At 39.6% G+C, this 102,021-nt stretch overlaps 2 protein-coding genes across 3 annotated transcripts; one reads left to right on the top strand and one right to left on the bottom strand.

Annotated features, from left to right (window-relative positions):
• The first annotated feature begins 21,321 nt into the window (after positions 1–21,321).
• Positions 21,322–25,025, top strand: LOC118564418. Its single transcript, XM_036142579.1, has 2 exons — positions 21,322–23,678; positions 24,181–25,025. The coding sequence occupies exons 1-2, from the start codon at positions 21,322–21,324 to the stop codon at positions 24,830–24,832; spliced, it is 3,009 nt and encodes a 1,002-aa protein (XP_035998472.1). The 3' UTR covers positions 24,833–25,025.
• Positions 25,026–29,823: 4,798 nt separating this feature from the next.
• Positions 29,824–86,961, bottom strand: LOC105926482 (carbohydrate sulfotransferase 15). Of its 2 annotated transcripts, XM_012862847.3 has the most exons (9): positions 86,702–86,961; positions 80,469–80,589; positions 57,828–58,406; positions 54,886–55,225; positions 44,078–44,221; positions 37,047–37,203; positions 34,278–34,434; positions 30,901–31,048; positions 29,824–30,337 (listed from the first exon to the last, which is right to left on the bottom strand). In XM_012862847.3, the coding sequence occupies exons 3-9, from the start codon at positions 58,260–58,262 to the stop codon at positions 30,138–30,140; spliced, it is 1,581 nt and encodes a 526-aa protein (XP_012718301.1). In that variant the 5' UTR covers positions 58,263–58,406; positions 80,469–80,589; positions 86,702–86,961; the 3' UTR covers positions 29,824–30,137. The 2 variants fall into 2 exon arrangements, with proteins under 2 accessions (XP_012718301.1, XP_012718300.1); XM_012862846.3 differs by lacking the exon at positions 80,469–80,589.
• Positions 86,962–102,021: the final 15,060 nt, after the last annotated feature.

The following is a 102,021-nucleotide window of genomic DNA, read 5'->3' as shown; positions in this document are numbered from 1 at the left end:
TCCCAGCTTGTTTTGCACATTAGCTGCTACAACAGGAAGACGGTTTCCTTTTTTTCGTCGGGGCAAATAACTTAGACAAGCTCCTATTTCTCTGTCTTCAAAAGATAAGATCAGAGAGCATACAGAACAAAGTGACACAAGCTAGAGTAATAAAGAAACAGTAGCAGTCAAAGAGCACTCATTGTGTACGGTATCAGTCCACGTCAGTTTATTAATAAAGCACCAATTCAAGTAGGTCATATTCATATCAAAATATACAGAACGGGCTCATGGCAGCTCTTGTTTCTCGATTGGTGCTTTCATGTAAAGTCCCCATGAACCCAGAAAAGGTAGTTAGACTTGTTGCTTGTCCCTTTTTGAAAAAAAGTCACTTGAGGCGTTTGAAAAGTTGCTAAATATAGAAAAAAGACTCTAACGCCGGGTTCACATTGATTACAGTGCGGGTTGCAGTCCAGTTCTGGTTCCCCGCAAACCCAACTCGCGTTGCTTCTAGGCCAGCTGCGGCTCCGGCTGCGGAAATGCCGATCGCGGGAATGGTAGTTTATGTGGTCCTTTCAGTTGCTATCCCACGTAAATTATTAAAAACAGCCTTGTTATTCATTTTTCAGGGAAAAACGGATTATCCTTAAATATTCTATTTCATCCTCCAAAAGCCCCCTTCTCTCTCCTTGTGTTTCTGTGTTGCCGTTTTGTTTACACTAGTCAAGCTAGCAAAGTCGGCGCAGTGATTTTATTCTGAAATTCACCAGAACATTATCCCGTCTGGCGCCCGACGTTTCTTAGCTTGTAAAACTCAGGGGCTTTATCCGAGGACTTCTGCGTCGTCTGGTAAAACTTCCTTCTTACGGAATTTTTCACAGCACCGTACAGCCTCAGTGACAGTACCTGCAACCGCACGCGACTGATGTGACTCGACACATTGATTTTTAACTATCAGGTTTCATTGTGGTGCCGCAACCGTGATTGCATCACATTCATCGTGAGCCTGGCATAAATGGGCCACACTGTACTGTCGTTGCTAGTTTTCTTTCACTCTCGAGAGCAACACAGTGAGTGCACCACTTCGGGACAATAAGGAGCCGACGTTTCATGATATTTAAATTAATTTCAAACTCTGATTATGGTAAGTATAATTACTTACACACACATACATATCATATCATATACTTTTCATTGCTTTTAATATATGTTTTTAAAAAACGTAATTCTGAAGGTGCAGTGGCTGTTATTTTGCACGGGTAGTGCGGCACAATCCATTACATGTAGACGAAACCCTGACTTATATGCAGATAAACCCTAGCTTTGGCTGTTACTAAATACATCTCGTATTAAACAATACTGCATATTGTTCCAGTGATGTTATCAAAGGCATTGGCTGTTTGTACGTGTAATACTTTTTGGTTAATATTTATGTTCTTTCTATATCTCTTGCTGCAGGTGTTGAAGCAGACTCCAAGGATATTATCTTGCGCTCTCTTTTTCCTCTTCTCTGTTTTTGTTACTTTTATTCCCCTGTAACGTCCTACCTCACCTTTCTCTCTTTCCTTTTTTTTCCCTTTTACCTTTCCATTTCTGTGTCCATTAAATTTTTCAAAATGATAATAATAAGTAAAGTTGTTTGCATACACATGAAGCGGAGCGCTATAGCGAAAGCAGTTTTGCTCCACTTGTGAAAGTAAATGTGTTGGGCTCTCTTTGGCATTAAGAAAGCAATTTGTAGTGCTACACTGCCAGACAGTACACATATTTATATTTACATATTTACAGAATTGAATTCAGTCTAGTATAATTAAATTATACAAGTAAATTCAAGATCCAATTAAAATTATTATGCTGTTTCAGTTGATAGTTAATTATCAATCTGTAAAATGTTATCTATTTATGAAAGCCCATTCAACTGCATAAACTTGCAGCTGTCTCTCAGCATGATCAAGATAGTAAGTATAGTAAGATAGAAAGGAATCACTCCCTTTACACAGGAAAAAAAAAACTTCCAACACATAGTATTAGTGGCAATCTGCCATAACCAGCTGGAGTTGAGAGAACAGGAGGGAGACACAGCTCAACACAAAACCAATAAGCCAGGGGGGCTTTTCACTAAAATGGAAAACAGAAAGCTCAACAAGTAGATGGGACCGAAAAGGACAGCCAATGGCTCAGTCAGTAAAAGAGACACAGCTAAACATTTAGGCACTGAGGCAGGAGTACGTTCTATAAGAAAGAAACATAAACAGAATACACAAACATAATGCCAGCGATGTCTCCATCAAGGAGAGAAATGCATTTAAAATTAGAGTCACCTCACCAGGGCTATTTTCAATGGGAAAGGCAGAAATGTTTACACGTCATTTCTTTCCAAGTCCAAGTCAGGTTTCAAGTCCCCCAATGGCTCATGTTCTTACAGTAACAAATCAACAGCATCTAGGTCACATTTAACCTAGCATCCATGTAGGTTAGGATTTTAACCCTGTACTTTGTATAGGCCTAAATTACCAAATTATCTAATAATTATCTTTCAATCTATTAAGTTTCATAAAAAAGTTTGTCTTAACAGTTTTTATTCACCATGCAAAAAAAAACCTGCTAAAGGCAGCTTTACATTATTTTGAAAATTGGTCGAATGTAACACTTACATTTTTAGAAATATTAATTGGCATTTATGCTCTAAGGCAATAATAGAAAGACATTAAAACCTGCTAATAGTGAATTTTTCCCTCAGTCAAACAAAGAGTTTAGTTTTTTGTTTTTGTTTTTTGACTTTGCAATGACTTTGTTAAAGCATGTTGATTCCTGTCTTCATGTTATCTGATTTTTGCACTAAATAGGGCTTGGAAGGCTTTCTTCTCCTCACCCAGTGCAAGAAATATTTTCGTAATATTACAAATACAGTTATTAAGTCTAAATTGAAAATGTTTGCTCCCAATGCTAAATAGTAAAGTATAATGTACAAATTTCCAAAGTATTTAAAAGGTATGAAGTACAATATGATGACTGAGGCACAGTGTAGTAAGTAATGAGTGTCAAATCTTTTAATTAGCAAACCTGAAATGCTTTTATTTTTTAAGTTTACAGCCACAAGTATCCTCCTAAGTTCACTTAATGCCAATTGATGTTGGCAGTAACTTGCATTTAATTTGTTCTGAAGTGATCAAAATTCATTTAATAAAGCATTCCTTTAGAGACATGTTTAGGTGCCGCTTGTTATGAAGCTACAGATAAGAACAGCTACATGTCAAGACTCAAGTCTTAAATCAGTCCTTTTTTTCAAGTCCAAGTCAAGTCTAAAATCTAAGTCAAGTATGACTTCTTGTATTTTTGCAATATAACTGCAAGTCAAGTTGGAGTCCTACAAACTCAAGGGACCAACTCTGTGAAAGAATAACACCAACTTAAAAAAATTATAGCAGAAATACTGCAATCAAATATGCCATTGGGGACAGAAATACCACTTAGTCAGAGGTACTTTTTATAGGAAATAGCAACTACAAACGGTTAATATCAGGAATAGTTCTATCAATGTCCTCTTCCAAAAGCGAAACTAAGCACATAGGCATTGAGAGAAAGGTGCCTTTTACAGGAAAGGAAAAAAAGAGCGAAAACAAAGTGAAGGCAGCAATAACTCCATCAATGATTCTGTCAAAGAATGAGACACTGTTAAACACAGAAGCAGTGAGCCAAGGGTAAATTTCAGAGAAGGAAATACGGAAAGTTATTGCCAGCAATAGCTTTGGCAATAGTTCCCTTGAGGAAAGAGGCACTGTTATTGAAGCAATGAGCCAGGGGTACTTTTTATGAAAATGAAAATCAGGGATTAAACAAAGCTCATAGCAGCAAAAGTTCCTTGATGACTCTAAGACAGAAACAGCAGGGAGTTTTATATGGGAAAAAAAATAAAGTAAATGAAAAGTAGTAAGATCAGTATTCACAACACCGCATCCACTTACGTTATTATTTTTTTTTTAACTAATAAGAAACTTGGTCCTTTTGTGGATGCTGCCTTGCTTTCTGATGTGCTGCTGTCCCTGTTTCAGCAAACGCATCCGAGGACTCAGCAGCACTTTGCATACTGACAAACTATTGAAATTTTCCTAAACAAACTGCCTGTGAAGCCAAACATGTCTCAACACGGGGATGGCAAGCTGCCCTGTATGTCACTGATCATCACGTCAGCGTTGCTCAGAGAGCTTTTACCTCCTATTTAGCGCAGCTCTTCCTCTGGCTGAGAAACAGCAGCTGATGAAGCTTTGCTTTCCCTGGAATAAAACAGCTAGAGTCTTTACACTGTCGCATGACAAGCAACATTTCATTTATTTATTTTTTGTTGAATTTGACATAATTATAGATAAACAAATTGTAATAGTTTATTGCAAAACTCACTGTTCATTTTGGGACATACTTTAATGCATTTGACTGATAAGACAGATAAAAAATCTTAATTTAAAGCTTGTAAAATTTTACCAACCTCATGCAAAGATAATAAGTGAAACTCGACCAGCCAGGCTGCATGAGTACCGATTTCGACGATAACTGAAAAATAGTTAATACTGTGTTTAGACAATTCTAAACGGATGGACGGAAACCTATCTCATACCTGAGACTGAGAATGTGTCTAAACAGAGGCAAAAAGGGGGGCTTAGTCTGCAGGCAAATCACAGAGGAACAGGATCTGGAGTGGGTGGACAGCTCAAGGCTGCCAGCCTCTGTCTACTGCTGGCACAATGCTTTGCCAGCCACGCAGGCGCTCAGCGTTCGCCCACTTCACATTGAGACTACACCCATCCTGAGCTGCCTGAGATGGGGAGGGAACGGAAGGAGGGATGAGAAAACGGCAGCCAGGAGGACTATAAGACTTTACAGCATGAAGAAGGCTGTCAAAAAAAGGCAAAATCCTTCTTCTCCGCACAGCTTCAAGACAGGCTCAACTCAGCAGTTTAAATGCGTTAAATGATACAGCATGTGGCGGTAAAGACACGTTTGCAGGGAAATCTACAACACATTAACGCATAGTGGTGCAAACGCAAGGCCAGAAACAGTGCAAGACAGTGTGACTTTGTCTCTGTGGTTTTATTAGGTTAAAATAAATAATCTTTTCATGATCTTAAAAGTGTTTTTCTAGCTGTCGACAGGTATCCAGGTGTACCAAGGTTTCCACAGGGTATGGATCAGAAACTGTCCATCATACTGCTCATACGGAATAAATGTTATTTCTTAGATGCCAGAGAAACTGCTGTAGTGAACAAAGTTTTCTCTGGCTGTATAGATTATAGTACTGCATTGGCCTCCCTAATATCTGTTGCTCCATACTCAGTCAGAGGGCTTATAAGGCTCAGAAAAAGGGCAAATCTGTCTCTTTAAGTGTTTCTGTTGATGAAGTACCACGGAGTGTAAACTGAAGGAAACACCACCCCTAAATTCAATTGAAGTAACGTTGTTTTAAAACTTCAGTTAGCAAGCTACGAGCAGCATGTCTGTTCAGCAGCTGGGTACAGGCTTGCCAAGCAGATGGTCCCATTTACCAGCTAACATCAACATGTTAAACTTGCGGATTTATAAAAAGCAGGGCTTCAAAAGAGGATGCTAGTCTGTTCAATGAGCATTAGACAACATATTTCTAATATAGTGGGCAACACATTCCTGTCAGTTTTAAGATTTTGTTGTGTACCGTATTTTTAGACTATAAGGCACACTTAATATCCTTAATTTTTCTCAGAAATTGATGTTGTACCTTATATATGATTAAAGTTATGCTTACTGATGATGGTACAATGCGCTCAAAAATCTGTTAAATGACTCTGGTAAGAAATGAAGCCGCTCCGCTCAATGAATATTCGGAGCATTACGGTACACTGTGTCACTACCTGATTGGACTCCTGAGCAGTCTACAAGACTGCCTGACTGTAATGTCAAAACTAGAAGGCCCCCACATTCTCAGTCGTAGGTCACTCCGCGGAGGTCCACGCGTACTCAAGGCGGACTCTGCGTGGACTCCGCACATACAGGTACATGCAGAGCTCAGTTTATACAACCGCGTATGCGGTGTCACACTAAAAACTTCTCAGGGGCAAGAAATCTTTACATCAAATTGTTTTATATGTGACACCAAGCTTGATACACTGAGCTGCTCCCAGCAGGCGGTCGCAAGGACGCGCGGCATCACAGTCCCTCTCCGTTCTCACTGCCAGGTGGGAGCCTGCTGGAAAACAAACGGCTCTAGGTGCTCAGCTAGCTAATCACACATTTTATCATCTGTTCTGCTGCTTCGTCCCACTGGTAGAAAGTGTGTGAATTGAAGGAATTTGCCACAATAAATGTAGGCAACAGCTCGCTTGACTATGAAGGGTAAAATGCTCACAGTACAGTATGCGCACAGTCCGCCAAAGTTTGTGGGAGCCTTTAGGCAGCCCGCTCCCGGAGTATGCACTATTAACAATAAACCTGGTTAGTTAATTCAATATAAAAGTTATGTTTATTTTGGCTGTAAGTTAGAAACAGGGCAGTGCACTGCAACTACTCTGTCCTCCTGACAAAGACGGATATCTCACCCTCTCAGGAGAGAGCTGTGTACGTGAAGGGGCGGAGTGATATTACACACTTGGGAAGAATATTTTGATTATTTAATGCGTCTTGTAATCCGGTGTGCCTTGTGTGTGGACAAAGACGCTCAAATACAGGTTAATTCACTGTGCGCCTTCTAATCTGGTGTGCCTTATGGTCACCTTAGATTTTAAATGTGTTGGCCTAAGATTTGTCTTGTATACTCTTCTCTATTTGCTTACTGTTTTCACACCTCTCCCTGTTTCTTGTATCTCCTTTGTCTTTTTTAGTCATGCTTGTTTTAGTTGGTGACCTCCTGATTTTCTCCTTGTGTTAACTGATGTTTTGTCATTTCACTGCCCAGGACCTTCAGTTCACGCACTCCCACAACTGTTGAGCTTTCAGTTAATCAAACACACATGTTCCCTTTCCCGGTAATCACTATCCCTTAATATTTTTTCCACCCTTTTGATTCAGCTTTTTTTTTCAAATTCTCCTTTTCTCTGCAGTTTTCTCACCTGTTTACTCCCTGGCATTTAATTTGGGATTACCTGTGTCTATTCATGTCTATTCTGTGTCTGAATTTCATATCAGCCGACCCTCTGTTGACATTGTACAGTTTCACAAAACATGATTCTGGGGAGACATGCATCAGAATGTTTTTCTAACATGGAAACATGCATATTTAATGTAAGTGTGCCATCAAAATGAGTTTGAGGGGCAAAGAATGTAAGGGTTCTCACATAATAGTGCTATAATGTTATATGGCCAAAATGTTACAGCACTTTTCTAGCTGTACTGACCACTCAAAGCACTTTACATTAGAACAGAGGTCTTTAATATGGGGGTCGTGACCCGTAGCAGGACCAGAGAGATACTGCAGAGGGGTCACAAGATTTAGTATTAACCTTGACTGAAGATGGCTGATTCTTGTTGCATTTTGTCTTCCTTCATTTCAGGGCACTTGTGCCAAAATGTCAATTTTATGATCTTTCATAAACCTTCCCATCGTGTTTGCCTTTAAACAACTGGAACTGGGATATTGATACTGACATGAAAGGGTGTCCTTGCACAGCCTCACAAGTGATCAAGGTTGAAGACCCCAGCACTGCACAAAACTGAGGCAGCTTGGGGGTTAAGGTCCTTCCACATCTCAACACATAGCAGAAAGAACCTGGAAATTAACCCACAACTTTCTGATTGCAAAGATACAGATTGCCTTATATGTTTTAGGGTGTACTTGATGATTTTTTTCTCAGAGGCTTCTATAGAGTAAAAGAGGGTTTTTCTGGTGGATCTTGCAGGCCTTTCTACTTATTTTATTTCCACTTGGAAGCAAAGTGTACAAAGGTTTGGAAGTCCTTTATAGGACATAATCCATCAGTCTAGGGCCAGTGGAATGATTGATCATAGTCACCCAAGCCAGCAATAATTTTAAGCTGCATCCAAAACTTGAGAGAGTTCTGCTTTTGAGCCAAACTAAGAGTTGGTACCCCAGACAGGAGCCTGACAACTACAGACTCAGCCCTCTTTTGTAAAACCGAGGAACCATAGGCCAACCTGAGATTGGTGTTCTGTGGCTCCATAAGATCACATTGAGTTGATTATTTGAGATTTTTATAATGAATAATAATTATTTAATTGTAGTTATTTTGCATATTAATATAGTGGACTTTAGAAGAAGGGAACCTTGGATTAGTGTACAGTTTACAAAAATCCACACCAAGGTTTTCTGTAAAACAGAATGTCCCTATTCACTTAAACAAATTACATAGACTATGTCAGATTTCAGCTTTACTTCTTTTGAATTAGAATTAGGGCTGTACAGTAATGGAATTTTGTTTTATTATTATTATTTTAATATTGTGTCAGCAGCAGTGATTGAGACTTACCCAGATTTTGCCTTTTCGTTCCCATATATCACCAGGCTCTGAAACATGTTACAATCACAAAATTCACTGCATTTTATTAGTATTTTCTGTGACAGACAAAAACAAAGTGCCCTATGATTGTGAAGTGGATGGAAAAATATAAAGGTTTTCTATCTAAAAATTGATATTTCTTTTTTTAGTATTAAAGGTGCTTAGCCTTGTTATTTGACTTTTTTTATTTATACAACAGTAGCTCACTCTGGTTGCATACAAAGTTTTTACGAAAGATTATTACGTCCTGCTGGAGCATTAGTTGTTATTATGGCGTTTTATGCTTTGTTTTTGCTCAGTTTGTTGATAAATAAAGCCCTTCATGTTTATTTATAATTACAACAGAAGAGCGACACTGCACATGTGCACAAGGGGATAAACAGGGAAGCAGCTAATGGCTATTAGCATCTCCCAGCGAACTGTGAGTAAACGTCCTTATTAATACTGGGATAATAGTGATAGCCTCTACAGTCTTAAGTACAAACAACATAAATACATTACTTGATTGGTTCTTACCTTGATGCTGTGTCGCTGTTAACAATTATGAATAGGCATTTTCTTCTTGATGTTCTGATATGAGCCTCTTAGAGTTGCTGTGGATTGGTTTATTTAATCTATAACGGTTGGTCTTCCATCACGCCGAGCTGCTGCTTTACCACAAGGCATTTCAGAGGAGGACTGAGGTTCGGCATCATTTGTTAGTGATTTATTAGTCGGCATCTGGCTTTCTGATAGTTCTGCGGTACTGCCGGTAGATGGCGCCACGTCTGTTTATATCTGCTCATCATGAACAATGAGGTGGTTATTTTTAGGCTCAAAAAGACTATCGAAACCCTATCTGGATGGACGCTTGGATGCACAGTGGAACAGTGGGTAGTGCTCTTGCCATGCATCGAGAAGGTCCTGGGTTTGAGTCCTACCTTTTCCCTGCATGGAGTTTGCATGTTCTCCCTGTGCATGTGTGGGTTCTCTCCGGGTACTCTGGCTTCCTCCCACAGTAGTAGTTAATTGGCCTCTTTAAATTCTTCTTAGGTGTGAGTGTGTGCGAGAATGATTGTTTGTCTCCATGTTGCCATGTGATAGACTGGCGACCTGTCCAGGGTGTAACCAGCCTGTCGCCCATTGACAGCTGGACATAGGCACCAGCAACCCTCGCGACCCCACAAGGGATAGATGTGTTATAAAATGGATGGATGGTATAGATATATAACGTGGCTATATACCTTTAAGCCCCATTTACTCCAAAATAAAATAAACTCCATCTGTGTTGTCCAACAAACCTCTGAGGTTTGCTAGGTTATAAAATAGTATCCTAAAGCCTTGTTCAGTCCATCATCTGATAATGAAAATACAATACAACAACTCAAAACCCACCAATACATGACGGTCTTTTAAATTACTTAGACAAGCAGTCCTGAGACATGTTTTTTATCTCTGGAGGAGCTGCACAGATCAGCTGTAAATACACCATTTCAGCGAACCATGGCAGTGGTGACCTATGCCATGGGGATGCTCTTCTTTATCACAGACAGAAAAAGTGGTCGGAGTTAATTCATAGTTGAATCCAGGGGGAAAAAAAGTGTTAGCGGTAACAAAAACCACGAGACTTTCATCCAAGAATCACCATTGGTTCACTCTTTATGCTTTTGTCCATTTGTGTCTGTTTTGTGATGATCTTCATCTTTGTAGTTGATTATGTTAATTTCATTTACAAAAGTAAAAATGTTTAATTGGGTTGAGACATCCCTTGCATTAACATGGCTGAAAAACTGCAAATCTTCCAATTTCTACGATCAGTATTACTCGAATGTGTGGTTTAAAAAAAAAAAAAAAAACTAAGATATGACCAACATACTTAAAAAGCAGTGCAGGATTTCCCAAACACGTTTTCTGAACCAGACAGAATGTCAGTATTAAAATACCATCTTTAGTCTCAAGTTGGCAGACCAAACAGCTCCTTATCAGGCTGTGAAGCAGAGCGGCTCAAGGCAGGGCTGTTTGACAATACCTGTCTCTATAAGCAGAGAACGCTGAAGGTAGGAGAGTGACGGCTCCGCCTCAGCATAATATCTCCTGGGAAAAATCCCCAGCTATATTTCCATTAATTGGGTGCCAGTGCTTCCAGTGACAGTGCTGTGGCAAGCTGCAAATACCTTCCTGCTGCTACTTTGTCACATTGTAACTGATGAAAAGCCAAGAGGGACTTAGAGAATCTTAGAGGGGAAAAGAAAAATGTACAGTAAGACTTTGCTGTTTAGGATCACATTGCATACTTGAAGTTGTTTTTTTTTTTTTTTTTATTTACAGCACAGTATTAGTCAATCTGTGTTTCCCCCTGAAAGTGAGCAAAAGTACATGCTGGTGCATTGAGAACTTTTTTTATTTTCTCACATCACAAACAGAAGCTCAAGCTTAAACTTACAACCTAATTAGTTAAAGGAGCTATAGCTGAATTATTCTTTTTTTTCTGGTAAAGAAAGATACTTTTTACGCAATGTATTTTGAGTTAAAAGGATCCACGATTAGTTGTAAGAAATATCTATTTTAGATGTAATAAACAATACAGTAAAACTTCTGTAAGCTGTTTAGTTTTTATAAAATTTAAATAAAATATTGTCACACGGACGTTGCCATATCGTTTACTCTGTCACGCATGCTGGGTAAAATACATATACTAGTGAGTAACGTTAAGCCCATTCAGTTTGAAGCAGAGAGAGTTGAAATTGATGACAATATATTAATGTAATAATAATAATAATAAATAATGAAAGATGGATGACACGTACCGCTCATAGGACTGTGTGATCCGGCAAGTAGTGCTCTGTTTCCGGTGGTGACCTCCACGGGTGAAAAATATAACAAAGAACATAGAATTTTTTAAGTAATTATGAGTGTTTACATATCACAAACAGCAAGGTGATGGGACACTTACAACATACTTAGGTCAACAGGTTCAACTAATTGTGGATCCCTTTGAAAAAAGGTAATTTTATCATAGCAATTGACTAATTAATTGCGGGATCGAGGTTTGTCTTAGCCAATCACGGTATCAAATGAATATGTTGTAAGCAGCAGGCGCCATGAGAAACAACAACAAGTTACGCTGGTCAAGGCGTGCCTATTGGGATAGTGACACTCGAGTATCTTCCTGCACTGTCAAGCTTATTTTTGGTTCGGCTGTGGGCACGGCATCTCCTGCTTTCGTCACAGCAGGACAACTGAACTAGGCCAAACACCCAACCAAAGCTGCGATTTACTGCTTTAGTTCAAAGTGTATTCATGTGTTAGAATATCCCAGTCTAAAACCTAAATCCTATTCAGATCTTATATCATCCTTCCACTTCACTATTGTGCACTACTTTGTGTTGATCTGTCATATACAATCCCAATAAAAACATTGAAATCCCTTGTAGACAATGGACACAAATTCACCTCAAATCAAAACGCAAATTTGAGCACCAAAGTATTTACCTCCCTTGCAGATTTAGATTTACAATCATTTCCACGCTACCAATTTTATTTTTGGAATAAGAGACATAGAAAGGAACAATGTAAAAAAGTAATATCTATTTTGGAAAAAAAGCATTTTAATGACAATAAATATTATAACCTGTGGTATAAATCCTTATTGGCATTACAGTATTCAAACTCTTCTTATAATTCTTGACCAGCTATCACACTAATCTTCAGTCAAGTCTGGACTTACACCTAAAATATAATATTGCTTTCAACCAGAAAACATGGTAGATCAATTTAAAGATGATTACACACCTACATCTGCCATTGGTATGAATAATTTGAAGCATCACTGTTTTGATAGATATCCCACACAAAACCAGGATCATATTGAAATAACCTTGCAGCCATTTGACGGTCAGTTATGCCCCATTAAGAGTTTCCTAGTTTGCATCCTGAACTCCTAAATGTTAATCTTTCATATGTGCCATATTCAAATTGACAGTCTCTACTTAATTTTTAACCTACTTGACAGCAAAAACACAACTAATCTATTCCTTTATTTACGTATAAATAAATCTAGGCTTTAAGCAGTTTTAAAGTTTGGGGTAATGTTACAAAACTTGGCAACATTTAAGTCTATGAATGTTTTTTTCAATATCACACAGAATAATAAGAGGTAAAAAGCTAAAACTAAATGATGTATTCAGTCAGATAAAATATGTACTGTACTTCTATATGACCCAAAACTAAGCATACCATAATAACTGTCACAGTCCTTCAACGCAAGTCTTTTCATTACTTTGTTACTGGCACCAGGAGAAATGTAATAAGCTACATTTGCAGGTTTGACCTCTGTTAATTCATTTCTTTTTACATTTTCCTTTACTTCTTTAAAAAAAAATACAGCTGCATGCATTATGAAAATTTGGTTTAATTGAGCTATGAACATGTCTGATCACCATGTGAACAGAGGAAATCATAACTTGTTTTGGGGTTCTCGTCTCCATGGAGACGGTGGGAAGGATGGCGATGGTCAATTTAAAACATCCTACATGCATGCCAAGCAGAGAGCTTTGAGACAAGAATCCGGAGTCTGTTTATGTCATTTTGGTGTCTTTCTTAAATGGAAAACATGTTTCATCTATCAAGATGTTGTAATAGAAGAGCCCGTCCTGACAGTCATTTAAGGCATCAGCAGACAAGTAACCTTCATGCTTTTGTCAGTATTTCTCTCTTGTTTTGATTTGTTTTTGTCAAAGTATATTTCTGCTATACAATATGATATTAGTACATTAGAATAATATAAATGGACAAGTTTGCTTTGAGTGTAGATACAAAAATAGCAACAAGTCTAAAAGTCTGTTTGCGAAAACTGTAAATGAAATTTAAATTTTTAACTTTTAAATAATTTTGTTTGTACAGAGATTTCTGATTTTTTTTCCCCTGCACTTCTTTTTTGGAGTAGTTTCTGTCTGGATCAAAGGTAAAATTTATTAAACAACTCAACTGTTTGTGGTTATTAGCACTAAATCATAGTTGAATAATTTGTCATCACACTGCAAATAACAGATATTCAAATTATTTCTGAGTACCACTAAATAGTAGCCTAAATATATTTAGATGCTCACATGCCAGCAACTTAATACATTGATGTATTTAAGCAATGTAAAGACAACCTGCTGAAGTTCAAACCAAGCAACAGACCTGGGAAGAAAGGGGATTTAAGTCAGAAGACTAAAACAGCCATGCAAAGTACTGGTTTGATTAAATTAGAAATGGCTAATCTCTTGGGATTTTCACACACAACCATCCCTCGGGTTTCCAGAGAATGGTGAATATCTATTGAGTCAGAGTTGTTTGGATGAAAAGGCCATAGTAATTTCAGTTCAATTAAATTCAGTTTATTTATAGAGCGCCCTCAAACAGTGGTTTTGAAAACCTTGAAGCAGATGGGCTAAACCAGCAGAAGACAACATTAGGTGCCACTCCTGTCAACCGATAACAAGAACCAAAGGGTACAATTTCATACATTTATGACCACACTGTGCCCCTCTTCTGGTGGTTATTTCCAGCAAAATAATGCCGCCCTATGGCACGGAGCCTTCCTAAAATCATCGCAAACTGGATTCTTGGAAATTACGCCCAGTTCTGTGTACTGCAGTGGCCCCCACACATTCAAAATAGCATTTTTGGGATATGGAGAGATGGGAGATACACAAACTATCATGTCAATATTGACTAATATAGCTTGGGAAAGTTTCAGACACCTTATTGAATCGAAACAATAAATAATCCAGGCGGTTCTGAAGGCAAAAGGGGTTCCAGTGTCAAGGTGTGCATAATAAAGTGGCCAGAGTACATAGGGAAATTCATAGAGAAGAACCTGTATATGAGCTCCCTCATATGGCCTGGACACAAATTGTGGAAATTGTGGATCTATATTGCTGGGAGGGGCTTAGGCTGCATGCACCGACGCAGGACAATTTTAAAAACTGAAAGAGATCATGATCCTGATTGAAGAAGACAGTGAACAATGTAAAACAGGTAAGCTTAAGTAACAAGAAAACAAGGGAAACCTTTCTTCAGTATCAAGAAAATACAATTTCTGATGTAGGACCTTATTAATGTATAAAGGGCTACAAAATATACCATACAGCTCTAATAGCACATGTTTGTTTTTGTTGTTTCTTTGGGTTTTGATTTTTTTTTTTTAAGTGCCAACCTTGCATTCAGTCCTAAAGTCATTGAAGGCTCTCTGACAGGACATCTGCCAATTTCAGTGCTTCGAGGAGAAGGTCCGCCCAGGCCCAGATGTAACCACATTAAAATTCTGTTGCTGTTCTGAAACGCTTGCCTCAACTCTGATGGGAGAGCTAATGCGGAGCAATGACCCTGGATGCATTCAACTGAGCTGAACAGAGACACAGCAGCAGGAACACAAAAGAGATTTTTGGGAAGAAAATAAGGAGCAAAGACGTCTAGTTTAAGCAACAATCAATCCTCGGTGGTGATAATTGTCAAGAATCAATAAATGAATTGCCCAAAAGGATAGATGGGCACTGAAGGCAAAACTAAGAGACATCTAAGAATCCTAGAGTAACTTTGTAGAGCACATTCAAAAAAAAAAACAGGGCAGAAATCTCAGCCCCTGCCAGAGACCATTTCTGTTCCGACAGCACGTGTCCAAAACAGATAAAATAGCATAACGCCGTATATCACAAACAGATGTTTAGGGCCGAGCCTCTCCAACAAATGTTTGGGAAATGAACAGAAAAGAACGTGCTTGGCTCCTCTGCTTTATATCAGCAGCTTATCCTTCCAAAAAAAAAGTAAATACTCTAATGCAATTACTTATATGCTGCTGTTTTCTTCTATTTCTGAGAAATCCTACAAAACAGAGATGGAAGTTTTTTTTTTTTCCTTCTTTATTTTCTTATTTTCTTAGTTGTGTCTATCACTCGGCGGCCATGACTGGGCATCATTAAGCCCTGTTAAAAACAACTGGTAGACCATCAGAGCGTGCAGTCAGCGTGATGGATGCACAACTTTGTTTATTCCAAACAAACTTCCCTTTTGTTCTATTGCAAGAAATTCTCCATCAACAGAGCTGGGTAGAGATGTGAGTCAAATCCGGACTTTCTCCAACGACGAGACGGTTTAAGGATGTGTTGGCAAAAGTGATTTTTATTTTTTTTTTATCTCGGTTTTTCGTTTAATGTGATCTTGACAGGGTTTTTCTCTAGCATTAAAAATCAAAACCATGTGGGACACAAATCATCAGGACAAACATTTTAAAATGTTCTAATTTGACAGAAGAGTGAAATACGATGAGGGTAGAGGGGATGGAGGAAAAAGAGAAGAAGTAGTAAAAAAAAAAATATGGAGCTTTCTTAATTAAAAAGATCTTTTTGAAAACTGACATAAAACTGACCTGATGTATTTTTTTTACTCATGCTGATGTATATTTTCAGTCGTCCAGGTAAAGGCAGTCTAAAAAAACTGAATCAATAGCAACTTGACTTGTTTTAGTTTATGAATAAATTTCTACCTCTTCCGGAAGTCTTCTTCAATTCTAAGTTCTTGGTTGGGAGCAGCCAGATATTTAAGCTCCTGGGCTCAATACACAACTAAATCTCTGTCCTGCCCATCCCTCGGCATGTTGTCGGCCTTCTCTGACCTTTTAGGCTTGCTACCCTGGTCACGTCAACGAAGGAGTGAATTGCCCTGAAATATCTTTGGAAGGAGTTTCAGAGCTGCTTTGTATGGGTGGGAAAGGTAAAACCCGGGTCCTCCTCCTCGGTTAGAGAATGATTTCTCATGTCTGATGGTTTTCTTTACTCGTCTCTCTAACTGTTTGTCTTCTCCACGATGAAGACACCCCGTCTACGTTTAAGACCAGGCTTAAACTTTCCCCTTTGACATAATCTATAGTAAGAGTGGCTTAGGTTATCCCGAGCTATCTCTATAGTTATGCTGCTATATACTTAGGCTGCTGGAGGACATCAAGATCTATTTCTCTCACTCTGCTGAGTTCTCCTGCTGTTCTCCAATTTTGCATTATTTGTCATTGTTTCAACTTTTAACTTTATCTTCTCTCTGTCTTTTTTGCACTTCATAGTAAGTACATCTGGTCTGGTGTTCTACTAACCATGATCTGCCATTACCCTCTCTAACATAGAAAGGATTCCTGGATCAATGTGTGCTTCTGTGCTCTTTTGTGTCTCTCCTGTCTTCTCTAACACCCAGTCAGTCAAAGCAGATGGCCATTCATACTGAGCAACATGCATGCTCAGTATGAGGGATTCCTGTACAGCCATCGACAATGCAGGCGACTGTCCACTGTGGCTCTACACTCTTTCATGAGGAGTGAATGCTGCTTATCAAGACTGGATGAAACCTGCTGGATTTCCTTAGATAAGAAACGTTTTGACCAATCTGTCTGTATGATTTGATTGAATTTGATGTTGTAGAGTGCCTTGAGATGACATGTGTTGTGAATTGGCGCTTAAGGGAAAATTCAAACTGAAGAAACTCTATTGCCTACCTCCATCAATCAGAGACTCATCCGCCTCCGACGCGAGCCAATCAGCTTTGAACTGCTCCTCCTCGAAGCCAATCAGCATCCTGGGTTCATCTTAAAAGAACTCCACATCCTTGTCTCGGGCCTTCTCCTCAGCGAGCAAGCGGTGGCTGCGCCGTGTCTGGTTTGGACTCTGTTGACCGGTTTCAACCCACCTCCATCCCCTTCTCCACCATCGTACCAAGCTCCGCCTGGCTTTCCTACGGTCCTCCTTCAACCTCGTCCCTATCAGAGTGTAATTCCTCCTGGACTCTTATGGATTTCCCAGTCACTCCTTAAAACGGTCCGGCAGAAGACCGCCATGCTGAGCCTGGTTCTGCCAGAGGTTTCTTCCCAAAGGGGAGTTTTTCCTCTCCACAGTCGCTTCATGCTTGCTCATCATGGACAGTTCATGCAAACCTGTGTTTATCAAGTTGGACATCTAGCTCAAACAGTTCAGCATATGGACTGAACAAACTTTGTTTATCTCCACTCCACCACCAGTTTCAGGCCTGGGGGGGAACATCCCTACTTCATACGCCTGCTTATGCATATTTAAGTATAATTCAGCGTGAATTTTTCCTGCCGAGGTCTGAGCACCAAACTCTTAAAATATTGTATCAATAAAATTCTTCTAATTGCCTTTTCTTTCTGTGTGAGTTTTTTAGATTGAATTGGCGCTATATGAATGAAATTGAATAGAATTGTCCAGAATACGAATGCCACTGTCCTCAAATGCATGTCCTTTTTTTCCCTTCTTCCAACCATCTTCAGCCTGTTATAAAATCCCACAAATGTGACCTGAAGTGGCCTGCTTCCGTTTTCCCGGCTCCATCGTCATGCCTCTGGCATGTAGAGCACTTCTCTTTCAAGTCAATTGGTCCTAAAGGATGATGGAGAGTGAAGTTCAAAGTTTTCTTCCTCCACTTTTTTTTTTGTCAATAGATCTAAAGTCACAGTATAATACAGAAAACGTAAAGGCAAAGCCTCAATCCCCATTCCGTGCAGCCAGGAAGTGACTCTGGACCTGGAAGTGAAGACTTAATGTGTAGCTTAACTGAATGATCAACATCTATGGTGCCTTGCAAAAATATTCACATCCCTGGAACATTTTGCCATTTTATCACATTCCAACCCAAAATTCCCCAGTATTTTATGTGGTATAATTGTTAAGTGGATGGAACAGGGTGCAAGGTTTTCATCCGTACAAAGATAAAAATTTGAAAGTGTAGAATGTCTTTCAACTCATTATCTCTGACACCCTTAAACAAAATCCAGTGGATAAAATTACCTTTAGAAATAACATAATTAATTAACCAGAGTCACCCTGTGTGCAATTTGATCTCAGTATACATGCAGCCAGTCTGTGAGTGTTAGGGTTAAAGAACATCAGTGAACAAAAAACACATGAAGCAAGATATGGCCATCCACTTAATATGTGTGCTGACAAACTGCCTGGGAGCTCCTCCCATTCAATCAGTGGTGAACCAGGTGGAACAAATCTTCCAAGCAATCTGAGCATGCCAGTACCTGGCTCTGTTGTCTTTAGACAGTGGAAGGAGCATTAAAGAGGACCACAAAACCAAGGAACTTCATCTTTGAAATCAAGGTATTTGTGCAAGATCAAGCCCTCCACAAAACTGTGAAGGACAGCCGGTTTTTCACCTGTTTACTGCCAACCAAAGAATGGTAAATAAAAGACAAAGAACCGATCCCATGGCTGTTTGAGTGAAATCCTGTTAAAATCTTCATGTGGAGGGACTGTCCCTTTCAAGTGGGGAATTGCACAAAATAATAGATCAAAACTTGACAGTGAAAAACCGCTAGCAAGACCGAAAAAGTGGGACACGTGTCCATAGAGACAAAAATAAAGATTGTTCCCGCCCTGCTGTCGTGATTGAAATGGCTGATTCATTACTGTTGGAGCAGCTAAAGACCGCAAGGACATCAGCGAAGCGTCAGTTTTCCCGTCTGGCCAATAATGTGCTACGAATACATACAATGATGTCAGAAGAGGAGCTCAAAGACATATTTAAGAAGCTCACTGCAGAAGCTGGCAAAGTCCTAGAAGCCAACGATGATGTAGAGGAGCAATGTATTGAAGAAAACTCTGATGCAGAGGAGTTGAGTGAGCAGCAAAAGAAGGACTTGGCCAAAACAGCCAATGAGTGTGAGATAAAACTGGAAGAGCTAAAGGACCTCATACAAAAGACATTGTGGGCCAATTTCGGGGAATATGAACTGACACAAGCAATTACAACAGCAGAGTCGCAAGCAGAAAACGTGGGAGCTGTGGACCCAAGAAAAAACCCAGATGCATATCTCTTCATGATCGGGCAACTAGAGAAACTTGTGAAGGCTGCGAAGGAGGTGCATAAACAGTGGAAGTGCTGGGCCCCCCCAGCAGAGCAACAACAGTTCCAGAGTCGTGTCAAAGGCCTTGAAACCATCCTGCCAAAGCTCACAATAAGACAAGCAGACTTTATAGGGGCACACGTCAGAGGAGAAACCAGCAGATTAAGTACTACTTCAATCAGTTGTGTACCAGCAATTAGATTAAAGCCAGCTGCCCTTCCAAAGTTTTCTGGCATCCGCCGAGAGTTTCACCGGTGGAAAAAAGATTGGGAAGCGCTCCAGATGCAGGGAGAACCTACTGGATCCAAAGAGATTAAAAAGTTCCAACTTCTCGACAGTGTCGATGAGAAGACAAGACGAGACCTCCGCCTTACAAGTTATACAACTGCTGAGGAGGTTTTCCGGGTTTTAGAGAACCGCTTTGGAAATAAGACAACTATAGCCCTTGAGATAATAGAAGAGCTCCAAAGACTCCAAGCAGTTAAAGGGAACCAGCCCAGGAGGATTGTTGAGCTCATCCAATCTGTAGAAAAAGCCCTGGTCGATCTGAACGAGCTTGGCAAGACTGGTGCAATAAAGAACCCTCTTGTAACAAAAACAATAGAGAGTAAACTTCCTGATGGCCTGAAGAAGGAATGGCTTCTTCATGTAGCGGGCAAAGGTGATGAAGCTGAAGAAGACAGGCGATTTGACTACCTCCTCAAGTTTCTTCAAGGTCAAGAAGGCATCTATGAGAAGCTGGACCAACTGAGAGAGGAGGAACCAAAACCTGAGCATCGGCAAGCTCGAACCAGGACTTCCACCCAACTGAGCAACCAGGCTCAAGGATGTGTGGTCTGCGGAGACGGCAAGCATAAGAAAAGGCTATACTTCTGCCAAAAGTTTCGCGCGCTTAAGCTGTCAGAGAAAAGAGATGCTGTCAGGAAGCTGGGAGCCTGCAAAAAATGCCTGGAGATTCATAATGAAGGTGATTGTTGTAAATCAGAGTTTCTGTGCAGAAGGCCAGACTGCAGAGAACCGCGTGCTGCAGAACACCACTATTATCTTTGCCCGAGAGCTGATGCGTCCAAAGGGAATGTCGTCCAGAGGTCCAACAACAGCAAAGTGGGAGGTGACACAAGAGAGAGTTACACCCAAGCTCAAGAAGAGTTCATTAAAAGCCTCTCACCTGAACTTGTAGAGAAGTATCGCAATGCCTTTTGCAACACTATAGCCAGAACCTCCCTCGTGTCCAACCAACCCAGTCTTCTAGCAGAGAATGGAATCGTGGAGTGGCCAGTCATCATGATGCTCTTAGAGGTCACAGCCAATGCAGGACAAAAAATTGGGACTTTGATCGACCTGGCATCAGATACAAATTACATAACTCATGATGCAGCTGATCGTTTGAACCTTAGAAGTGAAGCCATAACCCTTGTTGTCCACGGTGTGGGAGGAATGAAAGTTCAAGTTACCACAAAACGGTACCTCCTAAAGATCCGGGTCCGCACAGAGCAAGGCAACTTCAGATCCCACCAACTCCTCTGCTATGGTTTGGACAGCATTGCAGAGATCCACAAACATGTGACAGCTAAAAGACTCCAAAAGTTCTTTCCAGATGTCCCCCAAAGTGAACTTGTGAGACCAAGACAGATACAGCTTTTGATAAGCCATAAAGAAGGGCGACTGGTCCCACAGAAAATACGCACTGTTGGGGACCTTGTGCTATGGGATGGGCCATTGGGAAAGACAATTGCAGGGACACACCCTTGTCTGTTTGAAGAAGCTACAGTTACAGCACACCAGTCCAGAGCGCACTTCGCCAGGTCAATGAGAACAGCAGCATTGATGTATGAAGAACATATTTGCGACAAACCTACCATCAAGTCTTCTTGTTCTGCTATTACCACTCGGGATTTTGTTGAATGGTGGAGATGGGATAGCATTGGTGCCCCTTGCACCCCAAAATGTGGAGGATGTCGCTGCGGCAGTTGTCAACCTGGTGGCAAAGAAATGACTCTGGCAGAAGAAAGGGAGCTGGAAGTTGTAAAGGGTGGCCTGACTTATGTTGGTGCTGATGACCACAGTGATAGCCCACACTGGCATGCAAGATATCCATGGCTCATGGACCCATCTACATTGCCAAACAACAGAAAAGCAGTGGAGGGAACCTTCCTCAGAACAGAGAGACAGCTCGCCAAAGAACCGCAGTGGAAAAAAGCCTACAGTGCTCAAGTTCATGAAATGGTTGACCGCCGGGCTGCAAAAAAGCTGACCAAAGAGGATCTAGCCAACTGGAATGGACCTGTCTGGTATATTAGTCATCTTATAGCACCCAACCCCCACTCTGTTACAACTCCAGTAAGACTTGTCTGGAATAGCAGTCAGAAGTACAAAGGCCAGAGTCTCAATGACTTTCTAATGAAAGGCCCTGACGTTCTCAACCCGATCCGAGCTGTCCTCCTCAAGTTCCGCCAAGGCTCCTTCGCCGCTCTAGGAGACGTCAGGAAAATGTATAATTCTGTGTGGCTTGAGGAGAGGGAAGTCCATCTACACCGGTTCTTGTGGCGTGATTCAGAGGGTGATGAGCTAGAACAGTACGCCGTAAGCAGAGTGAATATTGGGGACAAACCAGCTGGTTGCATAGCACAACTTGCCATGAGGGAGACCGCTAACCTGCCTCAATTCAACCACCTCACAGAAGAATGGCAAGTATTAAATGAGCATATCTACGTCGATGACATCTTAACATCCCACAACTGCCGTGAAAGACTTGAAGTCATCACAAAGAATGTGGAGCTAATTCTAAAAGCAGGAGGGTTTGCATTGAAGCCTTGGATCTTCTCAGGTCAAGGTAAAGGAGAACGAGAAAAGGCATCACCAAATATTGTTGTCCTGCCGAACCAGCTTAAGGAGGAAGACAACAAGGCGCTGGGTCTCGGCTACATTGTGGATGAAGACATGTTGCATGTCATGGTGAGGGTCAACTTCTCCAGGCGAAAGAAAAAGATGAGACTTGGGCAAGACTTGCTGCTAGAAGAAGTACGAACGCAGACACCAGACCCGCTGACAAGACGTGAACTGTTGAGTCAAGTTGCTGGTTTGTATGACCCAGTTGGCCTGGCAACACCATCAAAACAAAGAGGGGCTATCTTGGTCCGAAGGGCATTCCAAGAGGCAAAACCAAAGTGTAGCATGGTCAAGGACACATGGGACCTTCCTCTGTCAGATGAGCTCCGCAAAGATGCTATTGGAATTTTTGAGGAGTACGTCCAGCTAAGCAAAGTAAGGTTCCCAAGAGCCCTTACTCCACCAAAGGCAACAACTGAACCAGTCGCTGTCACTTTTTCAGATGGCAGTGAAAGCTCCTATGGTGCTGTCCTCTACCTGCGGTGGAACTGTAACAAACAATTAACAATTCGACTAGTGGAATCAAAAGCAAAGCTGACACCTTTAGACCAGAAGGGGGATGCGGTCAAAGCAGAACTTTGCGGTGCAGTTTTTGCATGCCGGCTGAAAAAGTACTTTGAACAGCATACCCAGATCCAGATAAAAAGGTGGTACCATTTGTTAGACAGTCAGACTGTTCTTGGAGCTATCCAGCGTGAAAGCTATGGATTTCAGACTTTCTTTGCCAATAGAATTGGAGAGATCCAAGAAAGCACACGGCTACAGGACTGGTGGTGGATCCCTGGACCACTCAACATAGCCGACATTATCACTAGAGGAGCTGGGCCAAAGGAACTTGATGCCCATTCAGAGTGGCAGCAAGGGCCAGAGTTTCTACATCTTCCAGAGAGCGAGTGGCCAGTTATGTCGTCAAAAGATGTGTCTGTGACAGCTCGAGAAAGCATTAACAATATGCAAAAGAAGTCATTTGTGGCAGCACTCACAAGAGCCCAAGCGAAAAAAAGTCTTCCAAGTCTTGTGGGACGACTTCCTGCTGGTGCAGCTGTCCTAAACTTGGTGAGTGAGAGGCGCTTTAGTAGCCTAAAGTGTCTAATCAAGACTGTTGCTTTTATCTGGAGAGCCGCCAAAAAGTTTGCATCTGCAACAAAGTCCATTGAGAACCCAAAGTGGGAGGCGATTCCCACAAAAGGAGTTATCACCGCCACAGAACGTCAAGAAGCAATAAGAGACATCTATCTTGCTGCTCAAGAAGGGGTGACGTTCCCAGCTACCACTACGGACCGCTTGGTTGTGTACAGAGAACCAGAATCTGGGTTACTAGTTTGCGGTGGGAGAATCCATGGCTTCAGGGAGGATGGCGCTGCAGTTCCCCTTCTGCCTTGTAATGCATGGGTCTCTACTTTATTGGCACGGGAGGCGCACGATGAGGGTCATGAAAGTGTGGCTGCAACCCTGCTGAAAATGAGGAGGAAAGCCTGGGTCATCCAAGGGAGGAAAATTGCCCAAAAAGTAGTGGAGAACTGCCTTTTCTGCAAAAAGTCAAGAGCAAGAAGTTGCAAACAAGTAATGGCTGACCTACCTCCTGAAAGAACTACACCTGCAGCCCCGTTCGAGTTCACTACAGTCGACCTCTTCGGACCGTATCATGTCAAAGATGACATCAAGAAACGGGTCTCAATGAAAGTGTGGGGTGTCGTCTTCAGCTGTATGGCCAGCAGGGCAATTCATGCAGACTTGGTCAACACGATGTCGACAGAGAGCTTCTTGATGGCTTACCAACGCTTTACTGCAATAAGAGGGCACCCAAGAAAGATCTGGTCCGACCCGGGGACAAACTTCATTGGAGCTAAACCTGTCCTAAGAGTTGTACCAGTTCTTGGATACTCAGAATAGAACTTCAATAGAAGAGATGTCGGCTCAAAAAGGTACCAAGTGGGAGTGGATAATTCACCCTGCTGACTCACCTCACCGAAATGGGGCTGCTGAAGCCGCTGTCCGCATTCTCAAGAAGGCACTCCAGAGCCTGGGCAACAACACTGGCCTCAGCTACAGCGAGCTTCAGACAACACTACAACTTGCTGCAAACCTTGCCAACGAATGCCCAATAGACGCCAGGGTGCAGAGCCATGAAGAAAGCGTGCAGTATGTGTCACCCAACACACTTCTCCTGGGCCGAGCCTCTCCAAGCGGTGAGATCAGAACATTTGACTTTGCAAACTACCCTTATAAGAGACTCAGAGAAATGCAGAACCAGGTCAACAAGTTCTGGAGGTCTTGGAGCCAGCTTGCCGGCCCAAACTTATTTCTGAGAAGTAAATGGCACACTCTGCATCGCAACGTTGCTATCGGAGATATTGTCTGGTTGTGCGACCAAAATGCAGTGAGGGGCCAATTCAAGCTAGGACGGGTGGTGAGCGTAAATCCAGATGCTAAGGGCATTGTTCGGGACGTAAACGTCAAAGTGGTCCAAAGCTCCTGCCTTCCTGTCACGAAACCCACACTAAATCGGCCATCCGCCAAAGTCCTGAAAGAAGCTACCCAAACCACGGTTCTGCACAGAGATGTTCGACGCCTGGTTGTCTTACTACCAGTTGAGGACCAAACTCGGAGCTGACCGGCAGTAAGCAGGTGCTGATTTACGATCTTTCCATCGGTTCCCGTGGGAAGATCGAGTGGGAGGTGTGCTGACAAACTGCCTGGGAGCTCCTCCCATTCAATCAGTGGTGAACCAGGTGGAACAAATCTTCCAAGCAATCTGAGCATGCCAGTACCTGGCTCTGTTGTCTTTAGACAGTGGAAGGAGCATTAAAGAGGACCACAAAACCAAGGAACTTCATCTTTGAAATCAAGGTATTTGTGCAAGATCAAGCCCTCCACAAAACTGTGAAGGACAGCCGGTTTTTCACCTGTTTACTGCCAACCAAAGAATGGTAAATAAAAGACAAAGAACCGATCCCATGGCTGTTTGAGTGAAATCCTGTTAAAATCTTCATGTGGAGGGACTGTCCCTTTCAAGTGGGGAATTGCACAAAATAATAGATCAAAACTTGACAATATGACAAGCAGAGCAAGGAGTGCATTTATCAGAGAAGCAACCAAGAGGCCCGTGGTTACTCTGGAGAAGCTACAGAGACAATTGTAAGTCGTGTCCTCAACAAATTTGGCCTTTTCTGGAGTGGAAAGATGTTTGCCATAAGTTGGCTGCAAGATGTGCAGGGGGGACCTAAGAACACATGGAAGAAGGCATTCTGGTCAAATGAAAGCAAAAGGACATGTGTTTTTAGAGGCTATGTGTGGAGGACAACTAAGACTGAACAGTTAAGCACTGAAATCAGAACTTTGTGGAAGAATTAGGCCACTTTTGAAAGAAAGAGATAAGCCATGTAGATGACACATGTGGTCAGGTGAGGCACATTGCAAGCACTGCAATTTAATATACCACAACGTTGCAATGAATTTAATTTAGATGTATCAAAGTAGAGGGCCTAAACACATCTGCTGCACGCAACACTTCATATTTTAATTTGTAAATGATAGTAAAAAAAAATCACGTATCGTTGTTCTGCCACTTGACAATTGTGCCTCACTTTGTGTTAATCTAAGCCATCCCTTCAACACTAAGTTATTCAGTGAGAAGGGCTTTCTGTTGCTGAATCATGTATTTTCACATTATTATAATTATTAGTGTTCCTTTAATTTCTCAGTTTCTTTTGCCAGTTTCTGTTCTTTGTTAACGATTGAGTCATGTTCTAAACAACTCTTCATGGGCTTCGCTTTCCTTATTTTAATATAATAAGAAGTAATTTAGCATTGTCTGTTGGAATTAATTATCTCAATAAATTTGCATATGCAATGCATAGGTTATTAGATCTTTTAGTTTACACCATGCAGCACATATACATATAATTCCCCCCCTCCCCCCAAAAAAAAGATAGATTTTTATTATTATTAAGACCGTATTCATGTTTTTTTTTTTTTTTTTTTTTTTGGGGGGGGGGGGAGTATTTTTGCTGCTGTTTGCTTACATGTAACTGCTACTTTTTTTTATTTCCTATCTTTGCCCTGCTTATATGTGCTAATGGTTCCCTGTCAAAGTCTTATAGATAACTCTCTTGCTGTTTATGGAGTTTTGTTATCCTGATTCCCTCGGGTCGGTGTTGGAGTGAACATCCGTTTCAAAATTGCTGTTTTCAATGCAAAGTATTAAGTCTTTGTTGCCATAATAAATTAGTTCCACATGAGATGGTTGATTGAAAGAACTTCTAGCTGCTGAGGAAACTATAACTCTCCATGGCAACATGTCGTATTTTTGTCATACCAAGTCCAAAATTCAGCACAGAAGCAATAAAAAGCATTGGAAAAGCCAGATGTTGGACTACAAATGTGCATTTGAAAGACGCTTTCCTGGGGTTTTCTTTGGGCAGTGATCTTCCAGGTTGCTGTCAGTCACTGTATTCTGATACAGCACAGACTTAGCTGCAGAAAGTTTTACTAATTATTGTGAATTCCAAGGAAATTAAAGTTTGCTGGAGGCATCCATTCGTGCTGAATGCCATAACCCAGACAGAGGAATTGCCCAGATCTAAATAACATATGCAAATTTAATTCAGTGACTTATTTTCTTCTCAGATGGTATTGATTAAAGAGAGAAAGAAAAATCTCCTTGGTATGTATAACAGTGTAAAATAAGAGTTACCTTAGCAATTCTATTGTTGCATGGACATTAAATTGATCTTGTAAAGTTATAAAGCTCTGACTGAAAGTTTTCTGGTAATTGTAACATTTTTCCAATTGAAATTGGCAGAACATGGGAACTGCCGCAGAAAAAAAGACCCGATTCCTGACAACTGACTTGTTTTTAATGGTTTGAAAATGAGAACTGTTTTGATTTGAAAAATATTGTTCTTAAGAACTGTCTGCCCTCTGGTGGATATAGCCGGACTTCAAATACATTTCTGTTAATGTATCAATACACCAGACAACCGAACACCACCCAAATTAGCTTTTTCAATCACAAGTAATTCACAGTAAGGTGAGTGAAACACCATGATGGTTGATTAATTTGGATTTTCATCTGAAACACTGTTTTACACCAAATGTAACCAGAAGCAAACCTTTAAAAACAGTCATTAGCTACTTTCTTGTCTCAGTAGTAAAATTTTTAAAGGTTTTAGCAATCCAAAGATGCTTTTTTTGGGGAAATGTGGCAGGCCATTTTTGACCAGTATGTTTCATATCCTTTCTCAAAAAACACAGGTGAGGTCGGCATTTAAAGGTAGGTCTGCAAATCCTAGGAAGCTTGGTTCACCACCAAGGTTTGTGTTTTCACTGTTTATGAATAGTCGCTCTCACTGTGCAAAACTAGACTCCCACAACTTAAAAAAATGCTTTTTTAACCTTTCCAGATGTGTAAATGTATGAGTTTGTTTCTTATACTTTCTTGATTTTTAAAAAAATATATCTTCTTGACATTTTTCACCTACTTCATGTCTTCAGGCGAGTTCTGCCGAAGTGATTGTTTATTCAACAGGTTTGCAGTGATCTGGTCTGGGGCATGGCTAGTTTACTTGAAATCAGCCTTCTAAAAAGGTGGTTAATATATGATTTGATAATGGGATTCGATAACATTTTTATATAGTGTTAAGTTGGTTTGAATGGCTTTTTTTTTTTTTTTTTTACAAATGAAATTATCATTTTAAAACAGCATTTTTTAAATTGACTTAGGTTATGTTTCCATTACATTACAATGTCTTTGATAAGCTGAAACATTCAAGTGTGATGAAGAAAAACAAGAAATCTGTAAGTTGGCCCAAAACTGTATTTGAGCTTAAAGGTGTATGGCCACGTTATTTGACTTTTTTTTATTTATATGTCAGTAGCTCTCTCTGGTTGCATACAAAGTTTTTATGAAAAATGATCACGTCCTGTTGATGTATTAGATGTTATTTTGGTGTTTTATGCTTTGTTTTTCCTCAATTTGTTTGCAAATAAAGTCTTACGTGTTTATTTACGATTTTAACTACGTACTGCGCATGCACAGCAGGGGTTAAAAGAAGAAGGCAGCTAGCTATTAGCATCTCCAGGCGAAAGAATGAAGAACATTCCAAGATCTAATGGGGGGAAAAAATGCTAAAAAAAAAATATTCCAAGAGGGAAAGACTGGAATGTCGCTGGGAAAACGGTATGACCGCTGATGTTCACAGAAGTGGACGCTAAACCTGTCGATTGCTCAGATATGATCGAGTTGACGTGAAAGAAGTTTCTGATATGAGGCTCTTATAGTTGCTGATATATCATTTCATTTCATTAATAACAGTTGGTCCTCGATCACGCCTAAATGTAAGGCATTTCAGAGGGTCAGGCTCAGTCCGGCATTGTTTAATTTATTTTGATAGTTCTGCGATACTGTCGCTAGATGGCGCCAGGTCTGTTTATATCAGGTCATGATGCCCTGGGGCTATTTCTATCCACAAAATAAAAACATTATCAGGATGGAGGCTTGGTGTACATAACCTTATTTTATCATGATCTAACGGTTTTTTTTTTGTCTTTTTAACGCATATAATGTGGCTATATATATATCATAATATCATGCTTTATAGTCAACCTGATAAAATGCATGGTTTAATCAAATACCTAAATAAAAACTAGCAATTTGCATGGTATTTAATCTGTAGAGTGCATGCAAACCTCTCAGTTGAACTAAAGCTGTGAGTTTGGAAAACAATAAATGCACCTTTAAAGTTGTATATATTTGTCATGCTGGCATATTCATTCCAAACACTTGTTTTTACTCTTTCTCTCTTTTTAAACTTTTGGAAGAACCAAAATCATTAAATACATATATATATATATATATATATATATATATATATATATATATATATATATATATATATATATATATTTAAATTTAAACATCATTAATGGTGAGCAGCAAGGTGATATACTGTTACCATGTTGTGAGAAGGTCCTGGGTTCAAATCCCTGCGTGAGGTGTTTCAGCAACAAAGTACTCCGGCTTCATTGAAAGTCCAAAAATAGGAACATTAGGTTGATTTGGTCTCTCTAAATTGCCCTTAGGTATGAGTGTACATGTATGGTTGTCTGTCCTGTGTGTCTCTGTGATGGACTGACTCCACCTATCACCCAAGGACTTCAAAGATAAATAAGATAGATCCCATAGGTATAGTGGGAGTGGCGGCCTAGTGGTTAGAGCAGTGCGCTTGCGCTGTGAGAAGGTTGTAAGTACCCGGTTTGTCACTCTGGGTCCCTGAGCAAGTCCTGTAACCCCTGATTGCTCCCCAAGTGGATGGGTTAAGATGCAGAAAGGAATTTCTCCATTATGAGATCAATGAAGTTCAATTATTATTATTATTAGATAGGAGCCTCCTACTCTTTCCAGTTCTTTTATTGCAGTGACATGAATTTTACAGAAGAGGGTGCTGTTGTCTCACTGATCATCTGTGTTCAGAAGGATTTGCTCCTTATCAGTGCTCAGGCATGAGGCATGACTGTAATACCAAACAATGGTAAGTACCTTTTAAGTTTTGCTTTGATGTTACCCTTATTAATCAGTCCAGTAAAAACACAGGAGACCTTTTGTTCCATATTTTAAAATTCACAATTTAATTTTATATATCTGGACATCAAACACAGACCTGTAGATCTCCCCCGCATCACTTACATTCAATCAATCTTTCTCATCTCACAAACAGTCACAGAAAACCACCACAGTTGCTTGTGCTGTTATTTTCTGTCTTTGATTCATACCTGCATTTATAACTTAGAAAATAATTTACAATAAATTGCTTAGTTGTTGTTGTTTTTTTGTTTTATTACGGGCACTTAAAAGAGTTGACACCCCGAAAAATGGGGCTCTTCATTCTTTCTTTTTTTTGTTGTTGAAGGCAGTCCATTCAGAGTTTCGAGTTATTCTCCCAGAGGAAGGTGTCGTTTTGCAGAACTTTAGCCAGTTTCTCATTAAACGGCTTGTAGAAGTCGCGCAGAATCTCTTTAGTGATAGGCAGCATGGGTCCCAGGTTTTTGTCAGCTGGTCTCCGAGTATTTGATGCCGGGCTTCTTGTGATTTGTGATTCTATTTCCTTCGACAATGGCCCTGTAAAACACACAAATAGTGTCACTTCCCTGCTTTTCCTGCACCCAGGAAGAAATAGAGGAATGGCCCATCCGTCAGAAATGACTCCTCGCAGAAACAAACATAACACAGAGATCTTTGCAATAGTATTTGCACCCTTTAAGCTTTTTCCCATTGTGTTTAGCCTGGTTACAACCACAAACTTCTATATTTCATTTGCATGTTACATGATAGAGAAACACAAATTTCAAATCAAGTTCAATTAAAAAATACCTTATTTACTTTAATACTTTATTTTGATAGGCCATAATTAAGAATTGGGAGGAAAAGGATGAAATTTAAACTTTTTTCATAGATAAAAATCAATGGCTTGATTCAATACTTTGTAAAATCATCTTTCACTGCAATTGTAGCAACCAATCGTTGAGGGTATGTGTGGTTTTTACACATTTTTATGTAAAATACTTTCAAGGTCGGTCAGACTGGACAGTGAGTGCGTGTGAAGATGCATTTCCAGAAGAAAAGCCTCATTGAAAGCATGCTGCCACCACCCTTAGATCCACCTGAATCTTTAAAACGCTTACCGAGGTTAAGAAAATCAAAGACTTTGTGCATTGTGTATTTCCTGTTCGAGGCGTGGTCCTCCAGTCTCAAGACCAGGATTTGTTCCTTGCTGAAGACGGTCAGCCAGTCAATTAGGTATACAATGTAAAGGCCAACTTGCAATCTCACCTGTTGGGAAGAAAACAAGAAGAGCAACACAAGATAATCAGGCTTGGTCTTAGGTATTGCTTCCTTTGCAGAGGAACGTGGGGCTGCATGAAACCTCCTCATGAAGAGGGTCAAATAGAGGTATTTTACAAAGCTTTCCTTGATCTTCCCTGTGAGCATCACCATGAAAGCAAGTGCACATGTTTATTTGGGGGAATCCTGAGAGATAATGTCATCTATGGGCTGTGCAAACAAAAGTAAAACAATAGTGAAAAATCACTCCCAGAGGTGGTCTCCAATTAAGAACAAATAAATGTTAGATTTTAAATCAGTTTTGATAATAATTGAAATGCTTGTTCTCTCACTATAAAGCGTCCTTTAATAATTATTACAGGATATTTTTGTCTATGCGCCTTTCCTTAAGTTATTGAGCAATATGAAGTAGATATTAATGGGTAGATAAATGATAACATTTATTCCAGACATTTCCTACTAGATTTTTTTTACAATCTTCAGGTGGTGTTAAATTTGGACAGTTGATTCTAAATAAAGTCTTGAAGTCCTGAGAAATACAGTGTACACGCCGCTGTTAAAATGTCAGGTACTTGTGATGTAACAAAATGGGACCAGAATAAACTATTTTTAATAATATTCTCCACTTAAATTGTTACATTTATTCTGCAAAATTCAACAGAAAAACAAACCTGCTAGAAGGATTTTTTTTTTTAAACAGCAAAAAGCACATGGTTCAACTTGTGAAGTACCTTTTTATTTCATTATACCATTCAGCATTCTTTAGTAGGTGCTTGCAAATGGCATACGTGGTCCCAAGTATCAACGCTGCTAAATCATTTGAACTCACTGTGATAGTGAAAAATAAAAAAGCATATTCATATCTAAATTTCTGCAGGCATCTGAAGCTTTGAGTCATTTGCGACTGTTCAGATTTTCATACATGTTGACAAAAATCCAAGATCTATCTATAAAAAAAAAGCAACCCCAGATAACGATGCTGTCGCCACCATGTTTCTCCTTGATTATTTGCTCATATTCAGAGCTGTTTTGAGCCCAATATCATTTTAAGAACAGTTGCCCAAGGTTCAAGCTTGGCTTCATAAGACTGTCATATTTTCCCACCAAGGTTTGGGAGTTGTTGGGATGTTTTTGTTGGAAGAATCAGCTTCTGTTTTGCAGCCCTGCCCCTAGTCCATACTACAGGAGTATAATTTGTTTTTCACAAGTTTTGTTCATCCAGTTTTTTTCAATGTTCCTGCAGTCAAAGATTTTTGAGGATTGTCTTTCTTGCCCCACGGTACCAATATAGTACTGTGATTTTTCTTTCTTAACCTTTGTACCATAAAATAATTTCACTCTGCAAACAATGAATTGAAAGATGACAAGATGAGGAAGGATCTATGCTAAAACAGCTAAACTTTACTCACATTCAATATAAATTGTGTAAGGTGGGTACCAATTAGTGGTGTACCAATACTGGTATCGGGCTCGCATGAAGGACTCAAACAACCAACCCGATACCAATTTTGCGCTTAATTTTTCTCCTGGGCTGGACTACACTTACCTGACTCCGCCAGATAGATTTGCTCCGCATATCCATCTGGAAACCTTCCGTTGAAGTAATTTTGGGAAGGGGCGAAAATACTGGTTAGCTGATTGGCCTATGTTGGTGATAGACGGGCCAAATGAACCAATCAGATTCGTCGTCGCTCGTAACAGAGCGACGACGAAAACACAACCACAAGCCAAGCTACTGTTGCTGCTGCAGGTAAAGGCTCATTAGCTCAGCAAAGAAATACTCTGTAATTCCGATAAAACTTGCTCGATAGTCACGCTAACGCTAGTTTCATCGGCTGAAGCCGCCATGTTCTTTAGACTGAACTGACGCGCTTCCCGTTGCGTCACACCTCAACCCGCCTCAAAGCCAACGCTGATTGGACGTTCGTTTGGTGAACGGCTCCAAATTTTCTTTAACGGAGAGTAGCCAGACTGATCTGCGAGTGAAACCTTGAAAGCTCGCAAGATCAGGATGGTCTCACGAGGCTAGGACTACACTGCAACTCTAAGGCTAGATGCCATTCCACACCAGGTGGTGGTGCTAATACACCAAGAGATTGTTTGCTGACCCTCCAAATAAAGGAAGAAGACATAAATTAGATAGCAGGAGGGGGTTAAAATGTCTGTGGTTTGGAGACATTTCAAGGAAAACACGAAGGATACTAAAAAAGCAGACTCTGTGCTGTGCTCAGCTAAGCTATGAAGAGGGGCAAAAATGCGTCTTTTAACATAAAGTTAAATAAAGCATTTAAAGACTCAACATGATACGGAATTCAAAGACCAAGTTTTCAGCAAGTACACCAGAAACGTGGAATAGATGGATACAGACAATCCATGTCGGGTGAGTATCTATTTATCTGGGTCTGGAAAAAACTGCTATCGGGACACTCCAGGGTTTCCCCCACCGTAGTATAAGCCTGGTGGACCTCCATGCATTACTTTCCCCACCAAGATAAAAGTCACACAAATGATAGGTTTTGAGATTATGAGACAAAATGATTTATGAAGCTTAATTTAGTTTAACATAGATAAATCACTGATTACAGCTCAAACCAGTAATTTGATCAACCTCCTACTCACATCAATTTAGGCTATTTCAAGGTCTCTTGCTTCATCACATTCATCATTTTAATAATCTGAAGCTACCAAGAGAACAGCTGTCGTCCTTTTCAACATGCATTAATAACTGATATCAGTGGATGAACTGTGAGAACAGCTGCGGAGAGCAAGCATTGCCCCCACAGGGTCACGGAGCTTGTCGGAGGCAGCTGGAGAGCAGGATCTGGAAATACCAGACAGTTTGTGCGTGGAGCCAAAAGAGGACTGACCAGACTCCTTCTTCTCCTCCAACTCTAATCCAGTCTGCTACAGGGTACTGTGGGAAAAGCTGGCCGGGATCCTAACACAAGGGCTCTGGACTGGCTGACTCTAAAGATTTGGTCTGAGGTTTTTGTAGGAAGTTCATAGCTTTGCTCAACTTGGTTTTGTCGTAGCCAGAGAGGCTTATGTTTCTTTCATTAAGGTCTTTAACATGTGCTAATGAAGTGCGGAATTCCCTCCTTCTTGCCTTTTTCTAACCTTTTCTGTTTCCCCCTTTCCCACCAATTGATAAACTGGTGGCTAAATCTTGCTTTAGAGCGGGGCTGTCAGACAAAAGGAGGAAGGAGGGACCACTCACTGGCATTGCGTTGTTGACAGTGGTGTTGTAGACACAGGAGCGCATTGTGAACTCCGTCAGGCACCCATCGAATAGCTGCAGGGACTCTGACACCTTCTCGTGGAAATCCTCCGCAGACTTATTGGCAATTCCAAAGTAAAGGTAGTCAGAGTAAAGCCTAGAAGAAAATAGAGAGGGACTGTTAACTCATCTCTTTTTCAGGTTCGTGAAGATCTCAGCTGAAGGCTGATTGATGTTGACTGGATGTATTTTATTTATGTGCATTAAAGAGTAATCATTCTTTTTGCTCCACTTTCTTAGAAGGCTGTAACCAATGCAAAACTTTGGGAATCCCATCAGTACTATTTTTTCTTAGTATGAAGTCCCTGTGTAAAATGGAAAAATAAATAAATTATGCCTCAGTAAGCTGCCGAACAGAGTCAGAAATTGAAAAAAAAAAATTTTTTGTTTTTTTTTACCAGTAAGTAAATGCACAATGCAACAGCAAATATCATGAAGCAAAAACACATTTTTAGTTTAGAGGTTTACCTTACTATACCTTACCACATTTATTTATAAAGCACTTTACAAGAACAAAGTTCAACTATGTGCTGTACACATACAACTGAAAATAAATGTAAAATTAAAATAGACAAATAAAATGCAGTAAAGTTAAAACAGACAGACAAGAGAGTTACAAACTGTAAAATATTTTTTTCTGTAAAAAAAAACAGCAGATGGTGGAGGACTTTAACTGCTTTGATGTAAGAACCACTTTGGTGTTTTATTAGCTTTGCCCTCTATCAGTTTTAATGAGTATTTATTTTAAAAAAAAGAGCAGTTTAGCAACATAACATATATTATTCCTCTCAGTATACATGCAAACCGTGACCCTATCACAATTTTCCCTCATTAATGCTGTTTTATACAATATGCAGTCATTGGCAGCTGGTGATAAAATATTTGGGGAGGGCACACTAAAGGTCGGGTATCTCAACACAACAATTTACTCTTTCAGGAGCAATAAGCGATAGTTCAAATTTTGTGTTAAAAGATGCATTTTTTTGCTCCTTTTCATAGCTTAACTGATTACAGCACAGTCTGCTTTTTTGTATCCTCCATGTTTCTTGTTTTGAGTGCTGTCTGTAGACCAAAACAAGATGTGTGACAAGCCATGCCTCTCTTTACCTCCACTATAGCTGCCACCAAGCCACACCCAGCCAGCCCGCCTATGTAAACAAGAGACTGGAGAGCAACATAGAAAGATGGTGTGTGACGTCAGACCATAGTCCATCTGAAATATTACCTATAGTTCTTCAAATCCCTATTTTTTAGTTCTTTCTATCTTAAATAATGACATTTTGCTTATTGCTCCTTTAATATGGTCGGTCCAGTAAATATTATGTTGTTTTTTTGTTTTCTTTTTTCCTCCAGTAAAAGCCTTGTGAAATTATTATCTTGTAAATAAATGACAGGGGTGTAACTTTAATGGACAGGTATCATGAATTAATCAGATTGGTTGAAGAATGACACAAAAAGCGCTAACGGGCCACGGGAGCGGAGTGCTGCGCCCAGAGCTAATAACTAACTTTAACTTGGTGACAGGTGATATCAAACCAAAGAACGAGAAGATGAGAGACAGCAAGCTTGCGTTATTCAAGGAGCTGGTATTTTCACACTAAGTTATCATATTGTGAGAAACTCATACCTGTTGACGCTTAATTGAAGCATTAAAATATTTTTTTCTTTATTATTATTTTTCTTTCCGAACTGGATTTGGAAAAGGGGAAGGGTAGGGTGGGTGTTGGGGTGTGCTCTGAGGTATTTGGGCTGCACCCTCCATGCCTTTGGTGGCTTGTTGTTGAAATGACAGTTTCTAAATGGTAAAAACATAAATGATTTAATACACTCGCCCTCTCCTCATTTACTTATTTGTTCATTTACCTATCGATTGATTTACTTTTGAATACAACTGTTTTCAGCATCGTCAATATTATTATTAACAATATTTAAATTGAGTTTTTTTTCCCTATAGTTTAGTCATGGCTATCAGATAATTTGCCATGTTATTACAACACACATACTGCACTGTGTATAGTTAATTCAATTCAATTTATTTATATAGCGCCAAATCATGAAACATGTCATCTCAAGGCACTTTACAAAGTCAAGTTCAATGGACTACACTGGACTCAGCTTATTACTATTTTTGCATTTTCCTTGTCTTTACTGGTCTCGTTTGTCTGGCTTATGTCACAATAAACACACACACACACACACACACACACACACACACACACACACACACACACACACGCACACACGCACACACACAAAGAGGTCCTAAACAATTTTCACATAATGAAAGTGGCATGGTTAATCAAATCAACCATGCAATCCATTGCTCCCCACAACTGGTGCACATGCGGTGATCAACAAAGATAACCAAAGAGACCCTTCTCTGATGTTCTTTGGTGTGAAAAAAAATAAAAATGTTAACAAGAAAACAAATAATTCAAGAAAACCTAGTTTAAAATGAGTGTCAGCATTTCCGGAGTGAGCTCGGCACAGGCCTAATAAACGCATCACAATGAAACTTATGTGACAGCCAGCCCCGGTAAAAGCTCCACACATCCTTCATAACAGCAGCGCTCTTGTTTCCCATAAAGCAGAGAAGTGTCTGTCAGTGTCAGCAGGGTAAACAGCTGTAAAAGGGGGCACGTTTCAGAGCTGCATCATTACAGGCATTTCCGAGCCAACTGAGGGCAGCGTGAAAGAAATTCTTCAAACCTTTCCACTGGGTCCCTGAGCATGACGATGAAGCGGGCCTCAGGCTGCACAGCGTGGATGAAGTCCTGGATGAGAAAAAGAGGCTCTCCCTCTGTGGTGTTTTCATAGAAATACACCCAGGCGTTGTTATCCCACATGGTGGAGGCGCTGGCTTCTCCTGCAAAAAACAAAAAAAAAACAAAAACAAAAAAAACACAGTGGTTGAAATGAAGAACAAGTACAATCGGACTTTTAAAACTGCTGCGTCTCAAGGCAAAACACACGTTGGGACATTTTTCTACTACTTTTATCATAGTTTGAGAGGTATAGAGCTCATGTTTTTGGAGATTTTCCTCTAAGTAATAATTCCAAAGTTGCTGTGGCTTGCTCCACCCTTGAGGTCTTTCTACAGCATCTGGCTGTTTTTGTTACAAAGTTAAACCAACCGCATGTTTTAAAGGGTTTATAGCAGCGCCATGTGGAATGCAGATGTCCCTTTGGTTACAGTGGCTGAAGCTTTCATGTTGCAGTACAATTTGAATAACTTAGATGTAACTAAGGTTTTTCTAATTTACAGATTTTAATAGGAAGAAATTCACCATATTTTTTACCATCATTAAGCGAGAGCTTAGTTTCAGCAGAAACAGTTACATACTACATGTACACATTTTCAAAGAGTCCTGTGCAGGAACACATTCAAATGAGCAATTTTAAGAGTATTTTTCTTTTCCTTTAATGCTCGGATCCTGTGTAGGAGAGCGATAATTCATGTAAATTAAGAGACATTCAGGAATTTCTTTAGAGCCAGTTCAGCACAGGGTGACAGGCTGATTCACAATTTTAACATGATCAGCCCTGATTGGCGATTGGCCGGACTGAAACTCAAAAATCCAAACTTTTCCAGTCTGTGAATGGACCATACTTAGCACTGCCAGGTAGAGCGACAACATCTTTTGTTATGGAAGTTGTTGTCTGATTGGTGCATCTCTATTCATCTTATCTCCCTTCAAAACAAGAATATAGTTGTCTGTTGTGCGTGTGCTGTGCAGTCAGGTTTCTTTGTGCCGATCTGTATTCATTTATTTTTTTTCATAACAGTTAAAACGAACATATCACTTTTTTATATGAACAAAACAATTTAAATGCAAATAGGTGGAAGGTTCCTATAACAAAAGCTGGCAAAAAGGAGAAAAATATCATCCTTCTTAATGCAGTCCATATATTTTCTTTGATTATTTTCTTTGAAATAAAAATTTGTTTCATTAGATAAATTTGACCACATATTAATTCCATAAACAGAAATGCAATGTACCATCAGATTAGTTCTGACTTTTGTTTTTTTTATGTCTCATCCTCTCAACTTCCAAATGCAATCTCTTTTAATAAGTAATTTTTACAAATGTTTTGGTAATGTGTATTTTAAACATGCGAGATATAATAGGTCACTAAGTCATAAAATGTAATACATTTTACGTTTAGGAATAGTGGATTTGTTGGTTCTCTGTACAACTTTCTACTGATAATTCTCACAGCAGTTTTTTTTTTTTTTTTTTGCAAGATGAAAATCTGTATACGTTTTGCAAGTATTCCTCCAAACCTTTGGTTTATATATTAACGCAATTGTCTTTCATATTTTCATCTTTAAATTACTGATTGTTAAATGCTTGTCTCACCTCTCGTTTTAAACCCAGCTTTACAAACTGAAGGCCAACGCCCTGACTATCAAACTGAAACCTGATGCTGAGTTGTGACGCCTACACCCAGACTTCCCTACATCCCACAGAAATGTGCTCCAACCACAAGGGCCCAGATCTTAGTTTTGGTAAATGCTATATAAGAGTAAATGAATGCTGATATTTAGGAGTTAACTCATTGCAATTTCTTTCAGCAGGGTTCTCTTAATAAATAGAAACACGTGCTATGCTAAAGAATTTATAGCCCTTGAACCTTTCTGTATTTTGTCACATTAAAAACTCATTGTATTTTATCATTTTTTTGTGAAGGCCAAAACAAAGTAGCATTTAGTCATGAAGCCGTTGCAAAATGAGACATAGTTTTCTATTATTTTGTTTTTTTTTTACAAATAAAAACCTGAAACCTATGCATACATTGGCATTCAATCGACCGAGTCAATATTTATGTTACAGCTGAAAGTCTTTTGGGGTATTTATCTACCAGCTTTGGTATTTATCTACCTAGAGATGGAGATTTTTGTCCATTCTTGTTTTTTCAAAATAGCAGAAGCTCAGTCGGACTACATGGAGATTATCTGCCAAGATCAATTTTTAAGTTTTGCAAAAGATTCTCAGTTGGATTTAGGCCAAGACTTTGACTTGACAATTTTATGACATGAATATACTCTGATGCATGATGCTGCCACCTCCAGGTTCACTATGCTGAGGTGTGAAGGTTTAACCTGACTCTAGCCAGATGTATTTCGCTCCGCCTAGCTCCACTCACATCCATCTGGGACCTCGCCATAGGAATTGCCTTTTCTGAAGGCAGGGCATTATCAAAAATCCTTGCATATGATTGGATAAGCCACTTGTCTGTCATCTTTATCGACGTGCTATTTCAACCACTCACACCGAAGCTAACCCGTGACGCTGTGAGAGCGACACAGGAAAAAACAAAACTTTTTTTTTTTTAAATGTGTTTGCGGCTCTTGTGGCACACGTTCTATTGACAGTGAGCTGACAGGAAGAGGGGGGAAGACAGGCGGCAAAGCACCATGGGTTGGAGTCGATCCCGGGCCGACCGCGTCGAGGACTAAAGGCCTCCTAATATGGTTCACGCTAACCGCTCCGCAACGGGCGCGCCCCGGAAAACAAAACTTGCCAAATCCGGTCGGGGGAAGGGCGAAAACATGGTTTCCACCAACAAAAGCCTTCAGAGCCGTTCTCTGATGTTCTTTTAATGAAACAATATTAGGTAGATTGGACAACACGGAAGAAATGGCAGCATCAATATTAACGCTTGCTTCCTCGATGCGAGCCGCAATTGTGGTCTGAATCAGTCTCACGGTCGCTTCTCCACTACGTCACATCTATGAAACTCCAGCCCTGCGTCCTGATTGGCTGGACAGTAAAATTGGTTGGAGAAATCACTCTCTATGGGAGAGGTCCCAGATGGATGTGAGTGAAGCTAGGCGGAGCGATATGAATCTGGCTAGAGTCAAGTTAGTGATGGTGTTCTTCTTCTTGGCAGTCTTCCAAATGTGCCAGATTTACAGTTTGAATGGCTAACACTTGTCCTGTAGGTAGATGCTGGCACCAGATTTGTGGATTTCTGCAGCTCTTATTGATCACATATTATCCCAACAGAGAAACAAGGTGGCAGGAAACCTCCCGCTGTGGCGAACCTTTTCTACTGTAGGGACAGAGAATCTGGTCTGTGTCTATGAGCACCAGGATGGAGATAAATACCGGACGGTCGTGGAAGAAAAACCTGCCAAAGATTTGAGGGGAGCGGTAGAGCCTCCCATGAGAACAGTGACCACAGCCAGAGCCACAGTGGGAGTCAAGTATTCATACAGAGAGGCATGTTATAAATGTAAAGTCCTGTTTTTTGATTCTTACTGGTATAAAAAAAATCCAAAACCATGTTATTTCTGTAACATAATATCCAGGCATAATACAACAAATTTTATGGTTGTTACGTGACAGAATGTAAAACAGTTCAAAGGGTACCAATACTTTTGCAAGGCACAGTTTTTTTTCCCTTAATTTTGTTCCTTAGAAAACAAGGATCGGCCATAAAAGTCCCACTCAGTCATCTAATATAAATGCAACGAGCACACGCTCAAAGCTCTCCAGAAACAAGTTCTCATGAGCACACAAACAGACCAATAGCCATCATAATTGCATCTTTGACGGTGAGGAGAAAACTGCGGCGTGACTGCAGTCAGCACAATGACAGTCGTGGTGCTCATATCCAGTCAAATGACATCCTTTCTTCAACAATTTGAGCCCAGCAACTTTATCAGGCTGCACCGAGTAGTGATATTCAGGATTCATTAGGCCGTCTGTGCCTTCATTATGCTGTTATCTGCAAAGTGAAGCCTTATCTCTCTCTCTCTCTCTCTCTCTCTCTCTCTCTCTCTCTCTCTCTCTCTCTCTCTCTCTCTCTTTTTTTTTTTTTTACAGGACTTATTTTCTGCGCGGACAGCGGTGAATGTGAAACTGGACCGGTACAAATGCCCGAAATGATACACACTGTGATCGAGCCTATTTAAAGGTCCCCGTGTCAGCTGAAGGGGGTTCGTTTTGCTGCGTGGCACGCTGAACAAATGAAGGAGCCAGACCGTCGTTCCTGCGGTGCTCCAACCTGACCGCCAGCTAAAGAGAATCAGGGAGCAAAGATCCTGGCCGGAGGCCTGCACCTTGCTGGGCTCTCCCACAGCACCGAGTGAATACCGAGTGGGCTTTTGGCATGCTCCCCCCGACACGTTACAAGGATTACTTATTTAAAGAGGGAAACAAAACAGCGCAGCACGCTAAGCTCTACCCGGTGCAGTGTGAAAAGACCATTGTTGAAACGTTAAATCAGTTTTCCTTCCCAGCTGAGTCGTTTCTTTGACATAGCGTTTGGACGCTGGGAAAAGACAGGAACAGATAGGAGCAGCGAGGCTGGAAACAGGATATGCTGATAGAGGAAGGAGGTTTGTAGGCTTCTCCACCCTGCTGTGGATATTACTGCTGGTCGGACTCAGAAAAACAATGATTCCTTTATGGAGCCCTCTAAGTGGCTAAGTGAGATAGAAGGACGTCCAGCATTAAAAATATTTAATATATTTTTTATTTTAAAAAAAAAAGGAAAAAAAAGTACCCTCCCGTGCTGAAGCAAACGTGGCTCCTGCAGAGCAGCGCCGCTACCTGCAGCCTCTGAGAAATAAGATTACAAATGAAGGTGCAGGATGCTGACAAATGCCAAAAACGCTCCTGGGTGGGGGGATGGGGGGGGGGGTACAGCATTACTGCTGGGGCACTTTCACACACATATCAGAGCGCTGCTACATGACCTGAGTAACTAATATAAGGCAGGAGAGGGAGAGGAGCGGTTGACAGCGCAGAGTAATGTTCTGACAACGAACAAAACAGGAAGGCTGAGATTAAGCTGAGCAAGAGAACGTTTACAAAAAAAAAAAAAAAAACTTTCTGCAGATCTGATTAGCAGTGTGTCAGGCGTTGCTTAACGTGCCATCAACAGGATCTTGTAGCCTCAGATCTCTGCTGACATGTCATTCTTAAGACTCTTGTTGTGTAATAGACTGACGAGTAGGCCGAAGCTGATAAGCAGCTTCCTGTCACTTGCTTGGCAGAGTTTAGAATGTGTGTGTGTGTGTGTGTGTGTGTGTGTGTGTGTGTGTGTGTGTGTGTGTGTGTGTGTGTGTGTGTGTGTGTGTGTGTGTGTGTGTGTGTGTGTGTGTGTGTGTGGTTTGCTTGTGCACAGCCATAAGCAGGATGTTTGGATCTGGGTTGCGCTTCATCATAGGTCAAGATTTGAAGTTTGATATAAAGACTGGTTGGATTCTTATTTCACACAGAGATTGCACAGCGACCCTGTTGCAAACAACTGGGAGCTTATAAAGGTCAATGATAATAAACCTCTGCAACACTGACTAGATGGATTATAATGCTTGGAATCTGTCAGGCTTTAATTATACTCTCTGCGCAGTGACTGATTGCATTTGTTTATGCAAATTCGTGAAGGAATAAAACATTTTGTTATTCAAATCAGCATGATGAATCATTTTATTCCTTTTATCTTTGTGAATAAAAATCTTATTTGCATAAGGTCGAGAGTGGAACCAAGAGAAAGTCTGGAGTTTTTACAGGCTTTCACATATTGGTTTTTTGGAAGGCATAAAAGTATGGAGATTCCCCCAGAACGGGGGTCTTCAACATTTACAACCAAAAAACGATTTTTGCCCGCAGTCAAGCTTAATAAAACTCGTTTTATAGCCAGAAATGTGACATAAATCGTTTGGGGAAAAAAGACAATTATGATTTTAATTAAATCTGTAGGAAATTTTTATTTCCATTTTATTTTATTTCTTCTTTTAGGTTTTAAAAAGCAGAAACAGCATGGAGATATTTTTTTTAATTACATGTCAAATTTTGTGAAAAAATAACTGAGAAAAGAAAATAGTTTACATACTTATGATAAGAATAATAGCTCTTAAACATATATTACTGGTACTGTGAGCGTGACTGTGCTTGAAATAAAAATGGAAAAACTGCTAAAACCAACATTTGTTATTATATCTTTATTTAAAAACATCAGTTGGCTCTTAATCCTTTTCAGACAGTTATCAAAAAGCCATTATGGAAGGTCCAAAGAGCCACTCATGGCTCTGGAGTTGCAGGTTGCATATTAAAAACGTCCTCAGGTTGCGCTCACAACATTCTTTGGTTTTCCTTCAGTAACAAACTGTTATTGAGCCAGAAGGTTCTGCGTATAAATCCGAGCCTTTCAGCATAGAGATTGCATGTTCTCCTCATTTTATGTCACTGAAAGCACAATATAGGCAGCAATTTTTTTTTCCCACAGCTGTTCACTCCTCTCAGCCATTGCTGTGTCCTTTTGAACAATTTCAACACGCAATCAATCACGGGATAGGGTGAGCCAGCAAGGATCCACTGGACTCATCCTTTAAACTGGGGAAAAGAAGGATGCATTTGTTGGCCGCATTTGAAGGAGCCTTTGAAGTGGTGAATGGGGACAGCCTTAGCTGTACCAATTCAATTACAGCTCAGGTAATCTTAGCTGTATTCTTAGCGGTGAAACTACTTGCAGCCCCTGAATGGAGACAACCCTGTGACATAAAAGTTACTATTGAAATGTTTTTAGGCAAGAAGTTAACTATATAAATCCAAAATATCTGCTTGGTGTATTGACGTATGGCTTAATAAAAAAATAATAATAATCCTTGTGATCAGTGTGAACATTTTTGCACCTAACACCTCCGATTTGTTTTTGGAGGATCGAAGACTTGTTTTCTTTCCAGCTGTTGGACATTGACGAGAAAGTGAATTAATTAAGTGACTTACCTATGATGATCTTTGGGTGGCTGGGTGAGCCACTGGTGTTTGCAGTGAGCTCGCCCTGGATTTGGTGAGTGGCCTGATCGAACAGATCGAGGTAGTCCTCCACCGGGTAGCGATCGTGCAAGCCCTCACTGAGACGAATGATGCCTAGCATAACAAAACAAAAAAACAGCAAAAGGGTTTTATTTCTGAGTTTTTGTTAGCATATGTACCTTTTTTTCAGAACTTTATTCGCGATTCAAGCCTGCAGAGGCAAGAGAACACAAATGGAAAGCTGGAGCTTTAGCCCTGGTTTAGCATGCACCACTACACAAAAGTTCACTATCGCTCATCAATAGGTGGCGCTAATGCTAGAGACAACACATTAAATGTGTTTTCAGCACAAAGTTTAAAGCCTTGAATATCTTACATATAAATAAGGCCAAATTGAGTAAAAATAGCCCCTTTTTGAATGTCAAAAAATGAAATATTGATATAAGGAAACATAGTTTAATAATTAACTAACAAGCAAGCCGGTCACATCTCAGAGATATTAAGAGAGATACTTAGTTCAAATTTACATCTGAAAGCAGGAACATGATCTTAAAGTAGTGTACCCAATTCGGTAAACATCCCAAATTAGGAGGTCCTATGATATGGACAGGTTTATTTTGAAAAATGGGGAAGCAGATTTGTACAACACCATCTTTATTTTGGGTAATTCAGAAGGAGAAGACATCTAAACTTTAAAACACACACACACACAGAGAGACACAGATTTTTCAGGATATATGCATAAACATTCAATACACTCTATTTTAAACTATATATTTGTCTAATAAATAAGTAAGTCACTCTTTTTTGAGAATTTGACTTTTTAACCAATGCTCATAGCTCTGCATCATATTTCGCCTTAGATTGTAAAATTGTTACGTATCATTGAATCTTTGGTATTGTTTGCATATAGTACTATAATGCATACTGATGCTAGGTGCTATGAAAACCGAGCTCATCCCAGACACAGACGTAGTAATCGTAGAGTATCTGGAGAACGTTGGGACAATCTCTGTCAGTTTTGTACGTCTTTGTCTACAAGTAACATCAAAGGACCTTTCTGAAGATTAGAGAAGTTAGACCACTAGCGGGACTAAGACGAAGAACCGTACAGCTGCCATAAATGGCTTTTCAAAGCCATGAGAAGCGCTGAACAGGTCTTAATGATCATGGTGTATAAATATCTGGCTCTACAAATTCAGACTGTTGTACCTACTCTGTTTGAATGGCTGGTGTTATTTGATGAGCCCATAAATGTAAACATAACGAAAGACAATGTTTGCTTGAGGCTGGTAACAGGGACGGAGGTACAACAGGAGGGACGTTCGCAGGTCTGGACCTCCGAAGAAAGGTTGGACCCCTTTCATAATTCTTGTAGTTCTTCTTATAAATAATTCCTGCTGTGAGGACCAATAGCTGAGCTGCAACCAAGGATTGATAATTAATTGCCTTTGCAATATAATCACAAATTTTTTTTTTAAAACACAAATTCTAAATCGGCTATGTAGTAATTAATGGAGGAGACACGTTTAAAATGGGTTTGTTTTACATGTTTAAAGTGGGTTTGCCTATAAACATGGAAGGGAATAGAGTTGCAACGGTGAGATAATATGATTTTATTTTTGTTTTAGACTTTATATAATCAATACTTATTTTTACCGGAAACTTTAGGAATCTCACCATAGCATTAAGCACCGCTCAGACTGTTTAATGCATGCACTTGTTTGCTGGTTGCACTTTGCCCGTTATGTTCCAGCTCAACAAGCTATTCTCGTCAATAAGAATATTTTGATTAATAAAAAAACTAGTTACATTTCTTGTTTTAAATAGTGCTTGTTCACAAACATATTTATCTACAGGGCATTTGTGTTGTTTCTGGATAATGCAGAGAAAAGTCAAAATTAAATTGTAATTATGGTTGACATAAATCGCTTCTTAGTGATAATTGCTGCTGTGAGAACCAAAGATGGGTAATTTATTCCAATCTCCTAAGCAACTTTTTGTGATCGACTAGCAGCATTTCCAGATCCAACCTAAGCTAAGCAGTAGGAGGTTTTTTTATTTATTTCTCGACTGCTTAATGTTTTCAGTTAATTGCCAGTGTCAAATTAATGCTTTAAAAGCAAAATGTGTTTTCCATCTGAGCTGGGGCGGTGCACAGACTAATTATAGCAATTAAAATTTACTATGCAATTGTAGTGGCTTGTTGAATGACTTAGCAGTTTCTATGCAGCATTAGACAAATGAGATAATTCAAACAAATGTTTATTTTAGTGATGCTAGAATGAGAGTGTGATTCTGACTCTAAAGTCTTCAGCAGCAAACTAGCAGCAATATTTATCTAGATCTAGAACATTCAACATTAATCTAGAACAACTCTGGTATGGATTTGGCATCCATTTGTTTACTTCGTAATATAAATTAAATGTCCAGCAGTTTAAAACAAAGTTGCATTTCATGGCTTTCCGCTGCATAATGCAGACACATTCGCTTAAATTTCAGTCGGCTGCACTGAGAAAGTTATGCTCCGCGCGTCGCATCAGTTCAGCAGTTCTATGTATCAGCCTGACAGAGACTCAAGAGGGAACTAAATAAATAAATACAAAACAAGGCCATTTGAATTCAACGGGTCCTTGGAGGATGCTTAAGGAGAAACGTGCTTATTACCAGCATATAACCCTACAGTACAAGTCTGGAAGGGATAAAGAGTAGGTGACAGAAAGCACAAGAGCAAAAGGGGAACGAAGTGGTACATTAACCTATCGCTGAGACACAGCTGCACCACCGTGAGCTGCAGGAAAAAAACAAAAACCCACGAAGCAAAATAACTCATCTGAAAATAATCGGCAACCCAGACTAAACACATCATATTACAGAAAGCACCGCATGCAGACCGTTCAATCCTCCAATTAGGTTTTTGAAATCTCAGAGGGATTAAGCACACTCTCAAGAACTGGATCAACTTCAAAGGAACTGCTTTGGCTGCGACAGTTATCATTATCTTTTGATATTTGTGATTATGATTTGAGTTTTTTTTGTTTTGTTTAGAAAAGCCAGTATTGTTGCTAACTAGCGTAAAACCAAAAAACAACAATAATATCATTGTGGTTCAAGGCAGGAAAAATGAATTGTGTGTATTAGTTATGGCTGGATAAAAAGAGTGACCTAGGTCCACAGAGGGAAGCAATCTTGGCAGCGCAGTAGTCACGGTTGCCGCTTTGTTCTGTAAAAGGATAGCGGCTGATAGTAAATGAAAATTAGCTCCATATCTTGTATAAGCAACTCACGCTTAAGCCATTATCTAATCTCTGTTTGATTTTGCAATCAGAGATGACTATAAAGAGAGCACTTAACTAAGAGGGAGATCAGTGCCGTTCAGCTTCGCTGCCCTCTTTTCATTTTCCTATAAGAAATGTTCTTTAAAAATGCAAACATTTTTAGCCCCCACACACTGACTCACTGTACTAAAGCCCGTCTCTAGAGCTCCTCAAGCTCTCCATTATTCATAAATTCTAATGAGTGTTTCAGTTAGAATGGAAAGGAGAAAAAAGTGCATTAAGTATGATGTCTTGCCTTTTTATTACTGCAAAATCTTTGCCTACTTGGCAATAATCAGGTCAAGTAAGGTGTTATCATAAACCATATCTAAAAAAAATATTTTGGAAGAGTGTAGAAAAAGGACTTCAAATCTAAAAAAGAAGAACCAAAAAAAATATAACTAAAGAAAAAAAAACATCAGGATTTTAAAATCTACTGCAACTCTGCATTTTTCCTTTCATGCTGTTTAAAGTGGATATAGCGGATATAAAAACTGTAAACAACCCTGTTGGTTGAAAACTTTTCAGAACTTTTTTTTTGCCTCTGTAAGCAGTACAACTCCATGAAGTTAATTTGTATGCACCTTCTAAACTAATGTTTTATTGGAGCACCTTTTAATTTTATCACAGCACTCCTCTTATTGAGGAGGAATCTGTCACAATGCGTCTAATCTTGACTCTACCATATTTACCTACTTTTCACTGTAAGAGGATTTGATTATGGTTCTTTTTCTTCCAATTAAACCGTGTGGATTTAGTTGTGTCCTTTTGGTCACTGCCGTACTGAAAGATTAAGTTCCTCCTCATCCTCAGCTTTCAAGCAGAACCATGGAGGCTTTGTGCCAACACTTCCAGCTGAAGAAAAACAGCCCCAAAGCATGACGCTACCCTTACCGTGCTGGGTCTGGTGTTCTTTTGGTGATGTGCAGTCTCAATGTTTTTTGCACCAAACGTACCTTTTTGGAATTTTGGCCAGAAATTTCTACTTTACTTTCATCAGAGCACAACCCATTCTCTCACCTGGTTTTCGGATATTCTCAATCATTCATCCAGTGTCGGATGTTTCGTTCCTCAAGTAAACCGTGCTTTGATCTTACAACCCTACCGACAGCCAAGACAGTTTCAAAATAATGGAGATTGTTTTCACATGTACCACGTAGTCAGTACTTGTCAGAAAATCCTGCAGCTCCTTTAATGTTGCTGTAGGCCTCTTGGCATCCTCCCTTTTCCTATTTTAAAATGTAATTTGGTTCTTGCTTATATCATACTTGCACTACATTTTCTATACCTTGATGAAAACCATCTTCCCTGTTTTGCGTGATATGTCTAATGCTTCTCTACCCTTTTAATCTTAAGGTAAGGCTACTTTATGCAACATCTCTGCAGACCATGGCTCTCGCTGAAGAGCACATGACAAAATCTGAGGTGAAGCCAGCTAGACATCTTCAACAACATCTTTATTTTAGGCTAATCAGAGGCGCCTACAATTATGTCAAGTGTGTATGGCAACCTATTTAGAATGAGCATAAATGTGGTGCTTTCTTTTAAAAAAATAACTGTATCTCACCCTTTTTCTCTCCCCTAAAAGATTTTAGTTTGCTTTTTATTGGGGGTAAATGTCAAAACACTACATTGTGTTCCCTAACTATAAAGAAGTATAATGTAATTATAAGAGCTATACTAACCAATGTAGCAATGTGTAAAATTATTTCAACATTAACCTGGGAGCCTTGCAACGAAATTTCGCTCAAATGTATATTGTGAACGTTGTATGACAAAGTCTGTCTAAGTCATGTATAAGTCTATTAGCCAGAATAAAAGCTATAGTTCTTTTCTTTGTTTTTGTTTTTTGGGGAACATAATCAAAATCTGCAATCTTGAGGGACAACAACAAAGAAAACCTTCATAGCTATTTCCAGCACGCGCATTGTCCCTTTTGAACTAAACATCATCATCTTTATCATAGTCAGTGCCTTGCAAAAGTATTTACGCCCATTGAACATTTGCATGTTTTGTCAACTTACAACTACAAACTTCAGTCCATTTTACTTAGACCTTATGCCATAGACCAACATAATGCAGCTCCTGGCTGTGAAGTTTAAGGGGCAAAAACACATTGTTTGCAATGTTTTCTAAGAAATAAAAATAAAAAAAGCAGAATGTGCATATTTATTCCCCCACTGTGCCAAATACATTTGCAGGACCGCCACTTGCAGCAACTACAACTGCAGGTCTTTGCCATCTGTCCCTTCCAGCTTTGCACATCAAGAGACAACACTTTTTGCATATTCTCCTTCATAAAATATAGGTCAAGCTAAGATACAGTATCTCAGTATTCAATACTGATACTTGCCATGTCAACAGATTCACCAACGTGAGCTGTGGTTTTCTGTAGCCTCCTCAAAGTCATTGCGAGCCTCTTGGCTGCCTCTCTGAATAATGCTCTCCTTGCACATCTTGTCAGTTTAGGTCGATCACCTCATCTTGAATTGGTTTAGGGTTGCACCATATTCCTTTCATTTTCAAATAATGGATTATGACGGTTCACGAGATGCTTAAAGCTCTGGGTATCATTCTGCACTAAATGTCTTCGCTGTCCCTGACCTGTCTGGTCTTCATGATACTGTTTGTGTTGTCTAGCAATGCTCTAAGACCTTCAACGGACAGCTGGATTTATACTTGGACAGAAATACACACAGACTAACTCTGTGCTTGTAAAAAATATCATAAAGTTTGAAAGTCATGTAAGATCTGTCCTCTAATTTTAAATGATGTGTTAGTCTATATTGTTTTTTTACATGTCAAGATGTAAAAACAAAAAGGTCTTCTTGAAGTTCTTTTCTATATTCTAGGATTGAAATAGTAGATATCATACTTAGATGCTTCTTGAAAACTTGTTTCATGTGTAAAAATATCCAGGTCGTCTGCATACATTGAAGCAGCACTAAGTAACATATTTACCTTAATGTATCATCTTCTAAGGCCCTTTGATGATAATTGAAGTATTTATGAGACAATTTAGGGGTCTGCCATCTCCCCCTACTGTCTCTGGGCGAAAAACCACACTTGCCACTTTCTATGCACTGGCAGTCTTGTGGCTCTGTTCTCGTTCTTGTGGTAAGACGAACAGCTTTACAGCAGCCCAATGCAAAGCCAATGGCATCAACAGCAGTGTTACCAAGTATGCTTATTATAGGTATAGTTTGTTATTTTTTTCCCTCAAGTCTATTGTCTATTTTTTGAGTTGCAGGTTGCGGTTTATTAGGCTTGTTTTTTGACCATGAAGTTGCTTATTTGGGCTACAAAATAAGCAACTATGAACAAGAGTTATAAATAGACCCGCTGTCGCTGCTGTGTTACAAACAGTGAGCCAGCCAAAACCAGAGGTGAGTAGTAACTTGTTACACTTATACTCAGATACATTTACACAAGTAACTTTTTGAGCAAAATTTAACTTTTAGTGCACTGTACTTTTTACTTTTACTTTAGTAATATTATGACTCAAGTATCGCTACTCTTACTTTAGTAAATTTCTGGCTACTCGGCCTACTGCGAGTAACTGCATGAATATAGAGCATACTTGTTTTAACCAAAAATGTGCCAGAGACAAAAACCTAGAGTTTGTATTAAAGTGAGACGTCTTATTTATACACAAGCTTTGTTATTTTAACGTTATATTCTATCTGCTGGGCTCATTGAGGCATTTGGAGGTCAAATGAACGTAGAGTAAACAGTACACATTATATTTGGGAGTACTTTGCACTGTTCTAACATACTGGATATACATTAACTGCTGTAAGTATCGCTTTCAAGTTTAATGTTGAAAAAAAATCATTTAGAAAAGTGTCTCTTTTGTCTTTAGGGTATCTTTTGTCTTTAAGATACCAGAATTTGCACATAACCTTATATTTTTGTCTGTTATGATTAGTTACTCAGTACTTGAGTAGCCTTCTTACTGAATATTTTTTACTTTCACTGGAGTATTTTCTTGGCTGGCAACTTTTAACTTTTACTTGAGTAAAGATATGTTGTAGTGCTACTCTTACTTGAGTACAACGTTTGGCTACTCTACCCACCTCTGGCCAAAACTATCCATCCACAACAGGTCCTGTAGAGGGGGCGCTGCTTACTCAGTGCTGCTCTAACATTTATGCCGGTATGTGGTAAATCATTAACATAAAGTGTAAACAAGACTGGTCTGAGAATGAAACCTTGTTGGAACCCCTCCAGACAAAAACACAGTTTCTATATTCAGGTAGTTTAAAATGTGTTGTAAGTTTTTGGGTGTTTTTTTTTTTTGGCTTTGTTTTATGTTTTTGTCTTCATAGAAAGACGCTCTTGTTGCTCAAGGTTCTCATACAGTCATAGTCCTATATGGCCCATGCGTTATCACCACCAGATCTTGTTTGGCTTTAAGTCCCATCTGTGATGGTGCGGTATTTCTTCTAACATCACAGATGCCCTTAAAGCAGAATGAAAAGAAAAACATGATGGCAGCCACACTTTCCGATGACAGAACTGCCATACGACCAGATGTCTACTGTGAGGCGGCTCTTACTCCTTGACGCTCCGTGTTTGTCACTTTTTTTGAGTGAAAGAATTGTTTGCCACCTGTTCAAACTCAGCTGAATGCCAAGTGAGAGCGGTGGCAGCAGTAGGTTGTTCATGCTTCAGAATTCTGGCAAAACAACAGCCAATTATTGACTCATAATGTTTAACCCTCAGTACATTTGCAAATATTTCCATGAAACCCCTCACCGAAATGTTCCGCTAAGATATATTTAGAATATGCAACAGCTGTATTGTTTAACAAACTGTTTTGCGGTCTAATTAAAAAAAAAAAAAAATTACGATTATGCAGTTAGCCGTTTAAATAAGAGTGCAATACACGAGGGTATGCAAATTAGGATGAGTTCAAGATGCAAAACGAGCAACTGCTAAACGTTGTGAGAAGAAATGTGTCAAAGAGACATGATGGAAGAAATGAGTGCAACAGTGAGCGCTGAAGTAGCACAAGAAGCAGGTTCAGTTGTGTTTGTGGTTTCTAAGCGTGCAAAGGCGTCTCACTCTTTTTATCACATGTGCAAGTGGTTTCAACCACAGAAGCATGTAGCATCTATGTAGAAGGGAACCGTGACATAAGTCTAAATTTTTCAGCCGTGGAGCTATAACTGGGCCACTAATTAGAAGAAATTACAAAACAAGGAGGATTTGTCCCATGGATCACAATAAGCTGTTCACTCAATAGAGCTCTGCTTTATGGGAGAGAGGCCAGAAAAAAAGCCATTACTAAGTGTTAAAAAAAGGAGGCATGTTTTGAGTTTGTCAAAAGGCATATGGGTAACTCTCAAAACGTATAGAGGAAAGGGCTCTGGTCAGATGAGATTAAAATTTAACTCCTGGGCCACCAAAGAAAATGTCATGCCCGGCCAAAACCCAACATATCCCATCACCTCAAGAACATCCTCCCCACAGTGAAACATGGTAGTGGCAGGATCATGCAGTGGCGATGTATTTCAGCAGCAGGGACTGATAAACTGGTCAGAGTCAAGTGACAGATGGGTGGTGCTAAATACAGGGATGTTATTGAGCAAAACCAATCAGTCTGCCTGTGAACTGAGACTGGGATGGAAGTTCACATTCCAGCAGGACAATGATCCGAAGCATACTGCTAAAGCAACACTCAATGGGTTAAAGGGGAAACAATAAAATGTGTTGGCCTAGTGAAAGTCCAAACCTCAAACCAGTCGAGTACCTGTGGTCAGACCCGAGCACTTCAGTACCTTCTCTGAACAACAATGTGAATATTGGAGCTGATAGAGTCTAATGCAGTGGAGACGGTCATTATGTATTTAAAATGTTGACTTCAAGACTGCAAATACACTATTAGATCACTAAACAAGCAGGTAAAAATTCACGTAGAGAAAAAATGCATATATATATATATATATATATATATATATATATATATATATATATATATATATATATATATATATATATATATAATACATATATATATGTATATATATGTATATATACATATGTATACACATATATATACACACACACTCACTCTTACACACACACAATTTAGGATACTTTTGGGTCTCAGGCAGACATTGGATCAAATGGCTTCAGACTTCTGATTAAAGAGCTTCAGACTAAAAAGTCATAGGAAAATAAACAACATATCTTTTAAAGACTTGGAAAAATTACTTATGAACACACATCCTCATGCATTGATCCCCTTTTCCTTGACACCACTAAATATAATCCAGGGCAACCAAATGATTTCAGAAGTCACCTAATTACTAAATGCAGTCCATCTCGGTGTGAGTTAATAGTACACTATAGTATAACAGGATGATGAAGACCAAGGAACCCACCACACAGGTCGTGGATAAAGTTGTGGATACATTTAAAATACTAATAACTAATTGTCAAGCTTTGAATATTTCACAAAGCAGCCTTTAATCTATTACCCAAAAATGGTGCAACTGCAATCTTAACAAGACATGGCCGTCCACCTAAACTGGCAGGGCGGGGCAAAGAGGCGACGAATTAAAGAGGTAGTCAAGGGGTCCGTGTCAGACTGAAGGAGCTGCTGAGATTCACAGCTGAGGTGTAGATGACAGGATATAACTATATTTGTGCTTTGCACAAATGTGGGCAGTGTGGAAGACTGGCAACATTTTTGAATTGTTGAAAGAAACCCAAACAAATTCCTCGCTGCAGTTTGACACAAGCCCTTCAGAAGAAACTGCAAACGTGTGAAAGACGATGCTCTGGTCAGACAAGACTTATTTTTGACCTGCCTATGTGAGGCAGAGAACTGTCATTCTGACAGACCATGGCCACGGTGAAAGTAGTTATGGGAGCATCATACTGTGGGTATGCCTTTCTTCAGGTCGGAGAGGAAAGCTGGCCAGAGTTGACAGGATGGTGGATAAGTCCAGATACAGGGTGATCCTGGGTTAGAGGCTGCAAAAGACTGGAGTGGAGGTCCACTTTCCAGTAAGACAAGGACCCTAAACACACCACCATAGCTATAGAGACAATGTTGTTCATAGAGCCTCTTCATTCAGTCTGAACAAGCTAGATTTTTGGGTCAACACAATGAGAAACACCTTGCTTTAAGTCATGGGACTGAAAACAAATATACATTACACACAACTTCCCAATCAAGTAAATCTGCCATATAAATAAAACGCATTGAACTATGCGGTTGTTACGTGATGAAATGTAAAGAGTACAAGGAGCAGAAAACCTGAATGCACATTTAAATAACTTACTCAAAAATGAACCCCTGATTCATAAAAAAAATAGACCAATGGAGATCGCTCTGCTTTCCCGAAGCATGGTTCTATCAAAGTGAAAACAAAATCACACCTTGCATGATTTTATGCGTTCATTATTCCAGACCTGCTACAGGCCTTTAGTACAGGAAGCTTTACTTACCAAACCTCTTGCGGGTCCACCAGTGTGGCTCTTTGAAAGTAGTGAACTTTACATCAGGGTGCAACCTGAGTCTGTCATACAGGTCTGTCGTGCCACACTTTGGTTGGCCAATAATGTAGAAATAAGGCAGGCACCGCATTCGGTAGAGTTTCCTGTTGCGACGTAACAGATGGTGATGGAAAGCGCTCCTCAGGTGTTGAAAAACTGTCCGGAAGCGCCGCGAATAGCGTCCATACAAATTCGTCTTGTACGGATCTGTGGTAATATTCCCAGTGAACTCCTTATACCAGCAGGGGTTCTTGATGCCGGGCAGGAATTTCCGTGGGATCACAGAAAACATCTGAAAAGGCAAGAGGAAAAAAATACATTATGCTGTTCCGCCATCTGACGTTGAAAACCATTTCAGACAAGCTTTCTGTTGTGTTTAGCGTTAGAAAACGTTTTCAACAAAATTAAAAGAAGAGGTTTGTTTAGTATTTTTTTAGTATGCCGGATGGTGTCTAGTGTTACTTCACAATAACGCAGCTACTGGAGGCGCAGAGCTTTGGAGATGCTTTTACTGTCCTGGATTCACATCCATAGTCTATACCCACTTAAAGTTTGTAGGGAAGATCAGAAAGAAAAACAAATAAATAAAAAATTCAAACAATTTTCAAACTTTGCTGACAACAAGTGCTGAAGTTACTCAGTGCAGAAGAATCAGTCAGACTTTTATATCATAAGTTAGGAAACACACAGCCTGTCAACGATCCTAGAAATGACACTAGATTTTCTACTGAGGCTTGTCAGCTTTATTTAGGCTACTACAACAGATTGCCATGCCAATCAAACAAGGGAAAAATGATCATATTATGGCAAGTTTTTATTTTATCTTTAAGCTTTTATCCTAGCTCCATCTGTCATGTAACAATCTAAACCAACAAAGCAGAAATGGCTATGTTGTATGATCAGTTCTTGAAGATAACTCAGGATAGGGAAGAATATCAGCAACTCAGAGTTTTAAGGTGATAAGGTTAAAATATGTAATGCGTGATTTATTTATTTATTTTTCATGGCAAACCCTTAAGAACAACTAAACCTCTAAGCTGACTTGTGTTCCTACCTTTATTTCCTCGAGTAATTTATTTTTTTTTTTTTTTTTGGCTGTCTAACATGACATAGCTCGTCAGTTTTTCCAAGTCCTTCTGATTGGTTGATCCATCCCTTGAGATGATGCTTCAACCAAAAGTTCTTCTTTCACATCCGAGTTTGGAGACTCGAGGAGATTTGCTTAACGTAGAGAGGACCGATCAAACTTGCACGATCCGGTTGAGTTCAGCCTGTTCTTGTTTGCATTGTAAGCCACGCTGTAAATGCCTAGTTCTGTGTAAAATTCCTGCTGGAATTTCCTCAATCGTGTAAACTTATGTTGATAAGCTTTTCCCCTTCATATCAGCAACAGCTTTTTATAACGGACAAGCCTCCAGACATCCGAAGGCCAGTGGCAAAAGAGAGACCAGCACTGTCTGACAGTCTCAAAGTGAAAGAACCACTGAGAAGCTGAGCTAAGATGGGAACTAAGGAGGGAACTACAGTACATGAGCTGGTTCCGTTAAGTAGTGGTAGTTCTTGTGCTGACAGGTTGCAGGTTTGGCGTTTATTCATTACCCCCTTAAATTGTAGGTAGATATTAACTTAAAGAACGGCCATAAAACCCAGGAAGAATTTTTTTCTGATCAGAACAGTACACAAACAGTAACAAATGTTTATTTTCCTGAAGATCCCCATTAACCTAGAAAGAGCCTGCAAGTCATCAAGTCTTTCTACCAGAAATGATGTGAAACCCATTTGGATTTCTTTCCCCGATATCTTTCCTTTTATTTTCTGATCCTAATGTAGATTTCATTATCTGCTGAAGTAAAGATGAAACATTATTAAGCTCAAAAGCTTTCTACAGTTGTTGGGTTTTATTTGGTGTGTTTTGTTGCTCAAAAACATCAGTGAATGGTGTTATTAGGACTTACTCAGCAGCCTCTGAGATGCGGCTACTTTAAGGACAATTAATGATGAAACCATCCACTGATGGGATTATTGATCCTCTGACACCGTACTCTCTTATTCCTCAAACTTTTCAACAAGAAATGTGCTTTGTAGCAAATAGCCTCAGCACAATCCAATAACATTAAAATAAACAATTAATCGTGCGCTAAAATACTGTGGGACCTCGTGAGATTGGACACCAACGCAATTAGTTTGGTGAGATGTCAAGTTCATGAGTTTACTTTTTTTTTTTAAATTGAGTTGGACACTGTTCCAGTGTAGCTTCTCTACAGATCCTGGATAATCATTACCAATTTTACAAGGCTATTACGGTCAGTCAGTCCTTATGTATCCCCGAAATAAGATGGACTTTTTTAGCCAATATTTCTTCTACAGGTTTATTCCACATAATTTTTTTTATGTTATGTCTAAAATGATACCATAATAACAACAACATGTTTTCAACCACATTTAATTATGGAGATACATTTTAATGATGGCCTGTTACCACCTTTTGCTTTTTGAGGGGTGCTGTAACCTGAGAGAATACTGTCACCTAACCTATCTATCTATCTATCTATCTATCTATCTATCTATCTATCTATCTATCTATCTATCTATCTATCTATCTATCTATCTATCTATCTATCTATCTATCTATCTATCTATCTATCTATCTATCTATCTATCTATCTATCTATCTATCTATCTATCTATCTATCTATCTATTTATCTATCTATCTATCTCAACTAGTGTGTACCATGACTATTTCAGTACTGGAGGCATCATTCTCCATGTCATGTTTAGATCATGCTAGGGCAGGATTGTTGGTCAAATTGTCAAATTAAAGCAATAAAATCAATGCGGACATATTATCAGATCAAAAATACTGTATTCAGTAAATGTTTGTGCTTTTACTCACATGTGGATCGCTTCTCATCAGTGCTTTAAGCTCGGGAAGCCGCCGGCTGCTGGGAAACTCCAACTTGGACTTGATGGATTTCACCACCAGCTTGATATGTGCGTAGTCCTTCACTGAAGAAAGGTTGAAGGCAAAGGGTCCGGGGCTGACCAAGCTGTTGAGGTGGTACGGGGACGGCGTGAGGAGGAGTCCCTTCTTGTCCCCCGTCAAAACGTACGACGCCATGATGAGGAACATGACGGCCAGGCCGAACAGGAAGCCGTACAGGCGGATCTTGCATCCCGCAGCGCTCGAGCGTTTCGTCGGGTCGCGTTTCACTTCCAGAATCGCGAACAAGTTCATGGGCGTGTCGTCCACCTGCAAGAGGAGCGGCCTCTTGTGGTAATCGTCCACAGTGGAGCCGAGCAGGCTGTACTTGTAATCCATTTGTGTCATGGTGTCCAGAGCGACTATGCCCAGTGTTAGAGCTCAAAGACATAAGCAGGGGCCACTCAGGTGGCAAAGCTTGGCGTGCAGAAATGTCCATAAACTGATGTCCATGATGGTTGGTGGTGAACCGCCCACCTCATCTACGGACACCTGCAAAATAAAAGCAGCAGAAAGTCAACTGGGATAAGAAACCAAATGTTATCGTAGCAAAAAATACTACATTCAGGACAAGGAATAGAATTATAACTACCGGTACTCTTAATTTGCCTTAATCCTGGTTGAATGCTCAATATTTTCTCAGTGTTCAGTAGAAATTATGAGATGCAGGTTTAAATGAACAATTGCCTCCCTCTTAAACTCCTTATTGGAATCGCACGGCACAGCCTCGCTGCTCTACCCACCCATCCTCTCTGTGTATCAAAGGCACAATGTGGTGGCAGTGATAAGGACACACTCCTTGGGAATGTATTCAGTCTGTGAACTACAAGGCTACATGTTGGACTCTCACGGGGATGGGACAGAAGTATCAGAGATATGCAGCCTGACCTGCTGGAGGGATTTATATTATCAAAAAATGGTTTCTTCTCTATGAACTCACATGGAAGAAGAGTCACCTACAGATTAAAAAAAAAGGAGGGCCAGAGTTGAAAGGATAAAAAAAAAATTGAACGATTTGACGACAATGCTCCTGCAGTAGCACACGTCCATTTATCCTCTAGGCTCGCTCTTTGTTTCTGTAGCTCAGCTAACGTGACTGGGTGTAAATAGAATACAGCATGATGATAAAAGCCCACAGAGATGAAGTCTAGCACGCTTCTCAAAAGATAAAACAGGCCTGGAGCCTCTGACAGTGTTTCACCCGCTCGCACTTGCAACCGCACGGATACCGCCACGTTGCTGATGTACGATACACCTGCAGCCTACTCCTGCCCGCTCATATCATCACTCGCGAGCAGAGTGGAAGTGAGTCATCAATCCTTCTCACAGCTGCTGATGTTGTCTGCTGCCCCCCCAGCACCGCCCAGCTCTCCCACCTTTAGCAGAAATGTGTGTCGCTCGTGACAAGAACAGAACCGGAGATTTTTCAACCTATGTCATTTACCCCCAGCTGAGCTGGCGGCTCCACCCTACAGAGGCACTCCCACTGGGAGAGAGGTGCAGACATACAAGCCATTCTCTGTAAAAAGTGATGCTCTAACACCTGCATCATCATCTAATGACTCCCAAACTGTAATCTTTGGATGTGCAAAGTCTTGGAAACTATTGAAACATGTAAACTGTCTGAAAAAAAAAATTGATATTTGTTTAAATGTAAATTCTAAGCACTGAACATAGTGGTGGGCGACACAAGGAGATCAGGTCATGAACGACAAGCGCAAGCAGGCAATCTATCCCAGCAGAGACGTCATCATTGTGGGTTATAATGACCCTTCTATAAATTGCTTCTCTATGCTCATGCTCAGACGCATCTGTTTTCTTTCCTCTGTTTTCTACACCGGGGTAAACTTGTTCTAATGTAGTAGGGATCAACTGGTTGCTGGTTTCTAAAGATGGGACCCCTCCAATATCAGTATGAGCTCCTCAGCTCAGTATGAAGTGACAACATTAATGCTGAAATAGCTTTCAGGACAGCATAATATCAGCATTCGCAGACTAATTCAGATATAGGAATCGGGTCAGAACCCAAGAAAGCAGGAAAGGTTTAATAGTACAGATTATTTAGCACAGTGTAAACACACGTATTGCATATTAAAGATGTGCAGTTTCCCCCCCGCAGGAAAACATTATCCAACAAAGGCTCCAAAATAGTGAACACCTGCTGCCAAAATGAAAGGTATCAAACAAACCTTGAAATAGCTCCTATAAGGCTGAATCTTCAACAAGTTATTTTTTAATCCCTTTCAATCTCCAGCGGTGCACATGTTTGATCAGTCAATGTGGAAACTGCTCAATTTGAAGCTGCAGAAATATTTGATTTCTCATCAAAAGTGATTGTAAATTGCATTGAAGACGTGGCCAAGCATTAACTTGCAATGAGTAGGAAATTAGGGACAGGCAGCGGATTTACGTCTTTTTCTAATAGTCTTCACAGTATGATTTTAAACAATGATACAATGTCAACTCCACTCTGAAGCTAGGGAGTAGAAACAATAGAGAAACTTCAAAATGTCCACAAAACTAGAAATTTTAAAGCTGCTATGACTATAGCTCTTAGTAAGCCTCTTAGAAAGCTTTTCCTAAAAGCTTTCTAAGAGGAAAGGAACACAGGCTAATGAAGGTAAAATGCAGAAAGAGTGTAAGGCAAGTTAAAAATAAACCAGAACGATGGAGGGAGGATGGATAGAATGGAAAAAAAGGGGGCAACTGTGTCATTGATGAGAGAATGTTATTCTCAAGGGAAGTCACATCTAAATCCATCAGTCTGCTAACTGTGGCGGCAGGCCACTGGCAGGTTGACAGATTTGCCATATTCATAAAGAAAATATGTTGCAACCGTCTGTCAAACCTGATGAAATAGCTTCACTCGTACACAACCGTGCCTAGGAGGCTGCAAACAAAAAGAACAAGAGGTTGGACCTGTGACCTTTCAAGCTGACAAATCTTCTGACCTCCTAGGGCACAAATTTAAAGCTGTACATTTTATAAACAAAAAAAAAAAAATTCTGGTCTAAGAATGGCCATGAGTGCTGCTGTTAAACAATCCATATATTTGCAAATTGCTGAATTTTATCAGTATACAATTGTTTTATTTTTCTTTTACAAGTGGTTGATGCATTATTATGGAGGACCAGGACAGTCACTGAGAAAGAAATACAACCGTTTGAAATTCAACATTTAAATCATACAATTAGAAATCCGATTTCAAAACTGTTCATCAATTGCACATTTTAAACCGATTTATTAAAGAGGAATAATAAATTGTATTTATTTGACCATTGTTTAATAATGCAATTTCAAAATGTATTTTTAATTCCTATTTCTAAATGGAGATTTCAAAACCACAATTCATAAATCCGATTATAAATACCTTTCCCGATCAAACATTTAAAAAGGTAATTCCTTTTTCTGTTTCCATTTCCTATTTCACCTTGAATTTTCAAATCCTTTTTTTGCAAACGCATTTTCCATTTAGCCGTTGGGTCTTCTGGTCCCTGAGCACACTGAAAACCAAGTTAAACCAATCATAGTTGCTCCTCGCATGTGACCAGCTTAGACAGCCACACTACTTCCACATTATACATTACAGACAAAAAAAAAGTGTAAAACTGTATTTGTGTTGTAAAAAAATGGTTTTCAGTGTGATATGACGGAGGATGTTGATAGCAATTTGCTTTCACCCTCAAACAGCAAAATCTTCCCGTGCATCAATTTAGATTTAAATCTGCGTTTGGGTGAGCTTACTGTGTTTTTAACATAATGCAAAACCTAACTGCGAATATTTGTCACAATCTAAAAGTTACATAAAAAGTAACAGTTGGAACATAGTGAGGTTTCATTGCAGCCCTTTGTGTCTAAATAAAATTCCAAATCTGCTAAAACCATAGGCTCATTACTAATAAGTGTTAAAGGGTTGATTAGCAGAATTGGAGTTTTTAAAAACTTATATAAGAATGTAGTTAGAAAAGAAAGAAATCTTATTTATGAGCTTTGTAAGTTTAAGACAGTGTCCTGACTTTTTTTTAAAAAAAGCACATTAAAACAACAGATTGCATGAATCGATAAAGATTGCAATTAACTTCAAATACAGAGACATCAGCGCTAATGGCCTGTGTCCTGTGCTGATGGCTGCCTCACTCTTCTCTAACTTGCCCAATTCCTCCCAAGGATAAAAAAAACAACAACCACTTTTTCAAACCGCCACTTACTACAAATTGCTTCGTATTTGCCCCCATTCTCTTTTCCCTGACAATTATTTTCTTTGTGTGTTGTTGTCAATTCAAGATGTTTGCGCGAAGAGCTGCAGCGCGGACCAAACAAAATATCTTTTTTGTACCTTCTGACAAATCCAAATCAATTTTTAACAACCATTAAGTCACCTGCTGAAGCAAATCAAATTTCAGACCGGCTCTATTACAGCTATTGTCATGCTGTGAAAATCAAATGCACTCGGCTATTGATTGTGTGGACTGAAACGGGAATAAACATAGATTTAGACTGAGATATGTACGTAATGCTCTGTTTTTCTCAGTATGTCCAGGGGCTGTCTATTACAAATGTTCTCAGACAGTTCTAAATGACAAGAGCTCCCCACAAGTCTTTAATTTCTCAAATCACAGCAAGGAACTGTCATTTCACCTGGGGAGGAAGTGTGTGTGTGCTGTAGAGCATGCTATGGCCAGTTGATTCAAAGAAATGGGCAGGCTCTTTCTCAGGTTGCCGCCAACTCAATTCAGTTAAATTCATTTTAATTCCTATATCTCCAGCTCAGAATAAATGTCATCTCGAGGCACTTTACAAAAAAAAAAAAACAGGTACAGTTAGGATTCAAGAATAAGCGATGCAAACTGGTCCAAAGTCCATGCTATGCCATTCATTCCAGTATAATCAGTTCATAAAGTCAGACTCGGATTCGATGAAGTATCGGTACAAAACCCAGCGGATTTCATCGAGTCATTGAATTTGCAGCTGTTGTAATCCTGCCATGGGTTTCATGGGTAACCATCTGCCTGGAATAAGTTTGAATTGAGAGGCGAGAGGAGAGCGACACAGGAATAAAAAAAATAAAACACGCAAAGGTAATGTTCAAGGATTACTCTCAATGTGAAAGCAACTAGTACAGAGACTTAATTTCACCTCTGAACCCGGAGTGCCTTCCATGCACAAGAAAAAGTGAGTACACATAGTTAATTGCATCTTAATAAAGGCACTAAGCCTGGAAAACTATCGATGGAAAATGAAAAACAAAGACAGTAACCGTAGTTAATGGAGACGCTGGCAAAGGCTCTGTCCTAGAAATGCATACAAGTAACCACAGAGGCACTGAACCAGGAGCATTTCATGGGAGGGAAAAAAATAAGCAAAATAAAGCAAGTACACAGTTAGTCATATCAGGAAAAATCAGGAAAGATGCTCAGCTAAACACGTGCTTTAAACCAGCAGTACTTTCTGTGAGAAATAAGAACATTGTGAGTACACAACGTTGCTCTAATATTACAGAAAATTATATCCCCTTGAGGTTTTCCCATTTTCAGAAGAAATAACAAGTTGCTGCTTTTTTTTTTTGCAATCTACCGCAGTCTGTAAAAGTGTGGGTTTCCTCATGTGGACCAAAGGCAGGAGGTCTTTTTAAACGTCTTTAGTAGTCAGTGTTGTATACATTGCACCGTAACTTGAACCCCGCTCATCTGGTAGAGCTACAGGTGTTGCATGAGGGTATTTTAGTTTTGATACGTCCTTAAGGGAACACTGAAATAACATTATTTTGTTCATTATATTGTGTATTTTTTTTTTTTGTTTGACTACATATTTTAATGGTTTAAAACATCCTGCGTAGTTATTTTTGATCAGGCGCAGAAACAGGAACAGAAACAGTTACGCCCTATGTCATCGATGGCAAAGTTCAGTAAAGTGGCTGCAATTGTGAGTGTTTTCATCCTCACATGCTCCAGGGAGAACAAATCAAGAAAACAGATATGCAGGGTGGGGCAAATAAAGCTGAATACGAGCGTGTTGATAAGCTAAAGCGAGTCTGATCTCTGTCATCACAGACAAAGTTAATGTTTTTTAAACACAACTGGATCACAACACACTCTTATCCTTTAGTAAATCAGATATATGAAAGATGGGGGAGGATAAAAGAGTTCTGCATTTGGAGTGGCAGTAGTAGAAAAAGAGATATAACTTAAGATCTGTATTCAAGGGGCACATGGACATAAAACTATAGGAGAAAAGTCTGGGGGGGGGGGCAGAAAAGGAGAAAAAAAAACTTTAGACATTTTGTGAAAAATAGTAAATCCACGGAGTCCCTCGGGACAGCTGTCTTGAAGAACTGTCAAACACTTCTCCAAAAGGTTTCATCTATCCGTTGGTATTCAGGGGATTATCTTGTCTACCAAACAAGCCACTGGGGACCAATTACAGGTGCTCCAAAGAAAACAAGCAAAACCTGAAGGATAGAGGCTGGAGATAATGACTCAGGAGCTGAGCGTCTGTAATCGGATTCATTCACCACTCCTTTTTCCGACGAAACAGCAGACAGAGAAACTTCACGGAAATTGTGCGCGAGCTTTTAGTGTCGGTTCCCTTTCGGACTGTCGTGACCTCGTTAACGTTTTCACCAGAAAGGAAGTTGAGTAGCTGCTGGTTATCGTCCACCAAAAACACAGAAAGCACTGTCGGGGCAAGAATGCGGCAGAACGCTGTCTGAACGACGAGGAACAAAAAGGGGGGTTGGGGTTGGAGTGTTGCTGCTGTGTCCGCAGGAAAAGAAATGCTTTTCCACAAGGCTGCTTCCAGTAATTAAAGTTCAGCTAAAGGCCAGCACTAGGAAGGCACAGCCATGAAGCTTGGCTTATATTCATGATTGGTTAAACAGAGCTGCAGATGAACATTTAGAAAATAACAACACTACATTCATGTCACACCAGTCGATTTTTGTTTTTGACACATTAATCCAGGGATAAAAAAAAAACGTGTCTTGTTTAAATCATAAGCAACTCCCTATTGATATGTTCGGTTAAACCAGTCTGTGTAATTTGATTGAATTTGCCTTGATATGACATGTATCATCAGTTGGCGCTATATAAAAAAAACTGAATTGAATTTAATTAATTACCAGTGTTAATTTTTCCCACTCATTATATTTGAGTTATGAAATCAGTCAAACTTTGATATAAAGGGTTTAAAGAGTTTTTTGGTCACCTTCATAGCAATTTTGGTTAAACTAAGAACAAACAAAAAGGTTACCAACATGGAAGGGCAAACTGAAGGATCGTTTTTGTAATGGCTACCTAACAATGGAGTCAAATTTGGTACTGGGTCTGGTTTTCTCATGATATCACACCACAATCAGAAGTTTTTACGTATTTTTGCTAGGATTGGATGTAATACTTTGTGGAACCACTTTTCACTAGAATTACAGCTACAAATTGTTTGGGGTATGTCTCTTCCAGCTACATCTAGGGACTAAACCCCCCTCTCCAATGTCCTCTTTGCTAAATACCTTACGCTCAGTCAGACCAAAACCAGAGCATCTGTGAAAAGTAATTTTCAAGTCCTGGCACAGAGGCTAAGTTAGATTTACGTCCGGCCTTTTACTGGATCATTCACACCTAAGAATATGCATTGATCCAAACCATTCCAATGTAAGTCTGGTTAAATATTTAGGGTTGTTGTCTTATGCAGGCTGTAAATGGATCCTTTTGAAGCCTGATTAGCTTTCCATTTCCTGCTGAAGAAAAACATCCCCCGCTGCACGATGCTACATCCACCGTTTCGCTGTGGAAATGACTTGTTCAGGGCACAAGCAGGACAAATCGTATAATTTGTGGTCTAACAACTTCATTCTCATGTCCACAGATTCTTCCACATGAAGCGAGGATCTTTGCAGCTCCTGTTGTGTGCAATGTTTTTAGGCCCTGCTAGCCCAAACCCTTTATGGGTTCACACATTTGGATTAATTTTCAGTCCAATTCCCAGAATTTCTTGTTTATTTGTTTGTTTGTTAAGCTAGTCTGACCTCTGAATGTACAGTCATGTTTAATATTATAATTTTAATTGGAAGGTTGGAAGATTTATTTGAACTCAATTCACTGAGTGAAATCTAATATTCATTTACATATATATCTATATATATATCATATGTATCTATATCATATACCTCTCTCTATCTATCTATCTATCTATCTATCTATCTATCTATCTATCTATCTATCTATCTATCTATCTATCTATCTATCTATCTATCTATCTATCTATCTATCTGTCTGTCTGTCTATCTATCTATCTATCTATCCATCTATCTGTATACAAAGATTGATGCTCTCGATTCTAAATGTTTGGGATACTACTTGAATCAGTTAATGATGGGGAGAAATTGAAAGTGTAATTACAGATGCCATGATCGTAATATCACATCTACTTTAGGAACGTATGCTTTGGAGGTACTCTTCTAGTTCTTAATTTTCTGTTGCATTCAAACAATCTATAATTTTTCCCCCCTCTTTCGTGGGTTATATGCTTTGGGAAAAATAAAAATTGAAATCAGTTTAAATTGGAATCAACCGTTCAGACCTCAAAGAAAACTGAAACCTGGCAATGGCCTAAGAAAGCCCTGATCGGTGCATCTCCAGTTATGACCATTAGCCGAGGAACGTTCATTAAACAATAGGGAAAGACATCACTGCAGTGCATAAACGAAGCAACAACCACAAGCCAGCAAAGCATGAAATTAATGCCTGCAATAACTGGGAAGGAAAACAGAGCTTCTGAAAAGGAGATTGCGTTTGACTATATGCGCACAAGACAGCACAGAGAGACCAGTGTTTATAGTGACAAGGTGCTGTCACTATAAACTGCTTTTACACCACGCGGTCTCTCACGGTCTCCAAGATTAATTAAATTACGCATCTCACAACTATATAACGAAAATAAGATAAAATCAATAAAAATACATTGTGTGTAACAAGTCAGATTAATTTAAAGAAAGTCAAACATTCAAACTTTATATCACACTGTTTGCTGAAAGATATAACAATATAATGCCCAGAAAGTAACAAAGGAGACCAGAAAAAAACCCATACCCTTGGAGACGAGAAGCTCTGCCCTCAGCTCAACCAAAAGATACGGGGTCAAAATGTAACACAGACTCTCGGTTGCCTCACTGCAGAGGAGGGCGGTGAGAAAGGTGGCCTATGCTCCTCAATTCATTATCGCCGCTGAGCCGAGTTCCCAAGTTCAGCACTTTTCTCCATCTAGTGTTTTATTCATCGTCTTAATTTCCCTGGCAGGTCGCCCCCTAAGGTGGATAAGTGCTTATAATGGTGTCATTAAAAAGTGTGAAAAAAAACAATGGCAGCCGTTTAAATTATTGATTTTGGTAATAGCAGCCTAACATGGAACACCTTGTGCACTATAAGAATTGAACAATAAGGGAAGAAACGCACTGATTTGCATCTTAAAGCCGTTTCCAGTTGTTTGTGAACTGTGAGCTGCCACAACTGACATCCTGATTTGTCGTCATGAGCTATGATATAAGACATTGAAACTGCACAAAAAAGTCTGTCCCTAGTTCTTCCTGTGAACAGTCATTATTCATTTAGTTGGCATCACAGTGTTGTGTGAGTGAGCAGTCACTGAAAACAGGACTTCAATGATTTTTTTTTTTTTTTTAAACAAGCACAAGTGACTACTAAACAGATTTTTTTTATTCACTTTGGCATTTTATACCAGCAATCAGCAGTGTTGAAATCTTGCTTTTATGTCTACGCTACAAAAGAAAAACACAACCGGGTTCATCCTGTATTACAGACAAGGAAACAGCCTGAAGAATTTCATCATTTTGAGGACGCACCGCACGGCTGATCCAGATAAATGGCTTCAGTGCCAAACCTTACGGCGACAAGAAGTTGAACGTTGTTCTACTTTCTTGTGTCGCGTTGCAAGCCCGCTTGTGTACGAGCTCCAAATTTCACACGAATGAATTTCGCCGGTCGCTTGGCTCATCGCACAGATGAACAGGGAGGGAACGACGTCGCTCCCCGTGTGTCGAGCCCATGAGGCACTGGTACCACACAGGAAGCTGAGGTACTCTCCTCTGCTTCAGACTGATGTTGAAGAGCCCCACGATGCCTCACAGCGTATCCGGGCAGCACCTCAGGAGCCTGGAGCTCATGCCATCTGGACCTGCAGCCTTCCTCACTTTGGATTGATGCAGAACGGTCCTCACTTGGAACGTTGAGGAGAACAGGGTGGTGGAGGGGGGGTTCATTCCTGGAGTTATTTGAAGCGGAGGGGGGTGGATGACAGCTGAGAACCGAAAGATGTGCAGCTGAGGGCAGAAAAACAGGCCAGGAATGACGGTGCTTGTAGCATTTTAGTCTGAGTAGGGGGCTGGCTGGTCAAACCACAGGAAACGCTGATTCAGCTAATTCCCCCTATCTCATGTCACCTACGGCCTGGCCGTTCTGTTTGTGACCTGAAATTGTTTTCAGGTTGTTTCAGACATCGCTGACGTTGTTGTCCTGCAACTGCACCTCCATTTTCTTCCTATAGTTTTCCTTTCTGATCTTTCGCCTCAGTTTTCTTCTGTACATCTATTTTTTTTGTTTTGTTTCCTGACCCCAAAGCATCGATGCATTCTGTCACAGCTAACTTTTCTCTCAGACCAGCATACTGGTAAATATGTAAAAGAAAAGCCTTGATTTCGTCTCTAATTTATGCATGTCAAGATTTTTTGTTTAAACAAAAATAGGATTGTATAAAAGAGGTATACCAACCTTGTAGGGTTTTAAAGGTGACCATAATTGTATATGCACTCTAATTTGTCTACCTTTCAACCAAAAATACAAATACTAAGGTTGAAGATTGTGGTAGGACGTTTTGATTAAAGAGCTTCCAAAAACACAGAACCATCTAACTGGATAAATACAATTTGATCATCTGTAAAAGTCAGAATGTTGTGGAATGTGGTATTTACTAGTTGTAAAAAAAAAAAAAACTGTTTTTGAGCTTTTAAAAACTTCACAAGGATTTCCACAATGATGACCATCATGTAAGGTAATGTGCAGCCTACATATGTAATAGAATTTTATTGAACAATCACATAAAATCCCGATGAAATACATTGAAGTTTGTGGCGCAGACATAAAATGTGGAGGAAGTTTAGAGAAAACTGCTATTTTACACAATAGTCCATATTTTCTTTAGAATGTTGTATTGATCTGATCTTAATGAGAATGCATAGTCATATTTTTCCTCCGTTTTAACTTTAAACTACACATTTCCCTCTTTGCGGTTATGAGAAGAGCATCAAACATGGCGATGTTTGCAGACCCACTTCTTGTTTTTCGTCTCTAAATACTCCCGTATCTTAATCCTGTACAGCAGACTTTCACACCTTGTCAACAGCCATGTCTTACCGGGCCGAGCCTCCTGCCAGACAGATAAATGTGCACGGACAACGCGTTTGCTCCGGACTGCCAAGGAAATGTGTGAATTAGACTAATGTAGGCTATAACCGAGACAGCTGTCTTCCTGCTCCTTCACTTGGAGGCAGGTCTGACGAAAACTGTTTTCGGGAAGCTACACAAAGACCTCCCAGCGGATCCATAATATTAACTTGGCCTTCGGATTCTCACCTCATAGGATTCCGAGCTTTATCTTCCTTCTGCTGCATTATACAAAACTTCACGTTAATGAAGCTTTGGACAAATTCCCCAGGCTGAACAGACAGGAAGGTCGGTTAATTTTGAAAATTAAAGGTGGGCAAAAAGATGTCTTTTTTTTTTTTTTTTTTGCTCACATTTGAATAAGGGGGAATTATTTCAGGGCATTTTAATTTCTGAGGTTGCCAGTGCGTTCCGCCTCTAGCAAGTGGATTACTTACACTGTAATTTAAGTTTCAGGTAAATCAAAAAAAAAAAGTTCATCCCTCTCTGCTCCCTCTAGGAAGTGGATTACATGACATAAAAAAAAAAACTAACTGCTTGGCCAAATCCTGATAAATGGAGGAAGGTTGAGAGATTTTCTGCAATAACACATCCATCTCACAAAGCGCAACAATTTCTCTGCTGGGCCAGTGGCTCATGTTGGTAGCAGCTGCCTGCACAGATATGAAACTCTGGCTTCAAATTAACCAGGCAGGGATAATCCCACAAAATGATACCCCCCTGAGATGGAAGTAACATTCTTACAAACTCGTGGTGACCCCAGCCAGGACCTTCAGTGGGTAAAAAAATGTAAACATCTCTCCGGGCCGCATGTGACACCTGGCCTGAACATTTGCTTGAAACGGAAGATGATGCTGATCTCTGACCTGAGTCGTTCCTGCAGCCAAGCAAACAACTGCATAGGGGCTGCTACTGTTTGCATTCCCAAAAAACACGTCCATCTGCATGACTCATATAATAATAATAATAATAATAATAATAATAATAATAATAATAATAATAATAATAATAATAATAATAATTAATAATAATGCATCTTATTTATAAGCTCCTTTCTGGACATTCACCATACATAAAGACAACACAACACAAACAATAATAAAGCGTGATCATAAAGCAAAAAATAAAAATCAGGTTAAAAATACACATTGCAAATGAAATCATAGGGGAAATGCAGTTTTGAACGGGTAGGTTTTGAGTTTGGATCTGAAGTGTGGGAGTGAAGTAGCGTTTCTGAGATCCGGAGGTAGACAGTTCCCAAGGCGAGGAGCAGAATGCTGGCCTAGCTGAAGTCTATGTTGTATGGTGGGGGAATGCAGCCACTGATGATCGGTATGGAGAACAATCAGCTGACATCCTGTGAGGTTTGTAGGTCATACAAAAGAGCTGCAATAAACAGCTGGGCTAATGAATGGTTGTTTGTTTGAAAAGAGGAGCCAAAGGTAATTGGAATTGGAACTGAGCTCTCTGCGGAGTTGTGGATTGTTTAAGCCCCCGCAGATCGGTGCTATGGGCCATTAGCGTGACATGTGGAAAGGAGATAGTGGACAACCGCACAAAAACACATCCATTTATAGGGATTACCTCAACTCTTTAAAACGCTTTCAACTACAGATGCATTACGTGTCCTTTTTTGTGCTCATTTAAAAACAGTTAAAGTGATTTCTTCACAATTGTTTTTATTTCTTTTATTTTATTTTTTATTTTTTTTGCAGATATATGTCAAAATGCTGTGTCGGACAGTTTTGTGGAAATAAAGGACGGTGTGAGTAAATACTCACTTCTGAAAAACAAAACGATCCAGAGAACGTAAGAGGTTTGAGCTTCATTTATCCAAATGTATTTTGTTGTGCAGGTTTTGAAGTAGCCTAGTCAAAGTTTACACTTAAATCTGTTTTGAGATCTTATGGCTTGGTCATAAACTGGGTGCCATGGGGAACAGGCACTTATTGCATATTTGATGTGCAAACAAAGCAGGGGTCCTCTGAGATGTCTATACTGCCACAGAGGGGTAAGTTGTGATTTAAAACACATAGCTGGTCACTCAAGAAGACAACGTGGCTGATGTGAAGGGAAAGAAAAAACCAGAAACATCTGGATTATAAGGTAAAGTGGAAAACCTCATTCAAGTCTGGATCAAGAGACTATATTGGCAGGAAGTTTACGCTTCAATGATTCTGATCAAAATCTTACACAATTACACAATTAGCAGTTACCCCAGACTAGCTTCTTAAAGAAAAATTAACAACTATAAGAATGAGCAAATCTTCCTTGACAGGAACAGTTCCACAAAATCCATCACCCTTCAAAGAGCTGTAAATCCAATTTTTGCCACTGTCTCTAATCTCAGTGGATATAATATGCATATTTATTTCATATTGATTTCATATTTTAACAAAACCCTCAGAAAGTTTATAAGCGTGACGAATTTGCACACAGTTAGCATTATGCAAAACTGTTATATGGTTAAATCCATAGTGAGAAAATCTCGGGCCATGCAAAGCCTCAATGTCATAAATCAAACTACAAACAGAAGGTGTCTGTGCTCAGTCGCCAAGTTGCATGTCAGAGGCGCAACTGGGAACAGATGGTGAGGGAAGAAAAACAGTTTGGTCTTACATGCATCATTAGAATAAGCAATGACCCCAGACCTTGGCACTGTGGTTTGTGAGATTTGCCCTCATTACTCGGCACCTCACAGGCTGAGAGGTGCGTTCAAATTACGTGCTATTGTTGTTTTACTGAGGACATTTTCTCTAAAACATTCCAGGAAGTATTGTTATATCGTATGATGTAATCCTTGCTTTTTTTTACTTTAAAAAGTCTCTCATTTTTGATTGATTGATTGATTGATTGATTGATTGATTGATTGATTGATTGATTGGTTGATTGATTGGTTGATTGATTGATTGATTGATTGATTGATTGATTGATTGATTGATTGATTGATTGATTGATTGATTGATTGATTGATTGATTGATTGATTGATTGATTGATTGATGGAAGTACTTTATTTTGAACACTTTGGAAGGAACAAAATGACAAGACAGGGAGATAACAGACTTAGCAAAACAAATAAGCATAGATAAACAATCCTCAAGATGTTCCATCTGCCTGAATGATTAATGCCTGAATGACAAGGAATTAAATCGGAATGATTTAATTCCTTGTCCGAAACAGAGTGGGTAGAAGTAAACACTTCTGAAATCCCACCCTCTCTCCATTTAGTGTCAGTCACTTTTCGCCTCACTTCACTCATCAAACAAAATGCAAAACAACTTATTGATAGAAAAAAAGCAATGAATTATGTTGCAAAATAGGTAGCAACATTATAGCATGACAAATAATTCTTTGTCTATTATCACTCTGAGGAATTTAATTACGCTAACTTTTTTCAATTGGAATATCATACATTTTGACTTTTATATTTGAATTATAGTTACCAAATAGCATGATTTTTGTTTTACTCTTGTTTAGAGGCAGATTATTTTTATCAAACCAGATTTGCATTTTTTTAACTCAGAGGTGACATCATCACCAGTCTGCTGCCGAAATATGGGCTAACTACAACTTGCTGGTTAGCTACATAGCTAATCAGCTGTTTAATTAAAATTAGATATGATAAGAAACTTGCAATGTTTGATAGTTCATTAACTAATAACTAGCTGTGTGAAAAAATCCCACCTCACAGATATCATTCATATAAAATAAATAATCTGAGTCCCAACCCTAATCTCTGGGGAACACCACAAATTATGTTGAGACTAACAGAAAGATTGTCTCCCAGTTACATAAACTAGGGTCTGTTACTCAGGTAACTTTTTAACCCCTCCAACACCACATCATTCCAGTTTGTTTAATAATTTCTTGTGATCAATTGTGTAAAATCCTTTCTTCAGATCCAGTATTATCCTGGTTGTGATCTTTTGTTGAAATTGTCATTTCCTCTATTGATTTTAAGCGTGATCATTTAGAAATCAAATCGGTTAGACAGACAGACAGACAGACAGACAGACAGACAGACAGACAGACAGACAGACAGACAGACAGACAGACAGACAGACAGACAGATAGATAGATAGATAGATAGATAGATAGATAGATAGATAGATAGATAGATAGATAGATAGATAGATAGATAGATAGATAGATAGATAGATAGATAGATAGATAGATAGATAGATAGATAGATAGATAGATAGATAGATAGATAGATAGATTGTGGATGCTTTGCATTTGTAAAGCATAAAACCAAGTGTTTACTAAAAGTCTGGGTTGGAAATTTAATTTCAACTGTTGTTAACAGCCAAACATAATAATAGATATGCAAGTTGCCCCTTACAGAAAAAAAAATGGTTGCAAGTCGCTCACCCTATAAAGCTGATAAATGTATGTCTGTGTGGTAGCTTAATCACTGGAAGCTCATCAGTCTCCATGACAAACAGCCCTGGTCTGTTACTTCATACAGACAACGCCTCCTAGAGTGGCCGCTCATCCACAGCCACATAAATCCCTAACAGTGATCCACCGCTCTCATCAGGAATAAATAGCGTTAACATCTCTGGTGGATTCATCCATCAATAGGTGCCCTGCGCGCATCGCTTCCTTCAAAGTCCAACTCCTACTCTTCATGCAGAGACAGGGAGCAGTCAGATATCGTCTCCAGCATTCATTCAGTCTAAAACAAGAGCCTGCTGTCACTTAGCTCTGAAAAAAAAAAATGTATGCAATAAAAGGGCAACTGGTGACAGCTGTGAAACTATGGATGGCATCTTTAAGAGACCTTTAAGAGCTGACAGACTCATAAGCAGACGTGTCTAAGATGTAGTATATATACAATGTGCAAGATTTGTGCAATCTGCTGTAGTGCAATATGAATAAAAACCTACGTTTTGAATGGTGAAATTCAATTACCAGTGGTGCACATATTAAACATTCTCATTTATTTTGAACAGTTTAGTCTCTAAAATCTTTGGGAAATAATTCTAACTTTTCATCATGGATTTTTAAAACCTAAAAGTATCTCCAAATTGTTTCTTTTTTATGAAAAATGCTTCCAAAACATACAATTATTCATTTTAAAACAGATAAGCATACATTCTTGCTTGATAGTGTGTTTGTCATTCATCCATTTGAACTCACTTTGACCTCCGCAAGGTTGAGAGGCGACTTGAGCTTCTGCTAGCTGCCAAAGGACATAAGGCGCAATAATGCCCGGGAAGATTGCCAATCCATCACAAACACACAAGATAAACGACAAGTCAATTTAGCATCACCAATTATACAGACATGCATCATTTTAAACTGCTAAACACAGATATTTCGAAAAAGCCCACAGTCCCTTGAACAAGTATTGCTCCCCTTTGAATGTTTCCCCATTTTTCAGTCCGTGGATGTGCAAAGTTGATAAAGACACAGCCTAAAAAACTCTAATTGCAGCATTAAAAAAAGTATTGATTTAGGGAGGCTGAATACAAATCCACTCCACACTTTAAAAGCCATTCATCATTTTTATTGTGCTTCATAATTATGCAATATGTCATGTTTGTCTGCCACATAAAGTCTGCTTTAGTGAGGTGCGGCGTAAAAAGGATGGCTGATATTTACAAATGACGGCATCTGTCTCAGCATTAACCAGTTACAATCAAATAAAGCATTCAGTGGCTGTTTGACATATAGAGTTTCAAAGCCTTCCTAAAGAAAGACCACAATCTTTGCTCTGTGGCTTTCAGTAGCATTTACTCATGCCGATTGCAGGAAGAACACTGTTTACTTGGTGTTTTTTCCGTTGCGTTGTGGCTGTGGTGAACTTAGCAAGAAAAAGCGGATGCCTTTGAGCATCTCAGCTTTACTGATTCAGCAAAAAAAGTTCTTTCCACTGTTAGACAGTATGCTAAAGTTAGCAGCATGGTGTGCAAATCACGGCAAACCGTGCAATACGCTTGCGTTTTTAGCAGTATTCAGTGGCAGTTTGTGTTGCCGATCATCCACGCCTGCAATGAGTCAAACACAGCATCAGGCTAAAGAGAGTTTGTAACTGTGAACTATGTCTAAATTAGTTGGGGTTTTTTTTGGAATATCGTATCCAAAAAATAAATATTATTGTGTTCAGAGAATTATTTCTAGTCTAATGCCCCTATTATGTTTTCTTTGAGATCTAACCAATGGATTCCAAGTTTTAATGATGTCCTTCTTTTTAAGGAGTATTATTTATTACCCCTAAAACGAAAAAGAAAAAAAAAAAAAAAACGTTGCTGCACGTTCTTTAATAAAGTGGTTTTGAACTTCAAATGCAAGATTGGCCGTGTTTATGCATCCAGTTAGATTTTACTAACCTTTGACAAATTTCTATGGAGCTTAAAAAGGCGCATTAAAGTACATACTGTGGTTAATACACTTATGGAAAGGAGAGTAGTCAATAGTTCTTTTGTTTTGATGCATTTAACGGATTTGAGACGAAATCAGTTAAATGATAAACCAGAGTTTACTTTTGGAGAATGTGCGGATTGCGTATTTTTCTTCAACCTTATATTTTAGTTTGATAAATTCTGTTTAATTGATAACCACGACTTTCTGTTTTTCTGTGTTTCACATCTGACATGTGGATCTTGGATCTGACATGACATTTTTGGCTCATTTCAAATCGCTGTCACTCTGGGAAAAAAGGAAGAGGCTTTATGTTGGAAATGTTGGAAACAACTGTGTTTTCTATTTTTACGTGGAGTGGAGTGGAGTGCAGTACGCTTGACGTAGGAGCACAACGCTGTCCTCTAGAATCTAAGGGAATAGTGCTACGTCAGAGGAAAAGCCACACAGAGCATAAATGCTGCACATGTTGTGTCCACACGTCTCATTTCCGCGCAGAACATACGTGCATCAAGCGTAAACCAGCCTTAACCCTCTTCACAAAGATAAAATATATTAGAAATAGGTACGTTAGGTGCGTAGAACTTTAATATTTAGGAAAGGGCATCATAAGAATAGCTACTCTAAATTTGCCCAAATCTCCTGTCACAGCCTTAAGTTAAAAATAAACATAAACAAAAAACTGAAACTGTGAAATAGGTTGACCTTGTTACATGACTAAGACAGAGCATTTTCGGTTTTGATGACCACAGTGTGTCACACCAGCTCCAAAAAAATTAACAATAAACAATAAACAACTGAGAACATCCTCATAACCCATTGATCAATATGATTCCAGCAGAACCGTGCTTTTTTAACTAACAAGGCATTAAAAAAACAAGTTTATAAAACCCTTTGGCAAAAAGAAACAACTTTTCTTTAAATCCAATCTTCAGAATAATCCCACTGATAGCAGTTTCAATCTTGAAATAGGCTTAAAATCTAGTGTTTATCAGTACTGTTTCAGGAAAACACTTTTTTTTAACCAGTAGATATTCAAGTAATAATTCATCTGCTTGAGGGGAATCACATTAAGTGTTTGAGTGGTCCTTTAATTTATGTCAGGACAGTATTCTTACTGATGGCAAAACAAAGACGGTAGCAAACAGTTTCATCGCAGGGGGTCACCAAGTCTCCATGGCAACCACTGGGCATTATCTAGGTGTGAAGAAAAGGTATTTTCTGTCCTACCAGCACAAACGTAAGTGTATGGAGCTTGCTAAATTTAACTGGATCTGTGCGTTGGTCAGATTGACTTCAGAAAAAAGGGAGAATATGTGGAAAAGCACCTCATACCCACTGCAAGGTATGCTGAGGGACTGTTCCACTGAATCTGTTTGATGTGGTGTACTCAGATTAAAGGCTGTATCTTTCCTAAATTGTTCCATGTGGGGAGAGTGGGTGAATACTGAGAATTAGGTGATATGATAGATACTCAATCCTGATGACACTACAGCATAGCATCTATGTAAAAGGATTGGTGCTGATTACCAGAATTAATGTGTTTTGTGGTTTTAGAAAGCTAATGCTTCGAACCACCTAAACTTCCCATCATACTGTCCTGATGCATCTCAAGAATCCAGGTTGAAAAGACAAAAGAAAGATTGAGTAGGTCCTCTGGACAGGTTCTTCATCGTTGAAACGTTTCGGCTGTTCTCCAAGAGGCTTCTTCAGTCTGAGGAGTTAACGAAAAAAGGTGAAAAAAGTGTCCCTGACTACCCCTGAAGGTGGTCTAAAGGAAGCTGTCCTGTATTCAGTTTGCCAGCTCCGAACAGGGCAACAACAAAACAGCGCAGTCATATACTCTACGGACATGAAAAATGTCACATCCATAGCCTCTTTGTTCTGATTAAAGAAATACAAGAGGTACTTTTGCAGGACGCTGGGACTACATCTTCTGTGGTTACCTGGCCCAGTCCCAACAGAGTGGATAATATAAACTGCACAATAATACCAAGCTACAGCAGGAAAAGCAGTGACCAAAGACAGATTCCCTCTCTGCTCTCCACCTCTGACTTGATTAGAGCGGTGCAGCTCAACCTGGTGGTTGCCTGCGGCGAGACCACAGTGGAAGCACACGTCGACGCAGTTTGACCTGGCATGGCACATTTGAAACAGACCCATGTGGGTAACTGAGAATCTAAGTAAATATGTACATGTGGTTTGTGGGGGGTGAAGGGACTGTCATGCATGTGCTGTTGAGCAGCCTCACATGCAGAAGAGAGAATCTAGGCATGCTGGAGGAGACACAAAAGTGAAAAGACCCCTAACGGTGAGGTCAGATGCTTCATTTGAGAAACACAGTGCCGCTTCAGGCTATCCGGCTGAAAAAATGAGTATCTACAAGAAGAATAAATAAAAGAGGCGCCTTTGTTATCAGATCAGGGCTACAATCTGTGGGTCTCTGGCTAGAGATTTTTGGAGACACTGACTCCTGGTTGCCTGGAATGACGCTAAATTTCCCAGACAGGCCTGTGATCTCACAAAAGACAAAAGAAATGTGGAGCAAACATAGCCTGGCAGCAGCAGTCAGGTCACGCAGCACCGTGTTTATTACAGCTTCCAATCTGTAGCTGATTTTGACAAATCAGCACCCCACCAGGGTTTCTATTTCAAGACTTATGGCGTTCTCCTGGAGGAGAATTAAAGCACATTAAAGCATGAGCGTAAACAAGAACAGCAGTGTGTTAAATCTATGCGACATTAGATGCAGGATGGCATGGTAATTCAAGTGCAAGTTGTCTCAAATGGGGCCAACTGCTCAAAGTCCAACGAGAATGTTTTGCCATCAAAACCCTTTAATTCACATTCTGATCTTGTGCTATTTGCGCCTGCAGCTCTACATTGGTTCAAAGTCAGAAACATTTAATCCCTGATATTGGCTATTGACCTCTCTTAACCTGATAAGGGACATTGCTCTTTGAAGTATGCTTAAAGCAAGCTTATTTCAAGCTCATTTCAATTCCAATTATTTTTAACCCATAGAATAGAATAGAATAGAATGTTTTTTATTTGTCCCCGTGTGTTACCGCCGCAAAATTTCTCTTTGGGTACTTTGTTTCACATTACAGTTCACATTACACCTAATGAAAGCAAAAATGTATTTATTGTTTTTTAGTTCAGGAAAGTTACAGATAACAGACACTGAGGTGGTACGGTGCTTATTGAACAATTATGATCTGAGGCTTTGTCTACAGAAATGTGCATTTAGATATCCCATCAGGGGGCGATTGCCCTCACAGCTCTTGGGAAGATTTGTTTTGCCTTTAAGGCTTCTGAGGCGTTTACCTGATGGGAGAGAGGCAAAGAGGGCATTTTAAGAGAGTAAACACAAAAGTTTCCTCCTTGTTTTTTGCCACTGTCACACCCGAATTTCCCCACAGGTTATGGAAAAGGTATTTATATTCTATTCCAATTTATAGCATATACTTAATCCTCGAACACTGGATATAAAAACCTGCGAAAACCAAAAGCTGGACGGACGCACACAAATTATTTTTTTACTGATAGGTTAGGGAATAACACCTGAAAATACTCTACGCTACGTGTTTACTGCATTCATGTCCAGGTCTGGAAATTATTAATCAAATTCCATATTTTTTTTAGATTGCACAGGGACCCTGTAAATCCTCTCATCCTTTTCCACCTTCCCATGAGAAATCTCTTGCACATATTTTAATAACAAAGGCATTCATTCTGTCCGTGTGGCAGTAATTACTACTGAACAGCTGGTTCATCCATGACAGAGGTATCATGTCACATTTACATGCAGTCAAAGTCTGAATTACAACAAAAAAAAACTCACAAGAGGTATACTGAACTTCATTTATACACGATTCTTTGTGGGAGGGGAGGGGGTGAATAAATGCTTCATCAAACGCTTATGAAGAACACGGCATCTAAATCGCCGTTGAGCAAAAGGTGCTGCAGCTCAGCTTTTGCAATGGCAAAGAAATTCATCACGTAGTACTTATTCGCTCCACAGAAACCCGCTCGTGGGGGAGAGATGAGACGAACAGGAGCAGAAACTGAGCGTGCCAGCTGGAGACCACGCACATTACGCCCAGTCTAAATCATCCTAATCACCCATCCCACTCTTTGTATGATTATATATTTCAGCGAGGAAGAGAATCCCCACCACATTTAGGACGCCTACTGCGTGTGTCTCAGCTCCCCACGCAGTCTTTATCAACTTGCACGGAGTTACACAGATCGACATCGCACATGCAGGCGAATCTCTTGTTGCATCATGTGAAGAACATATTTTACGCAACATTGTACGCGGCCTACAAGTTCTGGCCTGGTTTAAATTGATTTGGATTCAATTTCAATCAGGGGCATGTTTGCAGTTTGACCCGTGCAGTCAACCATCGGAACACTAAAACAACAAAGCAAAACGGCAGACCTAACAAGTAATGCCCATCCACCTGGCCTGACAGACCGGACGAGGACAGCATTAGTCAAAGAGGCATGCGAGAGGCCCGTGAAAACTCTGGGGGAGCCGCAGAGATCCATAGCTCAGGAGGAGTATCTGTTAATATGACAACTACTAGTCGACATCTTCCACAAATCAGCTGTCTGGGGAGAAGTGTCAAGACGTTTGCCACAAGTCATGTAAAGTCATGGTTAAGTTTTTTGGTTTTTTTTTACCTGCATGCAAAATCCTATGTGTGGAGAAAAACTAATACTGCAAGTCACCTTGAACACCACATCCTCACAGGGACACATTAAGTGGCAGTGGCAGCATCATGCTGCAGAGACGCTTTTCTTCAGTAGAGACAGGGGAAGCTGGTCAGAGTTGATAGGAGGATGCATGGAGCTAAACAAAGAACGATAATGAAGAAAAACCTGTCAGAAGCTGCAGAGGACCTGAGACTGTGGCAAAGGTTCTCCTTGTTCCAGGACAATGACTCGAAACTTACAGCGAGAGCTACAAAGGAATGGTTTAGATTAAAACATATTAATGTGCTGTGATGACCTGGTCATAGCTGAGACCTAAATAAAGCTGAGAATCTGTGGTAAGGCGTTAAGAATCTGCTATTTACAGACGCTCTCTGTCCAGAATGACTGAACCTGAGCTATTAAGGGCAAAGACAAAAGGGCAGGGATTTCAGGGTCTGCATCTACCAAGCAGGAAGACACAACCCCCAAAAGACTCGCAGCTGTAGTTGCGGTGAACGGTGGTTCGACAACATGGAGCTAAACACAAATGCACATCCCACGTTAAAATTATTATTTTTCTTCCATTTCACATGTATATATTTGCAAGGCTTTACTGGCTTGAATGCCTTTTTTCAAATTAGTTTATATTTATTGAATTCTCAAGGCATGTTAGCTGTGAGCTGAATAATGTGCAAATGTGTCATCAGCATGAAGGTTTTATGTTTTTTTGTATTTGTTTTTTTCTTTTTTGTGTTTTTCTCCTGGTGCTCCTTTCATACTGCAGACACACGCTTGTGACTCTTAATTGGCTGTAAGTTTCGGTGTCTGTCTCTTCTGTCTGTCTCTCAGTTACACGTGCACATGATCATAACGGTTAGAAAACTGATGTACCGTGACTTTTATTTTTAGTCACTGTTATGAATTCCCGAGACCTCATTAAAAAAACAGGATCCATGTAGGTTGAAACAACCAAGGTCCATTAATTTATGTTAATGAACTCAAAGATAGTGCCAACTGTAGTATAACCTAAAAATATGTTGCTGTTTAAGCTGCTGTCACTACAATTACCCACAAGTTCCAATGTGCCTCAGCTTTACAGTTATCCCCACCTGCCGCCATACTCTTCTGCCTTTATTTCCCTGTTACCTTTGTGTTTAAAACCACACACACAGAAAACAGTAGTGGCACAGGAGCTTAATTGAAAGCTCAAGTACTGCAAATAAAATATATTTTCGGCACTAGGATTGGGGCCAGAGGTGGGTAAAGTAGCCAAAAATTGTACTGAAGTAAGAGTGGCACTACTTCAACGTATTATTATTACTCACGTAAAAGTAAAACGAAGTCAGCCAAGAAATTACTCAAAGTACTTACAATGACAATATGTACTGTTTACTGTATGTTCATTTGACCTCCAAATGGCTCAATGAGCACAGGGGATAAAAAAAATAAACTTAAAACAACAAAGCTTGTGTGCAAATAAGACGTCTCATTTTAACATAAACTCTGTGTTTTTGTCCCTCTGGTGCATTTTTGGTTAAAACACGTATGTTCTTTATTCATGAAGTTGCTCGCAGTAGGCAGATTAGCCAGAAATTTTACTCAAGTAAGAGTAGTGATACTTGAGTAATAAAACGACTCAAGTAAAAGCAAAAAGGTCAGTGCCGCAAAACTACTCCTAAAAGTACATTTTGTTCAAAAATGTATATGTAACTGAGTAAATGCAACTAGTTACTACCCACCTCTGATTGGAGTTAGGTTGAAAATGATTTAACCAAACACTAAAGAATCCAGTTATATAAATGTAGCTGAAGCACTTCAATGTTTGATAAATGTGTTTGTTTTGTTTTTATTGATCAAAGCTTCTAAAAGCAATTCCTTAGCAATCTCTCATTTCCTGTGTGTCTGGGGCCTGAACATCATATTACACACGTACACGTTTATTTTAGCCGCTGGCCAGCAGGCCGGACAATATCCATGTTTATCTTGCCCCGCACACACCGAGAGCCGTGATGACGGTAGTCGAGAAAAATCTCCAAAGCTTACTGTCAGACACAATCTGACAGTGAGGGTCACAATACTGAGAATCAGGTAATATGATAGATACCCAATCCTGATGACACTACAGCATAGCATTTATGTAGTAGGATTGGTGCTGATTACCAGAATTAATGTGTTTTGTGGTTTTAGAAAGCTAATGTTTCAAACCAACTAAACTTTCCATCATACTGTCCTGATGCATCTCAAGAATCCAGGTTGAAAAGACAAAAGAAAGACTGAGTAGGTCCTCTGGACAGGTTCTTCATCGTTGAAACGTTTCACCTGTTCTCCAAGAGGCTTCTTCAGTCTGAGGAGTTACAGATAAACACCCTCTTATAAGCACTGGCCTTTGCGTAGTGGCTCAACGAGGTAAATTGTGACAATCAAAACTAGTTGCTCACATGCAAACGATGATCATCAGGTTTCTAACCGATCGCCACGTTGAGAAAATAAACGTCTCAGTTTCTCTAAAACTCTCACATAAGCAGCCACTGGACAAAGGGATGGACGAGCACAGAAAAGCAACATCATCAAACCAAGATTCTGCTGTTTACGCCCATCTGCAGGCTAGCGGTCACTCCGCTTTGTATCTTGAACAGAGAAGAATGTTCCCAGTTGGCATTTTCATCAGGTATTTGTGTTGGATCATTTGTTTGTGAATTTTGTTTCGATCTTGCAAATCTAATCAACATTGAAAAAGCATCTTCATTTCTACGTAAAGATAATGTTGATTAAACAAACAACTCAAAAATGGTTGAGCAACGTGCGTGCTAAAGAGGTCGACTGCTGCCGGAGCACATAGCTCGACTAATTAACTAACTATTATTAGCTAGCCGATATCAGCTGGTTCTGCTTCTGTGACTCCATAAGTAAGTAAAAGTAAGCAAAATGTTGTTTCTATAGCACCTTTCACAGACATTGACGTCGCAGGAGCAAAAACTAATTAAAAACACAAAACGTAGAGGGTAGAACATCAATAAGTAACATATATGCACTTCAAAATATTACTAAATACACCAGACAGAATTAGTTTAGATGTGAACATTGAAATTATAATAAATCATTTTTGCAGATAACTTGACGGTGATACACTTTTGCTTTAAACTATGAAACAATGACATTTTTACTGAAGGTTATCATATCATCCTGTATCAGCCCATGTGTAGTGTGTGTAACTTTTTGCATCAAAATGTATCATGCGTATATGCAAAAGTTGAACCTACATTTGTGTACTTTGCTATTTTTTGCAGCTTTTTTTCAGGTTTTATTTTTTCTATTTTTATTTATTATTTTTTTAGACAGTTTTTTTAGACATTGTTTTAAATTACTTTTTAGAGATTACATTTGGCAGACTTCTGTGGCAGCGCTTACTCTGAAGGGTGGAGCAAAGACACATTTCTATGATGTCGTCCGTTTGCTTCACCCTTCAGAGGAAGTGTGGAGAACATAATCTGTATTACTCAATTTGAACAGAATGAAAAAAAAAATTAAACTGCAATGTAAAAAAAGAAGGGAAAAAAGAAATCTAAAGATATAAATTTTTAAACAATGTTTTTTTTTATTTCACGTTTTGGAACATGCTCTTTGCTTGCAATAATATTGGAACAAATTTCTCTCCATATTTTTGTGTGTACACAATCACAAATGGCTTCTTCTGACTGATACCTTTCTGTAATAATATCATGTTGTGCCCTTGTAATATCTGCAAACCGTGATTCTAACCAAAGGTTGCAAAAGATTAAATGTCAGGAAAATTCTATTAGAAAACTCGGCTTTACTTTATGCTAACCAAGTTCTCTTCAATTCATGATAGTTGTGTACTCAAGAAGACTAAATGCTGAAACTGAATCGAAAGGCATTCATCAAAGTATTAGTTTGTAAGTATAATGCGATTTGAGTGTCAGGGGCGTCCGCTTTACTTGCAAAGTCTATGGTGGACGCGCTCTAGGGGGGTCGAGAGGTCCTGCAACGTGTTTCACCTATCGGGTGTGGCATGTTTTGAGATTTCAAATGTCTGAGCATCCAAATCAGCAGATGCTAGAGTTGGAAAATCTGAACATTTGCAACTGGACACGGAGCATCAACCAAAGAAACCCCACTATGTGACATAGTAGTGCAACCCCCGGAAAGACCAGGAAAAGCTGGGAAGTCAACAAACTCGTCATCGCTGTTTATGCCCATTTTATAATCTATGATCAGCCGAGCTATCACTACAGAGACAGTAAAGGACCATGCCTGGAGGAGGGTTAGCAAGGAAGTTGGGATGTCGGGCAAGTTATCAAACCTTTTGTAAATATCTTCCCGTATTTGAGGAAAAAAACAGGGTAGCTCCCCCCAACGTGCATCAGACCAGTCTGTCCAGACTCAGCTCAGAGCGTCAAAATGCTCTGCACAAGGGTCCAAGTTGACCTGTTACCTGTTGGATGCCTTTTTGACGCTCAAACAGTGTTCGGTCTAAACGCAGCGTAAGGGTGTGACACTTTAAAATGGCACAAACTAAAAGATTTGTTTGTTTTTCATTGGAATTATACACGACATACTGTATGACACAGTAAAGGAGGCACATATTTTGTAACTATTTATCATGATGTCTTTTTTTTTTTTTTTGAAGCAGAAAAACAGGCAACTTGATAGGGCTGTGCACTGTATTTTGCCAATCTTGGTTGTGAAAAAAAAAAAGAAATATAGGAAATGCATTATGAAATATTAAAAAAAATAACTTGGAGATTAAATGATCACTGGAGATCTTTCATAATAAAATCTGCCAAGTTCGGTATGTCCTGGTCCTCCTCACAAACAGCTTTCTCATGCAAAAATGCCATGCAACTTTCTGATGCAGCTATGCAGAACACAGACAGATTTGAAAGAGAATTTTGATTAAATAATCACGAATATACAGGGAAAAAAAACAAGAAAAATGCAAATGGCAGTACTCCAAAGAACTCTTCGTAGTATTATTTGTACCAATTTAACCTTGTCTTCTTTTGTAATATAACTGTCTAAATACAATTCTCTTTTGCATCACATTATGCATGTCTAGACTAAGAGACCTTGCTAAAAGTTTTCATTTCGAGAAAACACGATACGCGATGAAAGAAAAATGACAGTCTTTTCTTAAAGCACGGCAGCCTCTGATTGAATACCTGCAATCTGTCTTTGTGTGACAAACATTTGTGAAAATTATCCTATACTTTGCAAGCAGTTGTTTGTGTTACATGCATTTTTATTTACTGTTATGTTAGAAAGAAAAATCCCAGCTATGCTACGGACCAATTTAATCTGTGAAATGTTTTCCGTGCAATATAAATTCTCTTTAAAAAAATTATTCATGTCTATATTTAAAATGTCTGTATACTGAGAGTAGCAAAGCTAAATTCCTCATTTGTGTGCACAAACTTGGGTAACAGACGTGATTTGACTCTATCTTATGTGATGCCATCAGAGGTTTTCCTAGAGGCTTATTTTTTATTTTAATTAAATAGTGATTTACAACAAACTGGCCAAACTAACCGAAAAAACGTATCAGGACGCATTGTTCTGCAGATGACAAACTACACCTAGGGTGAGTTTGATTTATTTTACAGAGAAGTCTGGCGCTTCCAGTCATTCCCACATGCTTCCTAGCAGTATGTGGTCTGGTGGGAGTCGTTTGCTTGGACAAAGGCCACAGAGGACCACTTGGTGCGCCCTGAGGTTTCCAATCCTCTCATTGGTCAGCAGAAAATCCTTTTGTTTTTCCTGAAAATACCACCTCTCATGAATAGCAGCCTAATCTTATTTTATATATACATTTTTTTTTTTTTTTTTTTTTTTTTATAAATCCCACCCACCCCTGACTGATTTATTCCGAACCAGTCCGGGACAACTGATCGATCGGGTTGAAATTGTATTTTTCTTACCTCAGACACAGCATTCCGCTTTAAAAAAAAGCAGTAAAACAAGTCAAGTTAGATTAGAATACATAGTGAACCATTCATTCTGTGCGCAGGCGGCGGGCGCCTGATCGCTGAAAGGACTCCGTTATATTAGGTGATGTCTCCGCTTGTAGGAACAGAGACACATACATACAGAGAGTCAAATCAGCCACCTCAAAACTTTTCCATTTCTGCACCGTGCTCCCTTCACAGACACAGGCAACCCAGAAAACAGAAACAAATATGAGATCTGGCTTTTTAAAATAAAATTAAAAAAAAAGAAGACGATCAGTAATAGAACAATAAATAAAAACCCACCATGAGTTTTCTTGCTTGAAGCCGGCAGCAGCGCTCACACGATCAGCCGGATATCACAACTTCTCATCGCCTGATCGAGTATTTTCACGCCGATCGCTGCCCACGCATCCAATGACATGTATAAATCCGTGTGATTATCATGTTCCTGCTAATCCGACGGTACCCACAGGAGGAGAAGTTGTGGACTGTGATATGTGACTGTCTCTGTCTCCAGCGCTCTTGGTATGAGCGGAGGAAGGAGCTCCCTCTCTCTCTCCCTCTCTCTCTCTCTCCCTCTCTTTCTGTTTCTGTTCGCTGGTGGGTGAGGGTGAGGGGTGAGACACGAGGAGAGGACATCCCCCACGGACGACAATAATAATCACAGCCGACGGGAAGCATTGGAGAAACAGATAAATTACACATTTTTTAAGCATACAATCTTAGAAAAGTAGCCTACACACGTGCAGAACTGCAGTCTATCTTTTTTTTTTTTTTCATTTAAAAAGCTCACCAACAGTAGCATATGGAGATTAATTATGTTTCATGACGACAGGTTTTCCAGCACCTGACTCTGACGTCCAAATTTAGGGCGCTGGTGGCCCTGAAGCCCTGCTTGTGTGCAAGATCTCAATAGTAGATTATATATATATATATATATATATATATATATATATATATATATATATATATATATATATATGTGTGTGTGTGTGTGTACCCCGCCTCTTGCCCATTGACAGCTGGAGATAGACACCTGCACCCCTCGCGACTCCAATAGGGATAAACGTGTTGGAAAATAAATGGATGGATATATATATATATATATATATATATATATATATATATATATATATATATATATATATATATATATATATATGAAAGAAAAATGCTATGTTGTTTTTACATTTTTTTCACAAATAAAGTTGGTCAAACTTTGTGGAACCACATTTTCAAGTAATTACAGCTGCACCTCTTTTGAAGTATGTCCTTGCCAGCATTGCACATCTCTTAGGAAAATAGCTGAAGCTCAGTTGGGTTGAATACTGAGCATCCATGAATGTTAGTCCTCAAGTCTTACCACAGATTCTGTATTACATTTTGATATGGACATCGTCTGGGTCATTGTAACGCAAGACTATGCGTTAAGCAACACTTTTCTATCGCATTTCTGCTTGAGTTTTTAGGGACATTGTCCTGCTGAAAGGTGAATCTTCACCCCTGTCTCCAGGATTGGATTTCACAGACAAGAAAATCACAAAGGGCCTCACAAACACAGAAACAGAAAAACATCATATACATAGCAGTCTAGTTAAAGGCCTGTCGATATAAAAATCTGTCTATTGCGCCTTCTTCAAAGACTCAGTGGAGGTCACACAGTGCAGGGACAGTGGGAGAGAGTTCCAGAGCCTTGGGCTCTTCACAACTTTTAAAATGAGTCCCTGGTACTACCAACAACCTCTGGTCAGATGATCTTAACGTCTGAGAGAAACAGTAAGGCTCTAATAAGTACTGAATATATTCAGGAGCTTGGTCTTGAAGTGCCCTGAGCGTCAAGATCAAAAATTTAAAATGTTTCCCATAAAGTACAGGGAGCCAGTGCAGGGAGGCCAGAAGAGGAGTAATGTTTTCTCTTCGGTTGATCCTGGTTAAGAGTCTTGCTGTGACATTCTGTACAGTCGGAACAAGCCAGGCTACGCAAAGTATAAATTTGTCAGAAGCTGACGTCACGCATGGCCGTAATAAACAGGAAGTAAAGGTTGCAGAATAGCATGGGGCACACATCTGAACAAAAGGAGAGAGGTTTTCAGTGATGCGTTGCTGTCGGCCAAGTTGTAATTGTTCCGTCATGTCAACTAGTAATGGGGATGTTACATGCTATCCGGAGACGTTGCAAAATTCTGTGTATCATGGGAAAATCTGGAACGACACTGCTAGAAGAAACAGCTGATCAGTATGTTTCTGCCATGTGAGGTAAATGTTTGCTACGTCAGAACTTATTTGGCAAATGTATTTCCACCACCCATTTCACGCATAAAGTTTTTTCAAAATAAAAAAAATCACCTCAATCAAGCGTCAAAACCTTTTTTGCTATATTGAGGAAGTTATTTTGAATGTATCTGCTTCCATCAACCTTGTCTAATGTGATTCTTCAAAATACACATAAAAAAAGATGTTGATGGAAACACGGCTATGGGCACCAATTCCATCCTTTTTGACCATTGACAATTCCTTAATATTCTCTTCAGGTAAAGAGTCTCGATGTCATCCAGGACGGCACCCTCTCCTTTCAATACCCTATTAATTACATTATTAGGCCTGCTTGTTTCCAGCTCTGGACATAAACTTCCTTCCGTCCATTCCCTCAGTCCCTGAAAATGTAAGATTTAAAAAGAGAGTAGAACTACCCACCTCTGAATGAGACATCGGAGGGTTATTATATGTCGTTTGCTTATTTTTGTTTATCTGTCAGGGACAATTCCAATGAAATACTGAACGCAAATGCAAAAAGGATCAAAGGGTACGGACACTTTTGCGAGGCACAGTAACTCTTCAACGAGGAGGTCTAGCAGACGGAAGGAAAATGATTAATCTTGATGTATCTGCTCTAACCAGCCCTACACTAATCATTGCTCAACCACAATGATTATGTAGTATGTGGTCACCATCAGAGTGAGTCACAAAATGAGACACTTCCTTTGGAAATGCACAGTTCCAGATTAGGTTTTAGTGATGTTATCACAGCTCTTCTTTCTGCTGAGTCCATAATCGGCAACTCTATTACTGCAATATGTGTTCAGTTCCCCCCCCATCACAGCTCATACGTCAACAAAACCAATGTTTTCAACGATGCGTATTATTCTTCTGTTTACTGAAATAACAACCTGAAGACAGTTGTGGATTTTAAATAACGTAATCTCCTCACAATACCAAGTTTTGCATGCTGCATCTCACTCTTGGATTATCTTAAATGAATCAGATAGAATGAGAACGGTCTGATCAGGAGGTGACTGTGTAATTGTAGGCCACTTCTTAATCAACTCATCCAGGGCAAATATTTGAGTCATTCCGTCTGCAATATGTTCCACATCTGAAGACAGTTATGCTCGAAAACTGCAGCCATCCTCAGCCTCATTTCTCATTAGAAGGCATATGGACATATTAAAATGTAAGATGATATGAAAGGAATTTGGGAAAAATACTCGGCAGAATCTTACGTAATGGGGGGGTTTGTCTTTGCCCTTCATTTGCTCCTCCACATTTTTATTACCTAAGAATTGTCTTCCCAATGCAGTTAGGAATTTCTTGATTATAACTCCATCCATCCATCGTCTTCTGTTTATCTGAGATTCGCCGGGGCTACGTGTCCAGGAAGGAAACCCAGACATCCCTCTCCCCATTCCTAAAGGTGTTCCCAGGCCAGACAGGATATACAGTCCCTCCAGCTAATGCTGGATCTTCCCTGGGGTCACCTCCCTTTGGGACATGCCCGGAAAACCTTCAAAGCGACGCGCCCAGTGGGCATACCGAACAGACGTCCAAACCACCTCAACTGACTCCTTTTGATGCGGAGAAGCAGCTCCTCTACTTTGAGCTCTCCTCTGATAACAGAGCTCCTCACCGTGTCTCTAAGGCTGAGCCGGCCACCCTCTGGAGGAGGCTCATTTCGGCTACTTGTATCTGGGATCTTATTCTTTTGTTCTTGTTCCTCCAAGCTCTTGTTTGCATTAGCGAATACTTGTGAAGTAGAAAGCAAAATATAAAATTATACTTGAACTTGAGCAAATATCAACTAATAGCACGTGTTTAATAAGTGCTCAGACTTGATGCACATGCTCAGCATGAAATGAGAAAGATGAGCAACGTGCAAGTTGGAAAGTACCCCACCGTAGCAGCTGCCAGAGCTCCAGGGAGTTAAACCAGACTCAGCAACAAACACATCACCTCAAAAGAAAGAAACCCAAACATTCCACGGAAGGTTCAAGACCAGATTATCGGAAAAAACGCTGTATTGAATGCTGTGTATGAATCACTTAAACATTAGGTCAGTTTCCACTGAAAAAAAAAAAAATCTCCACATGAGTACACAAGGCAGCTTTTCCAACCCCCGTTCACTAATGCCCGCATTCTAAAGTTGTTTTTCCTGATCACACTTGACCTTCTGGATTGCTTATTTTGACAATAAGTCTTGCTATCAGGCTCATTACAAAAAAAAAAGAGGATAAGTCACAAGTATTTTCACTGGAAAACAGAAAAACAATGTGGGAGGACTTTGTGCCGCAGTGTTTGTATCTAAATGGATAGAACAGTGAATTTAAATGAAATCTTTTTGTTTGGATAAGCTAAAGCTGTGTTAACTGAGACATCACTGACCTTTTTATTTTGGTGAACAAATGTGGAGGCTCAAAATGTGCGGACCAGTCACAGTGAACTGTCCCACGCTGTCCCACTAGAGCTTCTGTTGACTTATCACAAGTTATTGTTTCCAAACTTAAGCACAGACTCTAACATGAAACTGTTTCACTCATTTGAGAATGCAAACTTTTAAGAGGCAAGAGGGGCTTTTTGTTACACTGGGTCAAATGGTACTTCCATCCTAAGAGTAGTCAATACACTGTGTATTCAGAAAAAGGAAGTTAAATATTTGATCTCTGTGAGAGCCGAAGGACTGTAAAAACTCTGACCAATCCTGTAATTCTGTCCGAACGGAAAAAAACAATCGGATGCCTTCATGTCTCGTCCGGCCCACGCCCCCCCTCTGCCCCTCAAGTTCCAAGGTTATCACCTTATCTATTGGTTGTACCACATGCTAATCATTATGATGCATTCACGTAACACCAGTGTGTATTCATGTTCCTTCTTAGTTTCCGCTTGTTGTGCATGCACACTTCTGGTGTTTATGTGTCCAGTTAGCTTTGGTGTTAACCATTCATTCGTGGCTCCACTGCTCTCACTGTATGCATTTAAAATGGCTGAGAGTCGCGAAAAGCAAACTGTGTACAAGTTTATGAGAGAAGAGATGAGAGACGAGAGAAGGAAGGCCTCAGTAGAAAGAAATAAGACCAAAGTGGATTTGGGAGTTTTTTTCACGCGCTCCCCCTGAGCAGTTATTCAAAAAGGGACATGGGCGTTTCTTACTTACATTACTTACATACCTTTAATTAAACAGAACTACTAGTAATTTATTGTTAATATTGATTATGGTCAGGGTAGGTCAATGCAATGCACAGGGATATTTTACCCCAATCACTTTTTACTGACATAGTTTATAAACACATTTGCAACTCCATTAGCATGTGCTGCCAGGACATTTGATACAGCTAAGCAGTTGGAGCTCTTTCCAGTCTGAGGCACTGTTTCTACTGATGGTTGGTAATCGCTGATAGACATTGCAAAGAGCACTCACAAACGTCAGCTGTGGTTTAAAACAGTTGACTGATGGTTTCAAGAGCTCTTTTTTGCAAGCTAATCTGCAAAGATAAACCGTTTCCTTTCACTGAGGGCGTTCACAAGACTCCTCAGAAAGTCAAAAAATTGACTCAAGGGCATGCAGGTGATTGATCAACAACAGGGCAGCTGAGGAGAACTACCAACAGAACATCCATCCATCCATTTTCCAAAACGCTCATCCCTATTAAGGTCGCGAGGGGTGCTGGTGCCTATCTCCAGCTGTCAATGGGCGAGAGGCAGGGTACAACCTGGACAGGCCGCCGGTTCATCGCAGACCAACAGAACATGAATGAACCAAAGAAACCTCAAAAACAGGGCTTTTCCACAAAAAGTGGTCTCAGGGCTTAAAACTGGGGCTGGTGTTAGCTCCAGCTATCAACTGATTCTCTAAAAAAAAAAACAAAAAAAAAAAAACAGCTTGCTTTTCTATCACCTGTGAAGTCTTGTGAGTTTAAAGCTGGGTTCCTACCATTACCAACAGAATTACTTACTGATTTGTGTTGGTGTAATAAATAAAATCAAGAATCTTTGTGTGCTATTCCATTAACGTTTGAAGCAGGAGTTTGCTCGTGCTGGTGTGGGCAGTAAATAAGGCAGTGCACGGCTAAGCTGATAGGTATGCAGTCTCTAAAGGAAACGCTCCCATGAAGATATCCAGGAAGCGCACAGCACCGAGCTGTGGCTGTCGCCTGCAACGTAGTTTTAACATCACAGAAGATGCTGAACAAGATACAGGAAAGCTACAAACCAAGGAGGAAAAGACAAACTTTGATCTGAGAAAATAGAAATAAATGAGAAAATATACATAAAACAATGGACTTTTTGGCAAGACATTTCTAACAATAATGAAAACAGAGAAATTAACTATATCTGGGTGTCCACCTAAATTGACAGCCCAAGCTAGGGTATCATTAATCAGAAAAGCAGCTAAGTCCATGATAACTCTGGAGGAGCCACATAGATCCACAGGTCAGGTGGGAAAATCTGTCAAAAGGACAACTAGTTGTTCTTGTAAGGACAGAAAAATACTAAGGTTTTTAGCCTACCTGCAAAGCACTTTATGGTATAAAACTAACACTATGCATAATGCTGACCATGCTATTCTGATGATAGTGGTAGCATTATGCTGTGGAGGCGCATTTGCTCAGTAGGGACAGGATAGCTGGTCAGGATTGATGAGAAGGTGAACAGAGTTATGTAAAACAGGGTTAATATTGGGGGGGAAACCTGTTAGAAGCAGCGAAAAACTTGACAATGGAGTGGAGGGTCATCTTCCAGCAAGAAAATGTCCATAAACATACAGATAGAGCTGCATTAAAGTGGTTTAGATTAAGTCCTATCCATGTGCTATTAAGGCCCAGACCTAGATCCAATTAAAAATGTATGGCAAGTCTTAAACAATGATGTGCACAAACACTCGCCATGCCTTCTGACCGCATTTGAGAAATTTTGCAAAGAAGAAAGGGCAAATATGTCTCTCCCCAGCTGAGCAAAGCTGTAATTACTGCAAATAAAGAGCCTACAAAGAGTTGAGTCATAAAGAGCTGATGATGTTTTTACCACTTCATGATTATGATGTGGTTTGTACTGTTCTATGACTTAAAATCCAGATGAAACAAGCTGATGCTTGTAGCTGTAATATGACAAAATATTCAGAGTATGAATACTGAACACAACAGCACCGCTGTTGTTTTGGAAAGAGGTGAAGTTAAGTGTACAGGAACTCAAGGCCTGTGTTAGTTATGAGAGGAAAAGGTTTACATTCAGCTTTAGCTCTAATGTCTGCACTAACAGAAAAAGATTTTGCTAACATGTTGAAATGAATGTGGTATTGTCCAAATTTTTTACTTTTCGGTTTTAATGTCTTTTATTCTGGTTTAAAACAAGTTGCCACCATTAAATCATGAGAAAATCCTTTATGAAGGAACAAAGCAGCTTCACATATACAGCTAATCTATTGTTTGGACCCAGGGGGCCCTATGATGACTTAACCGGATGTGTTCTCTCAGATCGGATTAAAGCGGAAAACATTATTGCACATCTTAATCTTCTTTGATATCTCCAAGATACAGGACTGCGAAATCTCACAGAGAAATCGGTACCCGGCTCTGCAGTTAACGGTGCTACCTCAGCACTTCAGCAGACTTCACCATCGATCCCACCACACTCCGTTGTTTTTTTTTTTTCATATCTTTCTGCGCTTTGGAAGCTGGCCCTTTTCCTATCAATATAAAAACTAAAAACTGAATATTTCTCTTGCAAGGCTGACAAAAATCAATAAACCGCATCCATGTTAACTTAGTGAAGCTAAAGGAGTCACTGGAGGGGAAAGAGAAGTGTTTTCCCCTTGAAACACATCATTGATTTATAATTGCCTGTTTGAATTCTTTGAGCATTTGTTTTTCTTGGGGAAAAGCCAACCATACGCTGGGGTCCCATGCACCCATTTTTCCAGGCGGGGTCTACAATTGTATTTTTTTTTTTCCCCAAGCATTTTCACAGAGCCTAAAAGAGCCAAAAATAATGGATTGCTACTGGAAGTATTAACATGACAATCCCTGCATTAGGAAGAAATGGTGACTGGGAATGCACCCAATAATGTCAGCATGAGCTGGTCGACATCTGCAGGAGGTCCGAATGAAGATTAGTAAAAGTACAAGAGGTACACTGAATAAGCAATAACTTCATGGCCGAACTCCAAGACTCATACCACTCAGGACCACAAGGAGCATAAAAAGTTGGTTAGACCATAACAGAGGAACTGGGGTAAGACTTCACGGTTTTGGTGCACAGTTCTATGAGCTCAAGAAATCAAAGTTGAACTGTTTGGACATATGGGCCGGCGGTATGTCTGGTGTGTGAAAGGCCAAAGTTATGACCCAAAACATCCCATCCTGAAGGCCAAGTATGGAGGTGGGACACTGATGATGTTTTCCTGCTTCATGAACTCTTGATGCCTTGCATCATGGGCATCTTTTAAATTTTAATTTACTGATAAAGTGAGTCCAGATTTATACTCTGAAATAAAGCCTCAATCAGCATAAGATAGTTTGATTTTCGTCTATTCAACACTTCAGCTTTTCTGACACGTTGCTTGCTTTATTTGGACAGGTTCACACAATTTAATAGCCCCAAACTGACTACCTAAATATGCTGAACAACCAGATTTTCTTCCCTCGAATGCATGGAAACACTCCAACATAACAATGTCGGAATTCATTGGGCACATATTGTGGACCAGCAATTCATGGAGACTCAGGCATCATTTTTGCTCATGGACTGACGACCACAGAGTCCAGATCCTATCCATCCCTGTTGAGCACACAGGATGTGCAGAGAGCCCTCTCTTCCACCATCTCAGTGAGAGACTGTAGCTCTAGATGTAAATAAATGCCATGACATTACAAAAGCCTAAAAACAATGCCAATGAGGACGCTTTCATTATACTAAAAGCATATTTGCTTTGAAGTGAAAGGATTAATACTCAACAGTGAATAATGTGTTCACAGGGGCTGATTTATTAAACCAGCTTTACGTTTTCAGTTAATAGAAGCCATCTAAATGTTATAATTTTTCCTTCAAGGCTTGAATTATGTGTTTTCTGAAAACATAGACTGAAAATGAAACATCTGAGTTTCACAGGAAGATACTCTATGGTTAGTAATCAGTGTGAAAGCCTAAAAAATACAGGAGGCTGGCCAAATGTCACATTCTTCAGCTCTAATGTCGATGTCTAATTTTTTTTTTTTCCGCTTGAAAGTTTTTCCACGATTGCAGTGCAATGTGGCTGTTTACACGCATACAAAAGCACCTTTGGATTTCTGTTCATGTGTCTGGAAACAGAAGTCCTTTTAGGAATTGGCTTCTCTGGAAAAAGCCCTGAAAAGTAGGACATTTTGATTTCCGTACGTTTTAGGTCTGAATATGCATAGAGAGACAACAGTGAGAACAGACATTTTTTTCTAAAATTGTCTAAAGCAGGGGTCACCAACACGGTGCCCGTGGGCAACATGTAGCCCCAAAGACCAAATGTGGTACCCTCATGCCTGTTCAAAAAAATAGCTCAAGTGAACTGCATCTAATATTATTTTATTTAGTTGCTCTTGCTTTTTAATCAAACTTGCGTTTGATTAAAACTTGACACCCTGCAAAGTCTTTCAGTAGGCGAAAAAAAAAAATATGGCAGCCTTGATTTTCTAGTGATAAAACCACGGTGCTACAGTGTTACAATAAGTGTGTATGAAGACAATGCTGGTGTATGGTACAGAACCACAGGACCCAGAATTCAGGCAGACAAGACAGGTAGCATTTAAAAGCAGTTTATTTAATGATAAACTCCAGCAGGTAGCAGGGAAATCGTCAACAGGGAGGCAATGGGTCAGAACCGTGATGACAGAGGCAGGCAGGATGATTGATGGGATAAACCAGAGTCCGTAACCCGAGAGCAGGTCCAGAGTCAGAGCCAGGTTATCTGTCCAAAATCAGTCCAAATCAGAATCTGAGAGGCAGAGTCAGGGCACAGATACAAGTCAGCAATCCAGACAGCACGATAATCAGGTCAGACGGGCTAGGCAGGCTCAGAGGGTCAAAAGGCAGAAACAGGTCGGAGAGCAGGCTAGCAGGCAGACAAAATTCAGGATGCTGGATTAAACTCAGCGGTGGCTTGTAATAATCTGGCACTAGTGACTGTTCTGAGGGCTGGTTAAATAGTAAGAGGTGCAGGTGGGTCTGATGAGGGTTGATGAGAGATGGGGCGGAGCTGAACAGGTGTGTTAGACCAGCACTAGTGCTGAGATCATGACAGCTGGAGCTTTATTTAAAGCATGGAGCATATTTTTCTTCACAGCTGAGATGCAAGGCAGTTGCCCAAGTTTGGGGAAAAACCTGAGAGGTCAAAAGTATTTACACAACAGGAACAAAAACACTAACTAAAAGATAGGAATGCAAATTTAAATATGTTTTAATGGGATTTTATAATTGCCTGAACTGTATATTTAAAGAAACCACAGGCCCCGAGAAAATAATTACCCCAAAGTAATGAAAACCTGTCAATCAGAGCTGGTTTATTTTCAGACATCGACTCGACGTGTTTTCTTACACATTTGATGGGGAACACATGGGGTTGGTTTATGTTTGCAGCACGGGAGACCACATGGAGACACAGAGCCGCTCAGTTTTCCAGGTAAACCACATGGGGGAACACGCTCCCTCTGCTTCATATGAAACACAGTGATAACATATCCAGTTTTGATGTTCTCTCCCCAGCAAGCTACTTTTTCCCTCCTATTGGAACCAATGCAGAAAACCTGGAGCCACAAAGCTTGTTTTTCATCTTGTCTATAATGTATCACCTTAGAGTCAAGAATTAGGAAGGAATGAGAAATGTGTTCAGTGCACAGCTGTGTGGCTGTTTCTGCCAATCAATATCTATTTCTATGCAAATAAGTGGGATTACAGCTGATTAGATAGGCGCCAGGCCTCATTGATGTTTTGGTCACAAATCAAACATAAATAATTGGTTTAACTTAAAAGATTTTCTCTGTGCAAACATTACATCAACTCTGTGATAACGTCCTCTCCTTCCTGATACGACCGTGAAGAAGCGAACATGTTTCTGATCAGTCAACATGCTGAGGGAGGCCTCTCTGAACCAAAGGAACAGAGACGTGTTATTGAACATCATGGGTTATGTAAGGAGCCAAAATGAGATTTTCAAAGAGCACAAGGTCAAACAGACATTGCAATATTGGCCAGATCAATTCAGAATAATTGGGTATAACCATGCCTAGCCACTCAACCTCGCCTTACACTTGGCTTCACAGCACCAGACAGCATTGCTCTCTGATGAGCCCAGCCAAGGTTCCAGGAATAAAGGTTGAAGAGAACTAGGGATGCACGTTACATCAGCATTAACATCGGTATCAGCCGTTTTTAAAGGTGCATAGCCACGTTGTTTTATTTTTAAAATGTTTTATATGTCAGTAACTGGTTGCATAAAAAGTTTTTATGAAATATTACCATGTTCTGCTGCCATATAAGTTATTATTTAGGTGTTTTATGCTTTGTTATTGCACAATTTGTTAGTAAATAAAGCCTTTTAAGGGTTTTTTTAATAACAATGAAGTACAACACTGCACAAGCAATGAAGCGGTTAACGGCTATTAGCATCTCCCAGGGAAATAATGAAAAATGGTCCAAGATCCAGTGAAAAACAAGCCAAAAAAGTATATGACCAAGAGGGAAATTAATTTTCTGATATGAGGCTCTTAAAGATTCTGTGGATCGGTATATTTAATTAATAACGGTTGGTCTTCAATCACGCCAAGATGCCACTTTATTGCGAGGCATTGCAGAGGTCAGGCCTGGTTATAGGTCAGGCTTATTTACAAGTGATTTATTATTTAAGCAAAACGGCATTATGCTAGTTCTGCGATACTGTTGCTAGATGGCACAACGTGTGTCTATATCTGCTAATCACACCTGTTGCTAGTGCTATATTTATCCACAAAAAGGATCATCAAAACATTGTCAGGATGGACGCTTGGTGTATATAACTTTATTTTATCATGATCAAATGGTTTTTGGTCTTTTTATGAGCATAAAGCACGGCTATATACCTTTAACATATAGGTATCAGTCCGATATGTAAAACTGGACTGATATTAACAAACAATGTTTATTTCCTTCAAGTTGTCCTTTGTTCCAGTGTTTCAGGAAGGGGAGGGGATGGGGTTGGTCATGCATTTTTTTGTTTGTTTGGCCCTGTGTCAGTAATGCATTGCAGCCAGAATTGTGTTTTTTTTTTTAAATGAAGCAGAGATGTAATGCCAACAGTGTGGTCGTTTTTCACGGTGTCAATAGAAGACATACGGAAAGTACATGTAAGTGTAGACTCTAGACTATAACCCACATGTTACCCTGAGCTACCTCTATAGTTATGCTGTTATAGGCTTAGGCTACTGGAGGACATCAGGGCCTATTTTTCTCACTCTACTGATTTCTACTGTTGTCCAGATTTGCATTGCTTGTCGTCATTTCAGCTTTTAACTTTTTGCTCTCTCTCTTTTATCTTCATAGTAGGTACACCTGGTCTGGTGTTCTGTTAGCTGTGACATCATCCAGGGAAGACAGATGATCCGTATGCCTGTGTTGGGCCATTCATTGAGATTGTTAAAATACTTTTTGAGAGCAATTTCCTATGACAGGTTTTACAAGGAGCCAATGCCATGGACAACACAACCGGCAGGATGATAACAGAATTCAATCCCCTCCATTAAGTAAAGGAAAAAGATGAATAGTAGTGCTTTGATCAGAGGTCAGTCTCTGCCTCAAGTGTAGGATTCCTAATACTGTATTTTAGTGTCTTGTTCAGGAGAGATGGTGGTTAGTCTTGGAGAAAAGAGGAGGAGCTCATTTATCCAGTTCGATGTACAGCCACAACAGTTATGTAGGTTAAAGTTTATATGGATGGATGATGGACAGATGGACAGAGGGAAAATTGTGTATCTCTGAATTTCTTGTAAGTTTTCTTTTGTCATTGAGTCATGCATTTGCTGTTCAGCATTTAGGTAAATCTGTTTTTAAATACTGGATGTTCAGCTGCTAAATGCCAGTTGTTTCACAGTCTTCCATTGACTTTTATCTTTGCTGCAATGTTGTAAAGTAAAACAAAACACACGTGACGGCCTATAACTGCAAATGACATTTTAAAAATTGTTTTAGATTCCAGATTTTCTCTTTGGAAATACCTTACACAGTTAAGTTGAATCCTCAGTAAGAACTCCTCCCTGGTTATGTAAACTAAATTAGTTCTGACTGCTCTCCACTTCCGATGGGGAACTGACTGCAGATTGTCTTTTCACAGAAGCTCCATTCAAAGAAATCTGTGTTGACCATTTAAAGCTTTTTAAAAGATGACTGGCGTCTCTGCAATTGGGGCCAGTGGGGCCTGGTCCCACCAGAGATCGCTGTGGAGCTCTATGCTTACAATAATCAGTGGGGACTTGATCATAGAGTGATCTTGTAAAAAAAAAAAAAAAAAACAGATTCCCTTACCAATAAAATTCTGTTAGAAACATTTGTGCCTGTATATCTAAGTCTGCCAGAAAACTGACAAGCTCAGTAAGCTAAATCTTCTTGGGGCACCTTGATATTGGGGCCTGCCATTTGTTTAGATAATGAACATCTGAAATCGCAGTGCACATGCTCAAAACGCTCTCAGTGGGCAGCTGTGGGGCACAAATCCCATGGCCCCAACAAATACTTGATTTCACACGTTACGTTTCCATTCTGCCGGATAGTGTGTGACCATCTAAGCAAGGCAAGGTAAGGCAAGGCAAAATTATCTGTATAGCACATTTCAGTACAAGGACAATGCAAAGTGTTGGAAATTAAAACAGAATAAAAGCAAGTTAAAAAAATTTTTAGGAAAATTTAAACAAAATAAAACATGTGACAATGGAAACTAAAAGCAAATGTTAATCTAGTGTTGGCTGTCCTTGCTAGCTCATTGAAGGATTGATGTGAATTTTTTTTTGTTTAATAAATGAGCAATAGGAGTGAGCCTTTTTTTTTGTAATTTTATGTCTAAAAATTAAATTACATTTAGCTTATATAAAATAGATTTTCTAGTGTGTTGGTTTATGATAATTTATCCGTTTAAATTAAAATTGATCAAAGTCAGGTTGTATGCTTTACAAAAATATTTGTTGCTCCCAATAGGTGTTGAGTTTTTGTGCCCCACTTAACTTATTATGCCAGAGACGCCACTGCTTATAAATATACTTATAACAAATACAACTTAGGAATAAAGAGCTCTTAAAAAGATATAATTTTTTTTTCTATTCAAATGAGACAGATGGACTTCATATCTATTGTCCAACCAACTCCCTTTTCAGCTATCTAAGGTTTGGTTTGTATCCAAGTTCAACTCAACATTTAGATCAAGTATCTCCTAAAACTTGCCATAACAAATAAAACCTGGCTTTGCTTATCCATGGATTGATAGGCTGTGAAAGATATTCAACATACCTTTGGGTTATGAGAAGGAGGCATATTGTTCACGCACAGCCAAAATCAGCTTATGTGCAATAGATTATCTGATCAAGTTACAGTAGAAATATATCCCGCAAGACTTAAGTTATGTGACCTGTCAAAATTTAGACTATTTGAATATGTGTCTGTGTTTATTTTAGACACTAATACAGGGGGGTTGGAGTGAAGTGGAAACACAGGTGGGTAAATCTGCACCAGAGAGGCTGAGTCAGAATGGTTGAGAGGTTGATGGTGCTGGGGATTAATTTAATGGCCGGTGTCCAGACCGGTGCTGTCTGCTTGGCAAGGTTTCCTACCAGTCCAGGTTCCCAAAATGCACCCTGTCAGTCACATACAGTGAGACAGCTGTCTCATCCAGGTGCCAACCCGTGTGTTCCCCTGCCAGTGTTGGTGACTTCACATCCTCTGAAACCAGCACTGACTTGTTTCTGCTCACAACTGGAGGAATGCAGGTGAAACCAGACACTTACTGTAGTTCTCAATATTCAATAATCTTTGAAGTTAAAGAAATGAGTGCTTTACCTTCTAGCAACAAATCGCTGCACATACAACGACAATTATATGCAAAGTAAGTACTAGAATACACTCTCTACACACACACACACACACACACACACACACACACATACATATATATATATATATATATATATATATATATATATATATATATATATATATATATATATATATATATATATATGTGATCTTTAGCCATTATATTGTTATAAGGTCCTGTGAGCAATAGTGAGCACTGTATCCTTATAATTACTAATAAACAATATCGACTAGACACACTTGTAAGTGAATTGGACTATAATCAAAATCGTTTAATC

This window comes from Fundulus heteroclitus, chromosome 10 (genome assembly GCF_011125445.2).
Source record: "Fundulus heteroclitus isolate FHET01 chromosome 10, MU-UCD_Fhet_4.1, whole genome shotgun sequence".
Lineage (NCBI taxonomy): Eukaryota > Metazoa > Chordata > Actinopteri > Cyprinodontiformes > Fundulidae > Fundulus > Fundulus heteroclitus.
Note: the sequence above shows the minus strand (reverse complement) of the source record. Positions and strands in the feature narration are given on the sequence as shown.

What these genes read in the sequence shown, in the direction of transcription:
- LOC118564418 (XM_036142579.1), top strand. Translation starts at nt 21,322, where the DNA reads ATGACTCTGGCAGAAGAAAGGGAGCTGGAAGTTGTAAAGGGTGGCCTG. An exon ending in GTGGCTGCAACCCTGCTGAA is followed by an intron (nt 23,679 to 24,180) that starts AATGAGGAGGAA and finishes CCCTGCTGACTC; the next exon opens with ACCTCACCGAAATGGGGCTG.
- LOC105926482 (XM_012862847.3), bottom strand. Translation starts at nt 58,262, where the DNA reads ATGACACAAATGGATTACAAGTACAGCCTGCTCGGCTCCACTGTGGAC. An exon ending in CTGTCAACAACGCAATGCCA is followed by an intron (nt 31,049 to 34,277) that starts GTGAGTGGTCCC and finishes TCTTCCCAACAG; the next exon opens with GTGAGATTGCAAGTTGGCCT. An exon ending in CTTTGATTTTCTTAACCTCG is followed by an intron (nt 30,338 to 30,900) that starts GTAAGCGTTTTA and finishes TGTGTTTTACAG; the next exon opens with GGCCATTGTCGAAGGAAATA.